Source organism: Stomoxys calcitrans, chromosome 3 (assembly GCF_963082655.1).
Source record: "Stomoxys calcitrans chromosome 3, idStoCalc2.1, whole genome shotgun sequence".
In the NCBI taxonomy this organism is placed as follows: domain Eukaryota; kingdom Metazoa; phylum Arthropoda; class Insecta; order Diptera; family Muscidae; genus Stomoxys; species Stomoxys calcitrans.
The window spans coordinates 27,857,306-27,979,201 of record NC_081554.1 but is presented as its reverse complement, the minus strand read 5'-3'; the positions used below and the strand labels follow the sequence as shown (position 1 = coordinate 27,979,201).

The 121,896-nt window shown below is 38.6% G+C and overlaps 3 protein-coding genes across 4 annotated transcripts; 1 reads left to right on the top strand and 2 right to left on the bottom strand.

The window, feature by feature from the left end:
• Window positions 1-816: 816 nt before the first annotated feature.
• On the top strand, window positions 817-91,340 carry LOC106087253 (collagen alpha-5(IV) chain). 2 transcript variants are annotated; one of them, XM_013252235.2, is made up of 10 exons: window positions 817-942; window positions 1,183-1,467; window positions 80,985-81,179; window positions 81,252-81,296; window positions 81,367-83,126; window positions 83,194-84,044; window positions 84,107-86,015; window positions 86,084-86,198; window positions 90,206-90,429; window positions 90,501-91,340. In XM_013252235.2, the coding sequence occupies exons 2-10, from the start codon at window positions 1,330-1,332 to the stop codon at window positions 90,706-90,708; spliced, it is 5,445 nt and encodes a 1,814-aa protein (XP_013107689.1). In that variant the 5' UTR covers window positions 817-942; window positions 1,183-1,329; the 3' UTR covers window positions 90,709-91,340. The 2 variants fall into 2 exon arrangements, with proteins under 2 accessions (XP_013107689.1, XP_013107690.1); XM_013252236.2 differs by having other exon boundaries at window positions 817-972.
• Window positions 91,341-96,642: 5,302 nt separating this feature from the next.
• Window positions 96,643-97,729, bottom strand: LOC106087248 (thioredoxin reductase-like selenoprotein T homolog CG3887). The gene is made up of 3 exons (XM_013252222.2): window positions 97,497-97,729; window positions 97,104-97,392; window positions 96,643-97,015 (listed from the first exon to the last, which is right to left on the bottom strand). Exons 1-3 carry the CDS (start codon window positions 97,670-97,672, stop codon window positions 96,854-96,856), a joined length of 627 nt encoding a protein of 208 aa, XP_013107676.1. The 5' UTR covers window positions 97,673-97,729; the 3' UTR covers window positions 96,643-96,853.
• A 2,132-nt stretch (window positions 97,730-99,861) lies between these two features.
• Window positions 99,862-101,183, bottom strand: LOC106087245 (26S proteasome non-ATPase regulatory subunit 14). The gene is made up of 2 exons (XM_013252220.2): window positions 100,197-101,183; window positions 99,862-100,130 (listed from the first exon to the last, which is right to left on the bottom strand). Exons 1-2 carry the CDS (start codon window positions 100,959-100,961, stop codon window positions 99,969-99,971), a joined length of 927 nt encoding a protein of 308 aa, XP_013107674.1. The 5' UTR covers window positions 100,962-101,183; the 3' UTR covers window positions 99,862-99,968.
• Window positions 101,184-121,896: the final 20,713 nt, after the last annotated feature.

Here is a 121,896-nt window from a genome sequence, read left to right as displayed (position 1 = left end):
AAAATCCATAAAACGACGCGGAAAAGTTAAAAAAATGTCAACTTTGACACTTGAAACCAAGCGTCGTTCGGTGTTGCCGCTCGTAAAGTAGTGTTTTTGGTGCTCAAAGTTAAAAATTGTTTTACTTTGCGAGTTGCTTTGCATTTATTTGCAGAGTTGCATTTTTCAATCCGACGCTACTCAACGTTTATGTCGTGACAGACGGACATGGCTGGATCGTCTTACAATTTAACGGGAATCAAGAATATCCCCCCCACCTTCGGTGGTGGCAGTAATATGCACCACTTTTGGCTATATCCGCCAATTACCCAACTCTCCACTCGACTGGCCAAATGTGAATTGTTTTTGCCAAAAATTAGATCGATTCGCAACTGTTTGTCAGTTTACATATTTGCTCGTTTAGTGATTAAAGCTCGAAATCTAGATCCTCACATCCATGCTGACTGACTTCATCATAGTCTAAAATAAAACATTTGTGGCAAAATCAACAAAAACAACAACAACAATAACAGCAATAATCATAACGGAGGATCCAACAAGAAAATCTATGAACGGGGCTATCAGAAGAAGCTTCCACACCAAAACCCCTGTTGTACGCATACACACTCATCTAGCTGGAGCATTATCAGCGCCTCTGCCATCACGGTATTGGTGACCGGCGAGAGAGTGTAGGTGCACTCGTTTCTAGCATTTCGTTGACGATCGTGCTCGCGGCACTTGAATGTGTGCTGCCATGCGTTGCTAGTGTGTTGGTGCAAATGTTGGATGCCTGGCTTTGGGAGCAGCATGAAAAATCTTTTGCTGGCCGCATGTTTAGTAACACTTCGAACGTTTGTCGATCTCCATGTAGGGAGAGTATACGACGATCGTATTTTTTCTGTCGTACTCAATCAGTCCCTAGTTTAGTCGAACTGGCAGAAAAGAAAAAAGACCATAATCAGTGTATGTTAAAAGTGCTTAACGTCGAGTTGTGTTAGTTTTCGTTTTTTTTTTGTTGTTTGGCTTTTAGTTTTTTTTTAACACTTCCAGGCTATGTTGGAAAGAAAAAAAGAAAATTCTTAACTGTTATGATCTATGAAAAACTGTGGACCTTGGATTTTGGTTTTTGGCAAAGAGAAAAAAGAATAACGGTTTTTCTTATCTATTTGTATGTTTTTTTTTGTTTTTGTTTTGTTTTTATAGTGTTAACGGAACGGTAGTTTCCTTCTACCCTAAAAATCTGATGTTGTATCACACATAAGACAAAAACTTAACTTAACACAAAGAAAAAGTTCAACAACACATATAAACACGTCAATCTCTTACGGATACGCGACCCATCCATCTAAGATGCTGTTATTGCCCAGAGACCTTTTGGGTCTCTTGGGTGGAAATGCCGCCCCCAAGTGGCATCATCAACTGCTGAAAACAGCGGTGTTGATTGTTTGTATAACCACAATAATTGGCCCATTTACTGCTGACGCTAAGGTAAGTTGAGAAAACCATGGAATTGAAGGCTTAAACGCAACGAATGTTTGTAAAATATGGCATTTCGTAGGGAATGCATCGATGTGCATAGCTGATTTGAAATTTTTTTAGATAAAGAAAATTAAAAATATTTTTTTGAAAGTAAAAAAGGACAAAGAGTGACAATGTGACTTGTCATTTGGAAACGGTGAATGAAATGAGAACTCAATTATTCCAAATATAATGAAATTAATTTCCATAATAGATATATTTCTATATGTATGTGAACAATAACTAATCGATTATTTATTATCTTTTTTATTGCATTATTTATAAAATAAACTGATTGATCATAGATATGAGTACAAGTCATAATAAAGGATAGTTCATCTAAACAATGAAAGTATTACGAGGTTTTCTCAAGAGCAATATGCCTATTTTCTTGCTAGTTGGCCGTTACAAGGTTTTTGCTCCCCTAACTAAAATGCTGATTTTTGAAATTCTTCTATTTTTGACACCAAATTTCCATATGTTTTTCTATACTTGATCTTTTCAACGAAGTTTTGGTAGTCCCCTTCTGCATGAATCGACAGGTTCGTCTTGGCGCATCCTGATGTTAGGTTATGTAAGAGTGACAGTCCTTTACAGACTCATTTAAACAATTTTAAGTCCATTGTGATACCACAGTAGCGACAGACCAAGGCTTCTGGCGGGAATCGAAGCCCAGGGGTCCTGAACTGGTAATCCAAGCATGCTACCAACTCGGCTATCGGGGCACCCCCATCGTGATGTCACAATGAATGACATTCTGACTTCATGACCTAGCCAATGCTACACTATGTCAACGTCATCATACAGTTTCTGGTTCGTAATTCTATGAAGAACTTTTTTTTTGGAAAACTTCAAGTATTAACTTAGAACCATATAACAACAAAATCTTGTCTATATAAATAAAATAATGCAAAATTTTCTATTGGTTGCCCAAAAAGTAATTGCGGATTTTTTGAAAGAAAGTAAATGCATTTTTAATAAAACTTAGAATGAACTTTAATCAAATATACTTTTTTACACTTTTTTTCTAAAGCAAGCTAAAAGTAAGAGTTGATAACTGACAGAAGAAAGAATGCAATTACAGAGTCACAAGCTGTGAAAAAATTTGTCAACGCCGACTATATGAAAAATCCGCAATTACTTTTTGGGCAACCAAATACACAAAAAAAAATTTTTTTGGGGCATAATTCACATTTAAGTGTTTTATTTTAAATTATCTGTCTTGAGGCCATACGTATAAAAAGTCTAAAAAAATTTAATTTTTTTTTTTTTACATATTGTTTTTTTTTTCTAAAAAAGATTTATGTCAAAATTGTTCTTCCAAAATATTTTTGTGAATTTTTTTTTATTAATTTTGTTTCGTTGGAAATCCTCCAGCTTAAAGTAAATATTAAAAACTTGTTAGGAATTTTTTTAAATATTGGTTTTCACTGTTAGTAGGACAAAAATCAACAATGAAAAAAAAAATGTGAAAAAAGCTTAAAAATATTTTTTTTATATATGACCCATAGCTGTAAAAATAAAAAAAAATAAAGAAAATAATAAAAGAAAAATTCTAATGTATCAGATTCGGCTGTGCCCAATCTTATGTTATATTACCTCAGCCATGGATCGAGTTTGTTAACTTCTTTGCACGATTTCTCTTTATAGGTAGAAACTTAAACGGTATATGGGAGATCATAACAAGAATTCTAATTCACAGACTCACTAAGACTATTTTAGTCTAAGACAAGGCTTAGGCTTTAGTAGAAATCGAACCTTCGAACCTGGTAACCTCTCCCGGCAAACCATACTAAATCGAGAGATAGGTTTAGGATAATGGAGTCAAAAAAGAAAATAGCTTAATATGAAAGAAATATCAGGTTATTGATCTAATATTGTCTGAAAGGAGGTGACAATGCTCAATTTCAGTCAAGTCGGTTAAAAATTGCCCCCCTCTAGAGATTTGAAAAATCAATTCGGGTGATCTGTTTAAACTTGGCCTTACTATTACAAATCATAACAGAAGCGCATGTGCATAATTTTTTGGCAAATCGGATCCGTATCATGTAATAGACCGGAATGGTTCGTACTGGCTATGGTTGTTGGAAACCATTTCAAAATTTCAGTCAAATCGGATCTTGTGGCTCAAGTATATAAATTAGTTCTTATAGAAGCTATATCAGGAGGCCACCGTAGCGCAGAGGTTACCATGTCCGCCTATGACGATGAACGCCTGGGTTCGAATCCTGGCTTGACAATCGGAAAAAAATTTCACCGGTGGTTTTCCCCTCCTAATGTTGGCAACATTTGTGAGGCACTATGCCATGTAAAACTTCTCTCCAAAGAGGTGTCACACTGCAGCACGCCGTTCGGACTCGGCTATAAAAAGGAGGACCACTTGAATCGGACTGCAGTCCGAATGTTGAGGAATGTTCATGGGCAAAATTTGCTTTTTTTGCCATTAAACCGATCTCTCGATTTAAAATCTTGGGCCCATAAAAGGAGAATTTATTGTTCGATTTCAACGAAATTTGGGACATTGAGTTATGTTAGGCCCTACGACATCTTCTTTCAATTTGGTTCAGATTGGTTCACATTTGGATTTAGCTGTCATATAGACCCATCTGCCGATTTAAGGTTTTGGGCCCAAAAATGGCGCTTTTATTGTCCGATTTCGCTGAAATTTGGGACAGTGTTAAGTCCTTCGACATTTGAGCCTTTTTAATTTGACCCAGATCGGTCCAGATTAAGTCTTGGTCCCATTAAAGGCGCTTTTATTATACTTTTTCGCTGAAATTTGATACAGTGACTTATGTTAAGCTTTTAGACACCCGTGCCCTATATGGTTTAGATCGGTCTATATTGGGATATAGCAGCCAAAAAGAGCAATATTTTGTTGTACAAAATTGAACAGGGACTTGCATTTATTAGACCACCCAATGTCCGTGGCGAATTTGGTACAAATTGGACCATATACCGTTTGTAATACCTCGAAATATTCGTCTAAGACCTCATAAAGTGTATATACCAATGTTCATCCGTCCGTCCGTCTGTCGAAAATACGCTAACTTTCGAACAAGTAAAGCTAGGCGCTGAAACACAAATGCTTCTTATTAGTATAGGTCGGTTGGGATTGTAAATGGACCATATCGGTCCATGTTTTGATATAGCTGCCATATAAACCGATCTTAGATATTGACTTCTTGAGCCGCTAGAGGGCGCAATTATAATCCGATTTGGCTGAAATTTTGCATGAAGTGTTTTGTTACAACTTTCAACAACTGTGATAAGTAGTGTCCCAATTGGTGCATAACCTGATATAGCTGCCAAATAAACCGATTTCGGATCTTGACTTCTTAAGCCGCTAGAGGGCGTTATTATTGCCGATTTGGCGGAAATTTTGCATAAAGTGTTTTATTTTAACCTCCAATTACTGTGCTAAGTATGGTCTAAACCGGTCCATAACCTGATATAGATGCCATAAAAGCCGATCTTGAATCATGACTTCTTGACCGCTGCAGGGCACAATTATTATCCGTTTTGACTGTAATTTTGCAAGAAGTGTTTTGTTTTAACCTCCAACAACTGCGCCAAGTACGGTTCAGATTGGCTCATTACCTAATATAGCTCCCATATAATCCGATCTCGGATCTTGATATTTTGCGCCGCTAGAGGGTGCAATTATTACCCGATTTGGTAATAATCAACACCGAATTGATTACCCAACAACTATTGAGTACGGAGTAGATTACGCTTTTATTTTGAAACAGGGCTCAATAAGTCTAACTCTCCTTACTTTTCACTATTACGATACAAACTAATCATCAATGCTAAGAACAAAAAACACATCAACATTGTCAAACTCCTTTTTTATGTAATTTGACAAAGGTGTGGATGAAAATACATGGGGTATCAGAAATCGCGAACCACCATGCCAGTGGTGCAACCTTTTTCCAAAAATTCCCTTAAGGAAAAAGGACAAACTTATTACATATTGTTGCATCAATTTGGATTTAAGTTTAAGCTCAATGAGGCATGCCAAACAGCGACACACTTTTTATGGGCAATTTACATGGCACATCATGATGCAAGGTCATTGTAATAGTATTGGTGAGAATAAGGGTGTATGCGTTACATGTGAACATAACCATCAGTCAAGGCTGAAAATCTAAATTATTTGATTTTTTTGATGATTGGCGTCTACTGATTACCATTTACACAGAAATGTGTAATCGTTACTTGGCAGATATTGAAAAACACATTCTGTTCAAAATAATGTTATAAAAAAGAGAAGGAGAGTTTGGAAAATTAAATAAATTCTAAGAAAAGAAAAAAATTGATGTACTTTTTTTGGGCAAAAGCCGTAATAGACAGGTACACACGATGAGTACGATCATGATGTGTCGTTTAAACTGCCTATAAGAGAAGAGTTGCAGGGGTGAATATTTCACTAATGACTGCACCATTAAAGATGTTTGCGCCAGAACAGTACAGTCGGGATAGGGTGAACACTCGATTAAGTGAGTGTTATAAACCCAACAAGTGAACTAATAAAGAAAAAAACTATTTTTTCACAAATTCAGAGATACTTATTTCGGGAATACATTATGCGATATTTATAAATTATTTTCCGAACAGACTCAGATATAACCGACATTATAATAAAATTCATGCAATAAACCCCTTTTTCCCAACCAGGTTAGAGCGAAGTCTCCGAAAAAAGTGGGCAGGTCTTTCAATAATTAGTTGTCCACTCTATGCCGACTGTGCTGTAGTTGAAGTCAGGCGTTTAACGTCATAGAAAAACATGCTAACCTCGGCATCAATGATGACAACATTTTCCTTGAACAAAAATAGTATTAATTATTAGAGAATTTTACACCCTACACCACCTCTGTGGTATTATAAGTTTGTGCATTTGTTTGCAACGCTAAGAAGGAGAAGAGCTAGACCCATTGATAAGTATACCGATCGACTCAGAATTACTTTCTGATTCGATTTATTTGTTTGTTTGTCTGTCCGTCCGTCCGTCTGTGAATCCATGTATCCTTGTAATCAAAGTGCAGGTCGTAGTTGTTGTTCAATTATCAGACGCTACTAATTTTGGTTAAAATCGGTACAGATTTTAATATAGCTCCCATATATATGTATCGCCCGATTTGCCCTTAAATGGCCGTAGTAGCAACAATTTTCAACCGATCTGCACAAAATTTGGCACGAATTGTTTTGTTACTGATCTTAACATATGTGCAAAATGTCATCAAAATCAGTTCAGATTTAGATATAACTCCCATATATATGTATCGCCCGATTTGCACTTAAATGACCGTAGTAGCTACAATTTTCAACCGATCTGCACAAAATTTGGCACAATTTGTTTTGTTACTGATCTTAAAATATCTGCAAAATTTCATCAAAATCGGTTCAGATTTAGATATAGCTCCCATATATATGTATCGCCCGATTTACCCTTAAATGGCCGTAGTAGCTACAATTTTCAACCGATCTGTACAAAATTTAGCATAGACAGTTTTGTTACTGATCTTAACATATGTGCAAGATTTCATCAAAGTCGTTTCAGATTAAGATATAGCTCGCATATATATGTTTTATAATAATTCATTGATTTTTTAATTATTTCCTTTTTTTGTCAATAAAAATCAAATTGACGATGAGTTTATTCAAAATTTTAAACTGAAAAAATTTTGTGAATTGTACCCACCTTTAAAGAAATTCACTCGTATCATTCTTAAGTGCTTACATTTTAAATAAACTAAATGTTTCTCTTTATTTGTTCGATCTTTACTCTCTTTTTTTCTCACACGAGAGAGAGAGAGAGCTACCTTACCATAGGCAATGCATAACACCTAACAGTTCGTGCTTTATGCAAAAGTTCTCTTAATATAGGAGTTCTCTTCACTCTCTTCAATTTGAATATGCATTTAACAATGCATTCATGGATTTTCTTTAACATGTTCTTCCTCATAACAAAAAGAAAACATTACAACAGATAAAAATATAAAGAATTTTAATGAAATAATAAGAAAAAAAAAATAAATAAAAAATGAATTAAAAGAAAATTAGCAGCAAAACATACATTTATAAAACAATAACAACGACACCAAAATTGGGTCAAATGAAAACAAAACATGCAGACTACAGACACGCTTATGTATATGTACGGATGTGTATGCCTGTATAAGTTATCAATACCGTAGTATACATTACAATCTTACTTACTTACAATGCGCTCTGCATGCATTACAATCAGTCAGCCAGCCACTCATGCTTTTTCTTTAAAAAAAATGAAATACCCTCTGATAGTAGAGTCACTGAGATGAAGTGCAAAAGTCTCTTCCCCGGCAAGATATTGCCACCTACTTACGACACATGCACCCACAAAGGGGCAGGGAAGTTTCGTTTTTTGCAAAGGGAAAATGCAAAAGACAATGAGAAAAGTCAATCTTTAGATGGTTGTACATATGTGTAGTTGGTTGGATGTATACATGGCTTGGTGCTTTTTGTATTTCCGGAATATAACTGCAAGAACATAATCTTTTGTGAAAAATACTAGGTTTGAAAGCAAATGGTAGTTAGACAAATGGTTATAAGCAGAATAAAATAATTATGCTAATAATTGAAGGAGTTGAAATAAACTCAAAGCTTTTGTAACATTGTTTTTTTGTATATAGAGTTATTTTAAGTTCAACCTAGAAGGGGAGAGTTTAAAAGGGAAGTAAACAACTTCTATAAAGTTATATTTTCCACTATTCCGACACAAACTAATCATCAGCACATCAACATTGCCGAAATCTTTTCGTTGTGCACTTGGAAATTCGTCGAATGTCACTGCAAGTGCTTTTTGTGCGTAGGCCATATTGACCTACAGCTCAGCTGCGGGCCGGTTCGTTTGGTTTGTCTGTTTGCGCTCTTATATTTTGATCTTTTTATGTACCAATCGTCCTTATAATCATGATCAGTTGGCAACTTATTACTTCTGATTCATTGCTGTTCAATGAATCTAATTGGACGTTAACATGTACATTGTGGATAAAATGTTATTCTGCTACTAAAGAACATAAATGCAATTCCAATAGGGCTAGTGTTCGAATCCTAATAAAAAATTGAAAAAAGAAATTATAATGGCAATAATCATCAGTTGACTTTTGATCTTACGATAATCGCATTGCACGTTTTAGTTTACAACAGACAAACAAAATTTCGATATATTCAAAAATAGCGTAAATTTAGATGAAGAACACCTTCATTGAGAAAGGTTCTACGGGCATAAATTTTACGTAACATTAAAATTTTTTTCAGCTCAATAAAGTATATTAGAAACCAGTAAGGAAGGGCAAAAGTCGGGCAGTGCCGAATGTATAATACCCTACACCTACCCTATAAGTGTAATGTGGAAGCTGTTTCCAATTCTGAACCAAGTTTGATGGACATCGGCGAGCAAATATGTTCAAACTGTAATAACTACGGTTGACAAATTACAACATTATTGCAAATTACCCAAAATCTGACGAACATATATATGGGAGCTATATCTAATTCTGAGCTGATTTCGAGCAAACTTCTCAGATAATGTGGTAGTCCTCTAGGAAAGCGTTGTGCAACATTTTGGCAAGATGGATCAATAAATGTGCTTGCTGTGAATTTAGAAGTTAAAATCGGGCGATTTCTATGAAATCCAGCAGTAATATTGAAAGTCAAGAGAAAATCCCTCCTGAAGAGAAAATCGAGAAAATCGGTTAACAAAAGACCACTTTATTGCAATATTACTGGAAATCGGACGAACATATATATGGGAGCTATATCTAAATCTGAACCGATTTTGACCAAACTCTATGTATATTGTGATAGTCATCGAGGAAAGCGTTGTGCAATATTTTGGCAAGATTGGTTAATAAATATGCTTGCAGTAGCTCTGGGAGTGAAAATCGGGCGATATATACATATGAGAGCTATATCTAAATCTGAACCGATTTCCATGAAATTCACCAGTAATGTTGACAGTCGTAAAAAATCCTTCCTGCCAAATTTAGAGAGAATCGGTTAACAAATGACCATTTTATTGCATCATTACTGAATATCGGACGAACATATATATCGGAGCTATATCCAGATCTGAACCGATTTTTACCAATTTCAATAGGCTTCGTCTCTAGACCGAAAAACATGCCTGTACCAAATTTGAAGACGATCGGATGAAAACTGCGACCTGTACTTTGTACACAAATTAACATGGACAGACAGGCAGACAGACGGACATAGCTAAGTCGAATCAGAATCAGTCGAATCAGTGATTCTGAGTCGATCGGTATACTTATCAATGGGTCTGTCTCTCTTCCTTTTGGGTGTTACAAACTAATTCACTAAGTTATAATACCCTGTACCACAGTAGTGGTGTAGGGTATAAATAAATATATATATATGAGAGCTATATCTAAAACTGAACCTATTTCTTTGAAATTCAGAGAGAGAGAGAGAGTCATAAGAAAATCATTCGTGCCAAATTTCGAGAGAATCGGTTAACAAATGACCATTTTATTGCATTATTATGGCAAATCGGACGAACATATATATGGGAGCTACATTCAAATCTGAACCGATTTTTTTAAAATCGAATCAGAAAGTGATTCTGAGTCGATCGGTATACTTATCAATGGGTCTAACTCTCTTCCTTTTGGATGTTACAAACAAATGCACTAAGTTTTAATACCCTGCTGTAGGATTTAAATACAACTTCGAATGGGAACGCATGTGTTTTTCATTAATTCTGTCGTGACCTTGAACAATTCTGAAGTGTTTTTATACCCTCCACCATAGGATGGGGGTATACTAATTTCGTCATTCTGTTTGTAACTCCGTTTGTCTGTCGAAAGCACTCTAACTTTCGAAGAAGTAAAGCTAGCCACTTGAAATTTTGCACAAATACTTTTTATTAGTGTAGGTCGGTTTGTTATAGCTGCCATATAAACCGATCTTGGATCTTGACTTCTCGAGCCACTAGAGAGTGCAATTCTTATCCGATTTGTTTGTAATTTCTCATGAGGTATGCTAAGTATGGTTGAAATCGGCTCATAACCCGTTATAGATGTCATATAAACCGATCTGGGGTCTTGACTTCATAAGCCTCTAGAGGGCGCAGTTCTATCCGATTTGCGAAAATTTAGCATTGCGTGTTTGATATGACACCCGTCCGTCTGTACGTGTGTGGAAAGTACGCTAACTTTGATAAAGCAAGGCGCTTGAAATTTTGTACAAATATCTTTTAGTGTAGGTCAATTGGGATTGTAAATAGGCCATATCGGTCCATATTTAGATATAGCTCCCATATAAACCGATCTACCAATTGCACTATTAGAGAATCTAGAGAGCGCAATTCTTATCCGATTTGGCTGAAAAATTGTACAGTGGCATTTTGTTTGTACATTCAACAGGTGGGCCAAGTATGGTCTGACTCGGTTTTAAACCTGATATAGCTCCCATACAAACCGACGTTCCATACAAGAAATTTTGCACATTCAACAGGTGTGTCAAGTATGGTCTGAATTGGTTTAGAACCTAATATAATTCCCACATTAACCGATCTTCAGATTATACTTTTCAGCCTCTAAAGGGCGTAATTCTTATCCGATTTGTCAGAAATACTGCACAGTGGCATTTTCTATAGCCTCCAAAATACCTAACAAGTATGGACAAAACAAATATTAGTGTAGGTCAGTTAGGATTGTGAATAGGTCATATCGGTCCATATTTAGATATAGCTCGCATATAAACCGATCAACCGATTACACTTCTTGGGCCTCTAGAGAGCGCTATTCTTAGCCGATTTGGCTGAAAGTATGCACATTCAACAGGTGGACCAAGTAAGGTCTGAATCGGTTTTAAAGCCTCTAGAGGGTGCAGTTCTTCTCTGGCACTATGACATCTACTATGTTCTCCATCATCCAAGGCAAGTATGACCCGAATCGTTCCATAACCTGATAACGCTCCAATAGCATAGCAATTATTTTTCATTAATCCTTTTTTTGTCTATAAAGATATATCGGGCGAAGAACATCACATTCGGCCCGGCTGAATGTGATGATTTTGTCTCAAAATCATTTCATGATATCTATCTGTATATTGCGTAGCTTAGAAGAATGGTTTTTGTTTGATATTTAAAAAGAAGACAAAAAAAATGAGATTCCATTGCAGGATACTGTTCGGCTTTAGACCATTGTTTAATGCTTTCTACTCAAAGAAAAGTATAGCAAAAAATATTTAAAAGTCAGCAAAAAGTGTGTTGTTGCTAGAAGCATTTGACTGGTTTCGTGTATCTCGATTTCATTTTCGACAAAGAAAAATCATCAGCAGGAGATGTCAAATGGATCATTGTGCTTGGCAACCATTCCAACTAGAGTAAGTTGTAAAGCACACATCTGAATTTGAACAGGGCTCTTCAAGTCGACTGGTTTCATAAGCGCAGTAGAAAACAAATCAAATCTTACTTCCCTTATTCAAATCCAACTTATCCAACGATGCTAATGGCAACAAACACAAACATTTTTTGCAAAACTCTTTTGTTCTTCGTACGGCGGTCGTCCAACGGTTGATTCTGCCAGTGATGTTTTTGTTGCAATGCCGACCAAGATATCATCATCTGTCTAATTGTCGAAAAAAGTTTTCAAGCCTCAAACGACTCACTTCGTTATTTGTGAGCTTTTTAATGGTATTTTCTACATTATTTTCTAAATTTTTCGTTGTATCATGATTTCATGGAGCCATAACACTGGCTTCGCCAGCACTTCCTTTGCAGAAACGATGGGTTTGGGTAAAATTTCAAATGGATAGCTTCATTTGATTCAATTAAAAAGTTAATATACCTCCTACCCTATAGAGGAAAAAAAACAATGCCTTAGCAGCTATGTAATGTAATCCAATGGCAATAGATGTGATTAATTTCATACTTTGTAATGTATAAAACTAAGCGTAGTAATAAAAAACTTGTTGTCCAGCGATTAGAAATGAAAAAAAAAAATAATTGTAAAAAATAGGAAATCTGAAAAACTCATACTTCACAGCTGCTGCATAATACATCATTTTGAGTTTCTTTGTTTGCATTCATTGAACACTATACGTTTATGCTAATAGTTTAAAACAAGCTAAATCGTTGTATTACAATGCAATCTGCCTTAACAGAACGGAATTGCAATTTATCAATGACGGAAACACGTGCCAATTTCTATTATAATCCCTTTTTTTTTTTGTCATGCAATTTTTGCTATTCTCTGTTCAAACAACACATAAAAAAATTGAAGGCTACTATGTCTGATATGAATAGCTTCAATATAGTGAATAGTAATCTAAACCAACACATACACATATGCGAGTTAATTGATTAAATTGTTGCCTACTTTTCAGCGATAAACGGATACAGCTTCACATAGCAACATAATACCACGCTGTGCTGGATTAATAAGTTAGTGTGTTAGCACCCAAAGGGAGGTTTAAACATAATCAGACAATGATTAAAGCTACTTAAATTATAGTTGAAATTGACATGAATTCGCATGGGCAACAATGAGACAATTGATGCTCTAATGGTAAACAGAACCGGAAATGGAATATTTTTCAAATTTCAAAGAATTAATAGTTCAAGGGTTTCATATAGTACTAGTTTCTGTTAAAAAAAAGAAATAACTTTAATGCTCGTTCATTTTGCTTGGGTTATCTCTTAATATTGACATTTCGCAAAGGCTATATTAGTATTATATGATAATACAAAGTGTATTATTGTCATACTAAGTGGCTTATAATATTAAAGTGTTTAAAAATATGTTAGGTTATGCAAAAATTAAAATTTTATGTAGAATTCTTTTTGCTCTTACCCTTGCCCTAAATCTCCATGAAAATTGTGATTATGTGAATCCGAAAAACCAATTCAAAAGCCCCAAAGAGTTCTCAGAATAGCATCAAACTGGATTTGAACTAGGCCTCTGAACGTTAATACGGAAAATTCTGAAATCTACAGGTTTACGAGCAAGACGAAAGATTGCCAATTCAAGAATCTACATTTCGATATCTGATATTTGAATATCCGATAGTTGGCATAGATTTGGAATAGCACACTGAACTGGAAGTGTGACATCTAGGGGCGCATTGACATGGTTCATAGATGTTGGGTCGAAATGCGGTCTAGCTCTGTTATGTGATAAAACCAATACTAACTTATGCCTCGGCAGTATGGTGGACATCAATGGAGACGAAGTGCAATATAAAGACCGCAGGTTCAGAGAACGTCAAATATACTTCACTGTTCTAAATTTTACAAAATCTAATCAAAATTTAATTTAATTTTAATTTATACCCACCACCCTAGGTTGAGGGTATATTCGTTTTGCCATTCCGTTGGAAATACATCGAAATATCCATTTATGAACCTACAAAGCGCACATATTCTTCATCATAGTAAAATTTGTAATACCATCTAACGATGTACATGTGTCTGTCCTTCTGTCTGTTTTAATCTAGCTAAAGCCTTCAAAAATTGAGATATTAAGCTGACATTGGACACAGCTCCATTTCTTTTTCAGACGAAATTTAAGTTCTTGAACTGACTAATTCGCACCATTTTTGTATACAGCTGCCATATAGACCGATCTCCAGATTTAGGGCCTTAAGCTTATAAAATCCTCACTTGTCGCTCAAATTCTCAAAAAATTGTAACGGTGAGTTGCTTTAAGCTCCTAAATGTCTGAACCGGATATGATTCAGATCGGACTGTATTTAGATATATTTATGCCATTAAGACCGATCTTCCGGTATTGAGTGTCAAGCCTATAACAGCTATATTTACCGCACGATTTTGCTGAAATTTAGAACAATGAACTTAAGTAGACTCTCAGTGAGAGAACAGAACAGAGAGTGGATCAAGTCCCCACGGTATCGGAACCATATATGGTCCAAATCAGATCTTATTTCGATTTAGCTGCCTATCTACCGGTTTAGGGCCTTTAGTTAATAAAAGCCGGAAGCCACCGTAGCGCAGAGGTTAGTATGTATGTCCGTCTAAATGGCGCTGAAAGCCTGGGTTTGAAGCCTGGCGATACCATCACAACAAATTATCAGCAGTGATTATCAGCTCCTAATGCTGTCGACATTTGTGAGTTACTGAGGTGCCATTTAGTATAGCAGCCATATAAAAACTTCTCCCAGAAAGAGGTGTTGCTCCGTGGCACGCCGTGCGGATTCGACTATACACAGAAAGAAATAACTCTTAGAAAAAACCAACTACCAAATTTTTATGTGAAACTTTAAATTCTCAACGAATTTTAGCATTGAATTGAAGAAGGGTAATGGTAGAGAGAGTGACAGAGAAAAATTCGAAGCTGCAGTAAAACGAAGGAGACAAAGCAGCGCGAGCCGAACAAAGAAAATAAAAACACCACCACACGAAGCAAAACACATGCGTTAGCTGGTTGGATGGTTTTTTGGCTCGTTTATGAATTTATTGTTGCTCTTGTTATATGTTGGCTTGCATAGAGTGCCTTTCAACAACAATTTTTTTACTTTGGGTCGTTGAGATTCAAAATAAATTGTTGCAGGGAAATTAACAACTTTCGTAGTTGTTTTTTTTTTGTTTTTCAAAATTATTTATATCTTTGTAAAAAGGAGGTATCATGTCATTGAGTTTAAACTTGAATCGAAGAGCACTCATTGATATATGAGGATATTTGGAACTATATCCGAACCGAGTTTGGTCCATATACGACCATATTAAGATATAGCTGCCAAATAGACCAATCTGCCAATTTATGATCCTAAGTCCCTTAAAGCCTCATTTATAAACTGTTTTCACTGAAATTTAAAACTGTGACCTGCATAAGGCTTTTCGGCATCTAAATCAACTACGATTCAAATCGGCCCATGTTTGGATGTAGCTATGGTTATGGTGGTATTAAAATAAACCAGTAAGGAAAGCCAAAAGTCGGGCGGTGCCGACTGCAACAAATCACTCTTCAAAATTAGAACAAAATCGGGTAATATATGACAGCTATATCCATATGTGATCCGATCAGGATCATATTCGTGGAGGATATTAAGGGGTTAAACAAAGCACAATGTACTTAATTTCAGCAAAACCGGGTAAAAATTCCGTATTAAGGTTGAAAGGCCTTCAATCGGGAGATCTATCTTTATGGACCTACTAGCCGAACCGGGCCCGCTCCGCTGCGCCTTTTTTAACTCTCTAATATCTTTTTAGGGTTGGAGCACTTCGCCCTGAATGCGGGTATCGAATTCGTGCCATTGTAGCCTATGACGCTGAACGCGTTCGAATCCTGGCGAGAACATCGGATAAAGCAGTGTTTATCCCCTCTTAATGTTGGTGACATTTGCGAGGTACAATGCCATGCATGGTCACTTAAAAAATGTTCCGTAAAGAGGTGTCGCTTATCATTAGTGCGTACCCCAAAACACTTGGCTGAAAACTTAGAAATCACATTCGTTTTCTACTCTCAAATACCTTTCATTTGAGTCCCATATTGTCATAATGGGTCAAATAACCCCTAGACTTGAATGCAAATTTTAATGTCATATTCGTAATCTACTGCCTAATACCCTTCATTTGAGTCCCATATAGCCATGGTTGGCTAATATGCCCATTTGGGGTATTTGGGGGTGGGCGACCTCCCACTACTTGGAACTAATGTTTTATGCCATATTTGCCTAATACTTTTCATTTGAGTCCCATATTGACATGAACTTCGAATAGATTTGTCTAGAGGAGCTTTGGGGGCCCGCTGGGTGCTTGGAACCAAATTTTAATACCATATTCGTTTTCTGGTCTCCAATTCCTTTCATTTGATACCTTTATTGTGCCCATTGGACCCCTTTCGGATGTGGCATTTTTGGGGTTAGGGGGAGGGTCCGCCTCTAAAAATTATATAGCCTATGTTTCCTTCCAGACAAACGTACACAATCTATGAAAATTTTAAGAAAATCGGTTCAGCCATGTATCATATAGTCATAATGGGTCTAATGGCGATTTTGAGGGTTGGCGTGACCCCCTATATTTCGATCTAATTTTGTATGCCAGATTTGAAATCTACTCCCGAATACCTTTCATTTGAGCCCCATATTGAAATGAAGATCCAATATGTCTGTTTGGCGGAGTCTTAAGACTTAAATTTTAATACCATATTCGTATTCTATTCTGCAAAACCTTTCATTTGATACCCATATTGTCCCGATCGGTTCACGGAGGGTCCGTCTCCCTTCCGATACCGAAAAATTATATAGCCTATGTTTCATTCCAGACCAACCTACACAATATGCGAAAATTTCGAGAAAATCATTTCTGCCGTTTTTCAGTCTATACGGAACAAACAAACCGAGTCCCATATATCCGTGATTGGCTAATGTGCCCATTTTGGGTGTTTTTTGTGGGAGTGGGGTGATCTTCTTTACTTCGACATGAATTTATATGCCAGATTCGTTATCTTCTCCCGCATACTTTCCATTTTATACCCATATTGTCCTTATCGGTCCACTTTTGATTTTGGGTGGTGTTTTTGGGGTAACGGTGTAAGGTCCACCCCCTCCCATATCAATAAATTATAAAGCCTATTCCTAATTTCTGGCCATATTCGAAATCTACTCCCGAATACCTTTCATTTGAGTCCCATATTGTGAAATAAACCTATTTTAAGGGGTATTGGGGCTGGGGCGGCTCCCCAGGTGCTTGGACCCAACTTTTATTATAAAATTAGTACTCTTCTCTTGAATACCTTTCATTTGAATCCCATATTGTCACGATCGGTGCCACTTTATTTTTGGGTAGTACTTTTGTGGTAAGGGGGAGGGTCCGCCCCCCTCCCGATATCAAAAAATTATGTAGCCCATGTTTCCTTCCAGACCAACCTACACAATCTGTGAAAATTTCAAGGTAATCGGTTCAGCCGTTTTTTGAGTCTATACGGAACAAACAAACAAGCAAACAAAATGCTCCCACCTCGGCACAGCTCACTGTGTTAAATTTCGGTGAAATCGGCCAATAAATGAGGCTTTTATGGGTCTGATACCTTAAATTGGGAGATCGATGAATATAGTGGCTACATTAAGAAAAATACCGATTTGGACAATATTCGTCAGGATATCAGGGATCTTTACATAAATTATTGTCTAAATTACAGCCTAATTAGGTAATAAATTCAGATTTTATGGCCCTAAGACTTTAAATCAGAAGATCGGTCTATGTCGGGGGATATCCTTATATAGGGATATAATCCGATTTGGGCCATATACGGCATAGATGTCGGGGAGCTTAACACAAATCATTATGCCAAATTCTAACCAAATCGGGTAATAAATGGAGCTTTTACGAGTCTATGACGCTAAATCGGGAGTTCGGCCTATATGGGGGATATATCAGGATATAGGTCAGGGTACTATGCCATGTCGCACTGCGGCACGCCGTTCGGACTCGGCTTTAAAAAGGAGGCCCCTTATCATTGAGTTTAAACTTGAATCGGACATTGATATGTGAGAAGTTTGCTCCTGTTCCTAAGTGGAATGTTCATGGGCAAAATTTGCAAATCAGGATGTTGCCATAGTCGTACTTAATCTATCTATGGACTTAAAAAGAGTCTGTGCAAAGTTTCAGCTCAATATCTTAATTTTCGAGACTGTAGCGTGCTTTCAGTAGACATATGGGCGGACTTAGATATTTACGACGAACAACAATATTCATTAGACGGTCCCATGTATTTTGCTATTGATCCCAAAAAGCTTAGCAACCCCACCCTAGCTACGCCAATGTATATATGTATATGCTGATTACCACGAAAAAGTTTGTCGGCTCCTTTAAAAAATAACAAATAATTTATTTATAAATATGCGCTCATTATAAAGCACAGATTAACCATTAAATGTTATCAAAATGAGGAAAAGGCTATCAAAACTTGGAATCGTACTAGTTCTTGATTGATTTATTAAAAGAGAGAAAATAAAGAATAGAAACAATAACAACAATGTTCTCAATGGAACATTGTAAGCAAACGAAAAAAAACCTGAATGGAAACGATCAAGTCAACGCTTATTCATTAAAATAAATTATACCAAAGTCAATGAGGGGGAATGAATGTAAGAGCTCTCTCTCTCTCTCTGTCTCACTCTTTCTTTCTCTCTCTCTCTCATTCATGGGTTAGATTTAACATACCCATGCTGCACGTTGTGCCGTTAGTCTACTATTACGGCTACTGCTTTTCCTTTTGCGGTTAGTAGCGTCTTCTTCAGAGGCCAATATCTCATGGAAACAGGCTACAATGTGATTTTGCCGCACTTTTTTTTATAGGCGTCTTGTTTTTTGCTCTCATTAACGTTTATCTTTGATTTCATTAACGGGTGTATTCGCATGGCCAAATAGCAACCGCAATATTCAACGTTGTACACTTAGTTTGTTCCCCTCCATGCAAGAAAAGGATTAAATTTCCTTACACTCGAAACAAAGAAGTTAGTGGCAATCATTAAAAATGCAATGAAACCAAGGTTAAGAAGTAAAGTAATAAGTGTTTCAGCCGAAGGGACACCACAATGTAAGGTTAGCATGGTCGGCGGGTGAATCTCATCATCAATAACATTTTTCGGAGTTTAACTTTCCTCAGGTATGCCAACAACATTTATAAGTATTTGCACCATTATAGGGGTCATTTGGCGACATGGAGTAGATATGAGAGCTAGTATCTCAATAATCAGGTCAGTAATAGAAAACTTATTTAAAGCCGATGGGAATAGACTCGGAAAGTGATTCAAGGCCTTGAGGGGTACTTATCTGAGTTACTCTATGGTATATGACAGTCGTCTTTTAGTGTGCCAACAAATGCACTTACACCCTAACAACACTGCTCTGTGGAGTACAGTTACTCTGCTAATTGGTCATTGGGTTAAAACTTAAATCGAACAGCATTCATTGATATAAGAGAAGTTTCCCCCAATGTAACTCAATGTTTTGTTTCCCTAGAGTTAACAATTTTTAAATCCAAATTATGTTTCAATACTAACTATTAGTAAACAAACTTAAAAAAATAGATTTTTTCTAATTTTATAAAGGAATCTTTCTTCTAAGACACCTGTTAAAACCAATTCATTTTTACCAAATTCAAAGCACAACAATATTCATGTTAAAATGAATCTCTTATTTGCTATGATTCTCTTCACCTTTAATTCACATTGTTTAACATAGAACTGCTCACAATATTCTCTTTAATTTACAGAGTAAGAGAGACATATACAGCTTTCACTTGTCTCTTAAAAAGCTCAAAAACCATTAGCAAGCGACAGCAGCATTAACAACAAACACATTAACATTATCCATTAATTACCATTAGACAAATGATCAATGAACAAAGAGGCAAACAAACGAATGAACCAACGATTTAATGAATGCTGTTCGTATGATGGTTCAATCACATCAACATTCTAACACAAGCAATGCAACAAGTGTTGCGTGCGTTTTGCCCTATGCAAAGCCTAAATGTGTATGTTGCTGTTGGTGCGTATTCTTAAATAAAATCGAAATATTCTTTTTTTGGTTGGTACTCTTTATCTCTTTATCTAATATAAATTGCTTTCTCAAGTACTTACCATTCGGTGGTTCTTTTGATTTCTCACTCTTCATGCATTCCTCACCTTATGCTCACTTAAAGGCAAGCTGAACGTCCTTACTTACACACACACACACCAATCGATTTCTTTGCAGATGTTGGCGTTCTTGTAGAAATGGTTGATGAGTGTATAGTAAGCACACTACCATCATCATCATGATCTCTTATTCAATTGCAAGACATTTGATTGGGATGTTTTTGTTATTGCTCCTCTTCTTCCCCATCTTCTTGCAGTACTTCTTTATTACGAAAGGGTAAACAATTGAATGTTGCTCTTTACTGTATGGAGATGCAATTTAGACGGAGCGTAGATAATATGCTACACATTATGAAATTGTGTGCATTCATGGGTGGTAATGAATATGGGTGTTTGCTATAATGTTGCCAATTATTCAAACAGTTGGTTTGGCATGAATAGCTGCGAAAGAAAAAATAAAAAGTAATTTTGTAATTATGGAAGAATGAAACACCTTTTGTAATAAAGTTTACCTTAAAGAATATTTTAAGCAAAAGGCTAACCAGTTCAGCACTCATCAGGCAGAATCATTTTATTAGAAGAAATTGTCAATTGTCATGAAATTTCAAAAAAATTTTCTCAAAAGACAAATTTTCAATAAAATGCCCTTTTAAGATAAAATTTTTGCAAAAATTTTCCTAATGCTCTCTAAAGAAAATATTTCAAGAGAAGATTTTCAAAGGCAAAATTCCCATAAAATTTTCTCTCAGCACAAAATTTCCATGAAATTTTCTCTAAAGACAAAATTTCCATGAAATTTACTCTAAAGACAAAATTTCCATGAAATTTTCTCTAAAGACAAAATTTCCATGAAATTTTCTCTAAAGACGAAATTTCCATGAAATTTTCTCTAAAGACAAAATTTCCATGAAATTTTCTCTAAAGACAAAATTTCCATGAAATTTTCTCTAAAGACAAAATTTCCATGAAATTTTCTCTAAAGACAAAATTTCCATGAAATTTTCTCTAAAGGCAAAATTTCCATAAAATTTTCTCTAAAGACAAAATTTCTATGAAATTTTCTCTAAAGACAAAATTTCTATGAAATTTTCTCTAAAGACAAAATTTCCATGAAATTTTCTCTAAAGAAAAAATTTCCATGAAATTTTCTCTAAAGACAAAATTTCCATGAAATTTTCTCTAAAGACAAAATTTGCATAAAATTTTCTTTAAAGACAAAATTTCCATAAAATTTTCTTTAAAGACAAAATTTCCATGAAATTTTCTCTAAAGACAAAATTTCCATGAAATTTTCTCTAAAGACAAAATTTCCATGAAATTTTCTCTAAAGACAAAATTTCCATGAAATTTTCTCTAAAGACAAAATTTCCATGAAATTTTCTCTAAAGACAAAATTTCCATAAAATTTTCTCTAAAGACGAAATTTCCATAAATTTTCTCTATAGACAAAATTTCCATGAAATTGTCTCTGAAGACAATTTACTTGTCTCCTTTCTTGTGTACGAGACATGTATTTTGAGGTTCCAATCATTGGCTATGCGTTCTTCTAGCCAGCGTTCCAGCTGATGCATAAGCTTTATCAGCGTGTTGCCTCCGATCTCAAATAATTCTACTGTTTACTCATCGGTTCCTGCTGCCTTGTTGTTTTTCATACAGGTTACTCTACGCTGGCCTCATTGTGACTAGGAGGCATACTTTCCACGCCGTCATTAGGAATTTTGTGACTTCCTCGTTGCCGCCACTATCGTTGGTCCTTGTAACAAATTTATGAATTGAAGCTTCTAGGGGCTCAAGAAGTCAAATACGCGAATCGGTTTCCATGGAAGCTACACCAGTATAAAGACCGATTCGATAACACTTGGCACAGATGACGCCCTATCTCAAAACCTACCCGAACGGACGTGTTTGCCGACTGGGACAATATGGGTATCATATGAAAGGTATTTAAGAGTAGAGTACGAACTTGGTATAAAAATGTCATCTTTAGGTCGGGGAGTCCCCCACCCTCAAAAAACACCACCCAACAGGACACTTTTACTGCTTTGGGTAATATGGGTATCAAATGAAAGGTATTTAAATGTGGAATACAAATCTGACATAAAAATGTATTCCTTGGTGTCTGAGGGACCTTCCCACCCCCCAAAACCCTCCAGCAGGACATATATACCGATCGGGACAATATGAATATCAAATGAAAAGTATTTAAATGTATGGTAAAAAGCTGATATAAAAATGTATTCCTTGGTGTTTGAGGCGCCCCCACTACCCAAAACCCCTCAACAGGACATATTTACCGATTGGGACAATATGGGTATGAAATGAAAGGTGTTTGAAAGATGATTACACATTTGTTATAAGAATTTGATCCAAAGTGTCTACGCGCTCTCTCCAACTCCAAAAACCCCAAAAAATCACAAATGGGTATAAAATGAAAGGTCTTTGAAAGTTGACTACGAATCTGATATACACATTTGGAACACAGTCTGAGCTCGGTCCACCCACCTAATACGCTTCAATAAGACGTGTAGTTCGATCGGGATAATATTGGAATTAAACGAAAGCTCTTTTACAGTAGAGTTCCAATCTAATGTTGTTATAACGATTCAACTATCTGGGTCGCGCTCTGCTTTCCTGCCGTTCAGCCGGACATGTAGATCACGATATTGAACGACTCAAATAAATTGTCTCTTGGGTCTTAGGGTCGGGGGGAGCGACCCTCTCCTATGACAATATTGGCTTAAATTAAAGAAATTTGAGAGTAGAGCACGATGCTCATATTTTTTTAGGACTAAGTACGTGGGTGGGCGCCCCACCTTACATAAACCTCAAACTGGACATATTTGTGGGTTATAGCAAAAAGGGGCTCAAAGCAGATATCTGTTTTAAGGCCAAGTTTTTCAGGGACGTCTCACCATATAAACTCCCACTAAACCACACATATATACCAACTATAGCGATATTTAGCTCAAATGTGGTTTTTGGGAGTACAGTATGAACCTCACCCCAAAAAACATCGCCAAACCGGACATATTTACTGACCATAACAATATTAGGCTCCAATGAAAGAAATTTGAGAGTAGAGCACCAATATGATATCCACATTGGGGCGTAATATCTGAAACGCTGTACCAGCACCACCAAACAGACCTTTTTTTCTGACCGTGCCAATATAGGGCTCAGATAACATAATAGAGTGAAAGAGGCGCAGCGGAGCGGTCCCTGTCCAGCTAGTAATATACAACCAACGAAAAGCTTGAAATTTCAACTCCGTTTGCTGCTTACCATTTGTTAAAATTTTGTAAACATTATCAGCTGTTTGCCAATAATCAGGGTTGCCAAATTTTACTATTACTCTCTTACTCTCCAGGGTATTCTAAAGCAAATTCAATTAGAACATTTTAAAAAATCTCATTTTGAAAAATTGACTTTTTACAGCGGTTTTACGATTTGAGCCCATTGTGCACTGGAGGGCGAAAGTTTTACTCGATTTGCCTAAAATTTGGAGGTGGTATTTTTCTATGATTTCTATCGGTCAATAACTTGATGTAGCTCAAGTCATTCGAAGAACTGGATCCCTGGAGGAGGGTATATAAGATTCGTGCCGGCCGACATTAACACGCTTTTACTGGTTTGGGTTCTTTATGCACTTCTGTTAGGAGTTAATTTCTTTCCAGAGCCCTACATTAGATGCATACAACTGGCCAATTGCCCAATAGAGGAAATCGATGCATTTGTACCTCACAATTGTTACAATTCCATCAATTTCCCGTTGCTTATATTTTAGCAAGAATATTTTCATTTTTCTTCATTATTCCAATAATAAAGTTTCTTATGTTTGTTATTGTTTCAATGCAGAGTTTTCTTTTCTGTCCTTTTTTTATATTTAGTTTAGTGGTTTGTTTGGCTCTTTTTTGTTTTTTGTATACATTCGATTTTATTCTTTCTATTCTCATTTTTTCTTTTGTTTATCTTTGAGGTTAAACAAATCTTGCCGCATGGATGAACGAACGAACGAACGCATTGATGATTGTTTGGATTAGGATTCGATTTGGTTTGGTTAGTTTGTGTTCTGGCCATTCTTTGAATTTGTGGGTGATCCAATGAAGGCGAAAATAAAATTTTCTTATGTTTTTTTTTTGTTAAACTCAAAACACCATCTGGCGAATTTGAGTTTGGTTAAATCTGTGATTTTAGTCCGCAAAATTTAGGGTAAAGATATTTTTAATTAAAATTATGATCACACAAATCTACAACTTGTCTACACAAACGTGCATGTCACAAAAGGCCTATATATACAACAAATTGTAAGGAAATATATATAATTTTTATTAAAAAAAAATAACTTTTTGTGCATACTTAGTATATATGCATTTGAAAAAGCAAAGCTTCTGAAGATATGTTTGGTATCAATAAAGGAAATATTTAGAAAAGAAGGGAAAATTCTAAAAAAATTCATTCTAAAAAAAATTTCAATTGTGTCCGACACTACTTTTACTATGCCACTTACTTATATGGTTGCATATATTTTAACAAAATCTGAATTCGTTGAATTCTCTAAGACAAACCAATGTCCTTATATATTCCTACATAGAATCGACACATTTCTTATCTGGAATATTTGCCATTACCTTGTCTATGTTGTTACCATAGGAAAACAATTCATGACATTTCTAGACCTCGCCTCATTTAGCAACAATGTTGCAGTTATTCAAATAATGTTTGTCTTGTTATCAGCTTAAATAGTGGCAATTTTGATATGAATAGAATTATGTTACAACGCCACCCATTGCATTGACAGACTATCACTTATATTTGTGAAGTCACTAATCTCTATGTGTATAGGTTCCATAGCTATATATTTTAAGTTGCGCGCTTTGATCAATTAATAAGCGATTTAAACGGCAATAAATAAAAAGGAAAAAAGGCCATGGGAGAAGCCGTTGTACAAAATTTGTGCTAAATCGGATAAGAATTGCGCCCTCTAGAGGCTTAAGAAGTCAAGATCCCAGATCGGTTTATATCACAGCTATATCAGGCAATGAACCGATTTGAACCATACTTAGTACAGTTATTGGAAGTGATATCAAAACTCTACGTGCAAAATTTCAGTGAAATCGGACAGGAATAGCGCCCTCTAGAGGCTCAAGAATTCAAGACCCAAGATCGTTTTATATGGCAGCTATATCAAAACATGAACCGATTCCATTTACAATCCCAACCGACCTACACTAATAAGAAGTATTTGTGCAAAATTTCATGCTGCTAGCTTTACTCCTTCGAAGGTTAGCGTGCTTTCGACAGACAGACGGACGGACGGACAGACGGACGGAATTGGCAAGTTCCACTTAAAATGTCATGACGATCAAGAATATATGTACTCTATGGGGTCTTAGACGCATACTTCGAGGTGTTACAAACAGAATGACGAAACTAGTATACCCCCATCCTATGGTGGAGGGTATAAAAATAGCATGCGAAACACTATTAAATTATATTATTAACTGTAACAATATAAAACAACACAATTGTCTAATATGGCGCTAAACACTTCTGTTTAGAGTGAGGAATGAGCTTAGAGAGAGCAAAATAATGTGAATGCTCTTTTCAAAAAAATTGTAATGAAATGAAAGCTCAAATGATGTTTTCTTGGAAAATTGACTTCTTGTCAAATAAATCGTTTTAGGAGTACATATCATTATACCCTACACCACCCTGTACAGGGTGTTAAAACTTAGTGCATTTGTTTGTAACACCCAGAAGGAAGAGATATGGACCCATTGATTAGTAAAGGGTGATTTTTTTGAGGTTAGGATTTTCATGCATTAGTATTTGACAGATCACGTAGGATTTCAGATATGGTGTCAAAGAGAAAGATGCTCAGTATGCTTTGACATTTCATCATGAATAGACTTACTAACGAGCAACGCTTGCAAATCATTGAATTTTATTACCAAAATCAGTGTTCGGTTCGAAATGTGTTCATTCACCGTAACGTTGCGTCCAACAGCATCTTTGAAAAAATACGGTCCAATGATTCCACCAGCGTACAAACCACACCAAACAGTGCATTTTTCGGGATGCATGGGCAGTTCTTGAACGGCTTCTGGTTGCTCTTCACTCCAAATGCGGCAATTTTGCTTAATTACGTAGCCATTCAACCAGAAATGAGCCTCATCGCTGAACAAAATTTGTCAAAATTTGAACACATTTCGAACCGAACACTGATTTTGGTAATAAAATTCAATGATTTGCAAGCGTTGCTCGTTAGTAAGTCTATTCATGATGAAATGTCAAAGCATACTGAGCATCTTTCTCTTTGACACCATGTCTGAAATCCCACGTGATCTGTCAAATACTAATGCATGAAAATCCTAACCTCAAAAAAATCACCCTCGATCGATCGACTCGGAATCACTTTCTGATTCGATTAAAATATATCCGTCCAATTTTTATCCGATCGTTTTACAATTTGGTATAGACATGTTTTTCGGCCTAGAGACAAAGCCTATTGAAATTGGAAAAAATCGGTTCAGATTTAGATATAGCTTCCATATATATGTTCGTCCGATTGTTATGAATTACTTTTTGGGCAACTCAATATATTGCCCGATTTTCACTCCTAGAGCCACTGCAAGCGCATTTATTTACCAATCTTCCCAAAACTTTGTACAACGCTTTCTTCGACGACTTTTACAATATCTATAATATATATATAGATATATTGAGTTGCCCAAAAAGTAATTGCGGATTTTTCATATAGTCGGCGTTGACAAATTTTTTCACAGCTTGTGACTCTGTAATTGCATTCTTTCTTCTGTCAGTTATCAGCTGTTACTTTTAGCTTGCTTTAGAAAAAAAGTGTAAAAAAGTATATTTGATTAAAGTTCATTCTAAGTTTTATTAAAAATGCATTTACTTTCTTTTAAAAAATCCGCAATTACTTTTTGGGCAACCCAATAGCTCCCATATATATAATAATAGTAATCTTCTCCCGAATACCTTTTATTTGAGTCCCATATTATTATGATCGTCCAATATGGCCATTTGAGACGGTTTTGGGGCGACCCCCTTAGTAATAACACCCAATTTTTAATATTCGATATTCATTTTCGTACTCTACCTTCCGTTGGAGTCCCATATTGTCCCGATTGGTCCACTTTTGATTTAGGGCTGTACTTTTGATGCAATTTTGGTCTGGGGGCAGCGCCCTAGGTAATTGAATAAAATTTTTGACATCATATTCGAATTCTACTTCCGAATATTGTACATTTCATTTGCGTTCCATATTGTCCCGATCGGTGCTCTTTGATTTTATGTGGTACTTTTGGGGCAGTTTTGGATTTGGGACGGCTCCCTAGGTGCCTGTATTCAAATTTTAATATCATATTCATACTCAGTCCCGTATACCTTTCATTGGAGTCCTATATTGTCCCGATCGGTCCACTTTTCATGTTGGGCGGTATTCTTGGAGCGACGCCCTAACTATTTGGATCCAATTTTTAACACCATATTCGTATTCAACTTCCGAAACCCTTTCATTGGAGTCCCATATTGTCCCGATCGGTCCACTTTGTTTTTTGCCGATTCTTTTGAGGCGGCCTCCTTAGTACTTGGACCCAATTTTTAATGCCATATTCGTAAATAACTCCCAAATTCCTTTCACTTTAGTCTCATATTGTCTCAATCGGTAAAATGTCCTGCTGGGAGGTTTTGGAAGCTGGGGAGGCCTCTCAGGCTCCAAGGAATACATTTTTATACCAAATTTGTACTCTACTTTTAAATACCTTTCATTTAAAACCCGTATTTCCCAAGGCAAGTGTCCAACAAGTGTCCTGTTGGGTGGTGTTTTTTTGGGGGTGAGGAATCTCCCCCGACACTTAGTGTGACATTTTTATGGCAAGTTGGTACTCTACTCTTAAATACCTTTCATTTGATACCCATATTGTCGCAATCGGTAATGATGTCCGTTCGGATGGGCTTGGGATGGGGCGTCCCCCCAGGTTATTTAACACCAAAATTTTATACCAATTTAATGTTTTTAGGGGACCATAATGTGGCGTAGAGAATTTCGCCCAAATCGTTTGTTTGTTTCTCTTTCGAGACGAGCTCAATGATCGGAGATTTTCTTTGCAAATGGAAGAGGAAAGCCTTAGATCGCAACTCACACCAACCTTTATGGGCCGCGTTTCATAATATGGTTACAGTTACTCATCAACGTTGGTATGTTGTACTTATACCGAATTTATTGCAAAAACGCCTCTATGATATAAATACCACATAAACCACGCTCGACAACCCTAACTATTGGCTGTACTTTTCCCAATGCAAGTATTTTTGTGTAATGGCAGATTTATTGTCTACACAATTACTCTACTCCCATGGTATACACATGATTGTGTGCATCTGTTGGAAGTTGTATTGATGGCTTCGAACGCTGAGACAACGGCTCTTGCTATTGCTGCGTGTGCCCAGGTTCGAACCCCGGCCGGACTCTGCCAAATTTTTTCATTTTTAAGTTTTTTGCCTGTTAGGTTGTGTTTTGATGCTTTTAACATTGCTATCGTCGACATACAGCTTGTGATTCATACGACGCTTATATTCTGCTTTAACGCAAACTGGTACCCATATATTTTACGAAGGTTCTTTCTCAGAAACACTTCAAGTACTGCCTTGTTTATTTGGTTCAGTTAGAATTTTTAACTCTTTTTCATATCCATCTCAAACCAAATCTATAAGAATTTTGATTCACTGTGAATCATTTTGTAAAATTTTGATTAGTTTATAACCGATATATTTAATATTTATTTAAGCTATTACCGAAAACAATTTACTGTAATTTTGTTGTATTGTATCGGCTATAGGTCCATTAAAACACAAATATTTAAGGTTTTTTTCTTTTATTTTTCTCCAATATTTCGGTAGACTCCGTCTACCATTTTCAAGGCTAGTTGTATTTAAATAAAAAAACAGAAAAACACAAATTTTAGTAAAAACGAATCACACAATAAAAACAGAAAAACAATAATTTTTAAGAAACTTTAATTCCTATTACATTTAATGAGTTGTTACACGAACTATTGTCTGTTGGCAACTAAATGTTCTCTTCTGCTGTGCTTGTTGACTGTGTGGCGGTATACCTTCGCGCAGCTTTCTATATCTTTCTTGAAATTCATTCTCTCGTCAGGCGGTAAGTCGATGATATGCAACATCTCGAGAGTGAATCTTCGTCTGTAATTGTTCTCTTGAGCTAAGATGTCCACATCGTTGAGGTTTGGCTTATGACCAGTCAATGCACAGTGGGCTGCTAGTGCAGTTTTCTGCTCGATTGGTCTATTATTGGCTTTTTGGTCAGATTTATGTGCAGATAACCTAGTTTTCAATTTCGTCATGGTAGTGCCAATATATGCCATCGGGCATATATTGGACTTGTCGCCGTTACATCTAATTTTATATACCACGTTTGACTTCTCCTCATTTTTAATTTTACATTTTGTCTTGCTGAATAATTCATTCACAGTTTTGCCTGTTTTTAATGCGAGATGGTATTTGTCCTTGTCGTATAGATTTGATTTGCCAAATCTTTCGGAGAATCCTTGTATGTATGTTAGCGATTTATAAATTTTTCCTTTTGTAGGCTGCTCTCCGTCTATGATTTTTCCAAGACGTTCCTTGGCCTTGCCTAATAGTGAATTAATTGTCCAATTAGGGAAGTCGTTGGCTCTAAGAATTGCCTTTATTTTCCTCTCATTGTCAGGATGAAAGTCTGGATCACTAATGCTAAATACTCTTCTTATAAAATTCGTTGCTGTGTTTGTTATTACTCTCTTGTGGTGTTTAGAGTAAAAATTGATTAATCTTCCGGAAGCCGTCGACTTCTGATACCAATCTATTTTTAGCTGGTTGCCAGAGAAAACAATTTACAATATTCACTCAAAAATATACAAAAGCCATGAAGTGAATGATAGATGCATTTGTATACAGACAGCAAGTATTTCCATGAATTTTATGAAAATATTTAAAGTTATAAACAAAATTATATATTATCCCACTTTTCAATGTTTAATTTTTTGTGAAGAAAAAAGAAAATGTGCTTACATCTGCATTATAGCAATAACGATGCATAGATTATGAAAACATGCAAGTATATTAGAGTGTTTCCTAATGAAATCCCAATATTGAACAGATGTTGCTAATGAAACTATTTGATATTCACATTTCTTATAACGATATAGCTTCCTACATAGTTGTACTGGATAGTTATCGATTTAATGCGATAACAGATACTAATAACCGATTAATCGTCCACTAAATATAGTACTAAAATAAAATACAGCAACATTTATATACAATTATAAAAAGTTCTAAACACGAAAAATTTTCAAAATGTCCAAAATTTCCCAAAATTTCTTTTTTTACTTAGGTACATCAAAAAAAACATTTTTTCCTATCATCATAAGAAAACTAAAAAACAATTGCAAATGATATCTGTCATAGAAAAACCGCATCGCTTATTGCTGGGAATTCCATGCACAAACATTTTCTTGTTTGTGCAGCAATTTCATAAACTAAGAACTGCTGCAGAATGTAACGCAAATGCTGAAACAAATCCTCAGAGTCCGCAAGTTGAAGCAAAAAGATAATAAACAGCTTTACAAGCAATTACAAATTGATTATTTTTACAATTAGTAAAAAGAGAAGAAGAACAACAACAATGAAAGAGGCAAGTAGAAAAGAATACCCGCCATAACGTCAATAAAATGCGGAAATCACTTCTTTATACTTCAGCAGTTTCGCTGCAAGCCCTTAACATGAATGAATTGCCTGCCTAGCGAAGTATGTAAGGGGTGATTGAGTGTGGGGTCAAAAGAGGCTCGAAAATGCAAGAGCGCAGTCTTGGCGTATTGTGTGAAGACAGAAGGACGGACAAGTATATAAAACAGAGATCGATTTGGCGATGCAATGAATGAACTTTTCTCGCATCGTTGATGTTAGTGCCGGCTGTATGACTAAGCAGATACTAGATGGTCGATTGGATAAATGGTTTTGTCGGTGGCATTCTTTTATGCAAAAATTTTCAAAATTTTTTAAATGGTGGGGAGGAATACTTTTGTTTTTATGAAGCGGATAAATTTGGACACCTTACAATTGTCCACATAAGTGAAGCTTTAATTTTTTATGTTAACATAAAAGCACTGAGATGATAATCGTATCAATAGCGAAAACGCATCTATGATACAATTACTACATTAGCCACACTTGACAACCTTGTCTATTAGCTGTACTTTTCCTAATGCATGTATTTTTGTGTAATGACACACATTCTTTCTGTAACAAATTACACTTCTTCTGTACAACACATGATTTTGTGCATCTGTTGGAAGTTGTATTGATGGCTTCGAACGCTGAGACAAAGGCATTGGCTCTCGCTATTGCTCCGTGTGCCCAGGTTCGAATCCTGGAGAATTTTTAATTTTTCAAGACCAGGATTCGAACCTGTGGTCGAAAAAAATGCTCCAAAAATACGATCGCGGTGCTTCGAAACACGTCTATGGCATCGTGACAGATGATGAATCGTGGATTTACGCGTTTAAGTAGGCAGCAGTCGGCTGTATACGTGTTTCAAGATGAGCCAAATCCAAAAAAAGGTTGCTCGCCCACTAAGCAGTTCCAAGCAAATGGTCGCCTGTTTTTTCAGAATACTGGACATGTCGCAATCGTACCACTAGAAAAAGGCAGAACAGTCATTTCTGAGTGGTACACAACCGTTTGTTTGCCAAAACCAACTGCCGAAGACGGATCATTTCGGATCACATCGGCTCAAACCACTGAATTTTTGAGCACTCAAAAACATCGAAGGAGGCCACCGTAGCGCAGAGGTTAGCATATCCGCCTATGACGCTGAACGCCAGAGTTCGAATCTGAGGGTACATTGATTTTGTCATTCCGTTTGCAACGCATCGAAATAACCATTTCCGACCCTATAAAGTATATATATTCCTGATCATGTCAAAGACGATCTAGACATGTCCGACCGTCTGTCCTTCTGTCCGTCTGTCTGTTGAAATCACGCTACACTCTTTAGAAATAGAGATTGAGCTGAAACTTTGCTCAGAATCTTTTTTCTTGTCCATAAGCAGGTTAAGTTCGAAGATGGGCTATATCGGACTATATCTTGATATAACCCCACATAGACAGATCGGCCGATTTAGGGTCTTAGGCCCATAAAAACACCATTTATTATTATCTGATTTTGCTGAAATTTGGGACAGTGAGTTATGTAAGGCTTTTCGACATTCTTTATCAATTTGTCCCAGATTGGCTCATATTTGGATATAGCTGCCATATATACCGATCCTCCGATTTAGGGTCTTAGGCCCATAAAAGCCACATTTATTATCCGATTTTGCTGAAATTTGGGACGGTAAGTTGTGTTAGGCTCTTCGACATCCTTCGTCAATTCGGCCCAGATCGGTCCAGATTTGGATATGGCTGCCATATATACCGATCCTCCGATTTTGGGTCTTAGGACCATAAAAACCACATTTATTATCTGATTTTGCTGAAATTTGGGATAGCGAGTTGTCTTAGGCCCTTCGACAGCTCTCTTCAGTTTGGCCCAGATCGGTTCAGATTTGGATATAGCTGCCATGTAGACCGATCCTGCGATTTAGGATCTTAGGCCCATAAAAGTTAAATTTATTATCCGATTTTGCTGAAATTTAAGACAGTAAGTTGTGTTAGGCCCTTCGACATCCTTCGCCAATTTGGCTTAGATCGGTCCAGATTTGGATATAGCTGCCATATATACCGATCCTCCGATTTAAGGTCTTAGGCCCATAAAAATCACATTTATTACCCGATTTCGCTGAAATTTCGAACAGTGAGTTGTGTTAGGCTTTTCGACATTCTTCATCAATTTGTCCCGGATCGGTTCAGATTTGGATATAGCTGCCATATATACCGATCCTCCGATTTAGGGTCTTAGGACCATAAAAGCCACATTTATTATCAGATTTTGCTGAAATTTGGGATAGCGAGTTGTCGTAGCCCATCCGACATCTTTCTTCAATTTGGTCCTGATCGGTTCAGATTTGGATATAGCTGCCATATATACCGATCCTCCGATTTAAGGTCTTAGGCTCATAAAAGTCACATTTATTACCCGATTTTGCTAAAATTTGGGACTGTGAGTTGTGTTAGGCTTTTCGACATTCTTCATCAATTTGTTTCAGATCGGTTCAGATTTGGATATAGCTGCCATATATACCGATCCTCCAATTTAGGGTCTTAGGACCATAAAAGTCACATTTATTACCCGATTTTGCTGAAATTTGGGACAGTGAGTTGTGTTAGGCTCTTCGACATTCTTCATCAATTCAGCCTTGATCGGAGCAGATTTGGATATAGCTGTCATATATACCGACCCTCCGATTTAGGGTCTTAGGCCCATAAAAGCCACATTTATTATCCGATTTTGCTGAAATTTGGGGCAGTGAGCTGTGTTAGGCTCTTCGACATTCTTCATCAATTCAGCCTTGATCGGTCCAGATTTGGATATAGCTGTCATATAGAGCGATCTTTAGATTTAGGGTCTTTGGTCCATTTATTATCCGATTTTGCTGAAATTTGGGATAGCGAGTTGTCGTAGCCCCTCCGACATCTTTCTTCAATCTGGCCCTGATCGGTTCAGATTTGGATATAGCTGTCATATAGACCGATCTCTCGATTTAAGGTTTTTGGCTCATAAAAGGCGCATTTATTGTCCGATGTCGCTGAAATTTGAGTGACTTATGTTAGGCTTTTCGACAACCGTTTCGTATAGGGTTCAGATCGGTTTATTTTTCGATATAGCTACTAAAAAGATCAATATTTTGTTATAGACAATTGCACAATGGCTTGTACATATTATTATATGGTCCAAATCGGAACATATTTCGATATAACTGCTATGGGACATAAAGTATCCAATTTTTACCGGATTTTGATGAAAGGTGGTTTACATATATACCCGAGGTGGTAGGCCCGGCCGAACTTAACGCCTTTTTATTTTTTTTTTTTTCAACTAACAAAGTGTTAATATCGACACCCTCAAAACATCAATCTTCATTAGATTGAAGCTGGCACATGGCACCACAGCAATGAATAAACATTGCCGCAAAATCTGTTATAAAGATGCATCGTTTCTTTCTTGTACCCATAAATGTGCAATAAATCGAAATGCACAACAAAACGAATTTGATCACTTTTCCCCTCAATTTGCCCCAGGATGGAGTTAATACAAAACGGAATTTATATTTCATAAAAAAAAACGTTGTCTGTCTCTCCTTCCATCGAGAATATGCCTCTGTTTGAAACAATCATTGCTGTGGAGAGAAAATTTTTCCTTCTTGTTTTTTGCTTAGAAGTGCAAAATGGCTCATGTAAAATGAACCAATTGCATAAATTTTCATGTGCCAAAAGCAACGTTCACTGAACATGTCAAATAAACAACCAGAGCAGCACGAGAATTAATACAAAGAATACCGATCTTGTAACATGACATCATTTTTGTGATTTTTGAAGTTTTCTAAATGCTGTGAATTAGTTTTTGCTCGTCTTTCATTCATTCATTAATTGCATCAACCAGATGTTGCACGGACAATGTGTTCCAGAATACATTAAACAAAAAAAAAATTTTTAAATGGAAACTAAAATGTGCAAGTGCATATATAAATGATGCAAAATTTTATAAGACACTTTGGCGTAAATTTGTTTTCAAACATCAACATAAGCAGAGCGCGAAAAATAACATTTTTCCACATTATTTTGAAATGGACGAAGAGTCTTTGCTTCTGAAATGAATTAAAAAAGGCTAACAGTTTTATGCAACACTGGCCCACCCAAGCATGCTCCGCTGTGCCTTCTACAATACACAGAATAAAAATTGATTTATATTTATAATCTAAATTTCTAGGTCTGATGAGTGTATATGGACTTCAAATATACTCCACATTGTATACATATAGCCACTAGCCGAACCGGTCCCGCTCCGTTGCGGCTTCTTTAACTCTCTAATATCATTTTAGGGTGGTGACACTTCGCGCTGAATGCGGATATCGAATTTGTACCATTGTAGCCTATGAGAACATCGGACAAAGCAGTGTTTATCCCCTCTAAATGTTGGCGACATTTGCGAGGTACAATGCCATGCATAGTCATTAAAAAAATGTCCCGAAAAAGTTGAACGCAAATTTTAATGTCATATTCGTAATCTACTCTCTAATACCTTTCATTTGAGTCCCATATGGTCATGATCGTCAAATAAAACTATTTTAAGGAGTTTTGGGGCTGGGGCGGCCCCCCAGGTACTTGAACCCGACTTTTATTATGAAATTCGTACTCAACACTTGAATACCTTTCATTTGAGTCCCATATTGTCCCGATCGGTCTACTTTTTTTTGGGTAGAACTTTAGGGGTAAGGGGGAGGGTCCGCCCCCCTCCCGATATCAAAAAATTATGTAGCCTATGTTTCCTTCCAAACCAACCTGCACAATTCATATCCGTTTTCTGGTCTCCAATACCTTTCGTTTGACACCCTTATTGTGTCCATCGGATCGCTTTTGGATATAGGTGGCGTTTTTGGGGTAAGGGTGAAGGTTCGTCTCCACCCGATATTTAAAAATAATATAGCCAATGTTTCCTTCCAGACAAACGTACACAATCAATGAAAATTTTAAGAAAATCGGTTCAGCCAAGTATCATATAGTCATAATGGGACTAATGACGTTTTTTAGGGGTGGCGTGACCCCCTATATTTGATTTTGTATGGCAGATTCGATATTTACTCCCGAATGCCTTTCATTCGAGCGCCATATTGCTCATTTGGTCATGGTGGTTCTAATCATATAGCCATAATGGATCTAATGGCGTTTTTGAGGGGTGGCGTAACTCCCTATACTTCGATCTGATTTTGTATGCTAGATTCGAAATCTACTCCCGAATACCTTTCATTTGAGCCCCATATTGAAACGAACGTCCAATATATATGTTTGGGCGAGTTTTGGGGTTGGGACGTCCCGATGGGTACTTGTACTCAAATTTTAATACCACATTCGTATACTTCTCTCCAAAACCTTTCATTTGATTCCTATATTGTCCCAATTGGTCCACTTTTAAGTTTGGGTTGCGTTTTTGGCATAAGGGGAGGGTCCGTCCCCCTATATAGCCTATGTTTCTTTCCAGACCAACCTACACAATATGCGAAAATTTCGACAAAATCGGTTCTGCCATTTTTCAGTCTATACGGAACAAACAATCCGAGTCCCATATATCCGTGATTGGCTTGAAATTTTGCACAGACACTTAATATAGATGTAGGTCGTTGCGGATTGCAATTGAGCCTTATCCGTTCAGATTTGGATATAGCTCCCATATAAACCGATCTTCCAATTTGACTTCTTGAGTTCCTGGAAGTCGCAATTTTTCTCCGATTTAGCTGAAATTTTGTATATAGTGTTATGTTATGACTTTCAACTGTGCGAAGTACAGTTCAAATCGGTCAAGAACCAGATATAGCTCCCATATTAACCGATATCCCCGTTTGACTTCTTGAGCCCTTACAAGCCGCAATTTTTGTCTGATTTAACTTAAATTTTTCACATGGTGTTCTGTTATAACTTCCAATAACTGCGCCAAGTACGGTCTAATTCGATCCATTACTAGATGGTCTCCCAATAACTGCGCTAAGTACGGTCCTATTCGGTCTATAACTAGATGGCCTCCATCCATGGTGGTGGGTTCCCAAGATTCGGCCCGGCCGAACTTATCACGCTTATCACTTTTCCAAGGGACATTTTTTAGAACTACCATTCTTCAAGGAAAAGTGTTTTAAAACTACCATTCTTCAAGGAAAAGTATTTTAAAACTACCCTATCCCCAGGGAAAGTGTTTTCAACTACCCTTTCCCAAGGGAAAGTTTTTTAAACTACCCTTTCCCAAGGGAAAGTGTTTTAAATATTAAATATACCCAAGTGATATTATTTTGAAACTTTCCCGAAGGAGTGTTTTAGAACTACCCTTTTCCAAGGGAAGGTGTTTCAAAACTATACCTTCCCAAGAGAAAGTGTTCTAAAACTACCCTCTCCCAGGAGAAAGTGTACTAAACCTACGCTTTCCCAAGGGAAAGTGTAATGAAACTATTTATCCATTCCCATGGGAGAGTGTACTAAAAGTACTCTTTTTCAATGAAAAGTGTATCAAAACTACCCTTTCCCAAGGAAAAGTGTACTTAAATAACCCTTTTCCTAGGAAAAGTGTACTAAAACTACCTTTTACAAATGGGAAGTGTTCTAAAGTGTCTCAAGGAAAGTTTACTAAAACCACTTTTTCTCAAGACAAAATGTACTAAAATTACCTTTTTCTAAAGGAGAGTGTACTTAAGCTACTCTTTCCTAAGGGAAAGTGTACTAAAACTACCTTTTCCTTAGGGAAAGTGTACACAAACTTAACTTTCCTGAGGGTAAGTGTACTAAGACTACTCTTTGCAAAGGGAAAGTGGACTAAAAGTACTCTTTCTCAAGTAAAGTGTACTAAAACGACTTTTTCTCAAGGAATAATGTACTAAAATTATCCTTTTCAACAGGAGAGTGTACTTAAACTACTCTTTTCTAAGCGAAAGTGTACTAAAACTACCTTTTCCTTATGGAAAGTGTACACAAACTGAACTTTCCGGAGGGTAAGTGTACTAAAACTAACCTTCTGCAGGAAAAGTTCACTAAAATTACCCTTTCCTAAGGTAAAGTGTACTTAAAGGAAATTGTACTAAAAAGGTTTTAAACCCCTTTTCTATGGGAAGGAGAAGTTTGAGTACCCTCTCCCTTGGAAAGGGGATTTTGGTATTCTTTCATTGAGAAGGGGTAGTTTTGGTACCCCTACCCTTGGGAAATGGTATTTTTGTGACACTTTCTCTAAGAAAACTGGAGTTTAGGCAACCTTTTCCTGGGAAATCGCTATTTTTGGCACTCTTTCCATTGAGTAACAGTATTTTCGGTACCTTTTCGCGTAAGAGGGTTAGTTATACCTTCCACCATAGGATGGGGGTATACTAATTTCGTCATTCTGTTTGCAACACCTCGAAATATGCGTCTAAGACCCCATAAAGTATATATATTCTTGATCGTCGTGACATTTTAAGTCGTACTAGCAATGTCCGGCCGTCTGCCCGTCCGTTCGTCCGTCTGTCCGTCCGTTCGTCCGTCTGTCTGTCGAAAGCACGCTAACTTTTGAAGGAGTAAAGCTAGCCGCTTGAAATTTTGCACAAATACTTCTTATTAGTGTAGGTCGATTAGGATTGTAAATATGCCAAATCGGTCCATGTTTTGATATAGCTGCCATATAAACCGATCTTGGGTCTTGACTTCTTGAGCCTCTAGAGGGCGCAATTCCTATCTGATTTGACTGAAATTTTGCACATGGTGTCCGTCCGTCCATCCGCCTGTCGAAAGCACGCTGACTATTGAAGGAGTAAAGCTTGCCGCTTGAAATTTTGCACAAATACTTTTTATAGGTGTAGGTCGGTTGGGATTGTAAATGGCCCAAATCGGTCCATGTTATGATATAGCTGGCATATGAACCGATCTTGGGTCTTGACTTCTTGAGTCTCTAGAGAGCGCAATTCTTATCCGATTGGAATGAAATTTTGGACAACGTGTTTTGTTATGATATCCAACAATTGTGCCAAGTATGGTCCAAATCGGTTTATAACCTGATATAGCTGTTATATAAACCGATCTTGGGTCTTGACTTCATGAGCCTCTAGAGTGCGCAAATCTCATCCGATTTGGCTGTAATTTTGCACGTAGTGTTTTGGTATTTCTTCCAACATTTGTGCAAAGTATGGTCCAAATCGGTCCATAACCTGATATAGCTGCCATATAAACCGATCTCGGGTCTTGACTTCTTGAACCTCTAGAGAGCGCAATTCTCATCCGATTGGAATGCAATTTTGCACGTTGTGTTTTGGTATTACTTCCAACATTTGTGCCAAGTATGGCTCAAATCGGTCCATAACCTGATATAGCTGCCATATTAACCGATCTTGGGTCTTGACTTCTTGAGCCTCTAGAGTGCGCAATTCTCATCCGATTTGGCACAAATTTTGTACAACGGTTTCTGCCATGGCCTTCAACATACGTGTGCAATATGGTCTGAATCTATCTATAGCTTGAAACAGCTCCCATATAAACCGATCTCCCGATTTTACTTCTTGAGCCAGGAACCGGACTATAACTTGATATAGCTCCTCCTCCTCCTCCGTCCTCATTCATTATTCTTTGTTTGCCTATAAAAAGATACTGCGCAAAGAACTCGACAGATGCGATCCATGGTGGAGGGTATATAAGTTTCGGCCCGGCAGAACTTAGCAAGATCTTACTTGTTAATATTTACACTTAGGTTTGAGATCCAACCTTTTTAAGATTTACACACCAAAAAAACTAGCTTCAGTTAACACCAAATACATATTTTCTACATTTAGAATTTCCATAATGTGCATACATATGTACATATAAACCATATGGTCGTGTGTCTGGTCATATCTGTTAGATTCTCTTATGTTCTTCTGGTTTCTGAAATTGTATCCCTTTCAAAATGCTGCATTTTGTGTTTTTTTTTTTCTCCCACTTTTTGCTGAGTAGGCAGATTGTAAGCAACGATTCATAGCCACAGACTGTGTCGTCTATGGCGTTCTTCATTTCTTTTTTTTTTTTTTTTTGCTGCATTGTCTGACAGACGGCCTCTGTTTGCATGAAATGACGAGGAGGCAGTGGTGCCATATGTGAAACCTGTGGATTTTTTCAATTTATTGCCAATTGAGGCATTTCGCTTGACTATGTAACTGAACTGAGGATTTTGAGATACTGCTGTCCCTAAATTGAATGCAAAAAAAAATGACACATGAAGAACAAAAACAAAATTAAAAAAAAAACCAACACACAATAAATAAATAAAAATGCTAACAAAAAAACAATTAGTTCCATTGCATTTTACAGGTGTCAAGTTCAAGGAAACATACATATGCCCATTCTAGTTCCCCTTGAAATCGTAGAGACTACAAGTACATGTGCTTGATGTTGATATGGAAAGCATATCCATATAATATAATAAATTTTTTGGAATATATTTTAAAATATGCTGGTGATAGCAAAATTTTCTCCAGTTTTTCGAGGAAAATATGTTCCCATAGTTTGTGTGTGTGTTTTTTTTAATTGGGTCAATTTACTTTTTTTTTTGGTAATGAGACTAAATATTTGCCAATGCAGCAGTATTGCAGTATTTAAGTGAAGAATGTTAAAATTTTCCCAGGTGTTTGAACCACATTTAAAAAAAAAATTAATGGAAAAGTGGGGTGATGTAGACCAAGCCTACTAGGGCACAGGAGGCTATTCTAAATATCTGTCCCATAGTAGACCGTATAAATATATGGCAGGTGCATAGAAGCAGGTCATATCATCGCGATATATTAGAGGCGACGATAGGAAACCTGGAAGGAATGGAAGAAAATACGGATCGGATATCACAGATGATAATTGAATTCGAGTGCTTAGCTCTGCCAACTAGAGCACTGGAGACTATATTAAATATCTGTCCCATAGACCGTATAAATATGAGGCAGGTGATTTGAGAATAGATAGTGCATAGGAGCAGGTCATATTATGGCGATATATTAGAGACGATATATTAGATATATTAGAGACGATAGGAAACCTGGAAGGAATGGAAAAAGATCCGGATGGGATATCACCGATGATACTTGGATTCGAGTGCTTAGCACTGCCAACTGCCTACTAGAGCACTGGAGACTATTCTAAATATCTGTTCCATAGACCGTTTAAATATGAGGCAGGTGATGGGAGAATAGATAGTGTATAGGAGCAGGTCATATCATCGATGGAAGGAATGGAAGAAGATACGGATCGGATATCACAGATGATACTTGAATTCGAGTGCTTAGCACTGCCAACTAGAGCACTGGAGACTATTCTAAATATCTGTCCCATAGACCGTATAAATATGAGGCAGGTGATGGTAGAATAGATAGTGCAATAGGAGCAGGTTATATCATCGCATATATTAGAGGCGACTATAGGAAGCCTGGAAGGAATGGAAGAAGATACGGATAGGATATCACCAATGATACTTGAATTCGAGTGCTTAGCACTGCCAACTCCACGGATTTGGATTGACAAAACTCTGGCATTGCCATCTAGAAGTTCACGCTACACGTAAAAACAAAATAATTCGTTTCACATAAAGGAAATGTTCGACAAGTAAAATTCTTTTGTAAAAAAAGTTAGGCTATATTTACGATTCTTGCAAAAATGTACTTTAATTGGCTATGACAGAATATTTTTTCCACTGGCCGAATGTAGAATAGCGTTCCAAGCGTCTCGATCTTCTACGCTCATTCTAAAATCTCTGACACCAAGTTTCGAGGTGTCTCCCACAACTTGATCTTTCCATCGGGCTTTTGGTCTTCCCGGTTTGCGTGTACCACCGTGTTTGCCTTCAAAAGACTTCTTTGCTGGAGCTTCTTCATCCATTCCGACAACATGACCTAGCCAACGCAGCCGTTGTATTTTGATGCGTGTAACTATGCTATCGTCGTCACACAGCTCGTGGTTCATATGTCGCCTATATTCTCCATTAACGCAAAATGGTTCATATATTTGACGAAGAATCTTTCTCTCAAATACTCCAAGCACTGCCTCATCTGCTTTCACAAGTACCCATGCCTCAGAACCACGTAACAACACGGGTAGTCTCGTATAGTGTAATCTTCGTCTGTCGAGAGATGGCCTTGTTTCTTAACTGCTTACTTAGTCCAAAGTAGCATCTGTTTGCCTGTATTATTCTTCGCTTAATCTCTAAACTGGCAGTGCCGAGGTAGATAAAGTTACTGACTATCTCAATGTTGTGGTTTCTAACTTTCTCAGTTTTCTTTATCTGCTCGGTTGTACGTCTGGGAGTTGAAACCATCCGTTGTGGGAGTTGAAACCATCCATTTCGTCTTATCTCTATTTACTGCCCGACCCATTTTCACTGACTCTCTTTCGATTCTTTCAAAGGCAGCAATTTCTACTTCCGGTGACCGACCTTTGATGTCGATGTCGTCGGCATAGGCGAGTAGCATGTGTTATCTTGTGATTGCAAATTTTGCTCATGAACATTCCACTAAGGAACAGGGGCAAACTTCTCACATATCAATGAGTGCAGTCCGATTCAAGTTTTATGGATCGGATACGGATTCGAACCCAGGCGTTCAGCGTCATATCTATTCACATCTACATCACGTATAATCTTCTTCAACAGGATATTAAAGGATTTGGCGCAGTGTGAATATCTGGTCCAGGGTGGATTTACCAGGTCTAAAGCCACATTTATAGGACCCAATTTAGGTTTTAATCTTTCACACAATACTCTCGAGTGTATCTTGTATGCGATTAGGAGGAGACTTATTCCTCTTTAGTTGGCATATTCGTTCTTGTCTCCTTTCTTGTGTACGGGACATAGTATGCTGAGGTTCCAATCATCGGATATGCGTTCTTCTAGCCAGATTGCGCACCATCATCATTGATTGGTTCTGCGGTATCCTCTTCGCAGCCAACATCGGACACTAACAGTTGGGCAAAATGTTCTTTCCATATCCTCAGCATGTTTTCTGTGTAAGTTGCCAGATTTCCTTTTTTGTCTTGCAAAAAATTGTGTATTGCATTTTTTATACATAAAATATGTTATTCGGGGTTTCAACTAGCTTTTCTATCGGTCCTATCGACAGTTTCGCTGTTCCACAGGGTTGCATGCGCATTCATCGCCCACGCCCTTAACTTGGGCTGCGTCGACCCAAAAGGCTTCGGATTAATCACGTTTATTGATGGCAATCCTCTGGCCTTCACCACCAAATCGTCTGCCCTTTCATTCCTTCTTACTTCGGTATGGCCCGGCACCCAAACGATGCGGATTTTGCCATTCTCACAGAAGGCGTTAATCTCCTTCTTACACTGCAAGACTGATGTGACCTTACCGTTCTGGTTGTTATTGCCCTTATGGCATTTTTGCTGTCCGTAAAGATATTCACATTCCACGTCCTAGTGTTAGCACCACACCACCCCACGCATTCCGTGATCTCCCGGTTCTTTGCCTGTAGGACCGTATTATGGTCAGGCTGTCTAAAACAGATCTCAGTCTCTGGGTTCTCAATGTAGACCACCAGACCCACTATGTCCTCTAGGATCCAAATTCATCCGTGTAACATGATCTTCCAGATGGCAATACTAGGGTTCCGTCAGTCCAAGTCTGTGCCGATAGCAGCAGTGCCTCGCACTCGACATCAAGGTTCATCTCAGGTATCCGATTGGAAACCTATTTCCTTCTTTCCATGTTTCCTATCATTATACAATCGAGGCGGTGGTATGAGCTGCTCCCATTCTCAATCCATTATCCCATCGCCGTAAGTCTCATAGCCCCAGTGGCTGCCTCACACTCAATCTGTATATCAAAGGGTCAACTATATAGAATAGTCTCCAGTGCCCTAGTGGGCGTGGTATTCATTGCTCCACCTATGCCAAGACCACATGTTCTCTAAACCTCTTGTATGGTCCTTATGTTGCACTTTTTCTCCATAGCAGTTCACCAAACTACTCAGACGTAAGAAGGTATTCTGGCTTTGTTCCCTAAAGCTTATGACTATAGTCAGGGAGCAACCCCAATCCCGAGCGGTAAGTTGGTTGCTAGTCTCGCGCATGTGCCATTTGTCAATCTACTTAACCCGATAAAGGAGGGACGAACTTTCTGCAAGGACCGTCTACAAACGGGGGCTGCGCTTTTTGTTTACTTTTGAAGCTGTCTTTATGAAGATGAGACAATCCCCTCCTGTGCCCAGGTATTCATTGCCATAGGCTACCCTATCGTTGAAACGACTACCCTAGTTTTGATAGGGTACGCGATATAATAAGGAAGAGAGGTATTGTTGGCTGCCACATACCCATTACACACTTACGTGGTGGTAGACCATTGCTCCACGGTTGGATGCACATACATTTGGTCATATTGAATAAACACTTGATCCATACCATCTTCTTTTTATTTTGTCTTTCTGGCCTACACTTTATTTGATTCGTGTAACACAATGTGTCAAACTGGCCTCCGAGTGAACTTCCCTCGATGGTTATCTAACCAACTATAATCTAGGTGAAGATCATTTAGGATTTAAAATGGGATAAATTGGCCTATGGGGTACATCTCCCCGGACAAGGTTCTGCACAGAAATTTATTGGACCTGGGATTAAGAGAGTGAAACGATTTTAAGTTTGGTTTATTGTTATAATTGTGTTCTGATTGAGGTATTGGTCCAATCACGCTCCTGTAGAGCCAGTGGAATATCCTCGGATTTAGGCCCCATCTACATAGTGCCCAACATCTGTGAGCCTTCTCAGTACGCTGCTGAATATGACACTTTGCAATTCAGTTTCCTGTCCAAGATCACACCTAAGTATTTGATCTTGTCAGAAATCGAAATAGTTTCGTTGAGGAAATTGGCCTACCTTCTTCTTCCTCGTGAACAGGCATATTTCCGTCTTTTCTGGGTTAACATTGAAACCTCTGGGTCTAGCCCAGTTATATGCCATATGACCCTTTCGGCCCTTCTGCATAGCTGGTTTAAATCCTCAACCACCTTAGTCAGCATACGTCATAGGCCATTTATGGATTATTTTTTTATGGACACCCATAGGAGTGGCGATGAAATGCCCCCCTGGGGTGTGCTCCTTAGCAGATGAATAAATCTCTAAGGACTGGGTCCATCCGGTACTAAGGATTGGATCCGTGTTGTTGGCCTGCACATTGTTAAAAGACCCCTCGATGTCAAAGCATACCGCGACATCCATAGGAGTGCGATAAAATGCCCCCTTGTGGTGTGCTCCTTAGCAGGTGAATAAATCTCTAAGGACTGGGTCCACCCGGTACTGGTCTAAGGATTGGATCAGTGTGTTGGGCCGCACATTGTTAAAACCCCCTCGATGTCAATGCATACCGCGACACCCATAGGAGTGCGATAAAATACCCTCCTTAGATGGTGAATAAATCTCTAAGGATTGGGTCCACCTGGTACTAGTCTAAGGATTGGATCAGTGTGTTGGCCCGCACATTGTTAAAAGACCCCTCGATGGCAATGCATACCGCGACACCCATAGGAGTGCGATAAAATGCCCTCTGTGGTGTGCTCCTTAGCAGGTGAATAAATCTCTAAGGACTGGGTCCACCCGGTACTGGTCTAAGGATTGGATCAGTGTGTTGACCTGCACATTGTTAAAAGACCCCTCGATGTCAATGCATACCGCGACTTTTGCCTTACCTCACTGGTTGTTATCATCAAAAACTGTTTTATTGTTTTCCAAAGTATTCTCCATAGGTTATGGACAGGTTATGGACCTGTTTAAACAATACTTGCCATGGATGTTGGAAGTCACGATATATTTGCACATCCATAAATTTTCTTGTTTAAAAATTTATGACCTACCTTATGGCTTTCGTAATGACTATACATCATCTCGCTTCCTTCCATCTACGCTGGAGGAGAGAAACATTTTCAATTACTTCCTAAAAAGTTCTGGCCACAACTAACGAAAAGCAATCGCATGGAATTGGGTCATAAGCATTTAATTTCTTTGTATATAAATTAAAAATAATCGCTACTTATAAATGCATCATAGCTTTTACACTTTGCGGTGTTTACATTCCAAAATTCGGTTAAACTAAAAGAAAATTTTGTGTTATTTAACACCTTTTCGAATGTAAAATATTTTGTGAACTCCATACATGTTGGTGTTGCACATCTGCTGTTAAATTTTTTTAATAAATCAAAAAAAAAGAAAAGTAACAAAAAGTGCTATAAATTCCTCAAATGGGAAATTAAATGCAAAAGAAATGGATCAAAGAATATATTGGGTTGCCCAAAAAGTAATTGCGGATTTTTTAAAAGAAAGTAAATGCATTTTTAATAAAACTTAGAATGAACTTTAATCAAATATATTTTTTTCTAAAGCATGCTAAAAGTAACAGCTGATAACTGACAGAAGAAAGAATGCAATTACTGAGTCACAAGCTGTGAAAAAATTTGTCAACGCCGACTATATGAAAAATCCGCAATTACTTTTTGGGCAACCCAATACGTAAAATTTGGATATAATGTGGAAGTAAGTGTTCAAAAGTGATTTGAAATATTGCGAGTGGGTTATGGTGATTGTATTCTTAGTCAGTTTTAGAACTTATCCCTTAGGAGGGTCGCACTCTTTCAGACTCGGCTATAAAAAGGAGGCCCCTTAAGCTTAAACTTGAATAGGACATCACTCAGTAATGTGTGAGAAGTTTGTCACTGTTCCTTAATGGAATTTTCATGGGAAAATTTCCAATTTCCAATTCTTAGCCAGTGAATTGTGTTTAAATTGCTTCTAAACTGTCCAAAAGGTATGAGAAGATGTGATGTTATGAGACACTTATCCTAAGAGATTAAGGACATCAGGACCCATATTGAAACTTACATCAATACCCATGCAAATTTAATCCACAGTTTTTGTAGAATTTTTAGTTCAAGCTTCACAGTGAAAATCTAAGTAAACACTACAAGGAAGGGGTGTGGACCCTCCCCCTTACCCCAAAAGTACTACCCAAAAATAAAAGTGGACCGATCGTGACAATATGGGACTCAAATGAAAGCAGTGAACGAATTTCATATTAACAAGTAAAAGCGTGCTAAGTTCGGCCGGGCCGAATCTTATATACCCTCCACCATGGATCGCATTTGTCGAGATCTTTTCCCGGCATCTTTTCTTAGGAAAAAAGGATTTAAGAAAAGATTTGCTCTGCTATTAGAGTGATATCAAGATATGGTCCGGTTTGGACCACAATTAAATTATGTGTTGGAGACCTGTGTAAAATGTCAGCCAATTCGAATAAGAATTGCGCCCTTTGGGGGCTCTAGAAGTAAAATAGAGAGATCGATTTATATGGGAGCTGTATCGGGCTATAGACCGATTCAGACTATAATAAACACCTATGTTAAAGGTCATGAGAGAATCTGTCGCACAAAATGTCAGGCAAATCGGATAATAATTGCGACCTCTAGAGGCTCAAGAAGTCAAGATCCGAGATCGGTTTATATGGCAGGTATATCAGGTTATGAACCGATTTGAACCTTATTTGACACAGTTGTTGAAAGTAAGAATAAAATACGTCTTGCAAAATTTCAGCCAAATCGGATAGGAATTGCGCCCTCTATAAGCTGAAGAATTCAAGTCACCAGATCTGTTTATATGACAGCTATATCAGGTTATGAACCGATTTGAACCATACTCAGCACAGTTGTTGGATATCATAACAAAATACTACGTGGAAAATTGCATTCAAATCGGATAAGAATTGCGCACTCTAGAGACTCAAGAAGTCAAGTCCCAAGATCGGGTTATATGGCAACTATATGAGGTTATGGACCGATTTGAACAATACATGGCACAGTTGTTGGATATCATAACAAAACACGTCGCGCAAAATTTCATCTCAATCGGATAAGAATTGCGCACTCTAAAGAATCAAGAATTCAAGACCCAAAATCGGTTTATATGGCAGCTATATCAAAACATGGACGGATATGGTACATTTACAATACCAACTGACCTACACTAATAAGAAGTATTTGTGCAAAATTTTAAGCGTCTAGCTTTACTCCTTCGGAAGTTAGCGTGCTTTCGACAGACAGACGGACGGACGGCTAGATCGACATAAAATGTCGCGACGATCAAGAATATATACACTTTATGGGGTCTCAGACGAATATTTCGAGTAGTTACAAACAGAATGACGAAATTAATATACCCCCCATCCTATGGTGGAAGGTATAAAAATTGGGTCCAAGTAACTGGAGGGCCGCTCCAACCCCCTAAAATAGGTTTTTTGGACGATCATGACCATATGGGGCTCAAATGAAAGGTATTCGGGAGTAGATTGCGAATATGGTAATGAAGAAGAAATAGGCTTTATTGTTTGTTGATTTCGGAAAGGGGCCGGACCCTCCCCCTTTACCCAAAAACACCATCCAAAATCAAAACTGGACCGATCGGAACAATATGAGTATGATTGAAAGGTATTGTGAAATAGAATACGAATATGGTTTTTAAATACGATACTAAGATCTAAGTACCCATGGCTATGAAGGAGAAATAGGCTTTATTGTTTGTTGATTTCGAAAAGGGGCGGAACCTCCCCCATTACCCCAAAACACCATCCAAAATCAAAACTGGACCGATCGGAACAATATGAGTATGAAATGAAAGGTATTGCGAAATAGAATACGAATATGGTTTTTAAATATGGTATTAAGATCTAAGTACGCATTGCCCCCACCTCCCCCCCCCCAACCCTAAAATTCCCCCAAACAGATATATTGGGCGCTCATGTCAATATGGGCCTCAAATGAAAGGTATTCGGGAGTACATTACGAATCTGGCATAAAAAAATAGGTCTAAGTAATGGGAGGCCGCCCCACCCCCAAGTACCCCCAAATGGGCATATTAGCCGACCATGGCTATATGGGACTCAAATGAAACGTATTTGGGAGTACATTACGAATATGACATTAAAATTTTAGTTCAAGTCTAGGTGGCGCTTTTCTTTCCAAAAATAAGTCAAATACGCTGTTTGACCCTTTATGACAATATGGGACTCAAATGAAAGGTATTTGAGAGTAGAAAACAAATTTGATATCCAATTTTGGAGCCAAGTGTTTGGGGGTACGCCCTAAAGCGACCCCTAAACTGAACTTAATTTCCGATTATGGCAATATGGAGCTCAAATCAATCGTATTTGGGGATAAATAACGAATTTGATATCTTTTTTCAGAATAAAGTGCCGGTGGCCGCCGCAAAACACCCCCCAAACATTTCATATTTACTGACCATGGCAATATGAGGCTCACATTAAATGGATTTGGGAGTGCAGCACGAATTTGATATCCATATTTGAGTCGAAATGTCTGAGTGCCATACCTCCCCTAAAAAGCACTTCCCATTATCCAAATTTTCAAAACCACCAGATCTAGGAGATTGGTAATACGATTCGTTTGAAATTTTTTTGCTCTCTCACATGGTTTCTATTGTTGGGGTCGGGGGCCGTCCAAAACCCGTTAAATGGGCATATAGACCAATCACGACATTATAGAACTCAAACGAAAGGTGGTTGAGAGAAAAAACGAATTTGATATCCAATTGAAGAGCCATGTGTAAGGGGACCATTTTTTTTTAGCCGAGTCCAAATGCGGTGCCGCAGTCCGACAAGTCTTTGGGGAGAAATTTTTACAGGACCATGCATGGCATGTTACCTCGCAAATGTCACCAGCATTAACAGGAGTTAACAACCGCTTTAAATTTTGTCTAAAGTTCCGCCAGGATTCGAACGCAGGTGTTCAGCGTCATAGGCGGACATAGGCTACAGTGGCATGAATTCGATATACACATTCAGGGCGAAGTGTCCCAACCCTAAATGATATTAGAGAGTTAAAGAAGGCGCAGCGGAGTTCAGCTAGTCATCATATATAATGAGGCAATGTCTTACTACAAATCCCTGTTTAAAAAATTATTACCTAAAAAAAGTTATCATGAAAATGTCTAGTTTTTCATTGTGAAACTCGAAGTAAGTACCCGCCTCTACGTTTTAATTTAATTTCCATAGCGTTTTAAAATGTGATACTCGTGGGAAACCCAGTAAGTCAGCAATTGGTTGTGAATATTTTATAATATTGGCAACCAATTTTGCCGATTACCATGGAAATTATAAACATTAATGGTTAAGCAAATAATTGCCATGTGTTCTCAAATGACATCAGGCGGTAAAAGCTCAAAAGAATTGAAAAAATACAAAATCAAATGACCGCATGATTATAAGGCGGAAATTGCATTACTTTTAAATATTTCTCGTTATCAATGAACGATTATTTTTTTTGTGGAATTGGCTTATAGGTTGATAGTCTCCTGCATTGAACTGAAGGCAGCGTTATTTGCTTATGTAGCAAAAAGAAAATTCTAAATTGGTGCTTTCCCCCATATGGAAAGTAAAACAAACAAAAAAAAAACATTTATAACAGTTGTAACTATTATGACAATTAATATAAAGAATAACAGTTATATACATTAGCGTAGAAAGGCCTCTGGGGCGTGGAAAGAAAGGCATCTCTTCCCCTATACACCTACAAGAGAGCCATTGGCAAAAGTTGGGGGGCTTAGACCGCGTGTCATGCAATGGGTATATACTGCAGTTGTCAGACCTATAATGCTGTATGGTGTTGTGGTCTGGTGGACGGCGCTTCAAAAGTCCAGCTACTGCTCAATACTTAACCGGCTCCAAAGAATGGTTTGTTTGTGCATCACAGCCGCACTGAGGACGACACCATCTGATGCACTGAATTCAATGCTACATCTAATGCCTCTGGACATTGTGGCTACCCAAATTGCAGCGACCACTGCCATGAGGTTAAGTGAGCTTTCTCATTGGTCATGCGGCGGCTACGGACACTGTGTTATCATTGATACAATATCCGATGTTCCAGACAGGGTGGATTACAACCTACCTGAGCTGCTTTTTGATAAAAACTACGGTACCACTATTCCTGATAGAACCGATTGGAACTGCAATTCCCTGGTAACAGAAGTTACATAGACTTCTATACGGATGTCTCCAAACTAAACGACCAGTTGAGCTTGGGGGCTTTGGGGTGTATTCTAAAAATCTAGAACTGGTCATATCGAAGAGGTTACCCGACCATTGCAGTGTGTATCAAGCGGAGATCCTTGCAATTAAGGAAGTGGTGAAATGGCTAAGATATAATGTCATAACGACGATTGACATAAATATCTTTTTAGACAGCCAGGCAACCATTAAATCCCTTGAGAACATATCAACACAAAAACCGCCCTCGACTGACGCAGATCTCTCAACGAGATGGCTGAACAATTCAAAATTCACCTGTTGTGGGTGACGAGCCCACAGAGATATCCCAGGGAATCGTAAAGCGGATGAGCTTGGGAGGCTAGGAACTACCCTACACATTTCAAGGATACTACAATAGAATCTGTGCATATGCCTCTAGCGTATGCCTCTCATGTAAGCTAAGTTTTCAGGACTATGCCCGAAGGACAACGAATGATAGATGGTCACAAAGAGGGGACTGTGACCATTCCAAAACTATGTGGCCTAATCTAGATTTCAAGAGTTCTACTGCTTTACTGTCGCTGGCTAGAACGGACGTCTCAGTCATTGTGTCCGTCATGACAGGTCACTGTCTAATCGGAAACATGCTGACAGTCTGAAGATTGCCAGCAACGACTTTTGCCTTTTTTTAAAAGGCGGCCCACTTCATGGAGCTTAAAACATTGATCGGACTGCACTCATTGATATGAGTTCTTTTTTATACCCACCACAGTAGGATAGGGGGTATATTAATTTAGTCATTCCGTTTGCAACACATCGAAATATTAATTTCCGACCCTACAAAGTACATATATTTCGGATCGTCGTAAAATTCTAAGGCGATTTAACGATGTCCGTGTGTCTGTCCGTCCGTCACACTAGAGCCTTCAAAAATTGAGATATTGAGCTGAAATTTGGCACAGATACGTTTTTTTGATGCACGCTGGTTGAGTTCTTGAACGGGCCAAACCGGAACATATTTGGATGTAGCTGCTATATAGACCAATTTTCCGATAAAGGGTCTAATGCCCACAAAAACTTTATTTTTCATCCTATTTCGCTCAAATTTGCAACAGTCAATTTTTTTAAGCCTCCCGATATCTGACCTAAATATGGATTAGATCGGTCCATATTTAAATATAGCTGCCATATAGACCGATCTCCCGATCAAGGGTCTGAAGCCCATAAAAGCTTTATTTATTACCCGATTTCGCTGAAATTAAAAACGGTGGATTATTTTAAGCCTCCTGACATCTGATCTAAATATGGTTCAGATCGAACTATATTTAGATATAGCTGCCATAAAGACCGATCTCCTGATAAGGAGTCTGAAGACCATAAAAGCTTTATTTATTACCCGATTTTGCTGAAATTTGCAACAGTGGGTTATTTTAAGCCTCCCGACATCTGACTCAAATATGGTTGAGATCGGACTATATTTAGATATAGCTGCCATATAGACCGATCTCCCGATAAGGGGTCTAAAGCCAATAAAAGCTTTATTTTTTATCCGATTTCGTTGAAATTTGAAACATTTGGTAGTTTTATGCCTCTCAACATAGGACCCAAATATAGTTCAGATCGGACTATATTCATATATAGCTTCCATACAGAGCGATCTGCCGATAGATTTCGCTGAAATTTTAAATACAAAATTCAACAGTTACTTATATTTATTAGACCACTCAATGGCCGTGCCAAATTTGGATGCATAAGTTATCCAATTTTCACTAGATTTTGGCAAAAAAGGGTTTACATATACACCCGAGGTGGTGCGTAACCAAAGTTCGTCCTGGCCGAACTTAATGCCTTTTTACTTGTTTAACTTCATCTTTACGTTTGTAAATCATGATCAGTGGGCCCCTCTCACCCTAAAAATTAGGCGAAGCACGCATTGAACCCTGTATAAGACTTGAAAAAGAGGTTTCAGTATTTTTTTTGGGGGGTTATGGTGGGCCCTCTTACTCTTGGCCCCTTATTTTGCAAATCAAATTCGTTCTCTACTCTCAAGTACCTTTCATTTAATTCCCAAATTGTACCGACCGGTCTATAAACCCGTTTCGGGTGTGAGCATACCCATCTGAGGTGCAAACTAAAAATTCGTCAAAAATCGGTGCACCCATCTCTGATATATCTCGGGAAAACAAAAAAAAAATATGGGGACCCTTCGTCTTCTTTGCACCCTGGGGTATCACAATGGACACACAGTGTGGCCTCAGTGTAAATTCGCCTTTATGCTACCTGTCTACCTACTCGTTCAGCCTAAAATTTGTCTTTACAGAATATTTTATTATTTATTTAATTTTAGCTTTAAAAAAATTCTTTTGAAACTATGTCTGTGCTGAAAACAACCTAAAATTTGTCTTTACAGAATATTTTATTATTTATTTAATTTTTGCTTTAACAGATTTTTATAACTTTGTCTGTACTGAAAACAACCTAAAATTTGTCTTTATAAAATATTTTATTAATTATTAAATTTTTTCTTTAACAGAATTTTTTTTAAAACTTTGTCTGTACTGAAAATATTTCAAAATATTGTTTTTAAAGAAATTTTCCGTAAAAATTTGTCTTTACAGTACAGCACCCTATTTCCAAGCCCAAGAGCTTATGTTCTAGTACACATACACAATAATTTGCAATAGTATGTGTGTTTGCCTACAACTGCTCTGTAGAAACGTACAATTAAATGAGGAACTTGTGGCGTATGACTAATAACCCATCCAAATGACATTAATACTCATACGCTAGGGTGTTCTTTGGTTTATTCATGGGAATTGCTGATTTGATTATTTTTAAAAGACTTTAAAACAATTATATAATATTATAATCTGACATAGTATATTTGCTATTAGAACACGCAATGCACACATCATCGTCATAAAATTGAAGATCTCTGATAGAATACATGTGTGTTATGTATTGATGTGATTTAAATTTCTGCAATGCACATCTTTTAAACATGTGGAGCCAAAAATTGACATAAATATATGCTTGTGTTATTTTTAGGAAAATAGTAATTTGTTATACAAAATGAAAACAAAACGAAAAGTATAAACAACAGAAACGAGTACGGGGGAGGGTGAAAATATCATTTACAATAGTTTAATAACTAACAAGTAAAATAATTTCAAGACGATCAAGAGTATATATACTTTGTTAGGTCTCACATCAACAGTTCGATGTTTTAGAAGCAGAATAAGGAAACTAGTATACCCCCATCCTATGGTGGGGGAGGGTATAAAAAATATTAAAAAACCAATTTTCTGTAAGTCATAACAATTTTTTGTTTTTAAAGCGACGAATGGCAAATAATTCATGTGTCAATGCAAGAAATCTCATTTTATGTGGCAGCTTTAGCACTTTATTTTATAAAGGTGGTCACTTCTGACCGAATTAAACTGCAATTACGTAGCATTCATTATTTTATAATGTATAATTTTTTCGTAAATTTCAATAACCCTTATTCTTGAATATTAAACTCAATTTGATTGTTCACTCTGGTAGAATGCCATCACTGCAATAAGAATCACTCATATACGTTTTATCATGATCCAAGTAAGCACTTTTTTCTTTCTGCTCAAAATTAGTTTCAACATTTTAGCTAACTGCTGTAGTTGTGGCCTACAATTAATGTCAATATCAACAATGACACTCGCACACAATACAAACTACATTTACTTTCACGCTCACATCTACCTAATGTGGCATTTAGTATGCATTACACAAAACATGAAACATATCAACAACATCATCGCCTTCGTTGTTTAAAACAAAATAAATAAAACTTAGATTTGCTTTTGGTTAAATTAGAAAATTACTGCCTTTTTAATACAAAACAACAATAGTACTATGCATAAAGCTGTAAACAGAAAAATGCATCAGTAATCAACATCAAATATAAACCATAAACAAACGATGTATGATATGCTATTAAGTCATTCAATGAAATTAACTAGGAAAACCAAAAGGTTTTCTACATATAAAATTTAAGCAAATTTAAAAAAAAAACCTTAAAATTTCGTAATGTTTAATGCACACATGATGTACCTAATTGGATTTATAAGCTTCAAGATCTGGACATTGCATTTATGTTGTGGATGAGAGTAAATCAATTCGTTGTTTCTTTAAATTTCGGATTTTTGCTTAATTCATATGGTATTAATATTACGTATACAACCCTAAGTTCCCTATTGAATTGCAAATAGTTTTTATTTAACTTGCGTTCAATGGATCCATGAGTAGTAAGTAATGACATTATAAACTAATTACTTGCATCACCAATATTAAACAAGTGTACATTTTAATTTGCCATTAGGCACTAAGAAAATATCGACCCTTTGGTAAAAAAACGGAATTTTTGAAATGCCCTTTTTTGCTAGCAATTAGCACTCTGGTAGCAGTTTAAGACATCTGCAAGTTTATGGGGAGGATTCTGTACTAGAAAGTACTATGTTCATATGGTTTGCCATGTGTACAAGTGGACATTTTGAACTTAAGGAGACTCTGCGCTTTGGTTGTGCATACAACTTTGATGAAGCCTAAGAAAAGTTAGTTTGAATGGATAATCCACCATAAAGGTGATATCAATCGGAGGCCAGTTGTAGACCACTGAGTTAACCCAGTGAGAGGCATTATAGTAGAATAAAGAAATAGGGTGAGAGTCCGAAAATAACAAACTCATGTCCAATACGCCAACATTCATGTGTATTAGGGTGGGCCAATGCGGAAGAACCAAAAAATACGTACCCGTCAAAATCGTAATCTGCGAATTTTTTTGACAAAATTGTGTTTTGGTCCCATATTAACCAATTTCCTGATTTCGGTTAGTTTAGTTTGAAAAGAGGGTGCAGATATTAATCTGCCCCATGCCACGATGGGCATACACCTAAGCCAGTAAACGGCTTGTTGTGCGCTAAAAATACAAAAAAATAACCTCAAAAAATAATACCTAAGTTAGGAATTCCGTGCTACTTGCAAAATCCTTAATTATTTTCCATGCCACTCCCCTAAGTTGGTTCATGTCTGGTATCGTGCCCCCACCTAAAGGCCGGTGGGGGGCACGATTAGACGCGTTAGACGCGAAAGCTGGGCAATGACAAAGGAAATGCTCCAACGTCTCATGAACTTCTCACATGCCACACCGATTTTACATAATGCCGACATCCTTCTTATTTCCTTTCAGTAATAGCCTCGACCTCCCACCATCCGGATCTGGATCCCCCATAGGATTTTCGCCGTCCTACCGACTGTTTCGCTGTTCCACAGTGTTCGTAGCCCACTCCCTTAGTTCAGACTGCGTCGACCCGAAAGGCTTCGAGTTTATCAAGTTTTTTGACGGCAGTCCTCTGGCCTTCACCGATTTAGTAGATAAAAAAACGGCAGCTCGATTTAGAGTTTAGTTCCATGGCTTTATGAGCAAAAATTTCATAGAATCAAGATTTCGGTTATGAAAATGCAAAAATGTAATCACACTAATGTATATCCTCGTAAGAGCACTCTCCAGCACCCACCCTATGTGACCACAAACGCTTATATAAGCGGCGGAGGATATCCATCTTCTAAACTAAATTTTCCATCAACATTCCATTATGGAACAAGGGATACTTCTCTCATATCAATGAGTGCAGTCCGAAGTTCACGCCGGGATTTGAACCCAAGCGTTCGTCTTCATAGGCGGACATGCTAACCTCTGCGCCACGCTGGCCTGCAATTTCATCTTCAACCTTGTCAATTATTTAAGGAGACCCCCAGAGCTACCTTTTCAGGATCATCCAGATTGGAGAAGAGACATTTCCTGAAGGTAAACAACTTTTGAATGCTGCTGGACATAAAAAGTGCAAGAATGCCATGAAGACAGCTTCTAAACAAAATATTAGGTGGGAAAATCCTACTAATATGAAAAAATCTAGAATATTCGGCCTTTTTTTAGGGTAGATATGAAATTCTGAATACTGGTATCTTATATCTTCAAATTAAAAGCAGCTTTGTCTTCCTTGAGTTTATTTTCTTCTTAATCCTTGTCGCCCAAATCGATAGTCTCCTTAGCGGCTTTTTCATGATCTCTCTAATCGTTGACAGAATTTTGCCTTTGATTAACAGCAAGACATCAATGCGATTATTCTGTTCCCTACTTTTTACGAGATCCATTAGGATAACGATTATCACGAGATCTAGAGAATATGCGAGAATACGCCTACTTGAGGGATTCCTTTCGTCAGCCGTCTATAGATGGCTTCATCTACCAGACTTGTGTTGATAATACTGATACTGTTTATCAAGTTACGCTGCCTTTAGGAGATATTAAATTGATGCTCTGTGGGGTCCAGAGAGGTGACTACTTCAATTGCCAGTAATCCACTGTATTGTGTATGATATTGGGTTCATTGCAAAACCAAGCCACATGTGGCAAATGTCGTCAAATTCGCACTCCACAAACTCGTGTTTAAGATAATTTAACATCCGCCATGTTCACTATATATAGCTCTAATGGTTCATCATATTTTCCAACCTCAGTTTAAACGAAAGAGTTCCGAAAGCTTCTACCATGAGAAAGATCCCAAATTTGGCTTAACAATAAATTCCAGTTCAGGTCAGCTGTTTGCGGACGATCAGTGGGCGCAAGTCTACAAAATGAAAATTTGAACATTTGAATGGAGGAGGACATTGGTATTCACCAATGCGTTTACACTGGACCCTATTTTTTAAACAGGGTGAACAAGACAACCACTCTTTCTCTCTCTCTCTCTCTAATAGGGCAGAGGTTAGCATGTCCGCCTAAGACGCTGAACGACTGGTTCGAATCATGGTGATAACATTAGAAACATTTTTAGCTTTGTTTGCCCCCTCCTAATGCAGGCGATATTTGTGAGGTACTATGCCATGTAAAAACTTCTCCCCGAAGAGGTGTTGCACTGCGGCACCCCGGCTATCAAATGGAAGACCCTTATCATTGAGCTCAAACTTGAGTCGAACTGCACTCATTGACATATGAAAAAATAGCCTCTGTTTCTTAATGGAATGTTCAAGGGGGGGAAATTGCATTTGCATGGTTTTTAAAGCTTAACCATTATTAAGAACAATATTCTTGATAACTCCCTAATTTTTACAAATATCAATCAGCAATCAGATGTTGTCGCACAACTTGCATTTAAGATCTTTATCATTTTCTCTTACATTATGCCATTACTTACATTTCATATATAGCGCATCAACAATGGTCACATGTATCAAACAGCTGTTTTTGATGACATCTGTACAGTTTTTTGCTGTATTCATTTTAAATTTTGCATAAAATGCATAAACACCGCACCACATATTGCTTTCATTTTAGTTCACATACGTGTGTGTGTGCCTCTGTGTGAGTATGTCAAGTATATGCAAGTTTAATAATAACGTAGCCTAGCTGGCATAGATGGCAGCAGCAAAGAAAAGCTTATACTCAACTGATGGATTAAACCGCTCTCAGTGGCGGTAATGAAAGTGGGCGTGTGTGACATCATGCCTTGAATTGTGGATGATATATCATATATCTCTATTGTTGGCTAGTCAGGCTAACCAACCGATGGACAAATGACTGCTGTCAGATAGACAATGACCGAAGACAGAAAAAATGAACGAACGAACGAACAACAGCAACTGCAGCAATGGTACACAGGGACTTACTAACACAGATTCTTAGACAAATTGTGTGAGGAGAACTGATTGCATCTTGTTGCATATTTACATGCACACCAACATAGGTATATGTAGTGTGTTCTTCTTTTGTTTTAATGAACTCAAAATATTTTGACCTTAAACTATTAAAGGCAATGATATCAAATGTCATCACACATATCTATGCACTTTAGCATATGTGTGTGTGTGTTTGTGTTTGTGCATAGCAAACGTATACCGTAACATCCATAAATAATCGCGTGCAAGCAATCATATCTGCATCTATCACTGACACTTGGATTCTCCTACACATGAGAGTAAGTAAGGTGAGGAGAGCCAGAGCTGAGCTGAGAGACTATTTGATGGAATGACAAATGCAAACAGGAAAAAAAGTAACTGTTTAACATATGCAAAACTATATAAAGTATAACACTGACATACATTTTATTTCTGATTTTTTTTTTGTTTTTATTGTTGTGCCAACATCTTTGGAACATATGTATGTAGTGAATACCATATGTATAAAAGATGTCTCATGTGCATTTTGAAGTGTAAAATACTCGGATTTCTTGTCTGGTTTCCTTTTTGTTGTGGTTGTTGTTGTTTTTGTTACCATTAATGCAAACGTAAACAAACATATTCTCTTTTCTTATATTTTTTTGCGAAGAATGCCAACAATGTTGATGTCTCTAACGATACCACATACATACACACGCACACACACACATATACTTGGAACAAGGCAAGCGAAGAAACATTAGCTTCAGCCATGGCAAGCATATGATGATGCCTTTGACAAAGAGATGACATCATGTTTGTCTGCAACCGCATCCAAATATGCAGTCAGTTGTTTAGTTTATGTATCAAATGCAGGAAGTTGGTGATTGATACGTGTGCTAATAATATGAACATGCGAAATTCAGAGCATTTTAATATGCATTAAAATTAAAGAGACAAAATTTATGAGCAATTAATGCATATTTTTATTTTTAGATTTTTGTTTCAAATACACACAACATATGACTTGAAACACTATGTGTCACTTGTTATAGATATGGATTTTATATTCTAGGTGGCTGGGGGCCTATGCCTGGTCGCCAATGCAAAGGCAGATTTAAGAACCGATCTTAGCCCAGCTAACAATATGATCCGACTTTGTCTGACGTCCGACATGTCTGCCCTTAGATGGACATGAACATAAATCGGCAAAATCGTCGGTATTTTGTAAGACATTCGTCAAGATATCGGTCCGAAACCGATCCCTACGAATTCATTCCCAATTCTGTACGACGCAAAATTTCTCATCCGTCATTCATTCCCAATTCTGTACGACGCAAAATTTCCCATCCAAATTTCCCTAGAATTTTGTTCCGACATCGGTAGCATATGGCTGTAAATATATCAGATTTCCCTCAGCCGTGCTGTTCCGACAACATGACAATCACTTCTCTCGTTTTTAGTTACGATGTCGGTGGTAAGATATCGGATCCGATATTGGATGATTCATCCGATTGTCGGACCGATGTCGAACCGAAATCATTTTATTTTTTTGCGTGTAGAAACTTTCTCCCAAAGAGATTTCGCTCTGCGGCACGGCGTTTGGGCTCGGCTTTAAAAACAAGGTTCCGTATCAGTGTGCTTAACATTTGATAGGTTGGTATTCATTGATATGGGATGGTTGGGCAAATCTGCATCCACTCTTCCATGTTTAATAAGTCGACAAATGGCGTACGTCATACCCTAGACCTTCCTGGCATATTTGTCAGTTTTCTCATTTCCCGGAATACCATCGTGTGCGTATACCAAAGTCATCGCTGTGTTATAAACCTGGTGTTGATTCAGGGTCTATAAACATTCTATCACGCACTTCTTACGTACTGTCCTCGAATTCAAGCATTAGGGCTTGTAAGGCCAAGCCCTAATGCTTGAATTCGAGGACCATATAGATCCGTAGCTTAAAAGCCAATGAATTCCTTGCCAAGATTTTACTTGGGGCTATCTTTATGGCACAGATCTTTGCGCCATGGTACACTTGTCTGGCAATTGCAACGACGCACTAATATAATGTCCATCGGAGAAGATCCCCAATCTCGTCTCTGACTTCATCTTGGGTCAAATTTGATTTGAATCAGACTACGACGTTCTTACTCTACTGCAATTTTTGACCTAAAAAATTTCCTGTAAATTTTTTACTAAAATAGTAATCGCATGCACTTAATATAAGGATTCGTTGTATGGACCCCACTAACCCCAGAATCAGCGAGCTGAATCTGGAAATAAACACGGTAGTCAACGAACATAAGTGGAATTTGTGGCTGGAACACTTGGAGCAATGTAACTTAGGCATCGGCTTAGGCAAGCTGTGATCTACTGTTAAGTCACTCTCGAACCCCGGTAGACGGGATGACAGACCTCAGTCTCTTATGGCGAAATAACCGTGACTGCTCCGAAGATATGTGCCAGGTTGTTAAACCGTTAATTTATTGTGCATCCCGAGAGTGACAGGGCAAGGAGGGGAGCCATTCGCTGCATTCGTGGTCTGCAAACCGATGAACAGCCATCACAATTTACCTTGGACGAAGTTACAAATGTCATCCGTGGTGCCAAATCATCTAAGGCGTTGGGTTCCGACGGAATCTCTACATTGATGTGGTAGAATCTGGATTCACCTGGAGTTGAGTACCTTTCTACTGTCCTCAACCTGTCTTTGAAAACTCTTATAGTTTCCGATGTCTGGAAAATGGGCAGAGTGATACCGCTACTGAAGCCTGGAAAGGACCCGAGTTTGGGGGAGTCGTACAGACCGATCTCCCTTCTCCCACCAGTGGCAAAGACGCTTGAGGCATTACTCCTCCCGAGCCTCGTAGGAGAATTTCCATTCGCCGAGCATCAACATGGATTTCGTAGACTAAATAACACAACAACAGCTTTGCATGCTATCACCGTACACATTTGCCGTGACTTAAATCAGCCCAGGCCATGTGATAGGACGGTCCTCGTGGCACTGGACCTGTCGAAGGCATTCGACACAGTCAGCCATGCCAAATTATTTGAGGACATCGCCAACACGTCCCTCCAGCCAGGCTTGAAACGCCGGGTCGCGAATTATCTGTGTGATCGCCAGACATTTGTGGAATTTAGGGATAAGAAGTCGAAGCACCGTAGAGTGAAACAGGGAGTTCCCCAAGGTGAGGTGATATCTCCGGTACTGTTTAACCTCTACCTATCCTCCATTCCACCCCTTCCAGACGGCATAGAGATGGTATCATATGCGGACGATTGTGCGATCGTGGCATCAGGCCCCCCACCCATTGTTGACATCTGCGATAGATTGAACGTCTATCTCAACGAACTTGCCTCATATTTCGCTGCAAGAAATCTGAAGATATTCGCCACCAAATCTTCAGTCACATTGTTCACTACAAATACGAGTGAGGTGAATACTGAGCTGACTGTGATGGTCGATGGAGAAATGATTCCGACCATCAAGTGTCCCACCCATACTTGGCGTCACATTTGACAACTCTGCCACATTCTCTCCATTTGCCACGGCAATTTGCGATAAAGTCAAAAGTAGATACAAGGTCCTCAAGTCACTTGCTGGCAGCACTTGGGGCGCAGACAAAGAAACCTTGTTGATCACGTACAAAGCAATTGGCCGCTCTGTGGTAAGTTATGTAGCGCCAGTGTGGTCTCGTCAGGTATGTGACACGCAGTGGAATAATATTCAGATCTGTCAGAATGCCGCCCTCCGAACTGCGACGGGCTGTCGGCTCAGTTCTCATGTGGACCACCTCCATCAGGAGCCAAAGATCCTACCAGTGCGAAGACATAACTACATGCTGTCTAAGCAATACCTTTTGGACTGTTAACGCAGAGACCATCCAAATCATCATCTTGTGGATAGATATCCACCGCCCAGAAGCCTTAAGGTAGATCTACATGAGGCCACCGTAGAGCAGAGGTTAGCATGTCCGCCTATGACGCTGAACGCCTGGGTTCGAATCCTGGCGAGACCATCAGAAAAAATTTTCAGCGGTGGTTTTCCCCTCCTAATGCTGGCCACATTTGTGAGGTACTATGCCATGTAAAACTTCTCTCCAAAGAGGTGTCGCACTGCGTCACGCCGTTCGGACTAGGCTATAAAAAGAAGACCCCTTATCATTGAGCTTAAACTTGAATCGGACTGCACTCATTGATATGTGAGAAGTTTGCCCCTGTTCCTTAGTGGAATGTTCATGGGCAAAATTTGCAATTTTGCATGATTTAGAGCGCGTAGTTCAGCGCTACAAGAGAGAACCTTTAAATCAAGCGGCATATCAAGCAGGTCTAGACAACATTCATGCAGACACGGTAGCAGATGCGGTAAATGGCTACCGGGTGGATGTAGTCCTTGGAGAACGACCGCCTCCCTTTTGCACCTGAAGAAATTGACTCCCCCGGCAAACCAGAGTAGTTCTGGCTCAATTACGTTCTGGCACATGCAGCCGCCTCAACTCCTACAAAGCAAGGGTTGATGCCGACGTGCAAGATGTATGTCGCGATTGTAACCAGGGATCGCACGTTACACGTCACCTGTTGGGTCTGCCCAGCCAGACCCACTCGACTCAGACCCAGATCTCTGTGAGCGCACCCCATTTTAGTCGCAGAGTTCCTGGGTATTGACACTCAACAGAATCAAGCAGAGGCAAGATAGAACAAAACAGACTGCTGCAACAACATAAGGTGATCTGTTCTCCTGTGTATTTATGGCCATGCTAAGACTTTTTCTAAGTTTCTCATCAATAATGGGCTTTATCTGTAATCTGACATCCAGAATCATTTCCCGTACCCTATTCGACGTGCATTGAGGACAGTATCTGGCAGTCTCAGTTTGCAGAGTCCTTTTTGCGTTCATTGTTTCTAATTCTATGGGCTTTGAAATTGCTCTGTTCAGGAGGAGGAAGCATTAATGTGCTAGTATTGGGTTGCCCAAAAAGTAATTGCGGATTTTTTAAAAGAAAGTAAATGCATTTTTAATAAAACTTAGAATGAACTTTAATCAAATCTACTTTTTTTACACTTTTTTTCTAAAGCAAGCTAAAAGTAATAGCTGATAACTGACAGAAGAAAGAATGCAATTACAGAGTCACAAGCTGTGAAAAAATTTTTCAACGCCGACTATATGAAAAATCCGCAATTACTTTTTGGGCAACCCAATATAATAATCATGTTGCAATTTTGTTTGTTCTCTCATATTAATGAGAAGCTAATCAATAACGCTAAGTATCCTCTGTTCCTTAACGAAATGTTCATGGAAAATTTGGTAGTTTTAGTTTGTAATCACTAACGCCAATCTGTTTAGAACATGTACAAGTACTTCCTGTGCCGCCTTTTTAGATCTACTATGTATATATTTTGCTGTTTAGCTATTTTTGCAATCATTATTTCCTACATAAATCGAATGACATGTTGTCATAGTATGGCAAAATCGGCATACATAACGTCACAAATGCCGCCAAAGTCACATTGTCCTATACAAATATGTACAGATTTTTTTTTTTTCTTCTAAATATATGGCTAAGCATATAAAAAATAATACAGATAACCTCTTTGCGACCGAAAAAAAAAGAAAAATGGAATAAAAAACGGAAAAAATTATTGGTGTACCACACATACACATGTAGGCAATAATAAAATCTCCCCTCAGCGACACAAGATAGCCGCTAAATGCAAGTTCATGTATCATCGTCATCATCAACAACATCATCATCATCATCGCCTGCGTCATCAAAGCAAAAGAATCAAGAGCAGCAGGGGCCACTAGCGGTCTCAATAAAAAGATTTCTTGTCAATACATCTGTGCTTAGGGTAATGGCGCCAATTTTGTTATATATTTTTTTTTCTTCTTTAACATTAAACTCAGCTAAAAATTATAAAAATTTAATACAAACAATTTCATGGAAAATTAATAACATGGCTTACAAAAAAAATAAAGAGGAATTTTAAAGAAATGCACAATTAAGCTTGAATTCATCGAAGAAGAAGAAGACAAATTATCAACAAAGTGCATTGTTTGTGTATTTTTTTTTTCTTAGAGAGCATAGGCACTGTCTTTGATTGGCTCACATCCGGGGAGTATTTTAGAAAAAACTTAAATTTTAAGGCATTTGAATAACTAAAAAGATGATAACATAATGAATGAAAGACCAGAGCATAATTATTTTTTATAGTTAAGTTCAAAAAAAAAATAATTAAAAAATATTTTGTGGAGCTTTCAGCATTCTGAATGTTCTATTAATTACAACCGCTAATTTGATAATTCAAAGACAGCTGATGTCATAACCATATACGACACGGATGTCGAAAAGCCTAACATAAGACACTGTTAAATTTCGGCGATATCGGTTAATAAATGTGCCTTTTATGGGGCCAAGATTTTAAATCTAGAGAGGTCTATATGGCAGCTATATCCAAATCTGAACCGATCGGGGCCAACTTGAAGAAGGATGCCGTAGGTCTAAACACAACTCACTGTCCCAAAATTTCGGCGAAATCGAACAATAAATGCGCCTTTTATGAGCAGAAGATCTTAAATCGAGAGATCGGTCTGTATGGCAGCTGTATACAAATCTGGACCGATCTGTGCCATATTCCAGGAAGATGTTGAGGGGTCCATCTTAACTCACTGTCCCAAATTTCGGCGACATGGGACAATAAATGCGCCTTTTATAGGCCCAAAACCTTAAATCGAGACATCGGACCGATCTGGGCCAAATTGAAGAAGGATACGGAAGGGCCAAACATAGCTCACGGTCTCAACTTTCGGCGAGATCGGATAATAAACTCGCCTTTAATGGGGTCAAAACCTTAAATCGCTGGATAGGTCTATATGACAGCTATATCCAAATATGGACCGATCTGAACCAAATTGACGAAGGATGTCGAAGGGCCTAACACAACTCACTCTCCCAAATTGCGGTGACAACGGACAATAAATGCGCTTTTTATGGCCCCAAAACCTAAAATCGAGAGATCGGTCTATATGGCAGCTATATCCAAATCAGGACCGATCTGTGCCATAATGCAGAAGTATGTCAAGGGGCTTAACTTAACTTACTGTCCCAAATTTCGGTGACATCGGACAATAAATTCGCCTTTTATGGGCCTAAGACCCTAAATCTCAGGATAGGTCTATATGACAGCTATATCCAAATATGGACCGATCTGAACCAAATTGACGAAGGATATCGAAGGGCCTAACACAACTCACTGCCCCAAATTTCAGCAAAATCTGATAATAAATATGGCTTTTATGGGCCTAAGACCCTAAATCGGAGGATCGGTCTATATGGCAGCTATATCCCAATCTGAACCGATCTGGGCCAAATTGAAGAAACATGTCGACTGGCCTAACACAACTCACTGTCCCAAATTTCAGCAAAATCGTATAATAAATATGGCTTTTATGGGCCTAAGATCTTAAATCGAGAGATCGCCATATAGACCGATCTCCCGATAAAGGGTCTGAAACCCATAAAAGCTTTATATTTTTTACCGATTTCGTTAAAATTTGAAACAGCGAGTTATTTTTAGCCTCCTGAAGCCCGACCTAAATATGGTTCAGATCGGACTATATTTAGATATAGCTGTTATATAGACCCATCTGCCGATAAAGGGTCTGAAGACCATAAAAGCTTTATTTTTTTACCGATTTCGCTAAAATGTAAAATACTGCTTAGCTTTAAGCCTCCCAACACCCAACCCAAATATGATACAGATCGGTCTATATTTAGATATGGCTGTCATATAGACCGATCTGCCGATAAAAGGTCTGATGCCCATAAAAGCTTTATTTTTTAACCCATTTCGCTGAAATTTGAAACAGTGAGAAGGTTAAGACGTCCCAACATCCGACCTAAATATGGTTCTGATCGGACTATATTTAGATATAGCTGTTATATAGACCCATCTGGCGATAAAGGGTCTGAAGCCCATAAAAGCTTTATTTTTTAACCGATTGCGCTAAAATTTAAAACAGTGAGTTATTTTTAGCCTCCTGACACCGGACCTAAATATGGTTCAGATCGGACTATATTTAGATATAGCTGCCATATAGACCGATCTGCCGATAAAGGGTCTGAAGCCCATAAAAACTTTATTTTTTAACCGATTGCGCTAAAATTTAAAACAGTGAGTTATTTTTAGCCTCCTGACACCGAACCTAAATATGGTTCAGATCGGACTATATTTAGATATAGCTGCCATATAGACCGATCTGCCGATAAAGGGTCTGAAGCCCATAAAAGCTTTATTTTTTAACCGATTGCGCTAAAATTTAAAACAGTGAGTTATTTTTAGCCTCCTGACACCGAACCTAAATATGGTTCAGATCGGACTATATTTAGATATAGCTGTCATATAGACCGATCTGCCGATAAAGGGTCTGAAGCCCATAAAAGCTTTATTTATTACCCGATTTCGCTGAAATTTGAAACAGTGAGTTTTTCTGAGCCTCCCGATATCCGACCTTAAGATCGGTTCAGATCGGTTTATAATTGGATATATCTGCCAAAAAGACCAATATTTTGTTCCACAAAATTGAATAGTGACATATATATTAGACCACTCAATGTCCGTGCCGAATTTGGGAGCTTATGTCATCCAATTTTCACCGGTTTTTGAAGAAAGGTGGGTATCCAAAGTTCGGCCCAGCCGAACTTAACGCCTTTTCCTTGTTGTTACAAAAAATTGTTTTGTTTGAAATGGCAAATGCTACGTTTGGTAATAAGCATAATTGCCTCTTTTCATTTACGATACATTTGTTCTATTTACATTTTCACTACATTTACGAGAGCATAACCAGGCCAAAAGTTTTACATACAAATTTGGTGATTGGTTTTTTCTAAGAGTTATTTTTTTTTCTGTGTAGTTATCTGAAAAGGAAGTTTGCATGTTCTAAAACAACGAACGCCATGGTGGACCACAGATTTGCCTACTCTGATGAAGTCCAAGGCCATAAGGGACCAAGGACCACAGGACTGAGGTGGGCTGAAAAAAGCTTAGTACAAATCCACCTCCTTAGAAGATACATCCATGGCCTTTAGGCTACGCAGTTTTACACAGTGCAGCATTGCATTTCCCTTGGCCTACAAGCCACTGCCTTTCAAATTGCTCATTCAAAGCTACTATGTCAGAAACCTTTTCAAAATATATGAATTAAGCTAAAAAAACTTGAGTCCCAAAATATATGGCCATTCATTTTGGCTGGACAACTTTGCACTGTATAATCCAAACAATATCCATATGGTTGATCGCTGAATGGTGTTGCAATTTGCATATACGATTAAGTGGAACTCTCAACTGGTTCATATATCCAAGCACCATATTCACATTAAATTTTAGGTAGTTTTTATTCAAATTTCAACTTTTTTTAAGGTATTTAGGTTTCTTCTTAAGCATTTTATTAGCAATTAGCAAAAACGGCTTACTTTGTAGGAAGAAACAGAAACAGAAACAAGGCAATGCTGCTTTATTCTACTCATTGCTTCATAGGACTTTCTTATGTTTTTTTTCTATTTCTTTCTATTTTTAGTTATTCGAAAATCCACCTAAGTATAAACATAATCATGTTGAAGTAGAATGCAATCCAATTTCATAAAATATAAAAATGTATGGCCCCTATGGTCTAAAACTAGCATCGGATAGCATTGCAAATACTAAAATTTCTGCTTTAATTGCACTATTTCCGTTTGTGTTGCTGCTTTTATTGTTGTTCTTTTTATCGCAATCAGATACTTCTTTGTACCGAATATGGTACAAGCTAGCAAAGCAAGTGTATGAAACTATCAAATTTTTTTTTTTGTTTTTTGCCATGCCTTGCCATATCCATGCCATGCATTTCCAGAGGATACACACAACCAACAAAGTAGTGCCAGTGTATCAATTTGTGCGTGTGTGTGTTTGAAATGCATTTGATTATTTTGTTTAGAATACGAAATGATTGTAAATTATTTGCTGCGTTGTTATACTGGTTTTAAGTACATGATTTATTTGTCACTAAGTTGTGCATTTCATTTTTGTTGCTAGATTTTTTTCTTGTTTAGTAATTATTCTCAATTATGCTGAAATAAATATGTTTAGCCTTCCTATTTTAAATTGGCGCCAAGCATTGATTGTGCATGCATGATTGTGCTAAGGATTGCTAGCTGTAAACAGTGGTACATAGAGTGTTTCGCTGTTACAATTGGTAGGAGTGTAAAAGTAAAAATCAGTAACTGTAGAAAGATGCCAATACAGAACTGTTGCGCAAATAGCCAAGAACTTAGTGTGCCCAGGTACTTAGACGCGAAAAGTTTCTCTACGAACAGCTTCTACGTGGCAAAGTTATTGCTTCTCCAAGGGGAAGTAAGAGCTTTTGGTCATTTGTTAAAAGAGTAAAGGGCAACTCTTGACTATCTCGATTCTAGTTAAAGATGACCAGATATTCAATTCACCGATAAGGCTTATCTACCTTTTTCTTTATGCGGAATACAAGTTTCTCCTCTTTCCTTTACTCCCGATACCTCTCCCTCATCTGGTGCGTTGCTACTGATGGCTGGGTTGCTCTATATGCCGCATTCTTGGCTTCAGTAGCATATCGACACTTTTGGTCCTACCTAGCCGCTAGACTTTTGGTCTAGCGGCTTTTCCCATGGAGTGGACAATAGTTAGTCACTGCGCCATTATATCATCGGAATGGGAATATTTTAATACATGAGGCAAGGAAGAAAAACATATCCAAAGTTTTTACAAAGGACACCATAAGAGAATTTAACCATGAAGGAACAGAGACGCAGTACCTTACAACTGTTGCCAGCATTAGAAAGGCGATAATCATCGCTGAAAATTTCTGAAGTTCTAGCCAGGATTCGAATCCAGGCGTTTTATCCAATCAATGTAGAATGCGTGGCTTAATAATTGATTTAATCAAGCAGTTGGGTCAGTCGAGTGAAATATGCCGCTGCCATCTCTTGTGTTTGCAGCTTTTCAATGTCTAGCTTCCGTGCAGTGTCAGATCGTACTTTTCTCGCCATGCTCAGATGGGTGCGAACCTTTGCTGTAACAAGGTAATGATCCAAATTTATGTTTGCTCCCCGGCTTGATCTAACACTCTGGATGAATGCCTTCCATCTATCACAACGTCATCAATTTTGTTCCTCGTGTTTTGATCGGGTGACACCAAACAACACTTGTGAATATTTTCATGTTGAAATCTGATCTTTTCCAGGATTTGGCGCAATGTGAATATCTGGTCGAGGGTGGATTTACCAGGTCTCAATCCGCATTGATAGGACCCAATTATCACATTGACTTTAGGTTTTAATCTTTCACACAGTACGCTCGAGAGTATCTTGTATGCGATGGGGAGAAGACTTATTCCTCTGTAGTTGGCACATTCCGTCTTGTCTCCTTTCTTGTGTACGGGACATAGTATGCTGAGGTTCCAATCATCGGGTATGCGTTCTTCTAGTCAGATTGTGCAGATATGCTTATGCATTCGCCTTATCATCATGTCGCCTCCGGTCTTAAAGAGTTCAGCGGGTAACCCGTCAGCTTCTGCTGCCTTGTTGTTCTTTAGTCGGGTCACTGCTGCCTGGACCATCATCATTGATTGGTTCTGCGGTATCCTCTTCGACGCCAATTCCCTCGCCATACTCAGATGGGTGCGAAACTTTCCTGTAACAAGGTAATGATCCAAAATTTATGTTTGCTCACCTTGCTTGATCGTATATCTAACACTCTGGATCAATGCCTTCCATCTATCACAACGTGATCAATTTGGTACCTCGTGTTTTGATCGGGTGACAGCCATGTGGCTTTGTGAATATTTTTATGTTCAAAACTGGTGCTACTAACAACAATGCTTTTTGACGCGGCGAAATCTATAAGCCTCAACCCATTACTGGAGGTTATCTCGTGGAGGCTAAACTTTCCAACTGTTGGACCAAAAATGTCTTCCTTCCCTATTTTAGCATTAAAATCTCCCAGAACGATTGTTACATCATGGGCGGGGCAGCAGTCATATTCTCTCTCTAGACGCTCGTAGAAAATATCCTTGGTCTCTGCTCGTCTTTGCCTTCCTTCAAATAAGGCTGATGTTGAAGAATTTGGCTTTTATGCGTATTCTGGCTAGCCTCTCATCCACCGGAGTAAAGCTGGAGACAGTTTCAGTCTGCGACTAACCACAAATCCACAGCGGATTCCGCGTATTTTGGCAGCTATAGTTGGAGTGACGCCATTCCCAGTCCATCGCACTTCCTGTAAGGCGGTAATATCCGCCTTGTACTTCTCTAATACATCCGCCAGCGCGTATACTGCACCTTCTCTATAAAGAGTGCGGACATTCCAGGTGCAGATCCGCAAATCATGGTTCTTTTTCGTTTGCATTGGTCGTTTGCACTGGTTTCTCATAATAGTTCTCATAGTTTTCCGGGGTCGGGTTACTGGCCCAGCTTCCCAACCGCAAGGGTTTCGCGGGATTGCATATGTATCCCTTGTTGTGGCGAGCCAGTGCTACCTGACTGATTTGGCTGAAATTTTGTACATGGTGTTTTGTTATGACTTTCAACAACTGTGCTAAGTACGGCCCAAATAGGTCAAGAACTTGATATAGCTGCCATATAAACCGATCTCCTTGTTTGATTTTCAAACCCTTACAAACCGCGATTTTTATCCGATTTTGGTGAAATTTTGCATATAGTGTTCTGTTATGATTCTCAACAACTGCGCAAAGTACGCTCCAATTCGGTCTATAACCAGATATAGCTCCCATATTTTAGCAGAATCCATGGTGGTGAGTTGCCAAGATTCGCCCCGGCCGGACTTTTACTTGTTTCTGTCCCACATATAATCGCCCCGCCTATGCCAAGACAACATTTTCTCTGAAGCTGTTGTTTTATCCTCAGTCCACCAATCTACTGAGGTGTTAGTAAGTATAAGGCTCATCACGCTTCTGTAGATCCAGTGGACTATGTAGACCTGTATGGCACCCTTTCAAACCTACGGCCCTTCCACATAGGGCCCAACATCTTTGAGCATCTTCGGTATAATCCCAAATATGACAATTCCCTTTTAGTTTCCTTTTTAAGTTCAATCCCAAGTATTGGACCTTGTCGGACATCGAAATCGTTCTGTTGAAGAAATGTGGCGAGTCAAATTGGTCCACCTCCGCATTCCTCGATAACAGGCATAGTTCCGTCTTCTCTGGGTTAACGTTGAGACGCATAGCTCTAGCCTAGTTGTATGCTATCTTGAAGACAGACTGCGTAACAGACGGCTTCAGACGTGTTCCACAATACATTCTCTGGTTTTGAGTAGAAATGACGTAAGACTTATAGGTCTGTAGGCCTTGTGGAGCCACATAACCTACCTAGCCGAGCTTGAGCATTAATACAACACTTGCCTCCTGCCAGGCTTTCGGTGTAAATGCAACACGCTGTGAATGTAGAGGTCAGTGTGGGCACCAAATAGTCCGCCTCCTTCTGTAGTAACGCCGGAAATATTCCATCAGTGTCTTAAATTGCGGGAACCTTCTCAAGGCTTTCTTTAGCATAAAATCTATAATGAAAAGACTTGAGTCAACGTGATTGTTCCAAGATACCGATGTCTCTGTGAGTCTTGTCCTGTATCCTGTGAAAAATGCGTTTTCATCAGTAGTCCCAATACTCCAAGACTTGCATAGCTCGGTCAGCATACACTGTTTGCTATTATCAGCAGACTTGTTTAAGTGTTCCCCCTCCCAATCTGGCCCAAGGCAATTAGTTCCGTTAGCCTTAGCGCAACTTTGGCAGTTCACTCGTTTGTATAAAGCTCAACGATTCTGTGATCCCAACCCTAGATTACAGAAAATCCTGAAGAAATAGATTCGTTCGTACAGAACTACACATCTGATAAACACCATATTGCTTACCCTTTGCAAGGTACTAAGGTGAGGTTAGAACCTAAAGTGGAACTCCTTCTAACTGCTAGTGCGGGACACAAACACAGAAGGTGTTCTATAGTCTCTTCTTCTTCCATGTCCCTACAGCTTTTGCAAAAGTCGTTGCTGGCAACCTTCAGTCAGCCAGCATGTTTTCCGATTAGACAGTAACCTGTCATGACGGACACAATGACTGAGACGTCTATTCTAGCCAATGACAGCAAAGCAGTAGACCTCTTCAAGTCTGAATAAGACCACATAGTTGAGTTGGAATGCTCACAACCCCCTCTTTGTGACCATCTATCATTCGTTCTCCTTCGGGCATGGTCGTGAAAACTTAGCTTACATGTCGCTAAAGGCATATCCACAGATTCCAGTGTCCCTGGGATGTGTAGGGTTGTTCCTAGTCTCGCTAGCTCATCCGCTTTACAATTCCTTGAGATATCTCTGTGGCCCGGCACACAGAACAGGTGAATTTTTAACAGTTCAGCCATCTCGTTGAGAGATCTGCGTCAGTCGAGGACGGTTTTTGAGTTCAGAAATACGTTCTCCAGGGATTTAATGGCAGCCTGGCTGTCTGAGAAGATATGTATGCCAATCGTCGTAATGACATTATATCTTGGCCATTCCACAACTTTCTTAATTGCATGGATCTCTGCTTGATACACACTGCAGTGGTCGGTTAACCTCTTCGATATGACCAGTTCTAAATCTTTAGAGTACACCCCAAAACCCACCTGGCCGTTTAGTTTGGAACCATGCGAACTCTGTGTAACTTCTGTTCTCCAGGGATATCGTAGTTTCAATAGGTTCTATCAGGAATGGAGGTATGAGAAAGCTCCCTTACCTTCACGGCAGTGGTCGCTGCAATTTGGGTAGCCACAATGTCCAGAGGCATGAGATGTAACATTAAATTCCGTGCATCAGATGGTGTCATCCTCAATGCGGCTGTGATGCGCAAAGAAGCCATCCTTTGGATTTTTGAAGCGCCGTCCACCAGACCACAACACCATATAGCATTATAGGTCTAACAACTGCAGTATATACTCAATGCATGACACGCCGTCTAAGCCCCCAATTTTTGCCAATGGCTCTCTTGCAGGTGTATAGGACAAGAGTGGCCTTTCTTGCCCTTTCCAAAATGTTGGAATTGAAGTTCAATTTCCTGCCCAACAAAACACCCAGGTATTTTGCGCTTTCTGTAAATGGAACATACTCTCCACCCAAGGAAACAGGTTCCACTGTAGGCAACTTGTATGTCCTGCTGAAAAGAACTACTACTGTCTCGCACTGATTTATACCCAGACCACTTCCGGTAGCCCACTTTGCTGTTGAACGTAGAGCTTCTTGAAGTATATCTCTTAGAGTGCTGGGAAACTTTCCCCTTACCGCAATTGCCATTGTCGTCATCAGCATAAGCGACCAATTTTACGCCTTTTTCTTCCAAAGACAATAATAATCCAAAGTAGAGGAGACAGAACACCTCCATGAGGTGTTCCTCTGCTGACCCATCTTTTTAGATCCACTGATCCCAATCCTGCCGTAATGCATCTTTTAGTAAGAAAGTTATTAATAAACCTTCTTACGGCAGAGTTGATGCCTAGAAACTCCAATTCCTTCATGATTGACGTCGCACAGTGGGCCAAATGGCAAAAAAATTGGAAATAAGTCTACAACTTTTTATCTGTTGATTTTAGCCATACAAAATGTTCTAGACATTTGTAGAGGAGGACATAGGCTTTCAGAAAAGTGCTGTTGTTGGTCCATATCTTTAATACAGGGTGAGCTACAGGGTGTCAAAGTTGACCACTTTTGACTTCTCCAAGCTTCTGGGGGCCATAACTTTTGATCTACTCAACCGATTTACATGATTTAGGACTCTAGAGAAAGAGCTTGACAAGATCTAAAAAACTTATGCATAAAGTACCATGCCATCGTGTACTGTTAAGGAGTTATGAATTGTTTAATTTTAAAATATGAAAATTTGGCCTTGGTTTTTTTCAGTGTTTTTTAAATAACTCCGTCAATTTTAAAGCTATAAACTTCATACTTCACACAAATTATGCCAGCATATGTGTGCATAAAATACAAAAGGAATCACGTGAATATCTTTGGCGGTTTAAAAATGGCATCGTTTTCAATATGAAAAATATTTTTTTTGTCAAAAAATTGCAAAATTTTTCAAAAAAGATACTCCCATTTCCTTTAAGTTTTCGCAAACTTTGGCCGTCAAAGCATTATCATTTCTTTCCATTTTCACAAAGTCGAGGTATTAAGAAAAGTTTTAAGTGCTAATTTGGCTAATTTCGATATCAAACAACACCGTTATCTTAAGACCAAAATGGCCAATTTTTTTACTAAACTTCAAAAGTTTCTCACTGGAAAAAAAGTTCCACGGGGATTTTTTCGCTTTTTTTGAACTTAAATGAAAGCTTAAAATGTTCCCAACATTTTAAGGTATGTCTCGCCATATCCTAGCCATAAATGAGATCGTAGCGATCAAAATACTGAAAAAAGTCAATTTTCAAGTAGTGCTATATTCATTGCTAAAAAACAAGTATTACGTCACATTTTATTGCAAAGATGTTAAATAAACTTTTATTTGGTAACACTTCTTCTACAAAACACAAAAAGAATCATGGAAATATCTCTATTCTATTCCATTTTATGGAACCGGCAATAAAAAAGTCAATTTTTCAAAAAAGTCGAATTTCCCAAATTTTGTTTTTGTTGTCCTAATTGCACATGACACACTATAGCCATATTTACGCAACATACCTTATCGTAAAGGAAATTTTCATACCTTTCCAACAATGTATAAAACATTTCTCAACTCGGATTCTATCTACTCTAAAATTCATTTACACTTCATTAAACTCTATATAAAAATGTCTATTTGTGAAATGGAACCTTATATGGGGCCTACACTAAAACATTGATAGATTTGCCCAGGGTTTACAATACAAATGTGTTAGAATAAAAAAAAGGTCTCCTGCCAAAGTTTAAAAAAATTGGAATAAAAATATGTGTTTTAGAGCGAAAACACTTCGCATCGGCGTGCGTTTATATGTATATTAGCTACTCCCAAAATAAAAAAGCATTTTAGTTTTGTATTATTTGATTTTATTCTCTACCAAATAATCTAAGGTATCAAAATTTAAAAGCTCTTTAATTTGAATGGCATCGGGATCGTCCTTATCTATATCGTCACATATTTTTGGTAGCCATTTAGTTCTGATGCTGTATAGTACCGGATCAGACGATAACAATAAATATTGAAGTAAATCATAATTTTGGTTAAATTTGGTGCTCTTTCGGGTATTGAAAAGCCGGAACTGTTTAACATCTCTATTACGGGATTCCTGAGCTTCTTCTGTAAGTTCTCCTAACGGAAGTATGTTGTATTCCACAATTTCCTTGCCATGATGTAAGACTTTATGTACTGTCGGTGTTAAAGCTTTCCACGAATATAAATCAGATAAAATGTTTTTTGTGTCATTACTATAAGCTTCAAATTTGGTTGAATTTATCATCTTTTTGCTATTGATTACAGCCAAAATCACTTTGAATCGTCTTAGCAAGTGTTCATCAAGACCGGTTATTTTAGATGTCGATACGGGGTCCTCAAAAAACCGCCTTGCCGAGTTGCCATCATTTGTGCTTCCGTATCCGTAAAGAGGTTTATCTATTATAAGTCCCTTTTGTTTAAACTCCAACTGGATTCGATTCTTCTCTTCCTGCCTCATTTTGTGAAGATCTTGGTTGTTTCTAGCAGAGACATCGCGGTTTCCAGGGCTAGTCCGATATTTAAGGTCATACGATAAATGCAAACAATACTCCATGAATCGAATTCTACAGTGCAGGGGCGAAATACCGAAATTGAGCGCATTTTCGTTTACTAAATTTTCATCAGACTTGTCCTCGAATTGCCCATTCTTCTTGCCACAAATATTGCATCTCCAATTGGACATAACGCCAGTTAATGCGTTTGCCACCTTTCCATCGATCATAGTGAGTTGTAGTTGAAACGAAACTTTTATATTTCTTCCCAATTGGTTTATAACAATCATGGGTAATGCAGCAATTTCTTCCTTTATTTCGTTCACCAAAGATCGTGTTGTGTTCCGGTCTTCCTTTGTATACTCAAACCGAATTGGGCGACATAAATATTTTGACCCAGGTGTTCTATTTATCCATATATCTTGAAATGCATTTTCTTTCGATGATGAAGATTGGTCCTTGTACAATCTCATTCTCAATGGTACTAATGATGCCATGAAAATTGATGCGAAGTTGGTATCTATTTCTGTTTGTTGCTTATATTCGGAAAATCCAGATGATCCATCACAACCCCATTTGCTGATCAAAACCACTTCGGAATTATTACATGTGTTCAACTGTTCTTCAGTAAAATTAGAAATAATTCTAACAGCTGTATTTTCAACAAGATCAGCAAGTTTCACTCTTGCTTTTAATTCGTCCACGTATATATTTGATGGCACCATTTTCGTCCTGGTGTTGTACAATTTATGTTTTGAGGGTAAACAACCCCATCCTTTTTCACGAAGAGCCTTCCTCATTGTTGAGTATTTGTTTCTTGAGAGGCCTAGGTTCAAAATCAGGGCCAGTGCATCTTCCTCCGTGAATTCTGTAGTCGATTTTGGAGTTGGAATACTTTCTACCATTCTCTTTACCCTTTTCGGAGATGCTAATGGTAAAACATCGACAATTCGTCCAACATTTTTTGGTTTTTTTATTCAAAAATCATCAGCTTACATTAAAAATAGATGTAGGTACTATACAAACGCACGCCGATGCGAAGTGTTTTCGCTCTAAAACACATATTTTTATTCCAATTTTTTTAAACTTTGGCAGGAGACCTTTTTTTATTCTAACACATTTGTATTGTAAACCCTGGGCAAATCTATCAATGTTTTAGTGTAGGCCCCATATAAGGTTCCATTTCACAAATAGACATTTTTATATAGAGTTTAATGAAGTGTAAATGAATTTTAGAGTAGATAGAATCCGAGTTGAGAAATGTTTTATACATTGTTGGAAAGGTATGAAAATTTCCTTTACGATAAGGTATGTTGCGTAAATATGGCTATAGTGTGTCATGTGCAATTAGGACAACAAAAACAAAATTTGGGAAATTCGACTTTTTTGAAAAATTGACTTTTTTATTGCCGGTTCCATAAAATGGAATAGAATAGAGATATTTCCATGATTCTTTTTGTGTTTTGTAGAAGAAGTGTTACCAAATAAAAGTTTATTTAACATCTTTGCAATAAAATGTGACGTAATACTTGTTTTTTAGCAATGAATATAGCACTACTTGAAAATTGACTTTTTTCAGTATTTTGATCGCTACGATCTCATTTATGGCTAGGATATGGCGAGACATACCTTAAAATGTTGGGAACATTTTAAGCTTTCATTTAAGTTCAAAAAAAGCGAAAAAATCCCCGTGGAACTTTTTTTCCAGTGAGAAACTTTTGAAGTTTAGTAAAAAAATTGGCCATTTTGGTCTTAAGATAACGGTGTTGTTTGATATCGAAATTAGCCAAATTAGCACTTAAAACTTTTCTTAATACCTCGACTTTGTGAAAATGGAAAGAAATGATAATGCTTTGACGGCCAAAGTTTGCGAAAACTTAAAGGAAATGGGAGTATCTTTTTTGAAAAATTTTGCAATTTTTTGACAAAAAAAATATTTTTCATATTGAAAACGATGCCATTTTTAAACCGCCAAAGATATTCACGTGATTCCTTTTGTATTTTATGCACACATATGCTGGCATAATTTGTGTGAAGTATGAAGTTTATAGCTTTAAAATTGACGGAGTTATTTAAAAAACACTGAAAAAAACCAAGGCCAAATTTTCATATTTTAAAATTAAACAATTCATAACTCCTTAACAGTACACGATGGCATGGTACTTTATGCATAAGTTTTTTAGATCTTGTCAAGCTCTTTCTCTAGAGTCCTAAATCATGTAAATCGGTTGAGTAGATCAAAAGTTATGGCCCCCAGAAGCTTGGAGAAGTCAAAAGTGGTCAACTTTGACACCCTGTAGCTCACCCTGTATTAAAGATATGGACCAACAACAGCACTTTTCTGAAAGCCTATGTCCTCCTCTACAAATGTCTAGAACATTTTGTATGGCTAAAATCAACAGATAAAAAGTTGTAGACTTATTTCCAATTTTTTTGCCATTTGGCCCACTGTGCGTCGGTTTTGCATTATTGAAAGCACCTTCAATGTCAAGAAATGCTACCATTGTATATTCCTTGACAACAAGAGAACCCTCTACGTAGCCGACTAGGTCGTGAAGGGCTGTTTCGGTCGATTTGCCTTTACAATATGCGACAGGCAATCTCCAGGTATCCTATGTATCAACCTCTCAAGAGTTTTCAGCATAAAGGATGACAGACTAATAGGGTTTTCCTAGGGCTTTCGGAATGAAAATGACCTTCGTGTCCCTCCATCCCACAGGTAAATATGACATTCTAATACAAGCAGAGTATATCTCCCTAAGCCAGAGACCCAGTCTCTCAGACACAGCTTGTAGCTCAACCGGTGATACATCATCAGGGCCTGGCGACTTAAAGGAGTCGCAACTTTTTATCGCCCAAAAGATTTTCGGCTCAGACACAATTTGCCTAATGGCCTCCGATGAATGCATATCAGCGACAACTTCTCCTGAAGCCACGTTGTCCGTTGGCGAATTTCCCGGGAAATGTGTTTCAACGAGTAGTTCTAGTGTTACCCCACTAGACATTGTCCATACTTTCTCTGACTTCTGAATATACTACCCCAACGTAATAGGTCTCGAGGGCAGAATCTTCCTTAGTCTAAAGGCCTCAGATGTATACTCCACGGAACTGCAGAATTTGTTCTAAGCCGATCTAAGCTCGCCCTTATATTGGGTTGCCCAAAAAGTAATTGCGGATTTTTTAAAAGAAAGTAAATGCATTTTTAATAAAACTTAGAATGAACTTTTATCAAATAAACTTTTTTACACTTTTTTTCTAAAGCAAGCTAAAAGTAACAGCTGATAACTGACAGAAGAAAGAATGCAATTACAGAGTCACAAGCTGTGAAAAAATTTGTCAACGCCGACTATATGAAAAATCCGCAATTACTTTTTGGGCAACCCAATATTTTTTAGCTCAGCCCAATCGTGTGGTGCTCGCTTAAGAGTTTTCTGCAGTCTTTCCTTAGATCAACCGGCTCTGGTGTCCACCAAGGCGGTCCCTGTTTGGCCCTTGGCTTGGCACTAGGTCATGCTGACACAAGCGAGTCATTCAGGGCCTTCGTAATCCGCTTGACCATTTTGTCTATATCCTCCTTAGTTTCCACTTCCGTTTCTAGTCTAGAAGGGATGGTGGTGCAGAATTTGTGCCGAAATTTATCCCAATCCGCGCTTCCTCTGTTAAGCCGAGGGACCACTACTTCAGTATTTTGTCCAAGTCTAAAACTAATAAAACGATGATCAGAGAAGCTGTGGTCACCCAACACTTCCCAGTCGCATATTCTTCCACTTATTTCTTCCGATACAAAAGAGTGGAAGTGAAAGAATATCCAACTGGGAAGTGTTGACACAGTATGTTCTCCCACATTCCTCCTCGTCCTCATATAGTCTGCAGCAATCAACCTCAGCCCTATGTCACTTGGAGGTTAGTAAGGCAGCAACCCATTCTAAGGCCCACTAAAACCTGCAATGATTTTTTGCCAGAGGTTTACAAGCGTCTCCTAGTTTTCGGGCCAGTGCAGCAGATATTGCCACCTATATGCCAAAGTTCTCCATTATCTCAGTACCTTGAGAACCGCCTGAGAATGTCTTTGTATGGCCACTCGGGGTTTCTCCTGATGGAGCCGCTGCAAGATAATTTCCTTTCTACACTTCAGTGTTCCTTTTGCAGTTGTAACTGGTCCGAAAGTATACCATGACATGATTTCAGCTATCAGCTATTTTTGGAGTACCATGGTGTAGGGTGTATATGGCTTGAAAGGTGCGCTGCATTAAGGCCTGGTTTATTCATTTTATGCCTGTTTAAGGCCAGAGTAACATAAACATTTATCTTATGCAGGCCTTCTCTGACTTCAAAGTGTTAAATAGTCCGTTTCATTTTGTGTAGTGACAATGTCGCCAACTCGCTCCAGACACATGCTTGGACCATGGACACCGTACCCAGACACAATAACATTTTTGTTTTCTCACAATAACACACATGTGGATGCATCAACCATTCTTAAAAAAAAAAAAAAAAAAAAAACAGAGGATCTCTTTCAAAAAGTAACAATGCCATTAGTGCCTGCTTTTAGTACTTATTCCAGCCATGGCGTTGGCTCGCTGCTTTGCTTTATAAAAAAAAGGAAAACATTTGAAATGTGTTTTTATTGATTTTAATTGAAATGCCCATATACAAACCTATTCGATGTCTGGCTTCGTGAGTGATGTTTGATTTCCTTTTTCCCTTTTTGTTTGATTTGTTTTGCAGGAACGCGACGAACCCTGTAATGGTGTGGTATGTGATTGCAAAGGCTTGAAGGGCCGTCCTGGTGCTATTGGCTTGCCTGGATTTCAAGGCTATGAAGGACCTCCAGGTGATTTTGGTCCTGTGGGCCCAGCGGGACGCCCTGGCGAATGGGGTGATCCCGGTGAGTATGGTGAACAGGGTGAAAAGGGTCATCGGGTAAGTGGTACTTTTGACTATTCAATGTTAACATTTTCATTGACTAGGGCTGGGCTTTCCTATTTCTCCTAGGGTGATGCTGGAGAATCTGGCCTTCCTGGAACACCTGGCTTGCGTGTAAGTTTAAGATTGCCAACTGGCCTTAAGTTAAATATCATCCATCTGCTCTTTTTTGCAATTTTTTTAGGGTCCTCCTGGCGAGGATGGTCCCCAAGGCCCGCGTGGCATTGACGGTTGCGATGGTCAGACAGGCCAACAGGGTGCTCCTGGTGTACCTGGTCGTCATGGTACTCGCGGTGAAATCGGCAAACCTGGCCCACCAGGTCCAACCGGTGACGCTGGTGAGGGTGGCATAAATTCCAAAGGCACCAAGGGTAGCCGTGGTGATCGCGGCCCGGACGGCCATGATGGACAACATGGCTATCCTGGCATGAAAGGTTATAAAGGTGATACCGGCTTCCCAGGTGCGGATGGTGCCAAGGGTGAAATGGGTCCCAAAGGTTACAAGGGTGAAATGGCCGAAGGTGCCAATTTTACTCTGACATTACAAGGAGAGCAGGGCAGCAAGGGCGAACCGGGTGATGCCGAGGAAGGCGAATGGAAACCTCAAGAAGTTTCGAAGGGTTATAGGGGTGATGCTGGATTCAAAGGCGAAAAAGGTTTTCATGGCGAACAAGGTGAAACGGGTGATACGGGCCGTGCAGGTTTGCCTGGTGCTCGTGGTGATACAGGTGAATCTGGCGAACGTGGCAAGCCAGGCAAAACCGGTGATCCCGGTTTCCCAGGTGATAAAGGAATGAAAGGTGCTCCTGGCTACAATGGACAAGATGGTGAAGACGGCCTTCCTGGCGAACGCGGTGAGGATGGCTACGATGGCATTCCTGGTGTGCAAGGTTATGCTGGGGAACCTGGTTCATACGATCCACTTCTTGACGAATCATTGCCTGGCCCGATTGGACCCCAGGGTGATCTGGGTCCTCCCGGACCTCCCGGTTTGCCTGGTGTTCCCGGCCCGGAGGGTCGCAGAGGTCCTCGTGGCAATACTGGACCTCCTGGTGATCCCGGTTATGACGGCTTGCCTGGTCGTCGTGGTGCCAGTATTAGAGGTGATGATGGTGACTATGGCTTAATGGGACAACCCGGTCCTATGGGTCCACCCGGCAATGCCGGGCCCATAGGTCGCGTTGGGCAACGTGGTGCCGATGGCAGGAGTGTACAAGGTCCCAAGGGTTATGCTGGACAACCTGGATTACCTGGCGTTCCCGGTTATCGGGGTGATCGAGGTGATATTGGCCTGCCTGGTGAAAAGGGTGCCGCCGGTCTTGGTGTTAATGTTGTAGGCCCTCCTGGTGCTGATGGTTTGCCTGGTCTTCGAGGACAACCTGGTAGCGATGGTTTTCCGGGCTATCGTGGCATGCCTGGTGATAAAGGTATTCGCGGTGATGACTGCGGCATTTGTCCAGCTGGACCTAGGGGAAGTAAAGGTATTCATGGCGATGCTGGTTTCCCTGGCATTCATGGCGCAAGAGGATTACACGGTCTACCTGGTGAGAGAGGCCCTAAAGGTCCCCAAGGCAAACCAGGATTTGTAGGTTTCAAGGGTCAAGCCGGTCCAGATGGTATTCCAGGTGAGACTGGTCCTGTTGGTCAGCCAGGTCGACCTGGTACAATATTAAAAACCGGCAGCTCACGTCAAGCTGAAACTGGCGATCAAGGTGATCACGGCGAACGTGGTGCTCAAGGAGAATCAGGCGATCGTGGCTACGATGGCCGTTCCGGCATGCATGGCTTGAGAGGTGAGACTGGTATGCGTGGAGATTATGGTGATCCCGGAAGACCTGGTAGAGATGGCGCTCCCGGACGGATTGGTAGAGACGGCACGAATGGTCGAGATGACAATACACCGAAAGTATACCTGGTTGGCCAGAAAGGCTACGATGGTCGCAAGTAAATAGTTTTATTCAGAGTGTTTTGTGGTTAAAGACTTTATCACTTTTTTTGCTGTGCTTTTTAGGGGACAACGTGGTGAGCCCGGCGCGAAGGGTGTTAAAGGTGAAAAAGGTGCACCAAATCCTGGACAAGTATTCGACAACAAGGGCGAACGTGGCGATCCTGGCTATCCAGGCGAACAAGGTCTTCAAGGTCCAAAAGGTGAACGCGGCTCTGATGGCATTGATGGTGGTCGTGGTGAAATGGGTTTGTCTGGAAGGGTCATCGCTGGAGTTATTGGCGCCAAGGGCTACCCCGGTGTGACAGGCGAAGTTGGCCTTCATGGTGCAGCTGGAAATCCAGGTACGAATGGAGCTCCTGGTGTTGATGGCGTGACGGGTGCCAAGGGTATGCGTGGTGAGCCTGGTCCTTATATCTTGGCTGGTGAAATGGGTCCGGACGGTCCTCCAGGCGTTCCAGGCATGGGAGGCGATGAAGGTCCCAGAGGCAATCCCGGTCCAACCGGCAGACCCGGTGTTAAAGGTATCCGAGGCGGAAAGGGCGATGCTGGTCCCGATGGTCTTCAAGGTTTGGCTGGCAATAAGGGTATGCGAGGCGATATGCAAGCAGGATTTCCAGGTTTGGCTGGAGAACCCGGTCGAAATGGACGCATTGCTCCCCACGGCCGCAAGGGACAAAAAGGTGAAACTGGCGTACCCGGCGTTCGAGGTGTCTTTGGTGCCAAGGGCGACATCGGCCGAACTGGCAATCGAGGTGAGCACGGCGACCGCGGATATCCAGGTGCCCCAGGTTCGATTGGACCACAAGGATTTGTTGGCATACCCGGAGAGCAAGGTGATCGTGGCGAATTGGGAGAGGATGGACGACACGGTGATATGGGACCAAGAGGCTCAATCGGAGCTATGGGACCTAAAGGTAAAATATCAACGATTAGATGCATTTTAAGCTCATGTGAAACAGGCACATTTTTATTTCAGGTCAAATGGGTGATGTGGGTCCGTTTGGTCGTCGAGGCAATGATGGTATGCATGGACGCAAAGGAATTCAAGGTGACCAGGGCTTCCCTGGACGAATGGGTCCTAAAGGTCTGGCCTCTCGCAGCGGCATAAAGGGCGAAACTGGTGAAGCGGGCTACATGGGACCACGCGGTTATGATGGCATCCCTGGTGAAAAGGGTATGCAAGGTTTACCCGGCGACGAAGCTTATGGTGAAGATGGTTTGCCCGGCAGGAAAGGAGAAACTGGTGTACCCGGAATCAACGGCATGAATGGTTTACCCGGTCTGAAGGGTATCCGTGGCGACTATGGTCTGATGGGTCGAATGGGAGAATTTGGTGATCGTGGCAATCAAGGCATGCCTGGTTATCCTGGAATCAATGGAAAAGTAGGATTTGCAGGAGCTGTAGGACCAATGGGCCCCATGGGTCTAATGGGTGAACGAGGCGAAATGGGTGAAATGGGCTATGCCGGCTATGTTGGAGTTGTTGGCGACCGCGGTGACAATGGAGAACCTGGTGCTTTCGGACCTCCAGGTGAACGTGGTGACGATGGTTTCCCCGGCCGACCTGGTATGATATTAACCGGTTATGCTCAGAGAGGTGACAAGGGAGAACCTGGCATAAGAGGAGAACAAGGCCCAGTGGGTGAAATGGGCCCTGATGGGTCTGTTGGTTTCCCAGGACGTAAAGGCGAACGTGGTGACTTTGGTTTGGCTGGCCTTCCCGGCACAGACGGATATCCTGGCGTCAATGGGGAACGTGGTGACAAAGGTTATACTGGTCCTCCCGGCTTGACACCTCATTATGCTGAACCTGGCGATGAAGGTGATATGGGCTATGATGGATTACCTGGTCGCCCAGGCCGCATGGGCCAAAAGGGTGCCCCTGGAGATATGGGAGCATATGGCATAAATGGCATGAAAGGTGAAATGGGCATGAGCGTAATGGGACCCAAGGGTATGTCTGGCGACATTGGTTATCCTGGTCCAAATGGTCGCAATGGATTGCACGGTATGGCTGGACTGAAGGGTGAACGTGGAGATTTCGGTCCACCTGGTATGCGCGGTGAACCGGGTTATGCCATTCCCGGCTTAAGAGGTGATCATGGCGATGTTGGTCCCCAAGGTGCTCCTGGCTTCGATGGTCGTAAAGGTGAAATGGGCATGCATGGCAGGCCCGGCCGAACAGGTCCAGTTGGTCAACGTGGTCCTCGCGGTCCTACGGGTGATGTCGGTTATGATGGACGCAACGGTTTAGATGGCCTTAAAGGCATTGTTGGTGAGCCTGGCACAACATTCCCCTTCCACATGGCACGTAAAGGAGAACGCGGCGAACCTGGCTTTGATGGATTAAAGGGTCAAATGGGTGACATTGGTCCAGATGGTGAAATGGGCTTCCGCGGCGCAATCGGCCAGAGAGGTTACCAAGGCGAACGTGGCCTCATTGGTCTTACAGGCCAGGATGGACCTAAAGGTGAGATGGGCATGATGGGTCCTCCCGGTTTGACCGGTTACACTGGCATTATGGGTCCAAAAGGTCCCACAGGCGAACCAGCACCACCACCACCACGCCCCAAGAGTCGTGGCTACATTTTCGCACGTCACTCGCAATCGTTCGTAGCACCCCACTGTCCGCCCAACACCAATTTGATGTGGGAAGGTTATTCACTGGCCGGCAGCATTGGCAATGCCCGTGCAGTTGCCCAAGATTTGGGCCGTGCCGGTTCCTGTATGAGACGTTTCAGCACTATGCCCTACATGACGTGCGATGGTAGTGTCTGCAATTATGGCCAAACTAATGACGACAGCATGTGGCTGGCAACTGATGAACCTATGAATTTCGCCATGATTCCAATACAAGCTAATGTAATTCAGAAATACATTTCACGGTAAGTAGTTTGAGCGAGCAAACTTAGGCATACCATATATACATATATAACTTTTTTTACTCCCATAGTTGCGCCGTTTGCGAAACCTCCACAAGAGTCATTGCTCTGCACAGTCAAAGTATGGAGATTCCAAATTGTCCCAGTGGATGGGAGGAAATGTGGACCGGTTACAGTTATTACATGGTAAGTTCTAAATCTTCTTGGGGTTTTTAAGGAACATTTTAGTTGGGTGAAATGTCTGTTTGGAAAGAGATGAACTACGTATTTTAAAAGCACCACAGAAAGGGGACCACTTTTGTAAAGGATGATAGGTGGTGCAACTAACATGAAGACATCAAATCACATTCTTAAAATAAGAAATAAGGACGCATATGAATCCTGCTAGGCCTGGGTGAAACGTTGATCGCGAGATGATTGACTGAAGGATAGGTAGTAGCTAACAAGTGACCCTGTTTGTTGAGTCCCTGTTGAAGCTATGTTGCGTACCTCGTGCGAGTGTCTAGAATTTGTATGACCTCCTAGCTTACGTTCCGATTTGGGCGTGACACCCCTTTGGGAATAATGTGGGGTCTATGGTTTGCACCCAAATCAGGGGAAGAGCTAAACGCAGCATGTAGTTGCGCTTAAGAAGGAGTTTTATATAATGCTCCGCTCCTAAGCAATGAGGTGACACGTGCAAATACCTGGGATCGAATTGCTCATCATTGTATTAACCCATGGACTTTGGAACTCGCAGATTTGCAGGCATATATTCTCTGGCCGCTCTTATTTGTTCTCATGACATATATTCGAAAGGCGAGACTGAATCAAGTTACTGCTACTACGTTGATTAAGGCGGTTGGCCTTAAATCAATCTCGATGTTGTCTCTGGAAGCTGATCAGTCTTTCTTTTTCTGGTTGATGTTCATGTGGCTATGAAGTCATTCGGTCGCTCGAGCTCTACGATTATGTAAAGGTGGTACTCAATGCAAATTCGTCCAAAGCTTCCGCTGGTGGTGTGTCTCGCTGGTCAACTTTAATTTGTCATTTGCTGTGCTCTCGGTTAAGTTCACTTATTCAGGTGCTGCTGGGTTAGGTAGCTCATAACATTCATCTTCTAATCTCAGAGGCGGTTGATGTCGAAAAAATTCTCGTTGTGGTCTATGAATCCTTTGCGATCTGTCCTTGGTCGATCAAGTCCCGTGACTATGGGAACGACAAGTTTACCTCTGGTTGCTGAGGCACAGCTCACTGGGGGCATAACAAAGAAGTCCATGACTAAAATGAAGCGATGTCTATGTACCACCGGCTAGACCAATGTTGATTTTCACCAGTTTTTGTTTTACTCTATCACCAAGGTCTTCGAAAAAAATAGTGCTTACAAGCACCACTTTGTGTCGGCATCGACAGTGGCAGTCACCATGCTTGTCCGCGTTAAGCATGGTGTCCACTAATCCCGTCATGTCTTTGCGAAGGTCTGTGCCCTCCTGAGCTGAATGCCCACCTGAGCTGGGTTTGCTTGAACATTTACATTTTCAAATCACTGTCCCAGCTCGGGTGCCACTGCTAACGATGCTGCATATTGTAATGTAAGGCGAATTTCGCAGCGTCACGTGGAGAACTTGGAATCATCTATCTGTTCCGCCTATGTACCACATAAGCATAGAATCACTGAGTGTAACAACTGGTATTCTGTACATGATTTTTCGTTCATACAAGCTTTCCACGAACTCCTATGGGTCTTGTTCTCTTTCTCTCTTTCGCACTTGGTCAGCTATCATGCGCACTTGATTGCTACTCAACTACTAGCTCTTTAAAAATCTTTGTCTCTGCTCGGGCGCCACTGTTACCGACGCTGCATATGGCAATACAAGCGAACTTCCGCAGGTTCAGGCATCGAATTTGCAATCATCTATCTCTTCCACTTATTTACAACATGAGAATAACATCACTAGGTTTATCAGCCGGGATTTTGTGCGTGATTGCGCTTTCATTCTGGCTTTCCACGAACCCCCATATATCTTGTTCGATATTGAACTATCTACTTTCACACTTGGTCAGCCACCATGCGCACCTCAGCGATATCACTTGATACCTTAATATTACAATTAAGAACTTGCACACGGTTACCATCTGTTGGCTATGGCTGTTTTTAAAACTTGGCCCCTGCTCGGGCGCCACTGTAAACGAACTTCGGGAGAATAACATCACTAAGTTTAGCAACCAGGATTTTATCCATGATTGCGCTTTCATTCTGGTTTTCCACGAACTCCCATGTGTCTTGCTCAATGTTGAACGATACTTCCCACTTTCACACTTGGTCAGCCACAATGCGCACCTCATCCAGATACATCTCGATACCTCAATAATGTAGTGAAGTACTTCCACACGGTTACAAACGGTTGCTGAATTTTTGGCTCTTCTTTAATCTGTAGGTCCCTGCTCGGGCGCCAGTGTTACAAGAATGAACATTGCATGCCAAGCCGTAAGGCATATCACACTGACACTGCACGGCACGGTATAGCTATGAGCACCACACAGGCTGCAACATTGAGGTCCGATCTATTGTGGTGTTCATTGGTGTCACGAGAATCTTAGCTGCGAGCTAACGGGAGCATTCACAGGTTGCGGATAGTGGAATGCTGCATACGGAGTAGCTGCAATGGCAGTCGCGGACAATCAGTGGTACCGAGCGGAGAGTCTCGGTGAGAGGCCGGGCGGCACCGTCTCCTGCACAAATACTGAGTGCCTATAATGCGCGATATGAAAAGGCGGGTTATTGGCGCTTTCAATAATCAATGACCATAATGTTCCCGCAGCGATCGGTCGTATGAACCGGAACGAACTTGCTCGCCTGTAAGAGTTTGATGAGGAGCGCCACCTCTACATGTACATATCGCAATGTTAACACAACTTGCGCAGGTTCATATGTCGAACCTGGAATCGTTTATCCCTCCTTACTATTTAAAGCACCTCAACAAATCGTTTTCCATTCCATTTACTAGCTTGTTATATTGCCATCTTTTTATACCCTCCACCGTAGGATGGGGATGCAGGGTTTTATTATGACTTCCAGCAATTGTGTAAATAATTTGTAAATAACCTGATATAGCTAAACCGATCTGGGGTCTTGACCTACTAGTGGACGCAATTATTATCCGATTTGACTGAAATTTTGCAAGAGGTGTTTCGTTATGACTTTCAACAACTGTGCTGAGAATAATTCAAATCGGTCTATAACCTGATATAGCTGCCATATAAACCGATCTGGGGTCTTGACTTCTTGAGCCTCTACATGGAGCAATTCCCATCCGATTTGGCTGAAATATTGCATGAGATGTTTTGTTATGACTTTCAACAACTATGCTAAGAATAATTCAAATCGGTCCATAACCTGATATAGCTGCCATATAAACCGATCTGGGGCCTTGACTTCTTGAGCCTCTACAGGGAGCAATTCCCATCCGATTTGGCTGAAAAATTGCATGACATGTTTTGTTATGACTTCCAACAACTCTATTAAGAATGGCGCAAATCGGTGCATAACCTGATATAGCTGCCATATAAACCGATCTGGGGTCTTGACTTCTTGAGCCTCCAGAGGGCGCAATTGCCACCCGATTTGGCTAAAATTTTGTACAACGGCTTCTCTCATGACCTTCAATATACGTGTCTAATATGGTCTGAATCGATCAATAGCTTGATACAGCTCCCATATATACCTATCTCCCGATGTTGCTTCTTGAGCCCCGAATGAACTGAAATATTACACAATGTCTTCTACAATATTCAGCATTTAATTCATTGATGGTCCGAATCGGACTATAATTTGATAAAGCTCCAAAAGCATAACAGTCCTTATTCATTATTCTTTGTTTACCTAAAAAGAGATACCGCACATATTGGGTTGCCCAAAAAGTAATTGCGGATTTTTCATATAGTCGGCGTTGACAAATTTGTTCACAGCTTGTGACTCTGTAATTGCATTCTTTCTTCTGTCAGTTATCAGCTGTTACTTTTAGCTTGCTTTAGAAAAAAAGTGTAAAAAAAGTATATTTGAATAAAGTTCATTCTAAGTTTTATTAAAAATTCATTTACTTTCTTTTAAAAAATCCGCAATTACTTTTTGGGCAACCCAATAGAACTCGACAGTTCGGCCGGCCAAACTTAGCACGCTCTTAATTGTTTAAATTTGTCTCTCTTTTCCACAGACAACTACCGACAACACTGGTGGTTTGGGTCAAAATCTGGTTTCGCCCGGTTCCTGCTTGGAAGAATTCCGTGCCCAACCAATTATTGAATGTCATGGTCAAGGTAAATGCAACTTATACGATCCGGTCACTTCATTCTGGTTGGCTGTAATCGAAGAACATGAAATGTGGCAGATGCCGGTGGCACAAACCCTCAAGAAGGATCAGACCAGCAAGATTAGCAGGTAAGCTGTCATCATATCAATGGACTGGCACCCAAGGACTTATGCCAACAAATGTTTCTCTTGTCTTTCAGATGTTCTGTTTGTCGTCGTCGCAATGATTCTTTCATCTCACGCACGCCAACGTTTGATTCATCGGCCCATGAATTTAGACGTGGCTATGAGCCCGTGATAGCTGCTCCAGCGCCACCAAGACGAACACCATCAACCAACAGACGACCCTCTGGCTATGGGCGCGTCAATCGCAACCGCTATCCAAGAGCCGATACCACAGCTCCCTAGATTCTAAGCTAGGCTTCAAATCAAATTCTATTTTCTCTCAAAACCTTTGTTCGTACATTTCTGTAACTTTTAAGTAGCCTTAAATTAACCCCTCACCCCTAAAATACTAAAGAATCAAAACATAAACAGCCAAGGTAAAGAGTCCTCGAGAGTTTTTAAGCCCTCTATGCCGAATTTACAGTTTTTGCCTAAAACGAACAAAAAAAAAATTCCATTGGAAATCTGCCATTCTTCTTCTTCTCCAAAAGTGCCATTACATTACAATTTTCTTTGTATTGCCATAAATTTATAATTTAAATTCTATTATAAAAAAAAAAAACAAATGAAAGCTCCAAGCTTAATAAAGCCATACATTTAATAAAAAAAATAAAACTAAGCAAAACTAAACGAAATCAATTAAAGTTTAAAAATCAAACTGCAGTCAAAAGCAATCGAATTTGGGTTGAGTTTTTGCGAGACCCAGCAAAAAACCTCTGTGGGTTTAATTTAAATATTTACACTGCCTTCCACCCCCCTTCCCTTCCCACCAACAAAAGTTGTCCTCCGCCGAATTTCTTGTGTTGTATGTACATATATATATAAAAAGAAAATTAATACACTTAAATACCACATTTGAATTTTTGCGCAAAAGTAAATAATTGAAAAAAAAAACTCTTAGCTTAAGTAATAAAATATTTGACATATTTTATACTGTGTATTTTTTGCAATTCCAACAAGAAAAATAATAATAAAAAATATATGAAAAAAATTTTGCTCTTTTTTTTGATTTGTTAGGTTAGGTTGAAAAGAGGATGCAGATACTAAACCGACCCATGTCACTATGGACATACACCTAAACCACTCAATCCCATGACAGCCGTTTGTACACACCGGATTGGCCCGATGGAACCCACATTGGCAAGGACTGCAGCCTCAGTGTACGTGTTCGTCTATTTTTCGTCATGAGAGAGGCACATCCCAAAGTGCCTTCAGTGCCGGGATTGAAAAGAACCCCGGTCCCTGGTTCTGTTCGGTTTGCCAGAACCGCCTCCATTATCGATCGGTGTCGGTGAGGTGTAACCGGTGCATGGAGTGGGTACATTTCCGATCTTGCTCTGGCCTCACTTCACTACGGCAGTAAAGTCATACTGGTTATGTCGCAAGGTGCTGTGCGAACATAGCCAGCAGTGGCTCACAAGCATCGTCGTCGTCAGACTATGTGACCCCCCACCCGACCTCTCCTGAACGGCAATATACGCAACGGCAACCACCAAGCCCAAATATTGCCAGGCCAGTGCCGGGATGTGTATCGTTTTTGCAGTTAAACTGCAACGGACTTCGTGGCAAGATCGATGAGATTGTGGACTTCATGAGAGTCGGAAGAGCATATTGGTCGCAGCGATCCAGGAGACAAAGCTGACCAACACCTGCAGCTTGCACAGTTGTCACGGTTGCAATGTGCTACGTAAGGATCGCTCATGTAATGGAGGTGGGGGATTGGCCCTCGTGATACGCCATTCCGTGCAATATAGACCTATCTCGCCTGCGAACAGTGACCCCTACATGGAGTGCATGGGGATAGCAGTCAGATCCGGTACTGCCAAGATAGAGCTATACAATGTATACATACCCCGACATAAGTGGATTGCTATCTGGCCATAATCGTCTGGTCCTAGGGGACTTTAATGCGCATCACACGTCATGGCATTCTCCCCTTGGTAACGACCAGCGTGGCATAGCTTTGGCAGAGCATATTGAAAGCTCCACGTTTTGCACGGTGAATGAGGATGCCCCCCACTGGGATTATGAGGAGGCGCAGCAGCTCGCCGGACATCTCCATTGCATCCCCTGATCTCCTGAGTGACGTATCCTGGCAAGCCGTCATCTCTTTGGGGTCAGACCATCTCCCCATAAGTCTCACCATCGACCGGCCACCCGACTTCATAACCTCTGAACGCCGGACGTTTATCAATCATAAGATTGTCCGTTTGGACTGGCTTCGGAGAGTATAACAATCACCGCTTCAGTGAACTGCCACCCCCCTCTGATGTGCTAGTGGCCGAGAGGAAATTCCAAGACATCATTAACACAGCAGCCGCTCGCTTTATATCAGTCGTTCGAATACCCCAAGTGCGGCCCAATTTCCCGGCGCAAGCAGTGGTACACGCAGACGAGCATGATGGGATTCGTGTTATGGACCCCACTCACCCCAGAATCGGAGAGCTGAATCTGGAAATGAACAGGGTAGTCAACGAATTGTTGCTGGAACACAGGTAACTAAGGTACCTGTTCAGGCAAGCTGTGGTCTACTCTCGGTCCACTCTCGAACCCCGGTAGACGGGAAGACACGACCTCAGTCACTTTTGGCGAAATAACCGTGACTGATCCCAAGAGATGCACCAGGTTGTTCAACCTTAAATTTATTGTGCATCCCGAGAGTGACAGGTCTCCAAGCTGATGAACAGCCATCACAATTTGGAGTCAGGCCATCTCCCCATAATTCTCACAATCGACCGACCACCTGACTTCCTAACCTCTGAGCGCCGGACGTTTATCAATCATAAGAAGGCGGTTTGGACTGGCTTCGGAGAGTGTGCCAATCGCCGCTTCAGTGAACTGGCACCCCCCTCGGATGTGCTAGTGGCCGAGAGGAAATTCCGAGACATCATTAACGCAGCAACAGCTCGCTTTATACCAGCCGCTCGAATACCCCAAGTACGGCCCAATTTCCCGGCGCAAGCAGTGGTACACGCAGACGAGCATGATGGGATTCGTGTTATGGACCCCACTCACCCCAGAATCAGAGAGTTGAATCTGGAAATGAACAGGGTAGTCAACGAATTGTTGCTGGAACACTTGGAGCAATGTAACTAAGGTACCTGTTCAGGCAAGCTGTGGTCTACTCTCGGTCCACTCTCGAACCCCGGTAGACGGGAAGACACGACCTCAGTCACTTTTGGCGAAATAACCGTGACTGATCCCAAGAGATGCACCATTTTGTTCAACCTTAAATTTATTGTGCATCCCGAGAGTGACAGGTCTCCAAACCGATGAACAGCCATTACAATTTGGGGTCAGACCAGCTCTCCATAATTCTCACCATAACCTCTGAGTGCCGGACGTTTATCAATCATAAGAAGTCCGTTTGGACTGGCTTCAGAGAGTATACCAATCGCCGCTTCAGTGAACTGGCACCCCCCACGGATGTGCTAGTGGCCGAGAGGAAATTCCGAGACATCACTCGCACGCTTTATACCAGCCGGTCGAATACCCCAAGTGCGGCCAAATTTCCCGGCGCAAGCAGTGGTACTCACAGACGAGCGTGATGGGATTCGTGTTATGGACCCCACTCACCCCAGAATCAGCGAGCTGAATAACAGAGCGGAAATATACAGGGTAGTCAACGAACATAAGCGGAATTTGTGACTGGAACACCTGGAGCAATGTAACTTAGGCACCTGTTCAGGCAAGCTGTGGTCTACTGTTAAGTCACTCTCGAACCCCGGTAGACGCGATGACAGACCTCAGTCACTTTTGGCGAAATAACCGTGACTGATCCGAAGAGATGTGCCAGGTTGTTCAACCTTAAATTTATTGTGCATCCCGAGAGTGACAGGGCAAGAAGGGGAGCCATTCGCTGCATTCGTGGTCTGCGAACCGATGAACAGCCATCACAATTTACCGTGGACGAAGTTACAAATGTCATCCGTGGCGCAAAATCATTTAAGGCGTTGGGTCCCGACGGAATCTCTACATTGATGTGGTAGAATCTGGATTCACCTGAAGTTGAGTACCTTTCTACTGTCCTCAACCTGTCTTTGAAAACTCTTATAGTTCCCCATGTCTGGAAAATGGGCAGAGTGATACCACTACTGAAGCCTGGAAAGGACTCGAGTTTGGGGGAGTCGTACAGACCGATCTCCCTTCTCTCACCAGTGGCAAAGACGCTTGAGGCATTACTCCTCCCGAGCCTCGTAGGAGAATTTCCATTCGCCGAGCATCAACATGGATTTCGTAGACTGCACAGCACAACAACAGCTTTGCATGCCATCACCGCACACATTTGCCGTGGCTTCAATCTGCCCAGGCCATGTGATAGGACTGTCCTCGTGGCACTGGACCTATCGAAGGTATTCGACACGGTCAGACATGCCAAATTATTTGAGGACATCGCCAACGCGTCCCTCCAGCCAGGCTTGAAACGCTGGGTCGCGAATTATCTGTGTGATCGCCAGTCATTTGTGGAATTTAGGAATAAGAAGTCGAAGCACCGTAGAGTGAAACAGAGAGTTCCCCAAGGTGGCGTGATATCTCTGGCACTGTTTAACCTCTACCTATCCTCCATTTTACCCCCTCCAGACGGCATAGAGATTGTCTCATGTGCGGACGATTGTACGATCATGGCATCAGGCCCCCACCCATTGTTGACATCTGCGATAGTTTGAACGACTACCTCAACGAACTTGCCTCATATTTCGCTGCAAGAAATCTGAAGATATCCGCCACCAAATCTTCAGCCACACTGTTCACTATAAATACGCTTGAATACTAAACTGACTGTAATGGAGAAATAGATGGAGAAATGATTCCGACCATTAAGTATCCCACCCATACTTGGCGTCACATTTGACAGCTCTTACACATTCTCACCACATGCCACAGCAGTTTGCGATACACCCAAAAGTAGAAACAAGGTCCTCAAGTCACCTGCTGGCAGCACTTGGGGTGCAGACAAAGAACCCTTGTTGACCACGTACAAAGCAATTGTCCGGTCTGAGGTAAGTTATGCAGCGCAAGTGTGGTCTCGTCAACTTTGTGACACGCAGTGGAATAATGTTTAGAACTGTCAGATTGCCGTCCTCCGAACTGGTCATGTGGACCACCTCCATCAGGAGACAAAGATCCTACCAGTGCGAAGACATAACTACATGCTGTCTAAGCAATACCTTTTGGGCTGTTATCGTAGAGACCATCCAAATAATCATCTTGTGGATAGATATCCACCGCATAGAAGCCTTAAGGTAGATCTACATGATCTAGAGCGTGAGGCTCAGCGCTACAATAGAGAACCTCTAGATCAAGCGGCATATCAAGCAGGTCTAGACAACATTCATGCCGTCACGATAACTGATGCGTTCAAAATTTTATTTTCATGGAAAATTTGGTCAAAATTTTATTTTCATAGAAAATTTGGTGAAATCTTCATTTTTATAGAAAATTTTGTCAAAATTTTATTTTCATAGAAAATTTTGTCAAAATTTTATTTTCATAGAAAATTTTGTCAAAATTTTATTTTCATAGAAAATTTTATTTTCATAGAAAATTTTGCCAAATTTGATTTTCATAGAAAATTTTGCCAAATTTTATTTTCATAGAATATTTTGTCAAAATTTTATTTTCATAGAAAATTTTGTCAAAATTTTATTTTCATAGAAAATTTTGTCAAAATTTTATTTTCATAGAAAATTTTGTCAAAATTTTATTTTCATAGAAAATTTTGTCAAAAAATTTTTTTTTTGAAAATTTTGTCAATTTTTTTTTTATAGAAAATTGACAAAAATTTTTTTTTGATCAAATCTTGAGATTTTTTGAAACTTTCTAGAGAAATCCCAATTAAAAAAAAATTCTAGAAAAATCATTTTTCCTAGATTCAAATCGTACAGGGTTTTTTTTTTAGTGAAAACATTAATTGTAGTTACTTAAGACTTCTTAACACATTTTATTTAGATATACGTACATTAAATAAAGGTGAAATAATATGTTTACGAGTTATGTTAATCATTAGCTATTATACAAAATTCATTTGCTGATTGAATTATATTATCATTATTACTACTAACATTATAAAGGAAAAGGAACAATGAAGACTGATAGAAGTAGTTGAAAGAACTCAAAAATGTGTATAGGAAATCTCAAATTGTTGAAAGAAAAACTTGATAAAAACGCAATATTAACTTAAATTTGAAAAAAAAAATAGTTTAATCATTTATAAATATAGGCCAAGATGTCCTAAGAAGGTTTGCTCTGTTGCCATCAATGCTTTGAAACAATAAATAGGAGAATTTCACAAAAATATGTATAAAGAAGCAACTAATAAAACTGTCAGTCCTAAACAACTAAAAGGAATTCACAACGTCATTAATGGGGTGGGCCATGTTTACGATGATTATTTAACAAAGTCTGGATTCTCTTGAATTTTGTCGCCAAACTGCAGCTGGTTGTCAATGATTTGGAAAAGTTCCTGAGGTGCAGGAATACGACCCGTCTGCAGCTTTGACCACACTGGTACATCGTTAAGTGATATTTCAAAGGCACCCGATGACACCAACTGTTTAGCAGAACAACAAAACATCGCAAAGATAAAAAAATGCGTTATCATTGAAATTGTATAGATAACAAGTTTTGCCGGCACTCACCTGACCCTCCAGCATATTTCCCACAAAGAATATCATCATGCAAGCGTACAATTTGTTCTCCAGCAAATGTCGCCACCAGCTTGGAATGGGCTGGCCAAAGGAACCGAATATATCAAATGACGATACTATCACCACAATCAACAATATCTTAACGGCAAATATTAGCTTGGAGAAGTACATATTCATGCCGGGTGGATCGTAATTACCACCTGTGACAGTAATCTGCGGGTATTTCTCGGCTAAAATATTCACATAATCTTCGAAAGCTTTGCGGTAGCCACAGCTATAGCTGCAAGTGTAAAATAGAATATTGAAATAATAATGCGGTCACTTTCTCTCCCTACATAGGGTGGGTGATTGTGCAAAATGCAAATATTGTTATAAGGGACGTACCAATAAAAGAATGTCATTGTGGGACCCCCAACATTTTGTCCAAATTTCGTTGCAGGAATTTCTTTTTCGGCATGAGCATAGCCACTAATCGCCACAAAAGCTATGCATATGCAAAATACAAATGTTATATTATGAGCGCCAAATAAACCCATCTTTTCTTTAAACAATTTTATCATTAATTCTGCTCTTTAAAATTCTTTAATGCTGAATCTATTTGCTTTATCAAAAATAATATTTTTTATCGATTTATAAAATCTTTTATCGATAAAACGATAAGTTTTGTGAATGATGGCCCGTTTGCATTTTCAATTAGTCGAAGGAATGGGAGAATGAACGATTTATCTGCACGTCTTAATACATATATATACTAGGGGTGTTTTATTTGATCAGCGGATCAAAAAAAAAAAACACGTCGGCGAAACGCTGGAGGAAAATAGTCAAAAAAGTAGAACTCCGTTTATAGTGAGGAAAATGGCAAAAATAAATTTTAGTGGCAACGCTTGACATTATTGTCAGCATCATTTTTGTTTTAATGGTTTCAATTGCTCGATTTTCTTTTTGTTTTATTTATTTGCGAAAAAATAATAATAAAACCATAAGTGCAGATAAAAAACGGCTTTTGGTAAGAATATAAAAACAAATTCCGCTAGCGCTACTTTTCACCTATTTTCCACCAGCATTTCGCCGACGTTTTTTTTTATATAGAGTTTGACAGCATTCCATTTGAAAAGCTGAACATAATACTCAGCTTTAGTTTGTATGGATTAGCTATTCGGCTAATCATTTGAATGGCAAAACTAAAAGAGGAAGAACCCAACATATTTATTCAATGATTACACATTCTAGGATGGCGAAATTGCTTAGGATTTTTTGATATGTGATTATTTCGTCATGTGTCTCAGTACTGTCAACTTTGAAGTACAAAGCAATTAGCGGGGAGAGAGTTTTATTTATCCATGTGGTTTGGTGCTCTCGGCTTTTCACGTGAACAACTGTCAAACTCCATATAAAAAAGAGTATAAAATAAAAACATGTGAAATAAATATATGTATTTTTAGGCTAATAGCTTCAAAAGAGCACTGAAAAGCAATTAATACTAGTGTTATATGAAATTAGGAACCATAACACACACAAACAACGAAAAATGGAGCGAACTAGTAACATACACAAAACCAGAGTTGTACTAATCACTGATTTTGACAGATGGTGCATTCAACATTTTGTTGTTGGGCAACTGCCATTACCTGTAAATGAATATATCTTGCTACAACCTAGGCAAATTTATACAAGTTAAAGTCATTGGCCCAACAACAACGAAATCCTTGTATGGCGAAACATTTAGGTTAGGTTAGTTAGGAGTGGCAGTCCTTTACAGACTCACTTAGACATTTTTGAGTCCATTGTAATACCACAGTGCAAGGCTTCTGGCAGGAATCGAACCCACGTTCCCTGCACTGGTAATCCAAGCATTCTACCAACCCGGCTACCGGGGCTGTCAAAAACAAAACAATAGTGTCTCGTTTGTACAACAACCACAAATAATATGGTGCAATCTTCCATCTTGTCATCAAGCTGATCATACTTTTGCCAGTACACACAAAGAAATTTGTGTGCGTGTGTGTATACGTGTGCGTACATGAATCGAGAATATGCGAGAAAGAAGATAATAACATAGAGAATGGAGACAAAAATCTGTCATCTTAATACCGACAAACCTGACCAGCTGTTAACGGCCGTTCGCGCGAGACCACCTTTTTAAATCTGCCTTGCAGCTTTGCCTAGTCTACAACTTTGCCAATAAACACGAAGCCTAATATTCCGTTATGTCATGCAAAGTCTTGGACAAGTTTGAATCCTAGGCAAATGTATATATGGTAGACACTAGCCCAGCTGATAGAATTTTCCAATTTCAGAGTTTTTTTTAAAGTTTTTAACATTTTGTGTTTTTTTAATCTTTTTCATTGTTTTAATATCGAATTTGAACGCTTATAATGATAAATCTTCTAATATTGTGGGTGCTTCAAAAGATTATGCAAACAAAAACAGGAATGGAGATTTGTGTAGAGGTGGGAAATTGCGCCACCATCTACATAGGATAGTTAACTTCGTTGTTGTTAAGCTAGTAACTTAATCTTCTTAATTCTACCAAGTTTGAATCGTAATTAGTTTTGTACCTTAAAAAACGTTCTAAATTGCATTGCCTGCTAATCATCCTCATAAATGGGCCTACATTGAGCTTATAGCACATGTTGCAGTCGCGGACAATCAGCGGTTTCGAGTGAAGTACCAGCACGAAGAAGGACGGGTCAGTTCTTACTTAAATACTGATACCAATCAACTATATACATATGAAAAAAAAAATGTATTTATTAAATAATGTATGATCATTTTCTTTTGTTTTTAATGCTGTCTGCGTATGCGTAACACTAGAGAATTCAGAATATTACAAAAACAAATGCTATGCAAAAATGTTCATTTGAAAACAATCGTATCCAACATAGCACCCAAACACTGGACAATGTTGTTTTGCATCACCTTGTCGACCTTTTCTTCCAAATGACGTTTCGGGTCTTGTTTACCCACATTCTTAATGGCTAATTGTTCGGGTGTCATTTTCTCTTCATCTTCCAAGGACTAAAATAATATAAATGAAATGTATGAAATATCATTATCGCAGCAAACAAAAGCCATTAATAATACCTTGTTGTAGTTCTTGGCCAATTCTAGCATTTCCTGTACTGTGCTTTCATTAATTGAACTATGTTCGTTGTAGTCCTCCAGTGTGAGACCATCTTTCCACGACTTTTTGTGCAGATTCAATAACATTTTTTGCTCCAACTCATTTTTGCGGTAATTAATGCTTATGGAATAGTAATGACGATTCAAACCATGAATCAATGCTTGTACGGAGGGTTTTTGTAAATGGCCCAAATTTGAGGTTGTCTGGCGGGGCTCCTGGCCCAATACCAACATATTGGGGTTAATGAGACGGAAGGCATCAATAACGACTTTACCCTTGACAGATTGTATGGGATCTACGACAACGGCAACTGCCCTTTCCGACAAAGCTTCGAATGACTGTTGCGTATTGATATCGACACCGGACAACCAACAACCAAAGCCAGGATGTGAGTGATACCAACCCACCACCATTTCAGGTCGTCCTGTCTGTTTTAACATATCCAACATTTTAGCTTGGAACACAGGGTCTACAGCTTCCACGGAAACACCGGTACCAGTCTGAGGCATGGCGAATACATCAATAACCTGCACAGTATAATCATCCACAAATTCGCCCAACATCAAACCCATGACTTCCATGGGCACACCAGCACGACCATGCTTCAACATTTTCAATAAGGCCAGTGAGGAAATATAAACCTGTTCAGCAGTATCTACCACGGGAGCATCAGTTGGTGGAGCTGCTTGTGGCATAGCGCCACCCAAACGCAATAAACGATCCATATTTGTTGTGATAAAAAAATTTAATTTTGCTTTTTAAACGTATAGTCTAGGCTATCAATGCCTTTTTCACGGAAATGTGTAAAACTTTTTAACAAAATTGTTATTTGATGATATATTCTCAATATTCTCCTCTTTGTATACGGGAACACAACACAGCAGAAATTTGGTATTAATTTGACAGTTCTTGGCTTTTGCAAATGTGCAAGTAATCAACGCGACAGATGACAGCGTTGTTAACGTTTATCGTCGGGTGGCACCTAAACAAAAGCAGCGTCGCATTGGGGTTATCGAAAAAAATCTAAAATCGATTTTCGATTTTTGTATTGTTTAGTTTGCTGATGAGGCGTTAAAATTGAAGGCATTTCAAAGATTGTTTTGCAAGTTTTTATTAACTTTTAAAGTGATATTGGATTAAATTATAAATGTGAAAATAATATCGGAGAAGAGGGCGGCGGTATAGGCTGGCACATAGACGATCTTCCGGTGATTAGTAGACGGGATTTTTTGTCCATCGACGTTGACATTTAGATGCAAGAGGTTGACCGATGATTTCGGAAGGCAAAGTTTCACGCTACTATTTCTTATCAAGTTCTGCAGGTAAGTCATACATACATAGATATAAGAGATTATTTTCATGCCTAAGGTGGGAGTTTAGAAATCTAGAGTTAAAAATAGGATCAGAAAGTGATCAATGCTGTCCCGGCATGGGAAAGTAGTATACATTGCTGTCACGAGAAGCTTAGTTGCGAGACACAGGGCGCGTTCAAAGGTTGCTGATAGTGGAATGGTCCATACGAAGTAGCTGCAACGGCAATCGCGGACAATCAGTGGTATCGAGCGGAGAGTCTCAGTGAGAGGCCGGGCGGCACCGGCTCTTACACAAATACTTGGTGCTTGATATGACAAGGCGAGCTATTGGCGCCTTTAAATAACCAATGGCCACCTTCTTCTCGCGGCGATCGGTATTTTGGACCGAAGCGAGCTTGCTCACATAAGGAGCATGATAAGGATCGCCACCTCCACATGAAAATAACGGTATTTGGGAATAGAATACGAATATCCAACTGTGGGACCATGTATTGTTGTTGTTGTTGTTGTTGCAGTGCGTTGTACACCGAAGCGGCAGCCTTTGCCGATGAACGATTTCATCGGGTCAATCCGGTGCATACAACCGGCTGCCATGGGATTGAACATGTATTTGGGGCATCGCTCTTTGCCCAAAAACCCCCCAAAGGATAAAAAATTGCCGACCATGCCAATATATGGCTCAAATGAAAGGTATTTGAGATTGCATATAGCATGGTATTTTACTAAAAGCACTTTAATTGTCGAAAATAAATATGCAAAGGATAATTTTGTTCCATATAAAGTAAGAGAAGGCGTAGCGGAGCGGGCCCGGTACAGATAGTAACGTATATAGTTTAGAATTGTACATATTTTACATAGTCTTAATATAACCGACATTTTGGTTTAGTGGCACACAGTGTCATGGATACACAGAGTCTTCATACAGACCATTGCTTTGGTTTAAAGATACATGGTGTTTACCATAAAAAGTTTGCCCCGCTCAGCTCATTTATACTACATTTATACCATGGAGCAAAAAAACATTTTTTAATTCTTATCTAAATCAATTTTTGCCTAACTTGTTCTCTCTTTTTTCACGAAATTAAACAAATACTGGTTACAACTATTGGTATTGTCCCAATCCTAAAACAATTCATGCATAATAATTCATTTTGGCCTCAAAATATAAACGAGCGTGATTTAAACCCAGCTTAAATGTTAAAGCTTTTCATTTATTTTTCAGATAGCTTTACTAGGGAATAGCAAAAATACATCATGCTACTATCCAACTGCTCTACTCCGCCATGGGCCCAATATAACATGCCTAAACTTGGGTTAGAGTTGATGATGGTAGTGCTGATACTTGCAGAGCGTAACGTTTTTGTGTCTTTGTTGTGTATTTGGAGTTTGGTTTTCTGTTCAATGTAGAAATAGTGAAGGGAAATTATTTAAGATTTGGAAAAACGATAAACGCCATGGTTGCAGCGGATGTATAATTAAATTCTAGTTTGCACATGAGAGGGATAGGAGAGGGCAAGAGGAAGCAAAGAAAATTCTATTTTTTGAAGTGATGGGAAAAATTGTAATAGCTTTGGCAAAAGAGACATTTGTCTTTACGGTCGATAGTTTGGGCTCAATGCCTGGTATTTCAAAGTCAAGGTAAAGACCCCATATGGGGTTTATATGAGAGGTATGGCAGGTTATGGTTTGATTTAGGCTGTACTTGCAATGAGTACTGGGCATGGACGTAGTCAGGGACGGTCCTCGTGGCACTGGACCTATCGAAGGCATTCGACACGGTCAGACATGCCAAATTATTTGAGGACATCGCCAACACGTTCCTCCAGCCAGACCTGAAACAATGGATCGCGAATTATCTGTGTGGTCGATAGTCATTTGTGGAATTTAGGGATAAGAAGTCGAAGCACCGTAGAGTGAAACAGGGAGTTCTCCAAGGTGGCGTGATATCTCCGGCACTGTTTAACCTCCACCTATCCTCCATTCCACCCCCTCCAGACGGCATAGAGATCGTATCATATGCGGACGATTGTACGATCATGGCATCAGGCCCCCCACCCACTGATGACATCTGCGATAGATTGAACGTCAACCTCAACGAACTTGCCTCATATTTCGCTGCAAGAAATCTGAAGATATCCGCCACCAAATCTTCAGCCACATTGTTCACTACAAATACGCGTGAGGTGAATACTGAGCTGACCGTGATGGTCGATGGAGAAATGATTCTGACCATCAAGTGTCCCACCCATATTTGGCGTCACATTTGACAGCTCTTACACATTCTCCCCACATGCCACAGCAATCTGCGATAAAGTCAAAAGTAGAACAAGGTCCAAAAATCACTTGCTGGCAGCACTTGGGGTGCAGATAAAGAAACCTTGTTGACCACGTACAAAGCAATTGGCCGGTCTGTGGTAAGTTATGCTGCCCCAGTGTGGTCTCGTCAGGTATGTGACACGCAGAGGAATAATATTCAGATCTGTCAGAATGCCGCTCTTCGAACTGCGAAGTGCTGTCTCCTCAGCTCTCATGTGGACCACCTCCATCAGGAGACAAAGATTCTACCAGTGCGAAGACATAACTACATGCTGTCTAACCAATACCTTTTGGGCTGTTATCGCAGAGATCATCCAAATCATCTGCGCTATAAGAGAGAACCTCTCTTTTAGCGCGTAGACCGGCATATCAAGCAGGTCTAAACAACATTCCTGCAGACACGGTAGAAGATGCGATAAAGGGCTACCGGGTGAATGTAGTTCTTGGAGAACTACATTGCACCTGAAGAAATCGACCTCCCCCGGCAAACCAGAGTAGTTCTGGCTCAATTACGTTCCGGCAGATGCAGCCGCCTTAACTCCTACAGTGCAAGGATTGATGACGATGTGCAAGATGTATGTCCCGATTGTAACCAGGGACCGCACGATACACGCCACCTGTTTAACTGCCCGGCCAAACCCACTCTCTATATATAAAAAAGACGCGTGATTGACTGATTGGTTGACTGACTGATCAACGCCCATACCAAACGTCTAAAGCTAGAGTCATGAAATTTGGCACGAATGTGGGTCTTAGGTCGTAGGCAGCGATAAGATGATATTCGTACGTTTAGGTACTAAAATGTACGAAATGGTTATGTTTTACCCAGCGCGAACGGATGGGGCTGGAATTATGATTTTAGGCCCAAACTAAAGAGCGTCTGAAAAAATAAAGTTTTGTTGACAAAAATTTCCCAAAATAGTACCGGAAGTGAAAAATGTGATAGTACCTCAATTGGTACTTTTTGGTACCATGTTTGTTAATTGAGCTAGAGCAATGAATTTTGAAATTTAGCCAAAAAGAGTTTTTGGACATTTAGAAACAAAAAAGTACCAAAAAAGGTACGAAATAGGTGAACTTTGCATAGGGCGAACGGGTAGAGCTAGAACTTCGAAATTTGGCTTAAATGATTGTTGTTGCGAAATAAAGGGGGTAGATAGAAAAAATATGAAAAATAGTAATGGAAACGGAAGAAACGTAGGTTTAGTACTAAAAACTAAAACGTACAATATGGCACCTTCTTTACGGATAGAGCTATAGCTCTGAAATTTGGAATACAGTTATATCTAGGCACTATGTACCGAGCTACTATTCGTTGATATTCATTCATTTTGGTACTAAAACATACAAAGTGATACTAGACTGAGCTACAACTGTGAAATTAAGGATACAGGCACATCTTGGCAGTATTTTACGGATAAATAGGAGTTTGTTTTGGAAATTTGAACATTTAGGTACTAAAACGTGCAAAATGGTACATTATTTACGGATTGAGCTAAAGATCTCAAAATTGAGGAGCTAAAGAACTCAAAATTGCTATACAGTTACACTTTGACAGTATTTGTCGGCCGACTAGGTTTTTTTTATTTCGTACATTTAGGCACTAAAACTTTCAAAATTTTCTTTCTTTACGGATAACGCTAAAGCTATTAAAGTTGCGATACAGTTACACCTTGATATAGGGTGTACCATCGGGGGTAGCGAAGCGACCAGTGCAAAATTTATATTGACGTAGAAATTTTTAAAATATTTTGAGTTTAAGAATTAAAAAAAAACTTTTTATTTCCTAAGCCCCTACAATAAAAAAATCTTTTTCTTAGTATTTTATGGCCATTTAGCGAAGAAAGCTGGATTTAATGATTTTGGCATAAAATAGAACCTGCTGTCAAAAGAAGTAGGATTATTGCCATACATCTATTTTTTGTAAAAACTATCAAATACAACGAGACTTTAAACGGATTCAGAAATCTCACTCCTAAGAATTTTGAGAAATTTTTTCGTTTGATTTTTGGAATGTAAAAAATTGCCAATTTTTGGCAAGCCAATTTTCCCCCAAAACATGACGGGAAATATTGTTGTAACTGGTTTGGGTCGTCTACTTTTCGTCAATCTAAATTTCATTACAGTACCTCTTTCCTAACTCGAGCTAGAATTCTTAAAAGGCGTCTCTATGCTTGGGTATTTTTCGTCGTTAATGCCAACCTGAGCACACTGAGCAGCAGCAAAGGCCGTTGCCGTTGTCTGGCGTTCGATTAATACCACTTCCAAAAGATATTTGAACTGTGTTGGCAATCAGTGTAAAATTCAGCTCAGAGTTTGTGACCAAATGTCACCTCCGATGTGTCAGTTCCTGCACCCAATAGCTACCACAGTTTTCAAAAAAAAAAAAAAAAAATGTATCTTTACCAATTTCATAGTAATAAGAATTTCGGCAAATTCCGATTTTCAAAAAATGTTGGAACCCCCCCCCCCCAAATGAAATCTTGGCTACGTCCCTGGTAATGGGAATCATAACATAACTTAGCATGGAAATTTTAAATATGTTAAGAAAAAGTCAAATCGGCAGATACGTTGTTATGGGAGCTATATTTAAACAGGGACTGATTTGGCTCATTTCCTATTCCAACTGACATATAATAAATAATAAACATTTTTCTTGCCAAATTGGAAGGGGTTAGGTTTACTTACGGAAGATACGGTGTTTATGACAGACGGACGGATATTACACTCTAAACGGTCGTGCATCAATATTTTAAGTTTTTACAAAAGGAATAACGTATTTAGAACAAAAAAAAGGAGATGGATTTCAAATAAGTTGATAAAAAAATCTAGGATCTGTGGGTGTCATGGAAATTAAGTTCATTGCAAACAACAACCTGCTCATTTTTAAAACATGTTCCCTTTGCCTTCTCTTCTAGGGGATTCACTGCAAACATACGAAAGAGCCTACTTGTTATTTCATTGAAACAGACGCTGTGAACTCCATTTAGCCATGACAACCGCCAGTTTATTATACCCTACACCACTACTGTGGTACAGAGTATTATAACTTAGAGCATTTGTTTGTAACACCCAGAAGATAGAGATAGACCCATTGATAAGTATACCGATCGACTCAGAATCATTTTCTGATTCGATATAGCCATGTCCGTCTGTCTGTCCATGTTAGTTTGTGTTCAAACTACAGGTCGCAATTTTCATCCAATCGTCTTCAAATTTGGTACAGACATGTTTTTTTGGCCTAGAGACGAAGCCTATTGAAATTGGGAAAATCGGTTCAGATTTGGATATAGCTCCCATATATATGTTCTTCCGATTTGCAGTAATAAGTAATAATGCAATGAAATGGTCATTTGCTAATAGATTCTCTCGAAATTTGGCAGGAGAAATTTTCTTATGATTATCGACATTACTGATGAATTTCATTGAAATCGGTTCAGATTTAGATATAGCTCCCATATATATGTTCGTCCGACTTGCAGTAATAATGAAATAAAATGGTCATTTGTTAACAGATTCTCTCAAAATTTGGCAGTAGGAATTTTCTTATGATTATCGGCATTAATGATGAATTTCATGGAAATCGGTTCAGATTTAGATATAGCTCCCATATATATGTTCGTCCGATTTGCAGTAATAATGCAATAAAAAGGTTATTTGTTAACCGATTCTTTTGAAATTTGGTACGAAGGATTTTCTCTTAAATCTCGACATTACTGGTGAATTTCATGGAAATGGGTACAGATTTAGATATAGCTCTCATATATATATATAGTCCGATTTTCACTCCTAGAGCCACTGCAAGCGTATTTATTGACCATTTTTCCCAAAAATTCGCACAACGCTTTCCTTGACGACTTTTACAAAATACATAAAGTTTTCTCGAAATCGGTTCGGATTTAGATATAGCTCCCATATATATGTTCGTCCGATTTGCAGTAATAATGCAATAAAATGGTAATTTGTTAACCGATTCTCTTGAAATTTAGCAGGAAGAATTTTTTTATGACTTTCGACATTACTGGTGAATTTCATAGAAATCGGTTCAGATTTAGATATAGCTGCCATATATATATTTCGCCCGATTTTCACTTTTATGGTTACTGCAGTGGCATTAATTATCTTCCCAAAATTTTGTGCATCGCTTTCCCCAACGACTACTACAATATCTGAGAAGGTTGCTCGAAATCGGTTCAGATTTCGATATAGCTCCCATATATATGTTCGTCCGATTTGCAGCAATAATGCAATAATATGTTAATTTGTTAACCGCTTCCCTTAAAATTTGGTAGGAAAGATTTTCTCTTGACTCTCGACAACACTGGTGAATTTCATAGAAATCGGTTCAGATTTAGATATAAATAGCTGTTATATAAAAATTTCTATAGGAAATTTTGACAAAATTTCCTATAGAAATGAAATTTTGCCAAAATTTCCTATTGAAATAACTTTTTAACAAAATTTCCTATAGAAACGAAATTTTTACAAAATTTCCTATAGAAATGAAATTTCGACAAAATTTCCTACAGAAATGAAATTTTGACAAAATTTCTTATAGAAATGCAATTTTGACAAAATTTCCTATAGAAATGAAATTTTGACAAAATTTCCTATAGAAATGAAATTTTGACAAAATTTTGACAAAATTTCCTATAGAAATGAAATTTTGACAAAATTTTGACAAAATTTCCTATAGAAATGAAATTTTGACAAAATTTCCTATAGAAATGAAATTTTGACAAAATTTCCTATAGAAATGAAATTTTGACAAAATTTCCTATAGAAATGAAATTTTGACAAAATTTCCTATAGAAATGAAATTTTGACAAAATTTCCTATAGAAATGAAATTTTGGCAAAATTTCCTATAGAAATGAAATTTTGACAAAATTTCCTATAGAAATGAAATTTTGATAAAATTTACTATAAAAATGAAATTTTGACAAAATTTACTAGAGAAATGAAATTTTGACAAAATTTACTATAGAAATGAAATTTTGACAAAATTTACTATAGAAATGAAATTTTGACAAAATTACCTTTACAAATGAAATTTAGAAAAAAAATTCTATAGAAATGAAATTTTGACAAAATTTCCTACAGAAATGAAATTTTGACAAAATTTTCTATAGAAATGAAATTTTGACAAAATTTCCTATAGAAATGAAATTTTGCCAAAATTTCCTATTGAAATAACTTTTTAACAAAATTTCCTATAGAAACGAAATTTTGACAAAATTTCCTATAGAAATGAAATTTTGCCAAAATTTTCTATGGAAATGAAATTTTTACAACATTTTCTATGGAAATGAAATTTTGACAAAATTTCCTATAGAAATGAAATTTTGACAAAATTTACTATAAAAATGAAATTTTGACAAAATTTACTAGAGAAATGAAATTTTGACAAAATTTACTATAAAAATGAAATTTTGACAAAATTTACTATAGAAATGAAATTTTGACAAAATTACCTTTACAAATTAAATTTAGAAAAAAAAATCTATAGAAATGAAATTTTGACAAAAATTCCTATAGAAATGAAATTTTGACAAAATTTCCTATAGAAATGAAATTTTGACAAAATTTCCTATAGAAATGAAATTTTGACAAAATTTCCTATAGTAATGAAATTTTGACAAAATTACCTATAGAAATGAAATTTTGACAAAATTACCTTTAGAAATGAAATTTTGACAAAATTACCTTTAGAAATGAAATTTTGACAAAATTTCCTACAGAAATGAAATTTTGACAAAATTTCCTATAGAAATGAAATTTTGACAAAATTTCCTATAGAAATGAAATTTTGATAAAATTTCCTATAGAAATGAAATTTTGACATTTTCTATAAAACTGAAATTTTGACAAAATTTCCTATAGAAATAAAATTTTGACAAAATTTCCTATAGAAATGAAATTTTGACAAAATTTCCTATAGAAATGAAATTTTGACAAAATTTCCTATAGAAATGAAATTTTGACAAAATTTCCTATAGAAATGAAATTTTGACAAAATTTCCTATAGAAATGAAATTTTGACAAAATTTCCTATAGAAATGAAATTTTGGCAAAATTTCCTATAGAAATGAAATTTTGACAAAATTTCCTATAGAAATGAAATTTTGATAAAATTTACTATAAAAATGAAATTTTGACAAAATTTACTAGAGAAATGAAATTTTGACAAAATTTACTATAGAAATGAAATTTTGACAAAATTTACTATAGAAATGAAATTTTGACAAAATTACCTTTACAAATGAAATTTAGAAAAAAAATTCTATAGAAATGAAATTTTGACAAAATTTCCTACAGAAATGAAATTTTGACAAAATTTTCTATAGAAATGAAATTTTGACAAAATTTCCTATAGAAATGAAATTTTGCCAAAATTTCCTATTGAAATAACTTTTTAACAAAATTTCCTATAGAAACGAAATTTTGACAAAATTTCCTATAGAAATGAAATTTTGCCAAAATTTTCTATGGAAATGAAATTTTTACAACATTTTCTATGGAAATGAAATTTTGACAAAATTTCCTATAGAAATGAAATTTTGACAAAATTTACTATAAAAATGAAATTTTGACAAAATTTACTAGAGAAATGAAATTTTGACAAAATTTACTATAAAAATGAAATTTTGACAAAATTTACTATAGAAATGAAATTTTGACAAAATTACCTTTACAAATTAAATTTAGAAAAAAAAATCTATAGAAATGAAATTTTGACAAAAATTCCTATAGAAATGAAATTTTGACAAAATTTCCTATAGAAATGAAATTTTGACAAAATTTCCTATAGAAATGAAATTTTGACAAAATTTCCTATAGTAATGAAATTTTGACAAAATTACCTATAGAAATGAAATTTTGACAAAATTACCTTTAGAAATGAAATTTTGACAAAATTACCTTTAGAAATGAAATTTTGACAAAATTTCCTACAGAAATGAAATTTTGACAAAATTTCCTATAGAAATGAAATTTTGACAAAATTTCCTATAGAAATGAAATTTTGATAAAATTTCCTATAGAAATGAAATTTTGACATTTTCTATAAAACTGAAATTTTGACAAAATTTCCTATAGAAATAAAATTTTGACAAAATTTCCTATAGAAATGAAATTTTGACAAAATTTCCTATAGAAATGAAATTTTTACAAAATTTTCAATAGAAATGAAATTTTTACAAAATTTTCAATAGAAATGAAATTTTGACAAAATTTCCTATAGAAATGAAATTTTGATAAAATTTTCTATAGAAATGAATTTTTGACAAAATTTCCTATAGAAATGAAAATTTTGACAAAATTTCCTGTAGAAATGAAATTTAGAAAAATATTTCTATAGAAATGAAATTTTAACAAAATTTCCTGTAGAAATGAAATTTTGACAAAATTTTCTATGGAAGTGAAATGTTGACAAAATATTCTGTTGTAATAAACTTTTAACAAAATTTTCTAGGAAAGGTAATTTTGACAAAATTTCACACAGAAATACAGTTTTGAAGGAAAGCAAACTTCGACTTTTCCCATAGAACAGACATTTAATAAAAAATGCTATAGAATTTTCAAAATTCTACTTCTAAAGGAAAAATTTTCAAAACTTCATTTTTGTAGGAAAAATTGTCAAAATTTCATTTCTATATGCAATGTCGTCAAAATAAAATTTTTTCGAGAAATTTTGTCAAAATTTCTTTTCTGTAGGAAATTTGGTAAATATTTCATTTCTACAGGAAATTTTGTCAACATTTAATTTCCATAAGAAATTTTGTAAAAAATTTAAAATTTTCTCCTCTTATCATTCTAGACTTATATATGTACTTCTCTATATATATATTGACCCCCTGTCTAATAGTGGGAGATATATATTAATTTCGACTAAGTTAAATAACTGCCATTTCTTCAAGGTATGTTATTTTCTCATGTGAATTTAGTATTTCTTTTTTTTTGTAACACAACAATGCTCTCCTTACTGTTGTTGCATTTTTATAAATAGCAAATACTTTGACTCTGTGGGATTTTAGCCACATTTTTCTCATGTTCTGCAAAAGAATTGAAAAAAAAAACATGCCTATGAAGAGCCATCAACATCATCAACGTCATTTATGCTAGCAGACAATGTTTGACCGGCCTCCTAACAGTTCATCTGTTAGTCGTTTGGTCGGCTGGTCGGCCGGTTCACTCCAAGCCAAGTGATGAAGTGCTCATTAGAGCTTCACTCGCTCACTTTAATTCAACTCTAAACTTTGTTATTGTTTTAATGGTTTATAATAATTTTTATTACGGTTTTAGTTTTATTTTTTTTCTGCCTATTTCCATTACCACTCTTGTGGGGACGGGAGGGAAGGGGGCTATGTTTGAATATTTCGTTTGTTTTTCCCCACCATCCATTATTCATTTGTTTCTTTAGACTTATTGTTGCGACTGTTTTATGGTGGTTATTGTTGTTGTTTCTGGTGGTGGTAAAACGCTCAAATGCTAAAAGCGATTGTGGCAAAGTTTCAGTTGCATTTTGTTTGTTGTTCAAGTTGTGCGCTGCTTTTTGCTTTGTTTTGGTTTGTTGTTATTTTTTCTACTTTTTGGTAGTATTATCATTGAAAAAAATTTAAAAAAAAATCCAAAAAAAAGAAATCATCTTAAAAACGAATTTCGACACGCAATGAAATTTTGTGGTTTTGAGAGCAATTATTAAAAAAATTTTGTTATAGAACTTAAAAAAAAACAATAGTCAAAAACTTTTTTGTATTTAAAAAAACAAAATTTAAAATCTGTGACGCTTATATGTTGACTCAAATCTAAAAAACATAATTTTAACATAAAATTTAAAATTATTTGTTTAAAATATATATTTTATTATGATCTCTTGCACAAACGATAATTGGTGATTTTAAGTGACCCAAAAAACTACTACACTCTAGAAACAGCCACCTTAATAAACATTCCGAAATTCGAGGTAAGTTACCAGGGAACTTTGAAATTCGAAACATTCGATAGTTCGTTCCTCTCACAAAATCACAAGTGTTCTAAATCATGAAAATGTCTCAGTTACTCTTTAAAGACAAAAACTAAAAAAGTGTAATGTTAGGTCTGTGGATAAGAACTAGTTCGTGCATGTGCTCAAGAAGTCAAATCAAGAGATTGAGAGAGAGTTATGTGCGGTTATAGACCGATTCAGACCAAGCTTTGCATGAATCTTGCAAGTCATAGTAGAAGTCAAATTTTGCAAAATTTCAGTCAAATCAGATAAGAAATGCCCCACTCATGGGTCCCAAGAAGTATAATCGGGAGATCGGTGTATATGCCATATACTCGTCAACGGATTCCTACTATACTTGGCATGGTTGTTGAAAGTCGAAGTTGTAGTCATTGTGCAAAATTTCAGTTGAATCTTTAAGAATAGCGTCTTCTAGAGGCTCAAGAAGAACAATCGGTAGATCGTTGAATTTGGGAGTTATATCAAGTTATAGACTAATTCAGACCACGCATGACACGTATATTGGACAAATCTGATAGAAAATGAGGCCTCATGGTTCTCAAGATCAAGAGAACGATGTATATGGGATATAAACGGATTCAGACCATACTTGGAAGTTGAAGTCACAGTTAAAAATAAGAACTATCTGTGATAGTTAAGATATCTTTATTTCTTCGATCGCTATCGTGATTTCCACAGACGGACGGACATGGTTAGATCGACTCAGAATGTCAAGACGAACGAAAATATAAATATACTAGCATCCCGGTGGTCCGCTTCGCTATTCCCCTTATTTAAACCCCCTTTATAGAGTAGTACTTCCAAAAACCGGAGTGACTGCATCGGTTTTTGGAAGTACTACTCTATAAAGGGGGTTTAAATAAGGGGAATAGCGAAGCGGACCACCGGGATGCTAGTATATTTATATTTTCGTTCGTATATAAGATTATATATATATATATATATATATATATATAAGATTATGAAGTTTTGTAATAATTGCGAATAAAATTTCAAAAATCTTACCCCTTCTGTAAAGAAAGTATCAAGTAGTACTAAGATACATGGTGAAAAAATTAATAAGTCGCCCTATATATTGGGTTGCCCAAAAAGTAATTGCGGATTTTTCATATAGTCGGGGTTGACAAATTTTTTCACAGCTTGTGACTCTGTAATTGCATTCTTTCTTCTGTCAGTTATCAGCTGTTACTTTTAGCTTGCTTTAGAAAAAAAGTGTAAAAAAAGTAGATTTGATTAAAGTTTATTCTAAGTATTATTAAAAATGCATTTACTTTCTTTTAAAAAATCCGCAATTACTTTTTGGGCAACCCAATATATTGTCAAATGAATCCCAATTTTAAGCGCTTTAACTCAACTCGTAAACAAAGTACCACTTTGTATGTTTTAGTACCCAAATGAAACAAGTAAAACGTGTTAAGTTCGGGCGAGCCGAATTTTATATACCATCCACCATGGATCGCATATGTCGAATTCTTTTCCCGATATCTCTTATTAGGCAAACAAAGGATAAAATAAAAAAAATTGCTATGCTATTGAAGATATATCAAGTTATGGTCCCATTCGGATTATGTAAAATTTCAGCCTATTCTAATAAGAATTCCGCCCTTTAGGGGCTCAAGAAGTAAAATAGGGTGATCGGTTTATATGTGAGCTGTATCAGGCTATATACCGCTTCAGACCATATTTGACACGTATGTTGAAGGTCATGGAAGAAGCCGTTGTACACAATTTCAGCCAAATTGGATAATACTTGAGCCCTCTAGAGGCTCAAGAAGACAAGATCCCAGAACGGTTTATATGGCAGCTATATCAGGTTATGGACAGATTTGAATCATATTTGGCACAGTTTTTGAAAGTCATAACAAAATACGTCATGCAAAATTTCATTCAAATGGAATAAGAATTGCGCTCTGTAGTGGCTCAAGAAGTTAAGATACAAGATCGGTTTATATGGCAGCTATATCAGGTTATAGACCAATTTTAACCATACTTAGTGCAGTAGTAGAAAGTCGTAACAAACCACTTCATGCTAAATTTCAGCCAAATCGGATAATATTTGCGCCCTCTAGAGGTTCAAGAAGTCAAGACCCCAGAACGGTTTATATGATAGCTATATCAGGTTATAGATCAATTTCAACCGTTATTAGCATAGTTGTTGGAAATCATAACAAAACACCTCATGCAAAATTTCAGCCAAATCGGATAAGAATTGCGCGCTCCAGAGGCCCAAGAAGTCAAGTTACAAGTTCGGTTTATATGGCAGCTTTATCAAAACTTGAACCGTTTACTATCCCAACCGACCTACACTAATTATAAGTATTTGTGCAAAATTTCAATATGCCAGCTTTACTACTTCCAAAGTTAGCGTGCTTTCGACAGACAGACGGACGGACATGGCTAGATCGACTTAAAATGTCATGGCGATCAAGAATATATATATATTTCAAGGAGTTACAAACAGAATGACGTAATATTATACCCCCATCTTATGGTGGAGGGTATAAAAAAATCTTCTGATCACCCAAAATTTATAGTCAATGTGTAACCGTATCGAAATTTTGATTGCTTCAGCTCAGTGCCTACCATTTTGTACGTTTTAGTACCTAAATATACGATTGTGAATAATCTTCTGATCACCAAAACTTTAAAGTCAAGGTGAGCATGTATCCAAATTTTGAGAGCTTAGCTTACTCCGTAAATACAGTACCATTTTGTACGTTTGAGTATCTAAATGTATGATTAAAAATATCTTCTAGTCGCCCAATATATGCCTTCAAGGTGTCAATTACATCATAATTAGTACGTTATCTTCCACTTGTCGTATTTGTGTCAAGACAGAACTAGTTATGAATGGATCATTTAATCACCCATTATATATTTCCTTCTTATACCTACATGTCAAATTTAAGACCTCGAGTTCCATTTGTAAAGAAAGTACCAAATAATACCAAAATGTACGAATTGTGAATAGATTATTTAGTCAACCATCATATTTTTCCTAGTTGTACCTGCATTCCAAATTTCAGCACCCTAGCTCCATCTGTAAAGAAAGTACAAAATGGTGCCAATTTTGGTACCAAAATGTATGAATTTTTAATAGATCATTTATTCACCAATCAGATATTTCTTAGTTGTACTTACATGTCAAATTTCTGACCTCTGGCTACATCTGAACAGAAAGTACAAAATGGTACCAATTTTGGTACCAACATGTGTGAAATTTGAATAGATTATTTAGTCATGCATCATTTAGTCATCCATAATTTATTTCTTAGTTGTACCTACATGGCAAATTTCGGACCTCAAGCTCCAACTATAAAGAAAGTGCCATCTGCACCAATTTTGGTACCAAAAATGTTGGAATTTTGAAAAAATAATTTAGTCACCCATCATATACTTCTAAGTTAAACCACACGCCAAATTTTAGACCTGTATCTCCATCTTTACGGAAGGCACCAAATGGTACCAATTTTGGTACCGAAATGTACAAATTTTGAATAGAAAATTTTGTCACCCATCATATTTTACTTAGTTGTACTTACGTGCCAAATTTCAGACCTCTAGCTCCATCTGTAAAGAAAGTGCCAAATAGTACCAATTGCGGAACTAAATGTAGGTTTTCTACCACTACTATTTTTCCATTTTTTTCTTTTTTCATCTTCATCTTTTTGCACCAAATTTCAAAGTTCTACTTCTACCCATCCGCCATATACAAAGTTCACCCTTTTCGTAGCTGTTTGGTACTTTTTTTAGTACCGAAATCTACAAATTTTCACACACTCTCCTAGTCAGCCAATTAAGGTTGCCATAGTGTATCTAAGGTCCAAAATTCAAAACTCTACTTCAATTTATAAAGAAAGTACCAAATAGTACCCATTGTGGAACTAAACGTCCTATTTCTCCCATTATTTTCCATTTTTTTTACCAAACCTTACTTTTTCGAGCCCAAGAACATAATTCTAGGCCTTTCCGTTCGCGCTGCGCAAATACATACCATTTCGCACTTTATGGTAGTTTTTAGTACCTAAACGTACAAATATCACCAAATCCAGCCTTATGCCTTGCCAAGACAAACATTCGTGCAAAATCGGCCAGTCAGCAAACAGTCAGTCACGTAACTCTATTATATATATTGATATCGCAGATCCATATTTGGAGGAGTTTCAAACGGTATAACTAGATTAGTATACAAATGCCAATTTGCCCATTTAACATTCCTATGAGGAAGAGGGGAAAACTTCTCATTTATCAATGAGTGCTGTCCGATTATTAAGCTTTTAACTCTTTAGAGGAGATCCCTTCTCCTTATGAATGTCGCCAGCACTAGGAGGGGAAAACCACTGACGAAATTTTTTTCGATGTTCTCGCCATGATTCGTTCAGCGTCACACTTTTGTAGATCCAGTGGACCATCCTAGAATTTAGGCGCAATTTGAAGCCGACATAGTGCCCAACATTTGCGAGTCTTCTCAGTAAGCTCCTGAATGTTGCATTTCTAATTCAAGATTGCAAATGCAAATTTGTTCATTAACATTCCATTGAGAAACAGGGCAAACTTTTCTCTCCGATTAAATTTTTTTGCTCAATGATAAGGGACCTTCTTTTTATATTCGAGGCGTACCGCAGTGCGACTACTCTTTTGGGGAGAAGTTTTTGCATGTCATAGTACCTCACAAATATTGCCAGCATTAGAAGGGAAACATTACCGCTGACAAATTTTTTCTGATGCTCTCCCAGTATTCGAACCCATACATTTAGCGTTATAGGCGGACATGCTAACCTCTGTTCTACGGTGGTCTCCTATGGTGAAGGGTATAAAAATCTAAGTTAAGAATTTTGTGTTGAACACAAAATCTCTTCTTGTTCTCCATTCCGCGACCCAAAGGGGTTTTAGTCTGGTATTGCGTCCCCGCCTAAGTGCCGGTGTCTGTTGGCCGCGAATGCATTAGGAGGGGAAAAGTACAGATGAAATTTTTTTCTGCTGTACTTCCAGGATTCGAACCTAGGCGTTTAGCGTCATAGGCGGACATGCTAACCTCTGCTTTACCTACTGTGCCCTCCTTTGATGAAGGGTATAAAAAATCTTGTTCCGAAATTCTGTGCTAATCTCAAAATCTCTTATTGTTCTCCATTCCACTGCCCAAAGGTGGTTTAAGTCTGGTATTGTGCCCCTACCTAAGTGCAGGTGTCTTTTAGCCGCGAAATCAGAGCAATGACTGGGGAAATCCTACAACTTCTTATCTTCTACCCCACATATCTTACACACCCTGTCATTTGCCACACCTGTTCTATATAAGTGCGCCCGTACTTCTTTGTGCGTTTTTCTGTCACTTATAACCTCCTCTTTACACCATTCGAAATCACCAGGCTGATCATCCAAACCCAACCAAACTTCTATTTTTGGAGAGTTGCTTTATTTTTGGCCCTAATGGACTATATGCCACATTTTTTGCTTAACCAGCACTACAAAACTCTCTGTCCTACTATAAACAGACAGATCAAATGTTTATTACAATGCTTGGAAGATTACGAACATGCATACCACAAATTGGGTGAATGCCTTCCATCATTCACAAAAACTGTCATCCACTGCCAAACCAGCCTCATTCAAACAACAACAAGCAATGTGACCTTTTGCCCAAAAGCACTATTCAAAGGTCAACAACTCAAATGCTTATTAAAGGTCATTTCCCATGCAAATATCGATCTGATGATGGCAGCAAAAAATTATTCCATAAAAACAGTGTTATTTCATAACAAGCTCGAAAAGAACGAAGTTAACATTTGTAAAAAGCCATTAACCACAAAATCGTTATTTTAGTCTCTTTGTGATAATCATGAACGTATTATAGGCAGTTCAGTTCATTATATCGTTGGCACAAAAGTAATTATTTCGCAGACACAATGTCTTCGAACGGAAATGCAACAAAAATAGGCCAAGAATAAAAAAGAAAACGCAGAAAAAAAATCGAATTTGCAATCAATAGCAGTAAGAAACACTGTTGGCAGCAAAAATCATGAAGATAACGGCGATAAAAATCAAATTTTTGATATTCTTTGTTCAATTAAGAGAAAAAAAATAGAACATTGAGGTTCAGAAGAGTTCAAGTTCTCCCCTTTTGAATAAGATTTATATTTATAGTAAACTAGCAAGCTCCTAGTACAGTAGTTACGTGCCAGGCCTTCTAACGTGATCGGCATCGGTGTACTGGACCCACACTGGTCATCGGCTCATCGTCTGCGTGAGGGAAGAAAGCCGGTATCTGGCAAAAAAGTTTGATCAGGGCGTCAAGACACAGGGATACTCGGTCTCGTGGCTAGTCTACGAGTACGACTGCTCCATTAATACTAGTCAAGAAGGTGATATCACTTGTAGGCAAGGTGCTTGGTTACTTTAGGTTGCAGGACTGGGTCACAGGCAACGAGGAACGGTGAGTTCAAGTAGCACTGGCGGCAAGGCAGTTTGTTGGTTTCAGTTTTGGGCTAGCAAAGTACTATGAAATCGTAGTCACTCGGTATTCATGGTAGATTCACGAGCGGCACGGCACTATGTTCTCTATGCGGATTCATGGAAGACACGGCACCGCTATTTGCCTTCACCGATTTTCACGGTGGGGTCAAGAATCTTAATATGGAAGCGCAATCACGAATAACATGAGGTTAGCACTGTCACTAGGAGGTCACAGGTGGTAAGGACATAGTGCCACTTTATTAGAAGGTACCCAGACACTGAATTTGTACACTCCTTTCGCAGACTCCATTTGAAATAATTTGTGGAACAGCGAAACGGTCGGTAGGACGTCGAAAATCCTATGGGGGGATCCAGATTGTAAGAAGACGTGGCTATTACTGAAATGAAGTAAGAAGGAGGTCAGTATAGCTATTGGTATCATAACGGGACACATAGGACTACGAGCTCACTTATGAAAATCGGTGCGGCAAGTCATAGCATGTGTAGGGCATGCGGGGAAAATGATGAGACGTTGCAACATTTCCTTTGTCATTGCCCGGCTTTCACGTCTAACAGATACCGCCACTAAGGTGGAGACACAAAACCAGACTTGAACCAACTTAGGGGAGTGGTATTGAAAACAATAAAGGATTTTGTAAGCAGCACGGATTCATAACTTAAAATTTACTTTATAGTTCTTAGAGCGCACAACTAGCCGATTACTGGCTAAGGTGTATGTCTTTTCAACCTAACCTAACCTCACCTAATTTTGACTGCCAGATTTTATGTAACCCGGCCCGCTCTGCTGTGCTTTCATTAGCACCACGCGAAAAATAAGTTTCTTAAATACTACCCTATGTATCTAGGCAGTACACTTTGTTTATCTACTACTAAATGCTTTTTATTGAACCCCATATTGCCATGATTGACAAATATTCTCATTTTGGGAGGTGTTTTGAGGGGTAGGCAACCTCCTATCACTTGAACCTTATTTAAATACCATATTCGTAATCTACTCCCGAAAAGCTTTTCTTAAGTCCCATATTATAGTCTAATATGTCCACTTGGGACGGTTTTGGGGCAGCGCTATTGGTGATTAACCAAATTTTCAATATTCGATAATCATATTCGTACTCTACTCTCGAATACTTTTTATTGGAGTACCATATTGTCCCGATCGGTCCATTTTGGAGGATGGGGGTATATTCATTTTGTCATTCCGTTTGCAACACATCGAAATATCCATTTCCGACCTTATAAAGTATATATATTCTGATCAGCGTAAAAATCTAAGACGATCTAGCCATGTCCGTCTGTCTGTTGAAATCACGCTACAGCCTTTAAAAATAGAGATATTGAGCTGAATCTTTGCACAGATTCTTTTTTTTGTCCATAAGCAGGTTAAGTTCTAAAATGGGCCCAGATCGGTTCAGATTTGGATATAGCTGCCATATAGACCGATCCGCTGATTCAAGGTCTTAGGCCACATTTATTAATCCGATATTGCTGAAATTTGAGACAGTGAGTAGTCTCGGGTCCTTCGACATCCTTCTTCAATTTGGCCTTGAGCGGTCCAAATTTGATTATAGCTGGCATATAGACCGATCTCTCGATTTAAGATTTTGGACCCATAAAAGGCGCATTTCTTATCGGATGTCACCGAAATTCGGGACAGTGAGTAAAGTTAAGCCTCTCGACACATTTCTGCAATTTGAACCTAGATCGATCAAGAATTGCATAAAGCTGCCATATAGACCAATCTCTCTGTTTGAGGTTTTGGGCCCATAAAAGGCGCATTCGTTTTCCGATGTCGCCGAAATTTGGGACAGTGAGTTGTATTAGGCTCTTCGACATTTTTCTGCAACTTGGCCCAAATCGGTCTAGACTTTGATATAACTGCCATATAGACCGATATCTTGATTTAAAGTGTTAGCCCCATTGACACAGTGACTCATGTTAGGCTTTTCGACATCCGTATCGTATATGGTTCAGATCGGTTTATTTTTAGATATAGCTACTAAAAAGACCTATTGTATATTTTGTTATACACAATTGAAGAATGACTTGTAGTTATTAGTATTTGGTCCCAATCGAAACATATTTCGATATAGCTGCTTAGGGCATAAGGTATGCATTTTTCACCGAATTTTGACGAAATGTGGTTTACATATATACTCGAGGTGGTGGGTATCCGAAGTTCGACCTGGTCGAACTTAACGTCTTTGAATTTGAATTTGGGATAGTGCTGTTTTGAGCTTGGGGCGGCGCCTTAGGAACTTTGATTCAATTTTTGACATCATATTCGTAGTTTGCTCCCGAATAACTTTCATTCGAGTCCCATATTGTCCCGATCGGTCCACTTTGATTTTGGGCGGTAACTTTAGGGCGGGTTGGGCTTGAGGCGGCCCCTTGTTATTAGGATCAAGGTTAATATTATATTCATACTCCACTCCCGAATACCTTTCATTGGAGTTCTATATTGTCCCGATCAGACCACTTTTTATTTTGGGTGGTACTCTCGGGGCGACGCCCTAGGTATTTGGAAATTTTGCACAAATATTTCCTGTCAATGTGC

What these genes read in the sequence shown, in the direction of transcription:
- LOC106087253 (XM_013252235.2), top strand. Translation starts at nt 1,330, where the DNA reads ATGCTGTTATTGCCCAGAGACCTTTTGGGTCTCTTGGGTGGAAATGCC. An exon ending in CCGGTTACAGTTATTACATG is followed by an intron (nt 86,199 to 90,205) that starts GTAAGTTCTAAA and finishes TCTTTTCCACAG; the next exon opens with ACAACTACCGACAACACTGG. An exon ending in CAGACCAGCAAGATTAGCAG is followed by an intron (nt 90,430 to 90,500) that starts GTAAGCTGTCAT and finishes CTTGTCTTTCAG; the next exon opens with ATGTTCTGTTTGTCGTCGTC.
- LOC106087248 (XM_013252222.2), bottom strand. Translation starts at nt 97,672, where the DNA reads ATGATAAAATTGTTTAAAGAAAAGATGGGTTTATTTGGCGCTCATAAT. An exon ending in ACAATGACATTCTTTTATTG is followed by an intron (nt 97,393 to 97,496) that starts GTACGTCCCTTA and finishes TTACACTTGCAG; the next exon opens with CTATAGCTGTGGCTACCGCA. An exon ending in GAAATATGCTGGAGGGTCAG is followed by an intron (nt 97,016 to 97,103) that starts GTGAGTGCCGGC and finishes TCTGCTAAACAG; the next exon opens with TTGGTGTCATCGGGTGCCTT.
- LOC106087245 (XM_013252220.2), bottom strand. Translation starts at nt 100,961, where the DNA reads ATGGATCGTTTATTGCGTTTGGGTGGCGCTATGCCACAAGCAGCTCCA. An exon ending in TGGCCAAGAACTACAACAAG is followed by an intron (nt 100,131 to 100,196) that starts GTATTATTAATG and finishes ATATTATTTTAG; the next exon opens with TCCTTGGAAGATGAAGAGAA.